Source organism: Oncorhynchus mykiss, chromosome 25 (genome assembly GCF_057628025.1).
Source record: "Oncorhynchus mykiss isolate SJ-2025 chromosome 25, ASM5762802v1, whole genome shotgun sequence".
Lineage (NCBI taxonomy): Eukaryota > Metazoa > Chordata > Actinopteri > Salmoniformes > Salmonidae > Oncorhynchus > Oncorhynchus mykiss.
The window spans coordinates 51,578,025-51,692,575 of record NC_143046.1 but is presented as its reverse complement, the minus strand read 5'-3'; the positions used below and the strand labels follow the sequence as shown (position 1 = coordinate 51,692,575).

General features: G+C 42.8%; 4 protein-coding genes across 9 annotated transcripts; 1 reads left to right on the top strand and 3 right to left on the bottom strand.

The window, feature by feature from the left end:
- Nucleotides 1-13,980: 13,980 nt before the first annotated feature.
- iqcc (IQ motif containing C) lies at nt 13,981-19,290 on the bottom strand. The gene is made up of 5 exons (XM_021584387.3): nt 19,177-19,290; nt 18,280-18,420; nt 14,973-15,294; nt 14,714-14,838; nt 13,981-14,581 (listed from the first exon to the last, which is right to left on the bottom strand). Exons 1-5 carry the CDS (start codon nt 19,210-19,212, stop codon nt 14,546-14,548), a joined length of 660 nt encoding a protein of 219 aa, XP_021440062.3. The 5' UTR covers nt 19,213-19,290; the 3' UTR covers nt 13,981-14,545.
- On the top strand, nt 19,058-93,744 carry fancm (FA complementation group M). 6 transcript variants are annotated; one of them, XM_021584384.3, is made up of 24 exons: nt 19,456-19,793; nt 19,959-20,286; nt 20,384-20,556; nt 21,378-21,455; nt 21,715-21,873; nt 45,372-45,503; nt 45,849-45,981; nt 46,087-46,176; nt 46,585-46,683; nt 47,068-47,246; nt 49,336-49,542; nt 52,775-53,000; nt 54,582-54,733; nt 55,161-55,319; nt 73,157-75,047; nt 75,312-75,400; nt 77,387-77,458; nt 77,682-77,807; nt 77,989-78,154; nt 78,479-78,585; nt 79,763-80,437; nt 80,917-81,274; nt 82,718-83,009; nt 93,078-93,744. In XM_021584384.3, exons 1-24 carry the CDS (start codon nt 19,560-19,562, stop codon nt 93,205-93,207), a joined length of 6,255 nt encoding a protein of 2,084 aa, XP_021440059.3. In that variant the 5' UTR covers nt 19,456-19,559; the 3' UTR covers nt 93,208-93,744. The 6 variants fall into 6 exon arrangements, with proteins under 6 accessions (XP_021440056.3, XP_021440055.3, XP_021440058.3 ...); XM_021584381.3 differs by having other exon boundaries at nt 19,058-20,286; nt 77,992-78,154; XM_021584380.3 differs by having other exon boundaries at nt 19,058-20,286.
- LOC110505260 (heme-binding protein 1) lies at nt 28,701-43,452 on the bottom strand. The gene is made up of 5 exons (XM_021584386.3): nt 40,180-43,452; nt 31,964-32,058; nt 30,350-30,491; nt 30,056-30,239; nt 28,701-29,580 (listed from the first exon to the last, which is right to left on the bottom strand). The coding sequence occupies exons 1-5, from the start codon at nt 40,415-40,417 to the stop codon at nt 29,409-29,411; spliced, it is 831 nt and encodes a 276-aa protein (XP_021440061.2). The 5' UTR covers nt 40,418-43,452; the 3' UTR covers nt 28,701-29,408.
- A 1,339-nt stretch (nt 93,745-95,083) lies between the features above and the next one.
- On the bottom strand, nt 95,084-104,654 carry LOC110505259 (mitochondrial basic amino acids transporter). Its single transcript, XM_021584385.3, has 4 exons — nt 104,107-104,654; nt 102,769-102,812; nt 98,697-98,780; nt 95,084-97,929 (listed from the first exon to the last, which is right to left on the bottom strand). Exons 1-4 carry the CDS (start codon nt 104,144-104,146, stop codon nt 97,156-97,158), a joined length of 942 nt encoding a protein of 313 aa, XP_021440060.1. The 5' UTR covers nt 104,147-104,654; the 3' UTR covers nt 95,084-97,155.
- Nucleotides 104,655-114,551: the final 9,897 nt, after the last annotated feature.

The following is a 114,551-nucleotide window of genomic DNA, read 5'->3' as shown; positions in this document are numbered from 1 at the left end:
TTGGCTGTTCTGTGAAGGGAGTAGTACATAGCGTTGCACGAGATCATCAGTTTCTTGGCAATTTCTCGCATGGAATAGCCTTCATTTCTCAGAACAAGAATAGACTGATGAGTTTCAGAAGAAAATTATTTGTTTCTGGCCATTTTGATCCTGTAAACGAACCCACAAATGCTGATGCTCCAGATACTCAACCAGTCTAAAGGCCAGTTTTCAGCTGTGCTAACATACAGTTGAATTTGGAAGTTTACATACCACTTAGCCAAATACATTTAAACTCAGCTTTTCACAATTCCTGCCATTTAATCCTAGTAAAAAATTCCCTGTCTTAGGTAAATTAGGATCACCACTTTATTTTAAGAATGTGAAATGTCAGAATAATAGTGGAGAGTGATTTATTTGAGATTTTTTTTCTTTCATCACATTCCCAGTGGGTCAAAAGTTTACATACACTCAATTAGTATTTGGTAGCACTGCCTTGAAATTGTTTAACTTGGGTCAAATGTTCCGGGTAGCTTCCACAAGCTCCCTACAGTAAGTTGGGTGAATTTTGGCCCATTCCCCCTGACAGAGCTGGTGTCAGGTTTGTAGGCCTCCTTGCTCGCACACGCTTTTCAGTTCTGCCCACAAATTTTCTGTGGGATTGAGGTCAGGGCTTTGTGATGGCCACTCCAATACCTTGACTTTGTTGTCCTTAAGCCATTTTGCCACAACTTTGGAAGTATGCTTAGGGTCATTGTCCATTTGGAAGACCCATTTGCGACCAAGCTTTAACTTCCTGACTGATGTCTTTAGATGTTGCTTCAATATATACACATCATTTTCCATACTAATGATCCCATCTATTTTGTGAAACGCACCAGTTCCTCCTGCAGCAAAGCAACCCCACAACATGATGCTGCCACCCCGCTTCATGGTTGGGATGGTGTTCTTTGGCTTGCAAGCCTCCCTCCTTTTCCTCCAAACATAATGATGGTCATTATGGCCAAACAGTTCTATTTTTGTTTCATCAGACCAAATAAAATCTTATTTGTCACATACACATGGTTAGCAGATGTTAATGCAAGTGTAGCGAAATGCTTGTGCTTCTAGTTCCGACCATGCAGTAATATCTAAGAAGTAATCTAAGCTAACAATTTCACAACTACCTTATACACACAAGTGTAAAGGAATGAATAAGAATATGTACATAAAATATATGAATGAGCGATGGCCAAACGGCATAGGCAAGATGCAGTAGATGGTATAGAGTACAGTATATACATATGAGATGAGTAATGTAGGGTATGTAAACATTATATAAAGTGGCATTGTTAAAAGTGGCTAGTGATCCATTTATATAAATCTTTCCATTATTAAAGTGGCTAGAGATTTGAGTCAGTATGTTGGCAGCAGCCACTCAATGTTAGTGATGGCTGTTTTAACAGTCTGATGGCCTTGAGATAGAAGCTGTTTTTCAGTCTCTCGGTCCCTGCTTTGATGCACCTGTACTGACCTCGCCTTCTGGATGATAGCAGGGTGAACAGGCAGTGGCTCGGGTGGTTGTTGTCCTTGATGATCTTTTTGGCCTTCCTGTGACATCGGGTGGTGTAGGTGTCCTGGAGGGCAGGTCGTTTGCCCCCGGTGATGCGTTGTGCCGACCTCACTACCCTCTGGAGAGCCTTACGGTTGTGGGCGGAGCAGTTGCCGTACCAGGCGGTGATACAGCCCGACAGGATGCTCTCGATTGTGCATCTGTAAAAGTTTGAGTGTTTTTGGTGACAAGCCAAATTTCTTCAGCCTCCTGAGGTTGAAGAGGCGTTGCTGCGTCTTCACCACGCTGTCTGTGAGGGTGGACCATTTCAGTTTGTCCGTGATGTGTACGTCGAGGAATTTAAAACTTTCCACCTTCTCCACTACTGTCCCGTCAATGTGGATAGGAGGCTGCTCCCTCTGCTGTTTCCTGAAGTCCATGATCATCTCCTTTGTTTTGTTGACATTGAGTGTGAGGTTATTTTCCTGACACCACACTCCGAGGGCCCTCACCTCCTCCCTGTAGGCTGTCTCGTCGTTGTTGGTAATCAAGCCAACCACTGTAGTGTCATCTGCAAACTTGATGATTGAGTTGGAGGCGTGCATGACCACGCAGTCATGGGTGAACAGGGAGTACAGGAGAGGGCTGAGAACGCACCCTTGTGGGGCCCCAGTTTTGAGGATCAGCGGGGTGGAGATGTTGTTTCCTACTCTCACCACCTGGGGGCGGCCCGTCAGGAAGTCCAGGACTCAGTTGCACAGGGCGGGGTCGAGACCCAGGGTCCCAGGGACGAGTTTGGAGGGTACTATGGTGTTAAATGCTGAGCTGTAGTCGATGAACATCATTCTTACATAGGTATTCCTCTTGTCCAGATGGGTTAGGGCAATGTGCAGTGTGATTGCGTCGTCTGTGGACCTATTGGGGCGGTAAGAAAATTGGAGTAGGTCTAGGGTGTCAGGTAGGGTGGAGATGATATGGTCCTTGACTAGTCTCTCAAAGCATGATGACGGAAGTGAGTGCTACGGAGCGATAGTTATTTAGCTCAGTTATCTTAGCTTTCTTGGGAACAGGAACAATGGTAGCCCTCTTGAAGCATGTGGGAACAGCAGACTGGGATAAGGATTGATTGAATATGTCCGTAAACACACCAGCCAGCTGGTCTGCGCATGCTCTGAGGACGCGGCTGGGGATGCTGTCTGGGCCGGCAGCCTTGCGAGGGTTAACACATTTAAATGTTTTACTCACATTAACTCCAGTGAAGGAGACACAACTTGTCTGGGTCTTTTGGGAGGGGAAGAGGATCTTTTTCATAGAACTTCTTATCCACTGTAGCCTTGGTCAAAATCTCGAGGAGAAAAATACAAAGGACCTCTTGTAGGATCAATCCTTTCACACTAACAACCACCAGGCGTGAATAAACATGCATTTAACAAAGACTGTTACTTTTATCCCTACGAGCACAAGATGTTGAAAAAAGATACACTACCGTTCAAAAGTTGGGGGTCACTTAGAAATGTCCTTGTTTTTAAAAGAAAATCACATTTTTTGTTCATTAAAATAAGATCAAATTCATCAAAAATACAGTGTCGACATTGTTAATGTTGTAAATGACTATTGTAGCTGGAAATGGCAGATTTTTGATGGAATATCTACATAGGCGTACAAAGGTCCATTATCAGCAACCATCACTCCTGTGTTTCAATGGCACGTTGTGTTAAATAATCAAAGGTTTATCATTTTAACAGGCTACTGGATCATTGGAAAACCCTTTTGCAATTATGTTAGCACAACTGAAAACTGTAGTGCTGATTAAAGAAGTAATACAACTGGCCTTCTTAACACTAGTTGAGTATCTGGAGCATCAGCATTTGTGGGTTCGTTTACAGGATCAAAATGGCCAGAAACAAATAATTTTCTGCTGAAACTCATCAGTCTATTCTTGTTCTGAGAAATTAAGGCTATTCCATGCGAGAAATTGCCAAGAAACTGATGATCTCGTGCAACGCTATGTACTACTCCCTTCACAGAACAGCCAAACTGGCTCTAACCAGAATAGAAATATGAGTGTGAGGCCCCGATGCACAACTGAGCAAGAGGACAAGTACATTTAGATTGTCTAGTTTGAGAAACAGACACCTTACAAGTCCTCAACTAGCAGCTTCATTAAATAGTACCCGCAAAACACCATTATCAACGTCAACAGCGAAGATGCGACTCTGGGATGCTGACCTTGGCCAATAAAAATAAAAGATTAAGATGTACAAAAGAACACATACTGCCTAGAAGGCCAGCATCCTGGAGTCGCCTCTTCACTGTTGAGACCCTTGTTTTGCGGGTACTATTTAATGAAGCTGCCAATTGAGGACTTGTGAGGCGATTGTTTCTCAAACTAGACACTCTAATGTACTGGTCCTCTTGCTCAGTTGTGCACCGGGGCCTCACACTCAATTCTGGTTAGAGCCAGTTTGCGCTGTTCTGTGAAGGGGGTAGTACACAGCGTTGTATGAGATCTTCAGTTTCTTGGCAAATTATCGCATGGAATAGCCTCCATTTCGCAGAACAAGAATAGACTAACGAGTTTCAGAAGAAAGTTATTTGTTTCTGGCCATTTTGACCTGTAATCCCACAGGCTCAAAATGACTAGAAACAAAGCACTTTCTTCTGAAATTCATCACTCTATTCTTGTTCTGCGAAATGAAGGCTATTCCATGTGATAAATTGCCAAGAAACTGAAGATCTCGTACAACGCTGTGAACTACTCCCTTTACAGAACAGCGCAAACTGGCTCTAACCAGAATAAGAGTGAGAGGCCCCGGTGCACAACTGAGCAAGAGGACAAGTACATTAGAGTGTCTAGTTTGAGAAACAGACACCTCATAAGTCCTCAACTGGCAGCTTCATTAAATAGTACCCGCAAAACACCAGTCTCAACGTCAGCGGAGAAGAGGCAACTCTGGGATGCTGTCCTTCTAGGCAGAGTTGCAAAGAAAAAGCCATATCTCAGACTGGCCAATAAAAATAAAAGATTAAGATGGGCAAAAGAACACAGACACTGGACAGACGAACTCTGCCTAGAAGGCCAGCATCCCGGAGTCGCCACTTCACTGTTGACGTTGAGACTGGTGTTTTGCGGGTACTATTTAATGAAGCTGCCAGTTGAGCACTTGTCCTCTTGCTCAGTTGTGCACCGGGGCCTCCCACTCCTCTTTCTAACCAGAAGGTTAGGGCCAGTTTGCGCTGTTCCGTGTTATACGAGATCTTCAGTTTCTTGGCAATTTCTCGCATGGAATAGCCTTCATTTTGCAGAACAAGGATAGACTGATGAATTTCAGAAGAAAGTTATTTGTTTCTGGCCATTTTGAGCCTGTAATCGAACCCACAAATGCTAATGCATCAGATACTCAACTAGTCTAAAGGTCAGTTTTATTGCTTCTTTAATCAGCACTACAGTTTTCAGTTGTGCTAACATAATTGCAAAAGGGTTTTCTAATGATCAAGTAGCCTTTAAAAATGATCAACTTGGATTAACGAACACAACGTGTCATTGGAACACAGGAGTGATGGTTGCTGATAATGGACCTTTGTACACCTATGTAGATGTTCCATAAAACATCTGCCATCTCCAGCTACAATAGTCATTCACAACCTTAACAATGTCTACACTGTATTTTTGATAATTTTGATGTTATTTTAATGGACAAAAAAGTGTTTTCTTTCAAAAACAAGGACATTTCTAAGTGACCCCCAACTTTTGAACGGTAGTATATGTATGGTTAAACAAATGTTAAAGAGAAGTCTTTCAACATCTTGTGTTCACTGTGATAAAACCTCATGTTACTCAAGGAATAAAACAATCCCAGAAAGAAACACACCTGATCTCTGCTGTTGGAATGAGGAGGATCTCTGCCAATTAGGCCCTCTTCCTCCACTCTCTCTGCCACTCTCTAAAAGATAGACACAACAACACATATTCCAGTTTGCTAAACTATACACCATACCAACAAACCTTACATACAGTTGAAGTTGGAAGTTCACATACACTTAGGTTGGAGTCATTAAAACTCGTTTTTCAACCACTCCACAAATGTCTTGTTAATAAACTATAGTTTTGGCAAGTCGGTTAGGACATCTACCTTGTGCATGACACAAGTCCTTTTCCAACAATTGTTTACAGATAGATTATTTTACTGTATCACAATTCCAGTGGGTCAGAAGTTTACATACACTAAGTTGACTGTGCCTTTAAACAGCTTGGAAAATTCCAGAAAATTATGTCATGGCTTTAGAAGCTTCTGATAGGCTAATTGACATCATTTGAGTCAATCGGAGGTGTACCTGTGGATGTTTTTCAAGGTCTACTTTCAAACTCAGTGCCTCTTTGCTTGACATCATGGGAAAATCAAAAGAAATCAGCCAAGACCTCAGAAAAAAATTGTAGAGCTCTACAAGTCTGGTTCATCCTTGGGAGCAATTTCCAAACGCCTGAAGGTACCACGTTCATCTGTACAAACAATAGTACGCAAGTATAATCACCATGGGACCACACAGCCATCATACCGCTCAGGAAGGAGACGTGTTCTGTCTCCTAGAGATGAACGTACTGTTACGAAAAGTGCAAATCAATCCCAGAACAACAGCAATGGACCTTGTGAAGATGCTGGAAGAAACAGGTACAAAAGTATCTATATCCACAGTAAAACGAGTCCTATATCGACATAACCTGAAAGGCCGCTCAGCAAGGAGGAAGCCACTGCCCCAAAACCACCATAAAAAAGCAAGACTACGGTTTGTAACCGCACATGGGGACAAAGATTGTACTTTTTGGAGAAATGTCCTCTGGTCTGATGACACAAAAATATAACTGTTTGGCCATAATGACCATTGGAGGAAAAAGGGGAAGCTTGTAAGCCGAAGAACACCCTATCCCAACCGTGAAGCACGGGGGTGGCAGCATCATGTTGTGGGGGTGCTTTGCTGCAGGAGGGACTGGTGCACTTCATAAAATAGAGATGGCATCAGAGGATGGAAAATGATGTGGATACATTGAAGCAACATCTCAAGACATCAGTCAGGAAGTTCAGAAAACCAGTCCGTATCTGGTGTGACCACCATTTGCCTTATGCAGCGTGACACATCTCCTTCGCAAAGCTGATAAAGCTGTTGATTGTGGCCTGTGGAATGTTCTCCAACTCCAATTCATTGGTTTTATGAAGTTGCTGGATATTAACAGAAACTGGAGCACGCTGTTGTGCATGTCGATCCATAGCATCCCAAACATGCTCAATGGGTGACACTTCTGGTGAGTATGCAGTTTATGGAAGGACAGACATTTTCAGCTTCCAGGAATTGTGTACAGATCTTTGCGACATGGGACCGTGCATTATCATGCTGAAACACGTGGTGATGGTGACGGATGAGTGACACGACAATGGGTCTCAGGATCTCGTCACAGTATCTCTGTGCATTCAAATTGCCATCGATAAAATGCAATAGTGTTCGTTGTCCATAGCTTATGCCTGCCCATGCTATAACCCCACCGCCACCATGGGGCACTTTGTTCACAACGTTGACATTAGCAAACCGCTCGCCCCAAAATATGCCCTACACGTGTTTTGCGGTTGTGAGGCTGGTAGGACGTACTTCCAAATTCTCTAAAACGATGTTGGAGGCGGCTTATGATAGAGAAACAAACATTCATTTCTTAGGCAACAGTGGACATTCCTGCAGTCAGCATGCCAAGTGCACACTCCCTCAAAACTTGAGACATCTATGGCATTGTGTTGTGTGACAAAACTGGACATTTTAGAGTGGCCTTTTATTGTCCCAAGCACAGTTTAATGAGCTTCTTGATATGCCACACCTGTCAGGTGGATGCATTATCTTGGCAAAGGAAAAATGCTCACTAACAGGGATATGAACAAATTTGTGCACAAAATGTTAGACAAAGAAGCTTACTGTGCATATGGAACATTTCTGGGATCTTTATTTCCGCTCATGAAACATGGGACCAACACTTTACATGTTGCATTTATATTTTTTTTCCCGTATAATAAACCTCATACATAATTTCAAGGAGAAAAGTAAAAGATGGTCCAATTACACTACTTAAGGGAAGAAATAACAGTTCAAACGTCATTGTCCCCAGAGGGAAATTTGGTTGCAGGCAGGGGTAACATTTAAAAAAAACACACACATAGTACATAGATTTTGTTTCTTCTTCTTCGGGCAATAGCATGCGAAAATCAGATACTGCACCATTTAATTCCCTATCCCTACTTGGGCCAAGTGTTTAACATGTTTTAGCCGGTGGGTACAAAGGAGTGCTTGTATCAGTTGCTTTTTAGTCTGGTTTGTATCTGGAACCTGAGGGTAGAAGTTGGAACGCGGAGTGGAGGGGGGTGGTTGCTGTCGGAGGGCTTTGGGTAAGGAGGACAATAAGAGTGGAGGAGAGAAAAGAGTTATACCTGGTCAACAGGGAGATCTACTGCTGTGTTCTCATTCTCCAGCACCTCCTCAGCCCCCTGCACCTCCTCTCTCCTCCTCCGTACACATCCTTTGAACACACTGGCCTGGGCTGCAATGCACACACACACACACACAGAGAGACATGAACCATAAATCATCGTAAGTGTGTACAGACACAATCATGAATACAATACTTTACACTATGCCAGGGGTCTCAAACATGCGGCCCAGGGGCCACATCATGCCCACAAGTTGCTTTCTTGTGGTTCCACCTCTGATATCTAATTCCTATTCAAATCAGGCCCTCCGTGAGAACAGCAAAACTGACACTGGCCCCCAGGTAATTGGAGTTGTGTGTGCTCTTACCTGGTCCACTCCTTGGCAGAGGCCTAGGTTGGGCTCTTGTTCCTCACAGGTCTGGCGTAGAAGATAGCGCTCACCTCCTTCTTTGGTCTCCTTTGAATGTCTGGGAGTGTCGTCTTCCCTACTTCGTCCCCCGTTGACTTCACCCTCTGTCTGTTCGACTGGAACCACAACATCAGAGTCGTGTTCATTGGACACCATATGGAAGAAAACAGACACACAGGGTGGGACTACATGGACTTGTAAGAAAAGCACATTTTTTGCTACAGTGTTTCGACTGTACCTCTGGAGAGTCCAGGAAGAGCAGAGTCACTGTATCTGTCCTCAGGGCCCCCTGGTTGCCTTCCTGCCCTGAGCAAGACAAAGGGAGACAGTGTGTACCTTTATTACCACGCTCAATTGTCCTACAGACAAAATAAATATAAAATATGAATCAGTAGATGATAAGCACAAAGTAGCATACCTCATATCTCCTTAATTCCAGGGTAAATTCTGGAAAATAATGGAAAATTGAAATTCATGTAATATAGAATTCAATATTTGATTTAGAATAAAACACACACACTAGTCTTTAGTCTTGTCTGTCTAAAAGCTGTTCTATTGTCAGATTCTCTAACATTTATGTACGATGATAATTCCATCCATACCTATCAGTGGCTTTAGGAACCAACAGCTCCACGTAGGGCAGCTTCTTGAACCTCCCTGCTCCCACTGCCACATAGTGGGGGGGTCACTAATGGGGTCAGAGAGCCTCTAGCCTTTTGGGGGCCCTAAGTGAGATTTGATTGGCGGCAACAACAAAAAATATACTTTCTCCATTTTGCTGACAATTCGGTCTGTGGAGTAATATTGCCTAGGACAAAAAGATAACAGAATACATCACAAATAAACTACAGCACTGTAGTTCTAGACAGATTTGTGAGTCAGAAAAAAAGACAAGGCAGAAATACAACCTCCTCTGAGCAGTGAATGCCAAATAATACAATTTGATAAACAATCATTAATATAGCAACTATCCCATTTGATATGATTTAACACCAGGTGGTTAGGCCAGTAACTGAAAGGTTGTTGGTTCAAATCTCGAGACGACTAGGTGAAAAATCCGTCTGTGCCTTTGAGCAAGGCACTTGACTCTAAATGCTTGTGTAAGTTGCTCTGGATCAGAGCGTCTGCTAAATGACTCAAATGTAAAAATACCAGTTGTATTAATTACAGAACAGAACATTCACCCACAGACATTTCACAATAAGCAGTTATCACTTAGGGCCACACACCCTTCAGTCAGAGGGCAGTGTCCATGGCAACACACGTCATCATCCTGGCCAATAACACATCTACATAGACAGATTGAGTGCCCCACTTGAATGAATAACTAAACAATATAGCTACTCCGTCCACAAAATTGCCACTGACCTTACTATTAGGCCCTTAAGGCTATTGAGGCAATCCCTGTTAATATCACTTGTTTCTGACCACATAATATAACAACAAAATCAATACTTCAAACTAAACCTAGCCACAGACGGATAATAATGTTTCTACAGTGTTTCCACTTTGATGTGGCACTATGCAACGTTGTTGTATTTAAACCAAGCGGAAGGCATGGGGGCTGTCAGTGAGGGGCTGCGTACAGGTGTAGGATCTTAATTTGATTACTATTTTGTTGCAAGCACAGCAGGAAATGCAAACTTGTTTTAAAAAGGTTGTTGGGTTTTTAAAAAGTTTGTCATTTCCACTTTGAAATTTCAGACTTGATTTGCCCTAATGAGAAATGTATCAACCCCAATAAAAAATGGCCATGAATTGTAATCCACATGCTAATTCACGTTTCCTGTTGCTGCAGGATTATTTACCTGCTGTAGCAAACTGGCTCAAACTAAGATCCTACATCTGTAGGTTGTGTATCAGGCCTGCCCAGGCATGTTCAGAGCCCTGATAACACAGTGGCAAAACAACATCTGTGCCAACCCAATTGTCACACAATCTACTGTTTCATATTAACTCAGTGGTGTAGAGAAAGAATGCTGACGGGCACGTTATGGTGGCCTTTCTGGTCCCAGTCAGATAATGGAGATTTATATTATTTTTAGGAGTACGATATTGCTCCAAAGCAGTACACACACTCCACAGCTGAAAATGAAATACATTCATATCTTGCTATCCAACCAATTGGACTGAATAAAAAGCAAGCCCTTTCCATTGTGCGAATGGCTATTGAGATGCTGCGCTTGAAATGGCCTTGCATGACAAGCATCCGTGACACGTCCGAGAGTCCTTTGCATAATGTTACCTCATCAAGACCTATCCTCCTTTGATATGTGAATGTATCTGATGATAAGAGAGAGCTATTGAAATGGGCCAACAATTACCTAAGACACCGGGTGACAGCTTGAATGCAGCACAGAACATTGACGTTATTATGGTGCTTATTTACATATTTGTCTTGGTACCGGTTCTGATCCACCTGATTGCTTCTACACCTGCATTGCTTGCTGTTTGGGTTTTAGGCTGGGTTTCTGTACAGCACTTTGAGATATCAGCTGATGTACGAAGGGCTATATAAATACATTTGATTTGATTTGTTAGTGTGACCACCCCCCTCGGAGCGTTCCAGTGGCGAGTCCGAGATGGGTTAGGCCTGGATTCATGAGTAATGGACCCGACAGAGAGCCGCCACACACAGAAAAGCATATTGAACCTTACCCTGAGCTCCTTCTCTGGGTACAGGCTGCTTCTTCAGCCCTGTGTTCAAATAACTGTACGGAGAAAGGGTTCACACGTCATCCCCAACGTCAATGAGACATAGAGCGCTTGACCCATATCTGTATAAAATATTTGCATAATAGTTTACGAGCTTCATGTGTATTGGGCACACAATTGCATTACATCTCATAGGAAACGTTAACTTTGACAAAAATAATGTAACCTACTGTATCTAGGCATTTACACAAGTCAAGGTAGACATACATGGTCAACATGAATAAATGGACCATTGAACATACAGGTGTAGAATGAAGACCATTTCCAGAGAATTCATAATTCTGCCTGGTAGACTACTACTCACGCCAGCTTCTTCAACCTCTCAAAGCCTGCAGCTACAGTGCCTTGCGAAAGTATTCGGCCCCCTTGAACTTTCCGACCTTTTGCCACATTTCAGGCTTCAAACATAAAGATATAAAACTGTATTTTTTTGTGAAGAATCAACAACAAGTGGGACACAATCATGAAGTGGAATGACATTTATTGGATATTTCAAACTTTTTTAACAAATCAAAAACTGAAAAATTGGGCGTGCAAAATTATTCAGCCCCCTTAAGTTAATACTTTGTAGCGCCACCTTTTGCTGCAATTACAGCTGTAAGTCGCTTGGGGTATGTCTCTATCAGTTTTGCACATCGAGAGACTGAAATTTTTTCCCATTCCTCCTTGCAAAACAGCTCGAGCTCAGTGAGGTTGGATGGAGAGCATTTGTGAACAGCAGTTTTCAGTTCTTTCCACAGATTCTCGATTGGATTCAGGTCTGGACTTTGATTTGGCCATTCTAACACCTGGATATGTTTATTTTTGAACCATTCCATTGTAGATTTTGCTTTATGTTTTGGATCATTGTCTTGTTGGAAGACAAATCTCCATCCCAGTCTCAGGTCTTTTGCAGACTCCATCAGGTTTTCTTCCAGAATGGTCCTGTATTTGGCTCCATCCATCTTCCCATCAATTTTAACCATCTTCCCTGTCTCTGCTGAAGAAAAGCAGGCCCAAACCATGATGCTGCCACCACCATGTTTGACAGTGGGGATGGTGTGTTCAGCTGTGTTGCTTTTACGCCAAACATAAGGTTTTGCATTGTTGCCAAAAAGTTCAATTTTGGTTTCATCTGACCAGAGCACCTTCTTCCACATGTTTGGTGTGTCTCCCAGGTGGCTTGTGGCAAACTTTAAACAACACTTTTTATGGATATCTTTAAGAAATGGCTTTCTTCTTTCCACTCTTCCATAAAGGCCAGATTTGTGCAATATACGACTAATTGTTGTCCTATGGACAGAGTCTCCCACCTCAGCTGTAGATCTCTGCATTTCATCCAGAGTGATCATGGGCCTCTCGGCTGCATCTCTGATCAGTCTTCTCCTTGTATGAGCTGAAAGTTTAGAGGGACGGCCAGGTCTTGGTAGATTTGCAGTGGTCTGATACTCCTTCCATTTCAATATTATCGCTTGCACAGTGCTCCTTGGGATGTTTAAAGCTTGGGAAATCTTTTTGTATCCAAATTCAGCTTTAAACTTCTTCACAACAGTATCTCGGACCTGCCTGGTGTGTTCCTTGTTCTTCATGATGCTCTCTGCGCTTTTAACGGACCTCTGAGACCATCACAGTGCAGGTGCATTTATACGGAGACTTGATTACACACAGGTGGATTGTATTTATCCTCATTAGTCACTTAGGTCAACATTGGATCATTCAGAGATCCTCACTGAACTTCTGGAGAGAGTTTGCTGCACTGAAAGTAAAGGGGCTGAATAATTTTGCACGCCCAATTTTTCAGTTTTTGATTTGTTAAAAAAGTTTTAAATATCCAATAAATGTTGTTCCACTTCATGATTGTGTCCCACTTGTTGTTGATTCTTCACAAAAAAAACAGTTTTATATCTTTATGTTTGAAGCCTGAAATGTGGCAAAAGGTCGCAAAGTTCAAGGGGGCCGAATACTTTCGCAAGGCACTGTACGTACTTGGCCCCGGTCTGGAGGTCATGCAGCTCCCTGACGGGGGGGGGGGGGGGTGTACAGGGTCCTCACAAGGCTAGTGGAGCCTGGATGCAGTGGGTCACGTCATTGAGGAATGCCTCTATGGTGGCCACCTGTCGATGGTTGACCACGAACCTCCTGCCAGAGGAGAAGGGGTCACCGTTCCTGTAGACCATCACGCTCTTGACCGGAGGCAGGAGGAGAGTTGCTGACCCACTAGAAGCCATTTCACCAGGAGGAGAGTTGCTGACCCACTAGAAGCCATTTCACCAGATGCTGTCTTTGTCCCCGTCTGCTCGGGGTCTAACACACCACCTCTCATACACTCAAACCTTAGAAGGCTAGAAGAGTGTTGAAATGTTTGAATTAGGTGAGACCCCCTTCTGTTGTTGTGTTCTGTGTGGTGGACTCTCCCGCTTTCTCTGCTCTCTCTCACACACACACACATACACATCTCTGGCGGCTGTATTTCCTTGTTGCCATGGCAGCAGGGCCAGCAATGACTGGCTTTGTGGGCAAAACCATCAGCAGCAACAAACTACAAGAAGAGGGAGAGTGCAGGAGCAATAGACAGAGAGAGAGAGCAAGGGGACAGTGTTGTAAGCTGAATAAATAAGAAACCATAAACTTATGCATCATCTTCAAAAAAACATTAAAAAACCCGTTGAATTGACATGGTCAAATTCACAAGTGAAGCCTAATGCTAGTTCTGTAGTATGTACAACGGAAACAGTAGATAAAGCTCAGGGACAACACCTCTACAGTAGGTTTGGCTCTGGGAGTTGACTTGAAGTAGCTTTTCCATTCATCCATTTCAAACATTCTCCCTTGCTTGACCTTTTATGGGCTGTCAAGAAAGCAGCTTTTGTGTTGTCGATATCCACACAAACAAGAACAGTATGTTGAATTGTATAACTGCACTTTAATGATTGTATTGAGTATGTGGTCTCAATGGGAAATACGAGCTTGTGTGGATCATCTGAGATAAACTAAAGGCAGCAGGAATTCCCTTGAATCTCTCCCGTAACTTATTTAAAAATAATGGAGATCACCATAGTTATATGGAACGATGAAGACAATAGCAGTGACGTGAAGCAACATCACATGTAGCACTGACAGCAACAACGCAAGTATTATTATTATGTAAAAAACATAGCTATAATATACTTGACCACGCCATCAATGGATAGTTACAAACATAAACATTATTCATAATATGTTTTCCCCAAACATTCACTCTGTGCCACTCATACACATCTTGAATAAATACCCCCCCCCCCCCCCCAAAAAAAAAAAAATATATACATTTAATTATACCCCTCCCAGTGTGGGATAGCTAGATTAATTTATTTGGTATATGATTATTTATGTATCTTAACATAATTTCATTTATCAACATGAGGAAAGATTCAGTCCTTCAGATCAATGTCCAGTTTAGAGAAACAGCCTCTCCTTGGTCCTCTGCCATTAGGAAATATTCAGACTATCTTTCAGTGACAGGTACTGAGAGAGAGAGAGAGAGAAGAGAAAGATAATGTAATTGTTAAACCTTGCATTGAATATTGGTCTTATTCTTCAACACAATCAATGAAAACAATGCGACAATGACATAAAATTAGAGAAAAGGTCTTTCACTTTTTTACGGCTGGCAATAGCTTGTTGAAGCCATAGCATCTCCATGGCCAGAGTGTTCCTGTGTAGCTGCAAGGCTTCAGGGGTATGGGGCTCGTCCTGGGCCAGACTACGCCACCGCTGGGAACCTGGGAAAAGGCAGACACGTTCAGAGCAAGTCATTAACTTACATGCCCTAAAAACAATGAGTATAAAGTCTCTAAAAACAAGCATATTTGGATTCACACACACTAAACTTTTATTTGACCCACGCACACCTTACCTTTCTGAAAACAACCATCTCGACCCAGACTGCTCCAGACAGTGGTCGTATCCCCTGTGCTCTCCAGCACGCCTCCTCCATCCAGCTGCTCCGCCTGACTGCCCTCAGTCTCCCCCTCACCCCCAGGTGGACAAGAAGAAGGCCTGGAGGAGCCCCTGGAGATGGATGCCCGTCCATGGCTGTAGGGGTCATCTCTCTCTGGTTCTAGCCTATTGGACATAAGCTGTGCCCCTTCTCTCTCCCCTGGCTGCTCCAGAGGATGGCTTCCCCTGTCTGGTGCTTCTTCCGCATGTTTTTTGGTGAAGATACCAGATGGGCCATCCTGTATGGTAGAGTACAATAACATTTGCTAGATACACAAACAGTGCAGAAAATGACAAGCAGAACTTACGGTCTTCGAGAGAATGGCAAACTCATCAAGGACCTCAGCCACCCGAGCCATGGTTTGTTCACCACGCTACCAGACGGTGGAGACAGTACAGGTGCATCAAAGCTGGGGTCAAGAGGTTGAAAAACAGCTTCTATTTCCAGGCCTTCAGACTGTTAAATAGTCACCACTAGCCGGCCTCCACCCAGTCCCCGGCCCTAAACTTTAGTCAGGCTACCATCCGGTACTCAGCCCTGCACCTTAAAGACTGCTGCACGTAGTCATTGAACACTGGTCACTTTAATAATGTTTATATATTGTTTCACCCACTTCACATGTATATACACTGTATTCTAGTGAAGGCTCAACCTATATAACTACTGCTGTACACACCTTTTCTATTCATATACTGTCACTCCATAATGTCCACACACACACACACACACACACACAGGTCAAAAGTTTTAGAACACCTACTCATTCAAGGGTTTTTCTTTAATTTGACTATTTTCTACATTGTAGAATAAAAGTGAAGACATCAAACCTATGAAATAACACATATGGAATAATGTAGTAACCAAAACAGTTTTAGCCACCCTTTGGGTTCTGAGAATAGGATATATACTTAGTCATGTCACTGAGGGAGAGAGGGTAATTTATAATGTTTACATTATATCAGGGATCCTACTGAAATATTGAGTGCTTAGGGCTACACCAGAAATTAATGGTTATCTGCAGGAGGATGGTACAGTTGAAGTCGGAAGTTTACATACACTTAGGTTGGAGTCATTAAAACTCATTTTTCAACCACTCCACAAATTTCTTGTTAACAAACCATAGTTTTGTCAAGTCAGTTAAGACATCTACTTTGTGCATGACAAAAGTCATTTTTTCCAACAATTGTTTACAGACAGATTATTTCACTTATAATTCACTGTATCACAATTCCAGTTGGTCAGAAGTTTACACACACTAAGTTGACTGTGCTTTTAAATAGCTTGGAAAATTCCAGAAAATTATGTCATGGCTTTAGAAGCTTCAGATAGGCTAATTGACACAATTTGAGTCAATTGGAGGTGTACCTGTGGATGTATTTCAAGGCCTACCTTCAAACTCAGTGCCACTTTGCTTGACATCAAGGGGAAATCAAAAGAAATTAGCCAAGACCTCAGAAAAAAATGTGTAGACCTCCACAAGTCTGGTTCATCCTTGGGAGCAATTTCCAAATGCCTGAAGGTACCACGTCCATCTGTACAAACAATAGTACGCAAGTATAAACACCATGGGACCACGCAGCCGTCATACCGCTCAGGAAGGAGACGCGTTCTGTCTCCTAGAGATGAATATTCTTTGATGCGAAAAGTGCAAATCAATCCCAGAACAGCAGCAAAGGACCTTGTGAAGATGCTGGAGGAAACAGGTACAAAAAGTATCTATATCCACAGTAAAAAGGAGTCCTATATCGACGTAACTTGAAAGGCTGCTCAGCAAGGAAGAAGCCACTGCTCCAAAACCGCCATAAATAAGCCAGACTACGGTTTGCAACTAACTACACATGGGGACAAAGATCGTACTTTTTGGAGAAATGTTCTCTGGTCTGATGAAACAAAAATAGAACTGTTTGGCCATAATGACCATCGTTATGTTTGGAGGAAAAAGGGGGATGCTTGCAAGATGAAGAACACCATCATGTTGTGGGGGTGCTTTGCTGTAGGACAGACTGGTGCACTTCACAAAATAGATGGCATCATGAGGTAAGAAAATGATGTGGATATATTGAAGCAACATCTCAAGACATCAGTCAGGAAGTTAAAGCTTGGTGGCAAATGGTTCTTCCAAATGGACAATGACTCAAAGCATACTTCCAAAGTTGTGGCAAAATCGCTTAAGGACAACAAAGTCAAGGTATTGGAGTGGCCATCACAAAGCCCTGACTTCAATCCTATAGAAAATTTGTGGGCAGAACTGAAAAAGCGTGTGTGGACAAGGAGGCCTACAAACCTGACTCAGTTACGACCTCAACCCAATTGAGATGGTTTGGGATGAGTTGGACCGCAGAGTGAAGGAAAAGCAGCCAACAAGTGCTCAGCATATGTGGGAACTCCTTCAAGACTGTTAGAAAAGCATTCCTCATGAAGCTGGTTGAGTTAATTCCAAGAGTGTGCAAAGCTGTCAAAGGCAAAGGGTGGCTACTTTGAAGAATCTCAAATACACTTTGTTTACTACATGATCCATTTGTGTTATGTCAGAGTTTTGATATATTCCCTATTATTCTACAATGCAGAAAATAGTAATAATAAAGAAAAACCCTTGAATGAGTAGGCGTTCTAAAACTTTTGACCGGTAGTGTACATATATTTATATTACACTGACATTGCTCATTCTAATATTTTTACGTTGCTTTTGTTTGTGTATTGTTAGTTATTACTGCACTGTTGAAGATACAGTGCATTCGGAAGGTATTCAGACCCCTAGACTTTTTCCACATTTTGTTACGTTACAGCCTTATTCTAGAATGGATAATATTAAAAGACAAAATCTAATCAATCTACAAACAATAACAAAGCATAATCAGGTTTAGACATTTTTGCAAATATATTACAAATAAAACACTGAAATACCTTATTTACATAAGTATTCTGACCCTTTGCTATGAGACCCAAAAGGTGCATTCCGTTTCCATTGATCATCCTTGAGATGTTTCAACAACTTGACTAAGAACATAGTGGCCTCCATCATTCTTAAATGGAAGAAGTTTGGAACCACCAAGACTCTTCCCAGAGCTGGCCACCTGGCCAAACTGTAACAAAATGTGGAAAAAGTAAAGGGGCCTAAATACTTTCCGAATGCACTGTAAGAGTTTCGCTACACCCACGATAACATCAGCAGAATGTGTGTATGCATCCAATAACATTTTATTTGAAACCTTAAAATGCTTACGTCTTTGAAGTGAGGAATGGCAATAATGTGCCCCTTCCACTCTAAGTGGTTCACTTCTCCATCGATATCTCTCACAATGTCCTCAAACTCTGAACGTGCGCAGTTGATCTCCTTTCTCATCAGATATCCACGAGCGTGTGCCTGTGGGAAAGGGGTGAGGTGACCACTATGTTAGTGTTGGCTACAACACCTGGTGAGGTTAAACTTGTTCGCTAGTAGTAGTGTCGCAATTGACAACTAGAGCTCCGTTTGAACCAACAACCCTTCAGTAACTGGGAGAGCACATTTCCACCTCTGCCATTTAGGTCCCTCCAGAACTATTGGCAGGGTCTGTTGTATACAGAATGGCATTGACCACACTATTCCACCTCTCCGGAGAAGCCTCTATTCCCAAAGCAAATGGAAACACTTCCATCAAATGAAGGAAGCTCCTGGGATAATCTACCCGACTTTAGAGCAAGGGTACAGCTATGGCATGAACAAACAATTGGCTACTGTACTGTATGTTAGAGCATGTTGTAGTACACTTTCCTACTGTGCCATAAAGGTCCAGACCGTTTGGCAGAGTATATTCACATACAGGGTATCTACACTATCATAAAAAGCTAGCTACATACATTTTGTGAATACAACCCTGTTCAACAGAGACTGTAGTTAGCTACAATACTGTATTAAGCTAGCGGCTAGATCGCATCGTGTTACGTTGTTAACGTTAGCTAGTAACTTAAGCCTCCCACCCACAGTCAGTCCCCGCTGCTAGCCAACACTAGCTAAAGTTAGCTTTGAAGCTGCTTTCAAGCAACATGCACGCAGCTATAGTAGCAAGAAAACACGGGTAAGCAAACGATCATTCTTTGTTTGGAGACGCCAGCCAGCTAGTTAGTTAGCTGCTTTTACCTGAAAAAGTATGAAAGTACACTCGCGTCCCTCCATTGCTATGGTAACGAGGAAAAGTTCGCGGGAAATAAACCGAGTTTTGTTTCTTTTCCGGTGTCACAATCACGTCAAGTGAAAATGAAAGTCCCTTCGTGAAATGTGTCATTTAAAATATATATCAACATCTCCTTATAAGTCGGAAACTCGTCTATATTTCTAATATATTCAAAGCAATTATTAGTCATTTCTGCGTTATGTCGCTATTGGTGTTTATTTAGAAAAATATGTGAGCGACCCCGGAAGTACTTATTTTTGCAAACTTCGTAACGCTACTGCTGTCCAAAAATATTTGGCTGTCTGGTCTCCGTATGGCTTCTTGCTAAAAATCAACGCCACACGCGAAAATGAGTGGTCTGAACCAAATGACTTTGTTCCAGACGTGGGGAGCATCTGTTCCACAAAAGGTTAGTCAAACGAATAATGTAAAGAATTCTTCCGGACGACGAAAAACAACGCAAAACAGCAGGGGCAGCACAGCAGCCTCAGTCAAGACTCAGAAAAGGGCGACTGGTATAACTTTGCCGCCCCGTAACACACTATGGGGTGAATTTGATCAGGGGTCCACAGCTGACAGCGAGGTGAGAGATGTCGAGGAGGTTGTTGTTGCTGATGATGATGATGAAGATGATGATGATTTAATGGTAGTTGCTGTTTATGAGGCGGAAAAGTCTTTGCAAATTGATGGAAACCTTGGACAACATAGTGAACACACAACAAATGTTGAGAGCACTTGTCTCACACAGATAAGCTCAAGTGGATCAACATATTACAAAGACTTCCCTGGCCTTGACAGCTCCTCTGCAAAGGTATGGATCTACCCCACCAACTATCCCATAAGGGACTACCAACTAAAGATATCGGAGGCGGCTTTATTTCAGAATACGCTGGTATGCCTCCCCACTGGCCTGGGCAAGACTTTCATTGCTGCTGTGGTAATGTACAACTTTTATCGATGGTATCCATCTGGAAAGATAGTTTTCATGGCACCAACAAAACCCCTGGTGGCACAACAAATAGAAGCGTGCTACAATGTGATGGGTATTCCACAGACACACATGGCAGAGTTGACAGGTAAGTTGCCACACATGTATCTTAAACGTGTTTAAGCAGGGCCATGGCAAGGCCATAAAACATGTCTTGTCTGACATTTCCATTCCTTTTCCACCAGGGAGCACGCAGGCTCAGCATAGGCAGGAACTGTGGAGGTCCAGGCGCATCTTCTTCCTCACTCCCCAGGTGTTGGTGAACGACCTGTCTCGAGCCACCTGCCCCGCGCTGCACGTCAAGTGTGTGGTGATTGACGAGGCTCACAAGGCACTGGGGAATCATGCCTATTGCCAGGTATCTAACACTTAAAACCATACCTGAGAATGTTTCTGCCTTAACTAAGGTAGTTTGTGTTGAGCTTTACATTTATGTCAATGACCATTACAGACCAGAGGTAAGCTATTTCACCACTGTTCTATAACTGATACTGGCTCCAGTTACCACCAGAGGGATTGATTGATTGATATAATTTATTAGATGATTAAAAGTAATAGGCTTGCCCAGCCGGTGACGGAATGACATGCATACAAGAGAACACAATAAAGCCCAGATGCTTATTTTCATTGCTGTCCTCAAAATCAAATCAAATCCTATGTTATTGGTCGCATACACGTGTTTAGCAGATGTTATTGCGGGTGTAGCGAAATGCTTGTGTTTCTAGCTCTGACAGTGCAGTAATAGCTAACAAATAATATCTAACAAGTTCACAACATATACACACAAATCTAAGTAAAGGAATAGAATTAAGAGTATATAAATATTTGGGCGAGCAATATCAGTGGCATAGACTAAGATACAGTAGAATACAGTATATACATATGAGATGAGTAATGCAAAATATGTAAACATTATTAAAGTGACTAGTGTTCCATTTATTAAAGTGGCCAGTGATTTCAATTCTATGTATATGGGGCAGCAGCCTCTAATGTGCTAGTGATGGCAGCAATAATTATCAACAGCAGAGGTGCCTGTTTGAGAGACCTTGTGAGAAAAATACCCCCAATCAAACCGCCATGTTATTTCTCAGATATTGTTTTTGTGACACCTTAAATCTATTCTCTAGTGACTGTTAAATTGCGGGAATAATAGCATGTTGTCACTGCTTCTCTCCTCAGGTGGTGAGACAGTTGGGGAGCCAGACTCAACAGTTTCGCATCCTGGCACTCAGCGCCACGCCAGGTGGAGACACAAATGTGAGCAGCACAGCCTCTTCCACAACACTGAGGATGTTTACAACTATTATTTTGACCTTATGATGCTTTCAAAAGGGTATTAAATGGACTAACATGACATTATGCACTGGCATTCTGTAATGATGTACCACTTCAACCATTTACAAGAGAACAGAAATTATATTCCACCGCAATAGTATTCACATTATGTAGGATTATCACCCAAATGACCTACTTCCTAGAAATCTATCAACTCACTCCTGACTGTCTTCCTCTGCAGTCAGTGCAGCAAGTCATATCCAACCTGCTGATCTCCCACATTGAGCTGCGGTCTGAAGAGAGCCCTGACATCCAGGCCCACTCCCACCAGCGCAGCCTGGAGAAGGTGGTGGTTCCCTTGGGGGAGTCGCTGGCCGGGCACCAGGCCCTCTACCTACAGGTAGGCACCATAGATCCTCTCATATCAGACTTGGTGGCACAGATTGTTTTCCTGGAAATGTGATGTAGCTTATGTCAACTAGAAAGGTAAACAGTGTTCCTATCTGTATGACAGCTGTAGAGCCTTCCAAGACACAATAATAACATCTATGTTTTGTTAGCTTTTTGAACTTTGTGGTGAAGGAGTGGCCTTTTGAGGCTGGTTCCCTTTTGATCCTGGGTTATGTGATATTTGTGTTGGTGCACTGTCACCATCATCTGGCTGAGATTTGTTATTGCAGGATGTTTTTTTTTCAACTGTCCCGTACTTGGGAGTAAACATTCTCTTTTGCCATCTCAGTGTGGTACAACTTAATTCATTATTTCTAACAATATAGTGAGAAGCTGCATACCAGGGTGCACTGTAGTTGTTTGTCAATGTGCCCATTTCAGACTAATTGGTCTCAATTGGCTGGAGTGGTAGAATGTTGTGGCTGTAGAGCAAAGGGCCAATCCACCAGCTACTCATCCAGCACTGTAGCTCCAACCTCAATCAGTGTCACCTGTCAAGCCACTGGAGCTGAAGTGACTGGCTGCTATGCGAATCAGATAAATGAACGCTCCGATAGGTGCTCCCCATGATCCAGCATTCCAGACAGCCTCTGGCGAGGAGGAGACTGGACCCGTGTGGTGCCGCCTGTAGTTGGTACACCTCTTGTCTGATGTGCTGAATTTCCAAAGTTACTCTCATGGTTTATGGTCTAGACAAGATGCCATGGCCTCAACATTGACTCACTCAAAGTAGGTTTGCCTCGGCAAGCATCTCCTCTATGGTCTAGACTAGTTGCCCTCAACATTGACTAACAGTGGTATGTTTGCCTCTCCCTGGGCGCCTCATTACATAGTATCAATGTGACAGCCTGAGCCTACTTGAGGCTCCATGATATATTGTGCATGGGATCCCGCTTGTGAGGGATTGTGTTTCACACAAGTAATTGAGCCCACAATTATTCCCTAGTCATGGGAAAGAATATTTATTTCCGTTCCCTCTTTTGTAGGTTATGTATTTTGAGTGGGAATTAAGTCATTTGGCAGACATGTCAGATGTTCCCTCTGGAGATTTCCTGCTCTCTCAGGCACTGAACTGGGGCTTAGTAACCTCATATGCTCCCATCTCACATTCAGGTTTTTGAATAGCCTTCAGCATGGTGCCATTTCCATGCTCACTGGTGCCAGATAGGTTTGAAACTCAACTTTACAGCTGTGGATCTGCTTTCGTGTGTCTGAACACGACTAATCAAGCTTTTTTGTATACTGGTAGTCTGGGTTATTATTGGGAAATGTCCATCCCCACCATCATGGTTGAAATCACACAATGCAGATTTAACTGGAACAAATTGGTTAAAAGGTGCGTGTTATATCACTATGCTGATCATAAAATGATGGGGACGACAATTTCTCAGAACTACATTTAGACTGGACTTGGCGATTTGAAGTGATTGAGATCCTGTTGGTTTACATGCTGCTGAATGTGGTACAATAAAGGTTATGAGTGGTCATTAACCTACACTGGGCAATGAGAAAGATGATCTCCTGAACAAGTCTTCACACCGTGATGATTTGACGTACAGTACTGTCTGTGACTGACGTCGTCACAGCTACTTTACTGTATAGTCCGGTGTTAATCAGTATAGGCCTAGTTCTCCTCTAAAACAAGAATGATAGATCTATGTATTGTTGAGTCAACAAAATAGATATGATACAAATGATCACTTTGACGTTAAATTAATCCACTTAGTCATTGGTTTTATTACAAAATATTTGTGAAGATAGAAAATACCTCCTAAAATCTTATTTTGAGTTAATGGATTTTTGTTTAAATTGGGTTAATTGTTAAATGCTGTGAACTAAAAAGAACTTAACTTTTCTTACTTAGAATAAAAATACTAAACACAGTGTGTGTATGTATACACGATAGGTGGCTCTATTTAAGTGCTCTATGCTTTTCCTCTCTTTTCAATGTTACTTGTTACCTGGCACTGCTGATGAGAAGCGTGCACAAACATTGACACAAAGCAATGTCTGGATTGGAACCGTATGTAAAGAGATAGAAAGAAGTAATATTGTACTGTAGTTTGAACATCGTCTTTAAGCACGGTTTTTCTGTATCAAAAAGAGGCTTAGTTGGTAGGCATAGCAAGGGAACGGTCAGGCCGTCAGCGTGGCTGAATTCCAGAGAATTTTAGAGCCCCCCCCCCCCCATCTAGCAGATTTTTTTGCATTTAAGCTGATTTCCAGCAATTCTAGACATTTTGCCATGCACCTGAGATATTTTGCAGTTTAAAGCACATTTCCTGCAATTCTACATCCTGCCATGTAGCGGAGAGAATTTTGCAGTTTTAAAGGTAGACTTAGTGTTATGATATAGATGCAGAAAGTTAACAGCATAGTGGGTACATTTCCGCTCTTTTGGTTCCGTGGCGCCCACGCTGTAAGAGTGAAGCGAACCCGTGCACATGTGCAGATAACTGTGTATAACTGAGAGCGAAGTCTTGCATCTTGCTCATCTCAATATTTGCGCTGCTGCTCGTGGCAATGTCATTTAGCTGAGTCTACCTTTTTAAAGCTAATTTCCTACAGTTCTATTGCATTTTGCCATGGCTAATGTGTTACTATGCTTTAAAACAATCTATACTGCTAAATGAATAGTTTAAACATTTTTTTACATTTATTTCCTTTAGGTGATTGTTAGTTCTCAAAAATAAAAATAAAATATAGGTCCATTATCTAGTTTTTTTTAGTAGTTTAAGTTTACACTGAAATAATTTTTCCATCACCCAAAAAGTTATCAGCCCAAATAATATTTTTCACTGTTTGGACTTAGGCAACCTGAAAAAACATTTAGGAAACCCTCCCAAGGATTAATGGCAGAAGGAACCCCGGCTTTAAGAATGAGGAATGCGTTGACGCCGATCATAGAGAAATGTAGTAGGCATCAGATAGCATGCTTGATTGTCATACAGCAAAGGTCAGTGATTTTGGTTTGTAGTAATACTTTTTTTTTTAATGTTTTTTTTTCTCTCTTTCTCACAGTGCTTAGGCGGTATAGCGAGGTATTTGGAAAAAGCCACGATGGTTTTTCAATACTGTCAAAACTATTTATTGAATATTTGTACCTGCAGTCAACTTAGGAGATAAAGCAGGTTATGTTCTTCATTTCACCGGTCACATTATGAAGCTTACCGTAGTTCCCCAGAACAGTTGAGCTAATCATTTTTCGTTTGTAAATAGCACAATGGGAGAAAGCTAGTGCTTGTGAGTCCAGCTGTGTATTTGGTTTATCTTGTTAGTTAGCTAAGTAAGTGAATGGGCAGGGCATCATATAGTGCTAGCTTTCTGCCGTGTTTGAGAAGTCAAAGCGCTTTGGATGGGTATTTTGATTTCCTTGCATTTTTTTTTTTTTACCTTCTCGGTCAGTCTACTCCTGCCCCCTATTTATCCGAGCGAGGCAGGCAGACCCATTGCCCTAGCGACTCCACATAGATACCGCTGTACACATACCACTCCCTTATGACAAGCATGCTTCAAAACTTTGTTCATTTGCACAATGTCACATTTGTTCACATTCACTCGTAAATGTCCAAACTGACAAAAAGACATTCGGTAGCTACTACCTATACTTGTTTAACTTTGAGCTGGATTGCCTGTCTTTGCGCTCGTTAGCATATTTACCTAGTAGCTGCTATTGAAATTCACTATTAGTTTGTGCTAATTTTGTTAGCCTTCTGGTAATAGATGCACAATGGGCATTGTTTTAGTGCCCCCTTGTGTACTGGCGGTAAGACCATAAATCCCGGGATGAGAAAAGGACTGTTTGACGATATGAAAATCTGGATTGACTGTTGGCCGTTTCAATGCATGTTTATACAGTTCTGTGTCTGTCTATATGTCGTTATGTTGGATCTTAAGTGTGTCCTTGACATAAATAAAATGGCCTGCTTTACATACATTTCTTCACTGCTAATAAATCCACCCTCCTATCGCATTAAATTGTCTAAAGTTGGTAGTTATCATGGTGAAGATTGCAATTAGGTACCCCCCACCCACCCACCCACCTAATGCTGACAGGAATAGGTGTCATCGTTCAGGATTGTTAATTGCTTGGTAAAGATTCAAGTTCTTTGAGGTTTACAGTGACTGGTGCAAGAATTACATATCCACCCACTTTTCACAAAATTTCAAGTAAACGTCACTTGTCTCCTCACCTTTCGGAGGAGGTCAAGACTTCTCGCGGTCTAGTGTTTGGCCTACAAACTATGACCCCTCTAAGGTGAGACTCAAAACACGTTGATGGTTTTGCGCTAAAAATGAATGGAGGTTAAATATAGTATACACTGAGTGTACAAAACATTTAAGGACACATGCTCTTTTCATGACAGACTGACCAAGTAAATCGAGGTGAAAGCTATGATCCCTTATTGATGTCACTTGTTAAATCCACTTCAATTAGTGTAGATGAAGGGGAGGAGACATGTTAAAGACGGATTTAAGCTTTGAGACATAGATTGTGCAGTGGTGTGAGGTACTTAAGTATTTTTTTGGCGGTATCTGTACTTTACTATTCATATTTTTGACAACTTTTACTTCACTACATTCCTTAAGAAAATGTACTTTTTACGCCATACATTTTCCCTGGTCTAATTCCCACACTTATCAAGAGAACATCGCTGGTCATCCCTACCGCCTCTGATATTGTGGACTCACTAAATGCATGCTTCATTTATAAATTGTTGGAGCGTGCCCCTGGCTATTCATCAATAAATACAAATGGTGCCATCTGGTTTGCTTAATATAAGGAATTTGAAATTATTTATACTCACTTTTGATACTTCAGCATATTTTAGCAATTACATTCTACTTTTGATATTTAAAATCAAATACTTTTAGACTTAAGTAAGATTTTACTGAGTGACTCACATTTACTCGAGTCCTTTTCTATTAAGGTATCTTTACTTTTACTCATATGACAATTGGGTACTTTTCACCACTGGGATTGTGTATGTGTGCCATTGAGGTTGAATGGGCAAGACAAAAGATTTAAGTGCCTTTGAAAGGGGTATAGTAGTAGGTGCCAGGCACACCGGTTTGTGTCAGGAACTACAACCTGCTGGGTTTTTTCACGCTCAACAGTTTCCTGTGTGTATCAATAATGGTCCACCACCCAAAGGACATCTGCCAACTTCGCACAACTGTGGGAAGCATTGGAGTCAACATGGGCCAGCATCCCTGTGGAACGCTTTCGACTCCTTGTAGAGTCCATGTCCCGACGAATTGAGGCATTTGAGGGCAAAATGCGCGGTGCAACTCAATATTAGGAAGGTGTTCTTAATGTTTTGTACACGTGTGTGTATGGAAGTAGTTTAGTGCCTAAAAAAAGGGGTTAAATGTGTCAAAATATAACCTGTTTCCAGTAGAGGTCGACCGATTAATCGGAATGGCCGATTTCAAGTTTTCATAACAATAAAAAATCTGAAAATTTGGACGCCGATTTTTAATCTTTATTTAACTATGCAAGTCAGTTAACACATTCTTATTTTCAATGACGGCCTAGGAACGGTGGGTTAACTGCCTTGTTCAGGGGCAGAACGACAGATTTTTACCTTGTCAGCTCAGGGATTCAATCTTGCAACCTTATGGTTAACTAGTCCAACGCTCTAACCACCTGCCTCACGAGGAGCCCACCTGTTACGCTATTGCAGTAAGAAGCTACGGTAAGTTGCTAGCTAGCATTAAACTTAATCAATCATAATAACTAGTTATAACTACACATGGTTGATGATATTACTAGTTTATCTAGCGTGTCCTGCGTTGCATATAATCGATGCAGTGCGCATTCGCGAAAAAGGACTGTCGTTGCTCCAATGTGTACCTAACCATAAACATCAATGCCTTTCTTAAAATCAATACACAGAAGTATATATTTTTAAACCTGCATATTTAGCTAAAAGAAATCCAGGTTAAGCAGGCGATATTAACCAGGTGAAATTGTGTCACTTCTCTTGCGTTCATTGCACGCAGAGTCAGGGTATATGCAACAGTTTGGGCCGCCTGGCTCATTGCGAACTAATTTGCCAGAATTGTATGTAATTATGACATAACATTGAAGGTTGTGCAATGTAACAGGAATATTTAGACCGTTAGATAAAATACGGAACTGAAATAATATTTTTTTTGTTTTCGAGATGATTGTTTCCGGATTTGACCATATTAATGAACTAAGGCTTGTATTTCTGTGTGTTGTTATAATTAAGTCTATGATTTGATAGAGCAGTCTGACTGAGCGGTGGTAGGCACCAGCAGGCTCATAAGCGTTCATTCAAACAGCACTTCTGTGCGTTTTGCCAGCAGCTCTGCTGTTTATGAATTCAAGCCTATCAACTCCCAAGATTAGGCTGGTGTAACAATGTGATGTGAAATGGCTAGTAAGTTAGCGGGGTGCGCGCTAATAGCGTTTTGAACGTTACTCGCTCTGAGACTTGGAGTAGTTGTTCCCCTTGCTCTGCATGGGTAACGCTGCTTCGATGGTGGCTGTTGTCGTTGTGTTCCTGGTTCGAGCCCAGGTAGGAGCGATGAGAGGGACAGAAGCTATACTGTTACACTGGCAATACTAAAGTGCCTATAAGAACATCCAATAGTCAAAGGTATATGAAAAACAAATGGTATAGAGAGAAATAGTCCTATAATAACTACAACCTAAAACTTCTTACCTGAGAATATTGAAGTTTCATGTTAAAAGGAACCACCAGCTTTCATATGTTCTCATGTTCTAAGCAAGGAACTCAAACGTTCTTACATGGCACGTATTGCATTTTTACTTCTCCAACACTTTGTTTTTGCATTATTTAAACCAAATTGAACATGTTTCATTATTTATTTGAGGCTAAATTGATTTTATTTATGTATTATATTAAGTTAAAATAAGTGTTCATTCAGTATTGTTGTAATTGTCATTATTACAAATACATTTTAAAAATCGGCCGATTAAATCGTTTTTTTTTTGTCCTCCAAAAATCGGTATCGGCGTTGAAAAATCATAATCGGTTGACCTCTAGTTTCCAGATCTCATCTCTCAGATATAAGACACTTCAAAACAAACTTCCAGTAGATGTTTTTCCCTGTATGAATCTGTAATTCAGTGTGTTTATGGGCTAATAGCAGTAAGGCCAAATTCAATGTTTCATCAAATAATTGTATATTTTTGGGTCCTAAAATCGAATATCTAAGTGATCCTTTGTATGACCATCTTAAAACAATTCCATATGTCAGCTTAGTAGAACCCCACCCCCTTCCAGGTTTAGACTCTAGAGGATTAATGGACCCAAATGATGCAGCCTTGCTCAGAACTGGTAATAAGGACCTTTTTCAGCAAAGTCCCAAAGTCTCTTCTCTTTCTAAAATGGGAAGGGGTTTCCATTAGGGGTGAATCGGTAGTGTCAGATAAGGACGGGGTGTTGGGTGGGTCAAGTTCAGGAGGAGAGGTCAAGGTCAGGCTGGCCCTCAAGGCTGCTCCAGGAACCAAATCTCGTTCTGTCGGTTTACCGCCGCGGGGTTTGTGTAGCCGGCGACAATGAATGAGTCATTCACGCATATGGCGGGGGAGTCGAGCACTTCCGCCATGGTGCGGATCTCGTTGATGATGGTCACCTCGTTCGTAGCACCAGCGAAGGCCCTGGAGCGAGAAAGGGGCACATAGGAATTTAATGAGATTTGATTCAAGTAATGGAGCTGTGCGTTTTAAGGTATTTTAACCTCCCTACCCATTCTGCTGTATAAATTCCAATGAGATTGTCCAGTACAATATGCCATGAAAGTGAATGTCACAATGGGCTAAATGGAAACACGACTGGAGCCACTTTGTCATATTTGGAAGCATTTAAGCTAGTTAGTCTCTCGTGACTGACTTAACAAATGTTTGTGTCCAATAGAGTAGCTAGCTAGTTACGTACATGTGATTTGGTTCCGAGATTCCCAGTAAGCGAACTTCTTGGCTAACTGCAGGCCGAAACAGTTTGCCAGAAACTGAACTTGTTCATGCCTCAAACTGACAAAGTGGCTCCAGTGATGTATACAATTTGATGTTAACGTATCTACTTCCATATTGTATTGCCATAAAATGTATCAGGCAGCACAACATAATCGCCAACCTTGTGTATACAGTAGTGGCAGGCCATTCCTCAATGCTTATTTCAGTGTCAGAAGGCTGGGGTGGCTGGGCTTGGTATTCTGTGGGCAGGTAGTAGGCCACAGTGACGTCACTGGACAAGACCGAGTGGTTCTCGTCCGTGCGGATCACCGTCAGGATAGGGATGGTCATACCCAGATAGGTACCTAAGGACAGGACATGAACAACCAAGAATCTGCAGTAGATTTGGCTAAACAAGGATGACGTTTGAAGAATAAAGACTCGATGACTACTGTAAAGGCTGCTTTGGACTCACCTGAGGAGTTTTGCTGGCAGATGTATCTCATGAGCTTCATGAAACCGTAACAGATGCTCTGCTCGTAGGTGTCCTCGTGAACCGTGATGCACGCCCAGTGGGCCTTCTCATAGTGGCGTTTCTCATAAAGCACGTCCCCACACTGTATAGACAGACAAAGGCTCATGAATTTGGCTGGGTCACTATTAATGATGCGTGGATCAGCGGTTTGTTCACCCGCCCGCAATTGCTAATAACCCATCGAGTGGCCCAGCCAGAGACCGACTTGAACCTGATCGAACATCTGTTGAGACATGAAAATAGTTGTGCAGCGACGCTCCCCATCCAATCTGACAGAGCTTCAGAGGATCTGCAGAGAAGAATGGGAGAAACTCCCCAAATACAGGTGTGCCAAGAAGACTTGAGGCTGTAATCGCTGCCAAAGGTGCTTCAACAAAGTACTGAGTAATGGCAGCGAGCTTTACACCACTCCAGCCGAAACTTGGCATTGCATCTTAGGCTTGTGTGCTCAGCCATGGAGACCCATTTCATGGATTTCCCGACGAACAGTTATTGTGCTGATATTGCTTCCAGAGGCAGATTGGAACTCGGTAGTAAGTGTTGCAACTGAGGACACCGTGAATCTTGGAGGAGGTGGTGTGGGAGTGCTTTGCTGGTGGTACTGTCTGTGATTTATTTAGAGTTCAAGGCACACTTAACCAGCATGGCTACCGCAGCAACCCCATCTGTTTTGGGCTTAGTGGGACAAAAAAAATTTTCAACAGGACAATAACCAAAAACACACCTCAAGGCTGTGTAAGGGATATTTGACCAAGAGGGATCAGATGACCCGGCCTCGACAGATGACCCGGCCTCAACCCAATTTGGATGAGTTGAACCGCAGAGTGAAGGAAAAGCAGCCAACAAGTGCTCAGCATATGTGGGAACTCCTTCAATACTGTTGGAAAAGCATTCCAGGCTAAACTGGTTGAGAGAGTGTGCAAAGCTGTCAATGGCAAAGGATGGCTACTTTGAAGACTATCAAAATATTTTTATTTGTTTAACACTTTGTTACTACATGATTCCATTTGTTATTTCATAGTTTATGTCTTTACTAGTATTCTACAATGTATAAAATAGTAAAACAATGAATCAAAACCCTTAAATAAGTAGGTGACCAAACTTTTGACCGGTATTGTAAATGTACAGTACATAGCTACCTCAATTAGCTTGTATCCCTGCACATCAACTTGGTACTAGTACTGCCTGTATGTAACTTATTTTCTGCTCCTTATCTATAGCCATGTTATTTTTTTACACATTTGCTGTATTCCTCGGTGTCACTATTTTTGGATTTTCTCTTTAACTCTTCATTGTTGGAAATGTACCTGTAAGTAAGCATTTCACTGTTAGTGTACATCTGTTTTCTGCAAAGCGTGTGACAATTGCCTAGAATTTAGTGTGAATTGTCCAATAATAAAAAGTTAATAAAATTAGCAGACTTAGTGTAACATACATTTTTAGTATGTGTGATCCCTGCAGCCAAACAGAACCACACATTTTACAATGAGTCTTATTGCTGGGCTGGCAGAGTAGATATTGTTCGTTGGTGAATATGTCAGATGATAGACTTGCCTTCTCCTTATGAGTGATGAGGGTGAAGGGCACGCGCTCCCGGTCGTGTTGTCCGTTGTTGTTGCTGGTGATCTGCTGGATGGGATCGGCCATGTCTGTTTGAGATAAAAACAGACTTGGTTCATTTTTATCGAGTTGCTTCTAGTAGGGTCGTCATAGTCCAGGACCTTCATGTTTTTGGGTAAGAGTGGGGAATTTTGCAACCCTACCTTCAAGTACAACAAATGTGGAGTTAAGCTGTATGCTTGATGACAATGCTGTAGTGCTACTAACAAAACACCCCATTTTCTTACATTTCCGATCCTGACTTGGGCTCCATAGATTCAGAAAAACGTTGTTGTCTGCCAACCTGCCTAATAGAGGTCAAACTAGTTGAGGCAGAGGCCAAGGTGCTGAAATATAGACCCCTATGGCATGACTGTAGCTAGTAGTAGTACAAGAAGTATTGGTTTCCTATTGCAGTCTATAGACTATAGTCGCCATTCCCAAACTAGGGGTCGTCCGATATAAAAATGGGGTCGCGGGAGAATTTCCAAAATCCTGAAGGGGAAAAAATATACATGATTTTGAGAGACAATCTTGTGTGGTTAACCTTAATCTAATAAATTATTCAAATTTAAAAGATAAAATTAGATCACTTGAATCATTCCCACGGTGAACGGCTAGGCCTGCTATGCTCTGAATCCACACACTAGCGAACAATGCCTCCCTTCCCTCGGCTGTGCATGTTTATTACAGAAAACAGCATCAGTAAGTTTCCCACATGAGTAATGACTGCTCGCCTCCAAAGCTTGAAAGAGCATTTTGGTACCTACTTCCCAATCCGCTTGACTATGATCATGGCTCCGTTGACATGCCGGTAAGTGAAATCGAACTGTCAAGTGGCCGAATGCTGCTGACAACGCATTCACTGGTCACTTAGGAGTTTGTGTTTGATTCAAAGGGAATACCTGCCGCCTCCCTCTGTGCTTTAATGCAGCGGTCAAAACTAATGGGAAACTAATGAGTGTTCAAGACAACTGGGAACTCGGGAGAAAAGAAACTATCTGTGGGAAAAATCTTTTGAACAGTCATCCAACTCTGGCCTCATTTTAGAGCTCCGACTTTCCGACCTGAAGATCAGTGACGTCATGATTTGACCTCGTGTTCCCAGTTGTCTTGAAAGCACCATAAAACTCATGGTACCCTTCGCCAGCTCATATCTGTGTGAAGCTGGATTCAGTGTGCTCGCCTGCATTAAAATCAAATATCGATCCATGTTAGATGTAACGCCAGACTAATTTCCAATTGACTGTCATAGCCCCACATTTAAAAGTATGTGACGGTGAGTTGAGAAGACAATCAGAAATACTGTTAGTTTTTCAATTGATGGCCATTACCCCAAATCAAAAAGTAAACATTGGTTGTTAATTACATTAATTCCATTTCACATGGTTGGGGTCGTGAGAATCTGAGAATTTTCAGTTATCAAATTGGGGTCGTGGTTCAAAATAGTTTGGGAACCGCTGGCCTATAGTGTTCAGTCTACAGTAGGCTTGGGCAGTATCCAGATTGTCATACCTTCATATCGACGTTGTGTCATCCCGGGATGTTTTGCAATACCGGCACTGAACACAAGGAGCACTAATTTCATACCCGACAGCCTCTGGAATCCAAAGGTTAGCGATGCTAACAAGTACATGTAAAATCCAATAGAGAATGCTAACGAGCGCATTGGAAACTTTTTACGGTTCTGACCTAAATTATTTGCAGGACAGACATCCCAGCTCATAAAATATACAAGTAACAACAAAAATGCTACTTAGTTTGCTGCATGCACAAAACAATTAGACATCAAGGCTCTTGATTCAGGAGGGGTTTCTCTACTGTTACCAAACAAAGCTTGATTTGGGAAGAAGCTCACCACTTAGCACGATAGCTAACTAGCTACTAAATTAGCAAACCAAATGCACAACTGCAGGGCATTTAGAACACTTTAGGCAGGTAACTTAGTTTAAGATATCTAGCTGGAAATCATTTCATTCGATATTAACTACGTCACCTGGCGCATGCTGCACAACAGTGAGTGACACGCAAGGCGCCGTTCTCTCGTCGTTGTGTGCTTGAAAACATACCACTGACTGGGAACTACAGGTAAACTTCCTAATGTGACCGGTGAAATGAAGAATGTAGTCTTCTTTTGGCTTATCTAACGTATTGCACAAGTTGACTGCAGGTATTTACTTAAAGCAGCTATAAATAAAATAAAAATAAATTAAGTATATTGTGTGTGTATTATACCACCCAAGCCTATGAATCTGAGTAACTGGGTAAATCAAGATGTATCCTAGGCCTATTCTCAATACAGGTGAATGCATATTCAATAGAAGTGTGCATGCATTGAGTTATTTAGCTTTTTTGGGCTGACGTCATCTGTAAAGCCATGAAAATGTGTTTCCCTTCCGTGTATCACTTTTTATTGTACTGATCAACATTTGCATAAAGTAGATTATTTTATAATTCCCCATGACAGAGGAAGAACCATTTACGCCGGTAATATGGGTCAGATCTTTAGAAACCGGCAGTTTGCTGCATTAATGGTGCAAGCATGGCGCTAATAAGTCTGTGCTCTGGAAATAATGGTACAGCAAAGCCTTACAACAACTAAAAAGTAATTTAATATAGGATTTACTCCTAATATTTTTGATAAGGAGGGTCATTGTTTCTTTAAGTGCCCCTTAGAACCAACTTCTCTGGTTTAAAAACAGCATAAGGGGCATATTTTATTTGTTATTTTGCAGATGCTCTTATCCAGAGTGACTTATTTTATTTAACTAAGCAAGTCAGAACAAATCCTTATTTACAATGACTGCCTAGGAACAGTGGGTTAACGTCCTTGTTCAGGGGCAGAACGACAGATTTTTTTTTTACCTTGTCAGCTCAGGGATTCGATCTAGCAACATTTCGGTTACTGGGCCAACGCTCTAACCACTAGGCAAACTGCCGACATACAGGAGCAATTAGGGTTAAGTGCCTTGCTCAAGGGCACAGACAGAATTTTTGCCTAGTCGGCTCGGGAATTTGAACTGGCCCAACACTCTTAACTGCTTGGCTACCTGCAGACGTGAGTCAGAAACATTCATTCTAGTGTCAAAATTGGCTACAAAGTGTAAATAGGATAATGTTGGTCATAAAGCCAGTCTCATCCAAAACAGAGTTTTGTGAGCTCATCACAATTTACTAGAGGGCTGGATTACAATCATGCCCAGTGCCCAATAACACGAGAGAATAGGGCTGGGCCCTATATACCGTATTTGACTAAATACTGTATGGCTGCACGAGTCGTATCAGATATCTAATTGCTATTGGGGTGGGGGGGGTGGGGGGGGTGGGGGGGGGGGGGCCTTATTGCAATTGCAATTTTTGAAAATTTGGTAATTCCATCATATGGTTTAAACAAGTGTCAGGGTAGAGAACAGTAATTATAAAATGAGATCTGAATGAATACATGGTGTACTAACTGAATACAAAACCAAATGTTCTACTAGACTAGCGTAATAATCCACGAGTGAGCTCTGTTTCAACTTCTCCCTTCATTTATAACCATAATCCTAACTGTCTGCAGCCCAATAGTGTGAAAGATCTCTCAATCACAGATGACCTCTAGTGTATGAAGGGGTATTGTGAGTGAGTGCTAGGCTATAGTACAGTATAGCCTAATCTTTTAGTGGAAATATGTTTATTGACATTTCTATGTACAGTTCAGAAACTCCTTCAATCGAGTGTTGCGCAAACCAAAGTGTAGTCTGTCAGTGTTTTACTATGGTGGTATTACAATGGACACAGACGGGAAGATCTTAATAAATTGACAAACACTTTTTGAGCACCATTCAAATCCCAAGAGCGAGTGGGGGAGTGGGCAGAGGTTTACTGTGCAACATTGTAACCCACAGTATTTCAGGACAGGATTTAATAGCCCAAGCTTTCCCTTAACCAGAGCAGGTTAGGCTATAGCTCATCTGTTAAGCCTTTTAATGCCTCAACGGTGGCTCCATGCTAAGTCTCCAGTTAGTTAGTCAGAGGAGAGAGGGAACAGGCAGGAGTCGCAGCCTAACTGGAACTCCATAAGCAGCATACCATAACTATAGTGTTCAGCAGCCTACACATCCAAACAAAAGGGCATTCATTCCTAACCTGTGGTTTTGACACTAGCCTACTTCAACCTGGGTTGTGTTTAGGGCTGGGCGATATGGCCTAATAATCATATCTTTATTTTTTTTCTAACTGATGGGCGATTTCACGATATATACAAAATGATGTAGACACCCCTTCAAATTACTGGATTTGGCTATTTTAGCCACAGCTGACAGTTGTATAAAATTGAGCACAATGCCATGCAATCTCCATAGACAAACATTGGCAGTAGAATGGCCTTACTGAAGAACAACGTGGCACCGTCATAGGATGCCACCTTTCCATCAAGTCAATTCATCAAATTTCTGCTCTGATAGAGCTGCCCCGGTCAACTCTAAGTGCTGTTATTGTGAAGTGGAAATGTGCAGGAGTAACAATGGCTCAGCTGCGAAGTGGTAGGCCACACAAGCTCACAGAATGAGACCACCGAGTGCTGAAGTGGTGGGTTGCAACACTCACTACCGAGTTCCTAATTGCCTCTGGAAGCAACGTCAGCACAAGAGCTGTTAGTCGGGAGCTTCATAAAATTGGTTCCCATGGCCGAGCAGCCGCACCACAAGCCTAAGATCACCATGCGCAATACGAAGTGTCGGCTGGAGTGGTGTAAAGCTTGCCGCCATTGGACTCTGGAGCAGTGGAAACGCGTTGTATCACGCTTCACCATCTGGCAGTACGACGGACAAATCTGGGTTTGGCGGATGCCAGGAGTACGCTATCTGCCCCAATGCATAGGCCAACTGTAAAGTTTGGTGGCAGAGGATTAATGGTCTGGGGCTGTTTTTCATGGTTCGGGCTAGGCGCGTTAGTTCCAGTGAAGGGAAATCTTAACCCTACAGCATACAATGACATTCTAGATGATTCTGTGCTTCCAACTTTGTGGCAACAGTTTGGGGGAAAGCCCTTTCCTGTTTCATCATAACAATGCCCCCATGCACCAAGCAAGATCCATACAGAAAATGGTTTGTTGAGATTAGTGTGGAAGAACTTGACTGGCCTGCACAGAGCCCTGACCTCAACCCCATCGAACGACTTTGGGATAAATTGGAACGCCGACTGCGAACCAGGCCTAATCGCCCTACATCAGTGCCCGACCTCACTAATGCTCGTGGTTGAATGTAAGCAAGTCCCTGCAGCAATGTTCCAACATCTAGTGGAAATCATTCCCAGAAGAGTGGAGGCTGTTATAGCAGCAAAGGGGGGGACCAACTCCATATTAATGCCCATGATTTTGGAATGAGATCTTCAATACTTTATCATGTAGTGTTTCTCTAAATAAGCTTTCTTGTACAATTTTAAAAAAGGTCAAATACACTGCATTTGACAGTCAGCAATAATCTCTAATGAATTCAGAGCTTGTGAAATTATACATAGAATAATTAAATGAGTGGGTTTTATAGTTGAAGGCTAAATATAAGCCTATGAAAAATGCATTACAAATTTACCCAGAACCATGCACAATGCACATTCAATAATAATGACTAACTTCTTGTAGCAGGCATTAGAAAATAGACACAGGTCTTAAACACACGTGCTAGTGAGTAGCCAGCTAATCGTTTATACTTCAAGTTTAGCCAACTTGGATCTATTTGCTAACAAAGGTAGAACAGTTGCATTGTTATGAACACATCCTTCTGTCTCCAACTGTTTGAAAAGCATGCTTGTCCACTTTCTTCAGATGTGAAATCAAGTGGCCTACCTTTCTCCGAATGAGAGTATCCAATTCCTTTATATAATTGTGTTTTATGCTAATCGATCATCTATAAAACAGACTAGACAGCTAGAATAACAGTCTTCTGCTAAAATGCTGCTAGCGGAACCGCACGAGACAAACCAAGCATATATTTTCCAGAATCTATGTTCATTCATACTAGTTTTTAGTAGTGTCTGTTCTACTCGCAATTTGAGGAGTTGAAACGTAAAAAGGGTGTTAAAAGGTTGAATTCTTTATTACAGTAAAATGTCTCAATGTGTTTGTTTCCATATGACCGCTTTTCTGTTGGACCAAACCTCAAATGCAAATAGCGAGTTCAATCCGCTTGTCAGAGAGGAAAAAGTGATCTCTCATCTGTTTTTCTGTAAGTGGCTTGGTGTGTGTGTGTGTGAGAGAGGGAGAGAATTGGAAGGTACACAGCCTACAAGCTATTGCACAGAAGACGCAAAAAAGATGACCAAAAAAGACAACAAGTGAACATAAACGCTCATAAAATAAACTTTATTCTTACAATATAGGCTTTTGGAATATAGTGCCAAAACATACATTAGAATTAATCTAATTCATTTGATATCGCGCAGCCCTTTTCATTAGGCAATACATTTGAGAAAACCAACTCAAAAACACAGAGGGGCTGTGGATATGTCCAATAATGTTTTAGTAGTGTGCCCTACTGAACACAACCCCAGACTGCAGGATTGAATTGCTAGAATCGAGATAAAACAGTGATACTAGTCATGCTCAGAGGTTTTGGCTCGACTCTGGCGTGTTCCCTACTGAACATACATACTGCCCTACTGGACTGTAGTGGAGGGGATACCTAGAATGTAGACTGAACAGCAGTAGTACTATTTAGGCTCAGAGGTTTTGACTTTGCTCTGGGGACAGCAGCATAGACAGCCCAGTCTGGGTGTACCCTTTCAGCCCTCTGTCATTTTGCTGCTGGCTGCCTGCTGCAAACCCAGTCTGCATTCCAGACGACCTAGTAGGTCAGGCAGAATTTTGCTCCGTTTCCTTTCAGAAATATAAGCAGTTCTGGGTACAAATCGGGGTCGCAGTACAGCCAGCCATCTGGCTTGTGTGTGCAATAGGGGGCCTATCCTTTGTATGTTCAACATTTCAATTGTTAATACTTTCAGTTAGGACTCTAAGTACCACATTCAATTTTTTTACAGCAGGGGTATTCAAACATGAGTCAGCAGGGGTACTGCAGAGGCTCTGTAAATGTTTTAAGTGGAATTTTATTTTATCAAAATTATCCATGCCTGTCATCCCCACGAAAACAAACACTCCTCACTGATAACATTACAACCTAATGGTAAATCTTGAATGGGGGGCAGTTTGACCTGAACATTCACTGACCCCTGATCAGCCCTATTTCCCTCTCCTTGTATGCACAGAAATGATTGTCCCTCAGGGATGAATACAGTTTTATTGAAATGTAACTCTTTTTCCATTTCGTTTTTCCACTGACTTGTCACCGGACCATTTTCCCATCTTCAAGATTTGTTAGGAAAACGATTTCTTAACAGATGCATTTCTTAAAATGTCATTGGCATAATGTGTTGAAGAGATATGAACAGTGACCCCGCATGCGGATGCCTGCCAAAATGGCTTGCAGAGTGGTAATCTGTTGGATCAGGGTTTGTTAAATCATTTTAAAAGTGCCTCTACTGACCATGAGGGGCAAAAGGATCAGGGGCTTTAAGTGAAATCTGTCATGTTGCTGCTACAAGCACTCATTTTACTAGGCTAGCCCCTCATTTTCACACATGACATTAGCATTATTCACAGCCTTGGATTTCATGTAGCTCTAGTACATTATACATGTTTAATACATTTCAGTGTTCCTTAACTAGCCTAGTGACAATAGTACCGTTTTTGTGAATGTATACATTGTCTTGAGCCCTGATACAATGTGTCCCGTTTCTTGGCTGGGACACAGCACATTACCCACAATGCACTGTTTTGACAGCCGTCAACATCGACACTGGTTTAAGAGGTTAATGATGATCACTGTATGTCTATTTGTGGGAAAAAAGTAGCGTTCATTTGTTTTGTGTGTTAATGATGATTTCTGGCACCCTGATGACGTGACTACAGGAATAGTTCGAGTTCGCGGCAGATCTCTCACGCAGAACTAGGTCAATCGATGAAACGGGAATAAAAACAAAAGTAGCCAACTTTGCACAATTGTTGTCACAATAAACGGCGTCAACCGTTTTGTTTATACTGTCCATATAGCATTGCCACAACATAATTGCCCATACAAAATCCACTACTTTCTAAATTCGAACTGCACAGTGTGTGCTCTAAATCCCAAATGCTTTACCTCGAGGCACTTCGACTTGGTGTCCTCGAGCAGCGTCCTGCCAGTAGCGCAGCAATCGGTCTTGCTGCCCTTCGTCCTCCATCGTCTCACTCTCCTCTTCCAGACTTCCATTGCCCGAATCTGACAGCTGGTCTTCCGAAAAAGATTCCAGATCCTCTAGCGTGATCGTCCCAAATACGGATTCGTCTCTACCATCGAGTCCACCACCTCCATTCATTCGACAATTGCCAGGATGCATTCTCCACTCTTGGAAAAAAAAAACGTAAACGTATTTCAAAGCAAATGTGTACTGTTGGGTCTAAAGAAAGACAGCTTTTGGTGGTAAATCCGAGCTCGTTCCAGTCACAATCCGAATTTACACAGCTGTGCAACCTATATTATATTTACAGAAACCATTTCAAACTTATTCTACTGAAGTTATTAATCGTCGAAGACTGCAAGACAAATACCTTGCCTGTCATAATGCGCTGCTTTCCATAGGCTGGTGAACCTATCTTGACGTTTATAGATAGTGGAACAAACACCACATGACACCTGGCCACTCCTACTGCAAGACTTGATAAATGCTGAAGTTCATTCACCTGAACATCTTTTCCTGAATTCAGATGTTCTGCGTTCCCTTTGTCATAAACAATTGCTATTTTTTTTTTTACATCGGGTAGACAGTAAATTAGGTACAAATCATGTTTTGCACATAAATCAGAGTGGGATGGTGTTTGATTTCAGTAACTGGGAGAATTGTTTCTCTCGCACATCTTTGGACAGAAATGCATATCATGAATTAATTATCTTGAGTCCATTGAGTGTGGGAGATGGGAAGGGACATGGTTATTAAAGAGTGATGAGGACATTTTATATAATCTTCTGCTCTGTAAATGTGATACATGGGGCACACTCAAAACCAGCTGGTCAGTTAGTGGTCATCTGGGGTAACTTGGCCCTAAAGTAGGACTGCAATCCCAAAAAACACGTTTGTTTATTTATTTAAGTTAAGCCTGTTGACCTCTTGACCACTTTCACTTGCGGTGATAATTATCTCATCTAACTTGGGCCATGACACAGATCCTGTGCATCGGCATCCATTGTAGACACGCAGCAGTGTATTGGCCTGTAAATTAATAGCTACAAAGAAGAAAGGCCACTCGATTGTCTCCCACCTCACCTAACTCCACACTCGCTCAGCCAATGAGGAGAGAGAGCTCCTTCACCGAGTTTGCTCTGTAAGCCTCACGGCCAAGATAGACCGAGTGGCACTCGGCTAGCCATGCTAGCTTCGCCTTCATGGGGGTGCTAGCAAGCAACCTAGGTAGAGCTTGGTATCAACAGCCATTGTCAGCAAATCCAGTAGGGGCTGAAAGTTATGGCGAGCTTTGTTTGGTCACTCACACCGCGATATCGCGGAAGATTTGCATAAAATTCCGCTTTCCCCAACTTTAGTCCCTGTTCAGCTCCCAGGCCCATGCTCGCTTCGCTCAACGGTTCCCTGCCCACTCCGCTTATCTTCTCTTTCCTTCCACTAAATTTGAATGGCTTCATAATGCCACTGTATATGAACACGAGCTGTCAGTGTTGTGGGTTGCAGTACTCACCATCCTCCCGTTCCTGCAGCTCATGAGTTCTGTCTGCCAACTGGTGGGTGTCTGAAATGGAGCTCATGGGAAAGCTGGTCTTTAGACTATAATGATAATATATGGGTTATAATGAGAATAAATAAAAAATTATCCACGTTTTGGTTGAAGCACTACACAGCTGATTCAAATAATCAAAGCTTGAGGATGAGTTGGTTATTTGAATCAGCTGTGTAGTGCTAGGGCAAAACCAAAATGTGCACCCAGGGCCCCCACCCCCTGTGCACCTTGCCCTGTTGCTTCACCTTTAATTCACTTGCTTTACCTATGACCTTTCTTCAGGTCAACGGACGGTCACTAGCATACTACACTGAACAAAAATATAAACGCAACATGCAACCATTTCAGAGATTTTACTGAGTTACAGTTCCATATAAGGAAGTCAGTCAATTTTAAATAAATTCATTAGGCCCTAATCTATGGATTTTGCATGACTGGGAATACAGATATGCATCTGTTGATCACAGATACCTTAAAAAAAAGGTGGCATGGATCAGATACCCAATCAGTATCTGGTGTGACCACCATTTGCCTCATGCAGCGTGACACATCTCCTTCGCATAGAGTTGATCACGCTGTTGATTGTGACCTGTGGAATGTTGTCCTACTCTTCAATGGCTGTGCGAAGTTGCTGGATATTGGCGGGAACTGGAACATGCTGTCGTGCACGTCGATCCAGAGCATCCCAAACGTGCTCAATGGGTGACGTGTCTGGGGAGAATGCAGGCCATGGAAGAACTGGGATATTTTCAGCTTCCAGGAATTGTGTACAGATCCTTGCGATGTGGGGCTGTGCATTATATGCTGAAACGTGGTGATGGCTGAAGATGAATGGCATGACAATGGGCCTCAGGATCTTGTCACGATATCTCTGTGCATTCAAATTGCCATCGATAAAATGCAATTGTGTTTGTTGTCCGTAGGTTATGCCTGCCCATACCATTACCCCAACACTACCATGGGTTACTCTGTTCACAACGTTGACATCAGCTAGCGACGCTACAGGTCAAGACCCTGGTGAGGACAACGAGCATGCAAATGAGCTTCCCTGAGACAGTTTCTGACAGTTTGAAGAAATTCTTCAGTTGTGTAAACCCAGTTTCATCAGCTGCCAATTGCACGCTCCCTCAACTTGAGACATCTGTGGCATTGTTTTGTGAGACAAAGCTGCACATTTTTAAAGTGGCCTTTTATTGTCCCCAGCACAAGGTGCACCTGTATAATTATCATTCTGTTTAATCAGATTCTTGATATGCAACACCTGGATGGATGGATTATCTTGGCACGGGAGAAATGCTCAATAACAGGGATGTAAATAAATTTGCGCCCAAAATTTGAGAGAAGTACGCTTTTTATGCGTATGGAAATTTCTGGGATCTTTTATTTCAGCTCATGAAACATGATACCAACACTTTACATGTTGCGTTTATTTTTGTTCAGTATACTTAGAAATAAGTAATGTATTGGGCATGCATTAGTATGAGCATGGAAACATGCACAGTCTGTCTGCTGTGTTTGTTACTCTGCTCCAACCATGAGTCCTGACATCTGCTGTGTGAAGTTTTGGCAGAAGCGCAGATGAGATGATTCTGGCGGCAAATTAACACAGAATGTTTGGGAGAAAACCCAGAAGAGAAGAAAAAAAAAAAAACCTGAATGTTTGGTCTGTCATCGCGCACTAAACATAAACATACACTCTGGTTAAGTACACACAAGTGACAGACACAACTGCTCAAAGCAGGTTTTGATTCAGGGGATCTTTAATTGTTCAAATAATTTAAAATGTATTGATCACATACACATATTTAGCAGATGTTGTTGCGGGTGTAGCGAAATGCTTGTAACAAAGTTGCTTAGGAGCCATGAACAGGGCGACCATGTCTATTGGCACCATCTTGTACCTTAATTGCTGGGCGACGTGGATGCAGCCATAGAAATAGAATCTGTAGAAGGGGCTTAAAGGGCCTCTAACCCTGGCAATTAAACTCATGATGGATTTCAATAGCTGCACACTATAAAACACCTTTGCCAGAGTCAAATAAAGAGATGTGGCTCTGACCTTCACCCACTGTGGATCATTATGCCATTATATTGTCAACAGACATCAAATTTTATTGATCACATACACATGGTTAGCAGATGTTAATGTGAGTGTAGCAAAAATGCTTGTGCTTCTAGTTCTGACCATGCAGTAATATCTAACAAGTACCTTTTGCACACGAGTGTAAAGGAATTAATAAGAATATGTACATATAAATATGGATTAGCAATGGCCGAACGTCAGTAGATGGTATAGAGTACAGTATATGCATATGAGATGAGTAATGTAGGGTATGTAAACATTATATAACGTAGCATTGGTTAAAGTGACTAGTGATACATTTATTACATCCAATTTTTTATTATTAAAGTGACTAGAGATTTGAGTCAGTATGTTGGCAGCAGCCACTCAATGTTAGTCATGGCTGTTTAACAGTCTGATGGCCTTGAGATAGAAGCTGTTTTTGAGTCTCTCGGTCCCAGCTTTGATGCATCTGTACTGGCCTCGCTTTCTGGATGATAGTGGGTGAAGAGGCAGTGGCTCAGGTTGTCCTTGATCTTTTTGGGCTTCTTGTGACATCGGGTGGTGTAGGTGTCCTGGAGGGCAGGTAGTTTGCCCCCGGTGATGCTACCCTCTGGAAAGCCTTATGGTTGTGGGCGGAGCAGTTGCCGAACCAGATGGTGATACAGCCTGACAGGATGCTCTCGATTGTGCAACTGTAAAAGTTTGAGTGTTTTTGGTGACAAGACCAATTTCTTCAGCCTCCTGAGGTTGAAGAGGCGCCGTTACGCCTTCTTCACCACGCTGTCTGTGTGGGTGGACCATTTCAGTTTTTCCGTGATGTGTACGCCGAGGAACTTAACTTTCCACCTTCTCCACTACTGTCCCATTGATTTGGATAGGGGGGTTCTCTCTCTGCTGTTTCCTGAAGTCCACGATCATCTCCTTTGTTTTGTTGACGTTGAGTGTGAGGTCATTTTCCTGACACCACACTCCGAAGGCCCTCACCTCCTCCCTGTAGGCCGTCTCGTCGTTGGTAATCAAGCCTACCACTGTAGTGTCGTCTGCAAACTTGATGATTGGGTTGGAGGCGTGCATGGCCACGCAGTCATGGGTGAACGGGGAGTACAGGAGAGGGCTGAGAACGCACCCAATCTTCGATTGGTATCTATCTAATATGCTTTTGCGATGTAAAAGGTCACTGGAATTATCGGTTCTGTAAATAATGTGAGTAGCGACTTATGTGAATCGAGGACTCCATACAAAGCATTATTTTCTTATTTTTCTTCTATACCAGCCTATAATTGACTTATCTTATTCTGAATAATTGCAGTCACACTGGTTCCAGGGCTTCCTGTTGGATACTTCAATCTCCTGCTGGGAAGATTAAAGGATATGATTATTGTGGCCACAAACAGAAAAAATAGGGAACAGATAATTGCAGAGCCTTCTTCGGTTTTGTATTGCGTCTGTTGAAGTAGGCGCTCAACTTATCCTGTCTGTGTTGCCCATTGTTGTTCCAGGTACTGGAACGGTTCACGGGCCGTCTGATCCAGAACAGGGCGATGTCTCACCATGACTTGCGCTCCCTCACCAAGTACCAGCTCATCCTGGCCCGGGAACAGTTCCGCAAGAACCCTCCGCCCCACGTCACGGTGCGGTATACACACGGATGCATGCAGGCACACAGTGCCACCACACACCACCACCACACGACACACACACAGTGAGAAAGGCAATCCTTGACTTGCACTATACTTTTAATAACTTTATGAACATTTTGTAACACATAGCCAACCAATGCTCATCTTTTTTTGAGCAGGAATGTCCTCAGAGTAACCCCTATTCATTTTCTTCTATGATCAAGCTGTTTTGCGATGGAAATCCAATGTCAAATTGACTTGCAAATCGATGTCAAGTTACATCATGTTATGTCTTGCTGTCAAATTAAGTCAAGCTACACACATTAAGCCTCTCTTTGTGGTCCTGGCTGTTAACAGGGGGCTCAGCAAGGGGTTCTGGAGGGGGACTTTGCCCTGTGTATCAGCCTGTACCATGGCTACGAGCTGCTGCTCCAAATGGGCCTGCGCTCCCTCTTCCTCTATGTCCAGGGCATCATGGATGGCACCAAAGGTAGGTAGGAGGCACCTCCCTACTCACTCACTCACTCACTCACTCACTCACTCAAGTGATAGCTAGCATTCTGCTCAGGTGATTTCTCTATTTATGCCAACTCAGAGAAGTCTCGAGCCAGGAACGAGCTACAGCGCAACGCCACCTTCATGGACCTGTACCAGGAGATGGCGGCCATGTTTGTAAAGCCCACCGGTAGGATACCGTTCCTACAGCCCTGTTCCTACAGTTTTTGAAGCCACATGATAACACTTTATTTTACAGCCAGGCTGGTACTTTCCTGGTATTTACATGGTGAATACTAAGAAACTGTGGTAACAATAAGTATTTTTTTGGTACTTACCTCAAAGAACTACCTGGTACCAAATGGTGCATAGTGATGCTTGTGTCGATGAATCTCAAAGAAACCAGAGTGTAATTATTACGCAATTATTAGTCAAGTACCATTGTAACAAGTCATTTCTAAATAACTACCTGTTCAACAGCTGGCTGTAAAAAAAAAAACAAGCGTTACCAATGCTTCTCCTAATTGTGAATGTTTATTATGAAGGGTGTCGTGGGCCCTGACGGACCTGATTGTCGTGTATTGCGCTTTGCTTCCAGGCCCCGAGGAGCCCTTCATCTACAGCCACCCCAAACTGCAGAAGCTTGAGGAGGTAGTGCTAGGGCACTTTAAAACATGGGCTGAGAGCTCCAGCACTGGTAATTTACTGTCTTGTTAGTAGCGACTAACTGCACCCGACTCTTAGCGATGACTCATCCTTTTAAGATATTTAACTAGAGCCGAGGTAAACCGCAGGCTTGAATGGCATGGTTAAAGTCAGTGTGCTCCAGGTGTTGTTAGTCCGTATTTGCTTTGAGTAGTATCAGATGCACTTAATAAGCAGTTCATCGGTTGTAAGAGCACACACACGCACTGAGGATGGCACTAACCAAATGTATGCAGTGTGTATTTCAGTAGGAAATGTTGCCTAAAAGGAAATTAAGACGTATACTGAATTTCCAACTACATGAAGTGAGCGCTGGTTGCCCCCTTTCCATTGCTTGTAAGTAACCTCTTTTCCCTCTCCTCTTTGATTGGTCCAGGCTCTGGGCCCCAGGAAGTGAGCACACGTGTGATGATCTTTTCGTCGTTCCGGGAGAGTGTGCAGGAGATTGCCGCCATGTTAAATCGCCACCTGCCCCTGGTCAAAGTCATGACGTTTATGGGCCAGGCCTCGGCAGGGAAGGGGGTCAAAGGGTTCACCCAGAAGGAGCAGCTGGAGGTAAAAACACTCTATGTTCTATCCAGAACCTAACGGGGTTATTCGATTGTCTACATGGAAGAACCCTTTGAAGAACTTTTTCACAGAGCGTCCTACCTGTAACCCAAAAGGGTTCTTCAAAGGGTTTTCCCATGTGTACAGTCGAAGAACTCTTTTGGACCACCACCTTCAGTGCATAGGCCTGCGCGAGTATGTTGCCGTGTTGCTTTGAATCCCAGACCCACGGCTGCTTTGTTACAACCCCTCTCTTCACTTACCTCCTTCTATGCGTCCTATCTCCTCAAGAAGAGGTCTGATATTACCTCGACTAACCCGCGCCGCCACACATTGACTCTGTACCCGTAACCTCTGTATATAGCCTCGTTACTGTTATTGTATTGTTGCTCTTTAATATTTTTTTTTAGCATTTTTTTACATTTTAGTAAATACTTTCTTTAACATTTATTTTTCATAAAACTGCATTGTTGGTTAAAGGCTTGTGAGTAAGCATTTCACTGTAAGGTCTACACCTGTTGTGTTCGGCGCATGTGGCAAATAAAATGCGATTTGATTTTGATAAATACTAAAAAACAGAATGCATGTGCCACTGTCACACCAGGTGACAAGACTGATGACACAAGCTCAAGGTAACGCCAGGATAATGTCATTAAAAAGGGTAGTATTTGATTAACATGGCTTGGTTTACATTGTACTTGTACTGGGATTTGGGCCAAATGAACCAACAAAGGACACACTGGAAAGTGCCTCCCAAATACCTGTATTGAGCAAAGCTAAACGGCACAAACATTCAATGTTATCCAAAAATGTGGTTGCTTAGCAGCTCTGACTGAAGCTAAGGTGTTTTTTTTTGTTGTCCTGGAGACGGCTACAACATTGACCATATTAGGCTTTGTCTTCTCAGGCCCTCAGCCTTCTCTATTCCTGACTGGCAGACAGGGTGTATGCTTAGCTTAGATAGTTAACACATCCTGCTCTGTCTTGTCACTGTGTGTTGGCGAGCTGCCAATATTTTGTTTAATTTATTTATTTAAATGTACTGATATTCACATTGGCAGTCAAATATACTGAAATACATGGATATTACAATACATACACAATAACACATTCAAGTTGAAATCACAAGTAAAATTCATGACAATATGTACGTTAAGGAGACCCAAAGAGTTTTGTTGATTAATTTGCATAGTTAGGGTATGGGAGACTGGTGTGCTGGTAGAAATATATTTTCACACCTGTACCATAGGTATAACATAACGTAGGTAGGCCTGTATACAATGGAGAAGGTAAGGCGATTTACGATAAAGAAAGAAAACAGCCAGTTCAGGTAAAGATTATATATAAATGATATGTTTTATGTTCTTCAAAAACCACCAGCAAATCAATTGAATTGCTAAACTGTTAGCCTCTAGGCTAAATGTAGCACCCACCATTAACTTACAGGAACATAGCCGACAGTAGCGTTTGAAGAACTAGCTGGTCCCCCCCCCCCCCCCCCCCTTTGTACTTTAGCACAAAATGTTATGCCGCTCATAAGTATCATGCCTCTGCAGGTCGTCGATAAATTGCATTGGTCCCGACTCCTGAATATTTTAAGGCTTCTGTTTTGTACAGAGACACGCAGTTAATGCATAGGCCTGCTCAGCTCCTCTTCAACTCCCTGAGGCACCGAGGACATGATGTCACAGAGTACAGTAGCACTGTGCCTTCAGCTCTGTGCCTTCATGAGAGCTGCTGTACAAGGAAACATTTACCTTAATCCTAAACTGTGCTGGATTCAATTACCAGTATAATGGTTCAGTCATTTATTGATGCAAACAAAGTACAGTATATATTCACAGGTGTGTGTGTGTGCACGCAAATATGGTAATTCCGCACCATTCAGTGACTCATATTCAGTATTTGTGGCCCTGACCCCATGCTGGAATCGATTCCACAACCCTCGTGTTGCCATCACCATGCTCTTACCCACTAAATCATTAGAACCACATGACTTGACAGAACAGACATACATGTTTAAGATTGACTTCACATACAGGCACAGTGAACATTTCTGTAATCCTGATAAAATGTATCGATTTCTGTACCGAAGGTGATGCGGATGTTTCGGGAGGGGGGCTTCAACACCCTGGTGTCCACCTGCGTGGGTGAGGAGGGGCTGGACATCGGCGAGGTGGACCTCATCGTGTGCTTCGACGCCCAGAAGAGTCCCATCCGCCTGGTTCAGCGCATGGGCCGCACCGGACGCAAACGCCAGGGTCGCATAGTGGTCATCTTGGCCGAGGGACGAGAGGAGAGAGTGAGAGACAACTCCTGCCTTTGGAATCTTAGGAATGGTCCCACATCTGTTTGCGCTGTACCTCTACGGTCATTCCTATGATTGTTGTCATGCCAAACGTGTTTATGTTTGGCATGGCAATTAACATAAGGGTTAGCAAGACGGCACTAGGACCAGGTCAATGGAATGTCCTTATTTTTTTCCATCGTATTAATTTATTTAGACAGTTGAATAGAGCGGGCGAGACTGAGGTACAAAGTGTGCTCTAGACCTAGCTGTGTTTCCACTCTTTCAAAATACCAAATTCCACAACCCCCAACCGGGTCCAGTCTTTTGTGTCTGACGGCTTTTGGCTCTGGAGTCTCTGTCTAGTGTTTACAAGTGTCTGGCTCCTTCCCAGGCATCTCACCGTTTTATATTGGTTTCCTTTTGTTGTGCGAAGATAGACCAAACATCCTCAAGTGCACTTTGTGTTACCTGGCACTGCTTTAAGAATCCATGCTTATCCTGTTTCGTCACACATTGATCAACCGCCAAAAACATTTTGCTCTAGAGTTGCGTCTAGAATTAACAGATACAGTGCTATCAGAAAGTATTCATACTCGTTGACTTATTCCCCATTTTGTTGTGTTACAGCCTAAATTCAATATGGATTAAAAATATATATATATATATATATATATATATATATATATATATATATACAGTGCCTTGCGAAAGTATTCGGCCCCCTTGAACTTTGCGACCTTTTGCCACATTTCAGGCTTCAAACATAAAGATATAAAACTGTATTTTTTTGTGAAGAATCAACAACAAGTGGGACACAATCATGAAGTGGAACGACATTTATTGGATATTTCAAACTTTTTTAACAAATCAAAAACTGAAAAATTGGGCGTGCAAAATTATTCAGCCCCTTTACTTTCAGTGCAGCAAACTCTCTCCAGAAGTTCAGTGAGGATCTCTGAATGATCCAATGTTGACCTAAATGACTAATGATGATAAATACAATCCACCTGTGTGTAATTAAGTCTCCGTATAAATGCACCTGCACTGTGATAGTCTCAGAGGTCCGTTAAAAGCGCAGAGAGCATCATGAAGAACAAGGAACACACCAGGCAGGTCCGAGATACTGTTGTGAAGAAGTTTAAAGCCGGATTTGGATACAAAAAGATTTCCCAAGCTTTAAAAATCCCAAGGAGCACTGTGCATGCGATAATATTGAAATGGAAGGAGTATCAGACCACTGCAAATCTACCAAGACCTGGCCGTTCCTCTAAACTTTCAGCTCATACAAGGAGAAGACTGATCAGAGATGCAGCCAAGAGGCCCATGATCACTCTGGATGAACTGCAGAGATCTACAGCTGAGGTGGGAGACTCTGTCCATAGGACAACAATCAGTCGTATATTGCACAAATCTGGCCTTTATGGAAGAGTGGCAAGAAGAAAGCCATTTCTTAAAGATATCCATAAAAAGTGTCGTTTAAAGTTTGCCACAAGCCACCTGGGAGACACACCAAACATGTGGAAGAAGGTGCTCTGGTCAGATGAAACCAAAATTGAACTTTTTGGCAACAATGCAAAACGTTATGTTTGGCGTAAAAGCAACACAGCTGAACACACCATCCCCACTGTCAAACATGGTGGTGGCAGCATCATGGTTTGGGCCTGCTTTTCTTCAGCAGGGACAGGGAAGATGGTTAAAATTGATGGGAAGATGGATGGAGCCAAATACAGGACCATTCTGGAAGAAAACCTGATGGAGTCTGCAAAAGACCTGAGACTGGGACGGAGATTTGTCTTCCAACAAGACAATGATCCAAAACATAAAGCAAAATCTACAATGGAATGGTTCAAAAATAAACATATCCAGGTGTTAGAATGGTCAAAGTCCAGACCTGAATCCAATCGAGAATCTGTGGAAAGAACTGAAAACTGCTGTTCACAAATGCTCTCCATCCAACCTCACTGAGCTCGAGCTGTTTTGCAAGGAGGAATGGGAAAAAATGTCAGTCTCTCGATGTGCAAAACTGATAGAGACATACCCCAAGCGACTTACAACTGTAATCGCAGCAAAAGGTGGCGCTACAAAGTATTAACTTAAGGGGGCTGAATATTTTTGCACGCCCAATTTTTCAGTTTTTGATTTGTTAAAAAAGTTTGAAATATCCAATAAATGTTGTTCCACTTCATGATTGTGTCCCACTTGTTGTTGATTCTTCACAAAAAAATACAGTTTTATATCTTTATGTTTGAAGCCTGAAATGTGGCAAAAGGTCGCAAAGTTCAAGGGGGCCGAATACTTTCGCAAGGCACTGTATATATATATATCCTCTCGCCCATCTACACACAATACCTCATAATTGTGAAAACAAGTTTTTTAGAAGTTTGTGTTGTATCGGATTTGCCCCAAACATAACAGTTTGTATTTAGGACTAAAAGTTAATTGCTTTGCCACATTTATTGCAGTACTAATTCAGTGCCTTGTTGCAAACAGGATGCATGTTTTGGAATATTTGTTATTCTGTGCAGGCTTCCTCCTTTTCACTCTGTCAATTAGGTTAGTATTGTGGAGTAACTACAATGTTGTTGATCCATCCTTAGTTTTCTCCTTTCACAGCCATGAAACTCTGTTTTAAAGTCACCATTGGCCGTATGGTGAAATCCTTTAGTTATGAAGGACACCTGTATCCTTGTAGTGACAGGGTGTACAGGGTCTTACAAAGTGTAATTAACAGCAAACATTCTCAAAGGGATATTCAATGTCTTTTTTTTAAATTTTTACCCATCGATCAATAGATGCCCGTCTTTGTGAGGCATTGGAAAACCTCCTGGTCTTTGTGGTTGAATCCGTGTTAGAAATTCACCGCTTGACTGAGGGATCTTCTAGATAATTGCATGTGTGAGGTACAGAGATGTGAGGTAGTCAATTAAAAAGTTCATGTTAGACACTTATTACACACAGAGTGAGTCCATGCAACTTATTATGTGACTTGTTAAGCAAATCACTTTGACACCATCGGGTATTGTGTGTAGGCCAGTGACGACACATTAAAAATTCATACTTTTTGAAATTCAGGCTGTAACACGACAAAATGTGGGAAAAGTGGGAAAACGTTCTGAACGCATTGTAAGCATGAAATAGCTTTAAATCATCTTGACTACGTTTTGAAACACTCTTTGTTTGAGCGCCGACCCCCTAATCTGCAACCACCCGACTCTTTGTCGGACATCTTTTGTTTCCCCCTCAGACCTATAACCAGAGCCAGAGCAACAAGCGCAAGGTGTACAAGTCTATCGTGGGGAACAGCCACAGTTTCCACATGTTTCCCCACAACCCCCGCATGCTGCCCGACGGGGTGCATCCCGCCCTGCACAAGATGCACATCACCTGTGGCCAATTTGACCACCGGGAGAGCAGCGGGCGGCTCGCCGGGGGTTGGAGGGGGCGCAGGTCCCACTCCTTGGAGGGCCAACGTGAGTCCTTTATTCTTCCGCATCATGGTATGTCTGTGATTGAATCGAACCGACAGCAAAGACTCTCATAGATAATAGTCTTGGTGTTGTTATCACTGTGCTCCAAATATTTGGGCATCTTGTCCAGAGCAGAGCAGTGTTTGCATTTAACTAAATATTTTTCATTTGACATACACTACTGTTCAAAAGTTTGGGGTCACTTAGAAATGTCCTTGCTTTTGAAAGAACATTTTTTAAAAATTGGTCTATTAAAATAACATAAAAGTGATCAGAAATACAGTGTAGACATTGTTAATGTTGTAAATGACTATTTTAGCTGGAAACGGCTGATTTTAAATGAAAAATGGAAAGGCGTACAGAGGTCCATTATCTGCAACCATCACTCCTGTGTTCCAATGGCACATTGTGTTAGCTAATCCAAGTTTATCATTTTAAAAGGCTAATTGATCATTAGAAAACGCTTTTGCAATTATGTTAGCACAGCTGAAAACGGTTGTGGTGATTTAAAGAAGCCATAAATCTGACCTTCTTTAGACTAGTTGAGTATCTGGAGCATCGGCATTTGTGGGTTTGATTACAGGCTCAAAATGGCCAGAAAGAACTTTCTTCTGAAACTTGTCAGAAACCAGTCTCAATGTCAACAGTGAAAAGGCGACTCCAGAATGCTGGCCGAGTTCCTCTGTCCAGTGTCTGTGTTCTTTTGCCCATCTTAATCTTTTCTTTTTATTGGCCAGTCTGAGATATGGCTTTTTCTTTGCAACTCTGCCTAGAAGGCCAGCATCTCGGGGGTTGCCTCTTCACTGTTGACGTTGAGACTAGTGTTTTGCGGGTACTACTTAATGAAGATGCCAGTTGAGCATTTGTGAGGCGTCTGTTTCTCAAACTAGACACTTTAATGTACTTGTCCTCTTGCTAAGTTGTGCACCAGGGCCTCTCACTCCTCTTTCTATTCTGGTTGGAGCCCATTTGCGCTGTTCTGTGAATGGAGTAGTACACAGCGTTCTCACATGGAATAGCCTTCATGTCTCAGAACAAGAATAGACTGACGAGTTTCAGAAGAAAGTGCTTTGTTTCTGGCCATTTTGAGCCTGTAATCAAGCCCACAAGTGCTGATGCTCCAGATACTCAACTAGTCTAAAGAAGGCCAGATTTATTGCTTCTTTAAATCAGCACAACTGTTTTCAGCTGTGCTAAGATAATTGCAAAAGGGTTTTCTAATGATCAATTAGCCTTTTAAAATGACAAACTTGGATTAGCTAACACAACGTGCCATTGGAACACAGGAGTGATGGTTGCTGATAATGGGCTGCTGTTTCCAGCTGCAATAGTCATTTACAACATAAACAAAATCTACACTGTATTTCTGATTAATTTGATGTTATTTTAATGGACAAAAAATGTTGCTTTTCTTTCAAAAGCAAGGACATTTCTACGTGACCCCAAACTTTTGAACGGTAGTGTATGTATTGGCTCTCCGTGTACCTGTATTGTAAGCTTTTGTAACAGTTGAAAGACAGACAACGGGCCTCTCTCAGCTTTGGAGTATAAAGACGGCTTCCCCCTTGTGTTTTAATGATCCAGTCGGGCACCAGGAGAGTGTGAAGAAGGATGGCTTCCTTAGCCCCTCTGAGCTCACTCACTGGGAGTCTACGATGAAACTGGGGGAGGGGGAGGCTCCACCCATTCTAAGACGGTCCCGCTTCCTCTCAAAACAGGAAGGCTCGCCACCTCGGGTGAGTCATGGGTTAAATTCTTGCACGGATCAAACACATTGGTCAGTCACACACGCACAAACACACACACACACACACACACACACACACACACACACACACACACACACACACACACACACACACACACACACTACAAATGTATGCACTCACGTATCTTAGATTAAAAAATATATATTTAACCTTTATGTAAGTAGCCAGGTCAGTTAAGAACAAATTCTTATTTACAATGACGGCCTAGGAACAGTGGCCCTGCCTTGTTCAGGGGCAGAACGACAGATTTTTACCTTGTCAGCTCAGGGATTCGATCCACCAACCTTTCGGTTACTGGCCCAACGAGCTAACCACTACCTGCCGCCCCATTATCTCTTTGGATAATATCTGCTAAGTGGTATATTTTATGATTATGTTGTGTATGTGGCTGTAGGTGGAGCTGCTCTCCAGCGGGCCAACCAGGGAGCTGTCTCTGTGGGAATGGAGACACTGGCAGAACCAGCCCTTCCCCACTCACATTGTGGACCACTCCAACCGCTGCCACCACTTCACCAAGGTCATGGAGCTCATTGACGGCCTGCGCCAGGAAGAGGTGAGAGGGAGGGCAACCTCAGAGGGGGTCATCCATCTACCCATCCATATACAGTTGAAGTCGGAAGTTTACATACACCTTAGCCAAATCCATTTAATCTCAGTTTTTCACAATTCCTGACAGTTAAAATTCCCTGTTTTAGGTCAGTTTGGATCACCACTTTATTTTAAGAATGTGAAATGTCAGAATTATAGTAGAGAGAGATTTATTTCAGCTTTTATTTATTTCATCACATTACCAATGGGTCAGAAGTTTACATACGCTCAATTAGTATTTGGTAGCATTGCCTTTAAATTATTTAACTTGGGTCAAACGTTTCAGGTAGCCTTCCACAAGCTTCCCACAATAAGTTGGGTTTATTTTGGCCCATTCCTCCTGACAGAGCTGTTGTAACTGAGTCAGGTTTGTAGGCCTCCTTGCTCGCACATGCTTTTTCAGTTCTGCCTACAAATTTTCTATAGGATTGAGGTCAGGGCTTTGTGATGGCCACTCCAATACCTTGACTTTGTTGTCCTTAAGCCAATTTGCCACAACTTTGGAAGTATGCTTGGGGTCATTGTCCATTTGGAAGACCGATTTGCGACCATGCTTTAACTCCCTGACTGATGTCTTGAGATGTTGCTTCAATATATCCACATAAACATCCGGCGCCGACAGAGATGTCCGCCTCGCTTCGCGTTCTTAGGAAACTATGCAGTATTTTTTTATTTTATTATTTCTTACACTGTTACCCCAGTAAATCTTAAGTCTTATTACATACAGCCGGGAGTAACTATTGGATATAAGAGCAACGTCAACTTACCAACATTACGACCAGGAATACTACTTTCCCGAAGCGGATCCTCTGTTTGGTCCACCACCCAGGACAATGGATCGGATCCCAGCAGGCGACCCAAAACAGCGGCACCGCAGAAGGGGCAGACGGAGCGGTCTTCTGGTCAGGCTCCGTAGACGGGCACATCGCCCACCGCTCCCGAATATACTACTCGCCAATGTCCAGTCTCTTGACAACAAGGTAGACGAAATCCGAGCAAGGGTTGCCTTCCAGAGAGACATCAGAGATTGCATCATTCTCTGCTTCACAGAAACATTGCTCACTTGGGATTTGTTATCAGAGTCGGTACAGTCTCCTTCGTTCTTCGCGCAGACAGAAACAAACGTTATGATTAACGAGTCGTGGTGTTATCATAACAACGTACTGGAACTGAAGTCCTTTTGTTCACCTGACCTAGAATTCTTTAGAATCAAATGCCGACCGCATTATCTACCAAGATAATTCTCTTCGCTTATAATCACAGTCGTGTATACCCTCCCCAAGCAGATTCCTCGACAGCCCTGAAAGAACTTCATTGGATTCTATGTAAACTGGAAACCACATATCCCGAGGCTGCATTTATTGTAGCTGGGGATTTTAACAAGGCTAATCTGAAAACAAGCCTCCCTAAAGTTTATCAGCATATCAAATACGCGACCCGGGCTGGCAAAATCCTGGATCATTGTTACTCTAACTTCTGCGACACATACAAAGCCCTCCCTTGCCCTCCTTTCGGGCAAATCTGACCATGACTCCATTTTGTTGCTCCCATCCTATTGACAAACTAGAACAGGAAACGGCCATGCTCAGGTCTGTTCAACGCTGGTCCGACCAATCTGATTCCACGCTTCAAGATTGCTTCGATCACGAGGACTGGGATATGTTCCGAATAGCGTCGAAGAACAACATTGATCCGGTGAGCGAGTTTATTAGCAAGTGGATCGTTGATGTTGTACCCACGGCGAGTATTAAAACCTTCCCCAACCAGAAACCGTGGATTGATGGCAGCAATTGCGCAAAACTGAAAGCGCGAACCACCGCTTTTAATCAGTGGTCAGTGGCTACACTCATTACATTTTAGCTTCATGACTTAAGCAGAGTTGCTAAAAGCATGTCTTCGTCCAGTAACGTTAGCCGATCAAAAATGTACGATTTAACCCTCTCATACAAACTTTAAACTGCAGTCAGGGGTGGGAAAAGTACCCAATTGTCATACTTGAGTAAAAGTAAAGATACCTTAATAGAAAAAGACTCAAGTGAATGTCACTCAGTAAAATAGTGCTTAAGTATATTTAAACCAATTACTTTTACTCAAGTATCAAAAGTCATTGTCACTGCTAAAATATGCTTTTGTTTAAAAAGTATAAGTATGTATAAATTATTTCACATTCCGTATATTAAGCAAACCAGACGGCACAATTTGTATTTATTTATTTATTTACTGATAGCCAGGGGCACACTCCAACACAACCTAATTTACAAATGAAGCATGTGTGTTTAGTGAGTCTGCCAGATCAGAGGCAGTAGGGATGACCAGGGATGTTCTCTTGATAGGTGCGCGAATTGGACCATTTTCCTGTCCTGCTAAGCATTCTAAATTTAACGAGTACTTTGCTGTGTCAGAGGAAATGTATGGAGTAAAAAGTACCTTATTGTCTTTAGGAAAGTAGTGGAGTACAAGTAAAAGTTGTCAAAAATATAAAATAGTAAATTAAAGTACAGAGACCCCCGAAAAATTACTTGAGTAGTACTTTAAGGGATTTTTTTGGTGCCACCTCTGAAATCACCACACAATGTTACAAATGAAAAAACATATCCTATTTGTATGATCTACATTTTACATGCTTTGGTGGGGAGGATAGGTTTCCGCCATTGCGACAATTTCAGAATGTTACAATTTCAGGTAAAAACTCAATAACAAGTCTCAAATATTAGGGAAATGTCTGTCAGCTGTTTCAAAAACATTGGATCGTTCGTATAGCTTTAAAAGACAATCGGCGAGCTCCATTGTACTGGCATTTGCCTTTCATTCAAAGACAGCTGATATTCAGTCCTTTAGAGCCCTAGGTTTGTTTCGGGTGGATCTAGTTTTCACCTTATCCTAATAAGCTATTTTGGAACGTTTCCTTCGCCACAGGTGAACGAGACGTCGTGCCAGTTGGTTCCTCTCGTTTGTTCACCGTGGAGATATTTGGGCCAACAAATAGGCCCCTATGTGTTGTAGGCTTGTTGTAGGCATCACAATCTCAACATCACAAACGGATCAATCTCGACGAGGACATTTTCAGTGCATGTAGAAGCTCTATTTGTGGTCATCCATCTCACCAGAGTGTTATTCGCAAACAACCACAAAATAGGCCTTGCGTATATAGGCCACAGTTAACTGACGTTTCAACAGTTTGAAATGGAAATTATCTGAAAGTAGTGTAGCTTGATTTTTCACCACTGTTTATATTTCCCCCATTAGACCAATCCACGATCATCAAATCACATTTTATTGGTCACATACACATGGTTAGCAGATGTTAATGCGAGTGTAGCGAAATGCTTGTGCTTCTAGTTCCGGCAGTGCAGCAATATCCAACATGTAATCTAACAATTCTACAGCAACTACCTAATACACACATCTAAGTGAAGGAATGGAATAAGAATATATACATATAAATAAATGGATGAGCAATGACAGAGCATCATAGGCAAGATCCAATAGATGGTATAAAATATTGTTTGTTTGTGCAGCCTCTTTGTGTTTAGTGATGGCTGTTTAACAGTCTGATGGCCTTGAGATAGAAGCTGTTTTTCAGTCTCTCGGTCCCAGCTTTGATGCACCTGTACTGACCTCGCCTTCCGGATGGTAGCAGGATGAACAGGCAGTGGCTCGGGTAGCTGTTGTCCTTGGTGATCTTTTTGGCTTTCCTGTTACATCGGGTGGTGTAGGTGTCCTGGAGGGCAGGTAGTTTTCCCACAGTGATGCGTTGTGCAGACCGCACCACCCTCTGGAGAGCCTTGCGGTTGTGGGCGGTGCAGTTGCTGTACCAGGCGGTGATTACAGCCCGACAGGATGCTCTCAATTGTGCATCTGTAAAAGTTTGAGAGTTTTAGGCAACAAGCCAAATTTCTTCAGCCTCCTGAGGTTGAAGAGGCGCCGTTACGCCTTTTTCACCACGCTATCTGTGTGGGTGGAACATTTCAGTTTGTCCGTGATGTGTACGCCGAGGAACTTAAAACTTTCTACCTTCTCCACTGCTGTCCCGTCGATGTGGATAGGGGGGGTTCTCCCTCTGCTGTTTCCTTTATTCCAAACAACTTTCATAGTTTTTCCAACGGGGGCTTCATAGGATGAGCTCGACTTCCCTATTTATTGGTATTCGGTTTAGCTTATTCCAGTCCCGGCTCCCCCTGGCTCTATTCTTTAAGGCTTATTCAGAGGGCCGATGACATTAGCCAAGGCTTAGTTACATGGCCTAAATCGTAAAGGCCTTTGCATTTGTTCTTTCGCCTGCGCTGCTTTCCTCTCCCCTCCTGCCCTCACCTTTTAAAACCAATGACCGTGGCAACGCAACAAAAACAACCCAATTTCAAAGGGAAAGGTGTTTTGTTTATAAAAAAAGCGATCCCTTTTCATTTGAAGACCTCTCTCTGTGCGAGTCCGTGCACACACGCAGCCATGCTGTGTTTTTCATTTTCCTGTCTCCTCCCTTTTTTTCATTTGCCTTTTATGATAGGGAGAGAGGGAGACACAGAGCAGGCAGACAGGCTGTCTCTCCCTCGCTTTTCTCAGAATTATTACGTTTCTCAGAATTTGTAAGCCCAGGAAGCACTAAGTAGGCCAGCCCTGGGTGACCTAGATATGCACGAACACGGGCTGAGCTAGGAAGAGCAGAGATTAGAGTGAAAGAGATGGGGAGCCTGACACCCTGTTGCCTCTGTGATGAACATAAGAGGGGCCTGTCCACTCCAAACCAGCAGTGTTTTGTTTGGTGTTCATTGGTAAGGGAAAACAGAGGGGTTTGGCTGTCACTATGGAACGGGATGAACTCGGGATTGGATTTCATTTCAATTTACTAGACTGGGCGGGCGGGCGCCTGGAACTCGCAGCTCAGCAGCACTCATGTAAATTGTGAACTCAAACAATGTGAACCCAATGATCAAATGTTGGCCCAATGTTTTATATTGATGTTCCAGTTTACACTGGCTTGTGGCTAATTTAATAATGACATTCACTCGAGCAAACTGGTCAATTGATTGAGCGACAGACCAAGGACATTGTCTGGTCCATCGAAAAGGGAATTCAGTCCAATGACCCAATTGCTCTCTCACCAGTGTTGAAATGATAATTGCGTTTCAGACGTTTGCAATGTGTTTTATCACGTCATCTGCTTCTGTCTGTCATTTTACATTGGCATTTATATTTGAACAGGTGAGTCATATCTAATCAAGGACTTTGAATTTCAAAGGAAATTAAGGATCAGATTGACTACACGTTTGCACCAGTGCAAAATCTGATGTAACAAGGCAGTACTAACAAGTAAAATAGGAATAAACGTTAAAGTGACATTCAATTCCAAAGTCACATCTTGTGAGATGTTTTCAGACCTCAAAAGTAGTTTGATGTCAAGATGAATCCACGTGTCATGTACTGTCATGTTGTGTCTTGTCTCTGTCCTTTCCTTTCACCCTGTCTCCCTCTGCTGGTCGTCTTAGGTTACCTTTTCTCCCCCGCTTCCCCCCAGCTGTTCCTTGTCTCCTCCTAACTACCCATTCACCCCGTTTCCCACCTGTTCCCTTTTTCCCTCTGATTAGGTCCCTATATCTCTCTCTGTTTTTGTTCCTGTCCTTGTCGGATTCTTGTTTGTTGTGTTTCATGCCTGAGCCAGACTATCGTCATGTTTGCTGTAACCTTGTCCTGTCCTGTTGGAATCTGCCGGTCTATCTGAGCCTACCTATGTTTAGTTATTAAAGAAGCTCTGTTTAAGTTAGTTCGCTTTTGGGTCCTCATTCACTCACCGTAACAGAAGAATCCGACCAAGAATGGACCCAGCGACTTCGGATCCTCTCCACTCAGCCGTCGAGATCCAGGGAGCGATGCTAGGCAGACACGAGCAGGAATTGTCTGCTGCTCGACATGCCGTTGAGACCCTGGCCACCCAAGTCTCCAACCTCACAGAACAGGTTCACCATCTCCGCCTCGATCCACCGGCCACTTCCAGGGCTTTCGAATCTCCGGAGCCCAGAATCAATAACCCGCCGTGTTACTCTGGGGAGCCCACTGAATGCCGCTCGTTCCTCACCCAGTGTGATATTGTGTTTTCTCTCCAGCCCAACACTTACTCCAGGAGCACTGCTCGTGTCGCCTACGTCATATCTCTCCTTATTGGACGGGCTCGTGAGTGGGGCACGGCAATCTGGGAGGCAAGGGCTGAGTGTACTAACCAGTATCAAGACTTTAAGGAGGAGATGATACGGGTTTTTGATCGATCTGTTTTTGGGGAGGAGGCTTCCAGGGCCCTGTCTTCCCTATGTCAAGGCAATCGATCCATAACAGACTACTCTATTGAGTTTCGCACTCTTGCTGTCTCCAGTGGCTGGAACGAGCCGGCCTTGCTCGCTCGTCTTCTGGAGGGTTTCCGCGCAGAGGTAAAGGATGAGATTCTCTCCCGGGAGGTTCCTTCCAGCGTGGATTCCTTGATTGAACTCGCTATTCGCATTGAGCGACGGGTTGATCTTCGTCACCGAGCTCGTGGAAAGGAGCTCGCGCTCTCCGTCGCCTCCCTCTCCGCATCACTACCATCTTCCTCTGCCGGCTCGGGTGCTGAGCCCATGCAGCTGGGAGGTATCCGCATCTCGACTAAGGAGAGGGAACGGAGAATCACCAACCGCCTCTGTCTCTATTGCGGTTCCGCTGGTCATTTTGTCACTTCATGTCCAGTAAAAGGCCAGAGCTCGTCAGTAAGCAGAGGGCTACTGGTGAGCGCTACTACTCCTGTCTCTCCTTCAAGATCCTGCACTACCTTGTCGGTCCATCTACGCTGGACCGGTTCGTCAGCTTCCTGCAGTGCCTTAATAGACTCTGGGGCGGAGGGCTGTTTTATGGACGAGACCTGGGCTCGGGAACATGACATTCCTCTCAGACAGTTAAGGGAGCCCACGGCCTTGTTCGCCCTGGATGGTAGTCCTCTCCCCAGGATTCAGCGTGAGACGCTACCTTTAACCCTCACTGTTTCTGGTAATCATAGCGAAACCATTTCTTTTTTGATTTTTCGTTCACCTTTTACACCTGTTGTTTTGGGCCATCCCTGGCTAGTTTGTCATAATCCTTCCATTAATTGGTCTAGTAATTCTATCCTCTCCTGGAACGTCTCTTGTCATGTGAAATGTTTAATGTCTGCTATCCCTCCTGTTTCCTCTGTCTCTTCTTCACAGGAGGAGCCTGGTGATTTGACAGGGGTGCCGGAGGAATATCACGATCTGCGCACGGTGTTCAGTCGGTCCAGGGCCACCTCTCTTCCTCCACACCGGTCGTATGATTGTAGTATTGATCTCCTTCCGGGAACCACTCCCCCCCGGGGTAGACTATACTCTCTGTCGGCTCCCGAACGTAAGGCTCTCGAGGATTATTTGTCTGTAGCTCTTGACGCCGGTACCATAGTCCCCTCCTCCTCTCCCGCCGGAGCGGGGTTTTTTTTTGTCAAGAAGAAGGACGGGTCTCTGCGCCCCTGCATAGATTATCGAGGGCTGAATGACATAACAGTTAAGAATCGTTATCCGCTTCCTCTTATGTCCTCAGCCTTCGAGATCCTGCAGGGAGCCAGGTTTTTCACTAAGTTGGACCTTCGTAACGCTTACCATCTCGTGCGCATCAGGGAGGGGGACGAGTGGAAGACGGCGTTTAACACTCCGTTAGGGCACTTTGAATACCGGGTTCTTCCTTTCGGCCTCGCTAACGCTCCAGCTGTCTTTCAGGCATTAGTCAATGATGTCCTGAGAGACATGCTGAACATCTTTGTTTTCGTTTACCTTGACGATATCCTGATTTTTTCACCGTCACTCCAGATTCATCTTCAGCACGTTCGACGTGTCCTCCAGCGCCTTTTAGAGAATTGTCTTTTTGTGAAGGCTGAGAAGTGCACTTTTCATGCCTCCTCCGTCACATTTCTCGGTTCTGTTATTTCCGCTGAAGGCATTAAGATGGATCCCGCTAAGGTCCAAGCTGTCATTGATTGGCCCGCCCCTAAGTCACGCGTCGAGCTGCAGCGCTTTCTCGGCTTCGCGAACTTCTATCGTCGTTTCATCCGTAATTTCGGTCAGGTGGCAGCTCCTCTCACAGCCCTTACTTCTGTCAAGACGTGCTTTAAGTGGTCCGTTTCCGCCCAGGGAGCTTTTGATCTCCTCAAGAATCGTTTTACATCCGCTCCTATCCTTGTTACACCTGACGTCTCTAGACAGTTCGTTGTCGAGGTTGACGCGTCAGAGGTGGGCGTGGGAGCCATTCTTTCTCAGCGCTCCCTCTCTGACGACAAGGTCCACCCATGCGCGTATTTTTCTCATCGCCTGTCCCCGTCGGAACGTAACTATGATGTGGGAAACCGCGAACTGCTCGCCATCCGGTTAGCCCTAGGCGAATGGCGACAGTGGTTGGAGGGGGCGACCGTTCCTTTTGTCGTTTGGACTGACCATAGGAACCTTGAGTACATCCGTTCTGCCAAACGACTTAATGCGCGTCAGGCGCGTTGGGCGCTGTTTTTCGCTCGTTTCGAGTTCGTGATTTCTTATCGTCCGGGCTCTAAGAACACCAAGCCTGATGCTTTGTCTCGTCTCTTCAGTTCTTCAGTAGCCTCCACTGACCCCGAGGGGATTCTCCCTGAGGGGCGTGTTGTCGGGTTGACTGTCTGGGGAATTGAGAGGCAGGTAAAACAAGCGCTCACTCACACTCCGTCGCCGCGCGCTTGTCCTAGGAACCTTCTTTTCGTTCCCGTTCCTACTCGTCTGGCCGTTCTTCAGTGGGCTCACTCTGCCAAGTTAGCCGGCCACCCTGGCGTTCGGGGTACGCTTGCTTCCATTCGCCAGCGTTTTTGTTGGCCCACCCGGGAGCATGACACGCGTCGTTTCGTGGCTGCTTGTTCGGTCTGCGCGCAGACTAAGTCCGGTAACTCTCCTCCTGCCGGCCGTCTCAGGCCGCTTCCTATTCCCTCTCGACCGTGGTCTCACATCGCCTTAGATTTTGTCACCGGACTGCCTTCGTCAGCGGGGAAGACTGTTATTCTTACGGTTGTCGATAGGTTCTCTAAGGCGGCTCATTTCATTCCCCTTGCTAAGCTTCCTTCTGCTAAAGAGACGGCACAAATCATCATCGAGAATGTTTTCAGAATTCATGGCCTTCCGTCAGACGTCGTTTCGGACAGAGGTCCGCAATTCACGTCTCAATTTTGGAGGGAGTTTTGCCGTTTGATTGGGGCTTCCGTCAGTCTCTCTTCCGGCTTTCACCCCCAGTCTAACGGTCAAGCAGAACGGGCCAATCAGACTATTGGTCGCATCTTACGCAGTCTTTCTTTTCGTAACCCTGCGTCTTGGTCAGAACAGCTCCCCTGGGCAGAATACGCCCACAACTCGCTTCCTTCGTCTGCGACCGGGCTATCTCCTTTTCAGAGTAGCCTCGGGTACCAGCCTCCGCTGTTCTCATCTCAGTTCGCCGAGTCCAGCGTCCCCTCCGCTCAGGCTTTTGTCCAACGTTGCGAGCGCACCTGGAAGAGGGTCAGGTCTGCACTTTGCCGTTATAGGACGCAGACTGTGAGGGCTGCTAATAAGCGTAGAACTAAGAGTCCTAGATATTGTCGCGGTCAGAGAGTTTGGCTCTCCACTCAGAACCTTCCCCTTAAGACGGCTTCTCGCAAGTTGACCCCGCGGTTCATTGGTCCGTTCCGTATTTCTCGGGTCATTAATCCTGTCGCAGTTCGACTTCTTCTTCCGCGATACCTTCGTCGCGTCCACCCGGTCTTCCATGTCTCCTGCATCAAGCCCGTCCTTCGCGCCCCCGCTCGTCTTCCCCCCCCCCCCCCCCATCCTTGTCGAGGGCGCACCCATCTACAGGGTCCGTAGAATTTTGGACATGCGTCCTCGGGGCCGTGGTCACCAGTACCTCGTAGATTGGGAGGGGTACGGTCCTGAGGAGAGGAGTTGGGTTCCCTCTGCGCTGATCGAGGATTTCCTCCGTTGCCGCCAGGTTTCCTCCTCGAGTGCGCCAGGAGGCGCTCGGTGAGTGGGGGGGTACTGTCATGTACTGTCATGTTGTGTCTTGTCTCTGTCCTTTCCTTTCACCCTGTCTCCCTCTGCTGGTCGTCTTAGGTTACCTTTTCTCCCCCGCTTCCCCCCAGCTGTTCCTTGTCTCCTCCTAACTACCCATTCACCCCGTTTCCCACCTGTTCCCTTTTTCCCTCTGATTAGGTCCCTATATCTCTCTCTGTTTTTGTTCCTGTCCTTGTCGGATTCTTGTTTGTTGTGTTTCATGCCTGAGCCAGACTATCGTCATGTTTGCTGTAACCTTGTCCTGTCCTGTTGGAATCTGCCGGTCTATCTGAGCCTACCTATGTTTAGTTATTAAAGAAGCTCTGTTTAAGTTAGTTCGCTTTTGGGTCCTCATTCACTCACCGTAACACCACGTCTCAGACCATCTGTTTTGTAGATCCAGCAAAACTCCACAAGCTCTAAAATGAATGGAAAAGATAGGCACCATGCAATTTCCGGATTTGCGGGGCTCATCTAATCCATGCATTTGGGGTGAAGGCATGTAAGCTGGATCCACACAACCAATGGTGTGCGATGTGGACTCATATTTACATTGGACTACTTTGGAGGTCTGACCAATTTAGATTCTGGTATATAATTACCCTTTAAAGCAATTGTAAACAAACAGTTCAATGGTTTAGCTTAGTTTCTTTCCTGTTTTATCCCCTTCTGTAAATATGCAGTACAATAAGCTTAGGGTGTTATTAAATCAGTCAAATACAATGCCTGATTGTGCTGCATGAACGTTTTGAAGTGTGAAACAAACATTTGAGGGTGGGTAAATTTCTCCAGCCCCATCACTCAGTTGTTTACCAAAACAATGGTGGAACTGGTAGGGTTTCTGCTTTGTTTGAACTTCAGATTGCCCGTTTATCTATAGCTGCGTACTTCAATTGAAACAGACGTGAGCAAAGTGATCAGGCTGGTTTACAAGGCTAATGTATCACGGCCTCAATCTAACAAACACTAAAATGTCTCGTACGTTGTGTTCTCTAACCCCAGCCGCGTTCTGCCTCCCTTAGCGTAGTTCACAACTGTCAACATAATTAAATGTGTTTGCCAAGAGGCGTGATCTACGTATAACTCATAACTAGGCCACTTCCCCTTTTGAGCTATATCTATACCCTCAGTGTTTAACTCCCTGAGTGGATGTGCTGGAGAGGTACACTATATATACCAAAGTATGTGGACACCCCTTCAAATTAGTGGATTCAGCTATTTTAGCCACACCTGTTGCTGACAGGTGTATAAAATTGAGCAAACAGCAATGCAATCTCCATAGACAAGCATTGGAAGTAGAATGGCCTTACTGAAGCTCTGTGACTTTCAACATGGCACCGTCATCTGTAAGTGCTGTTATTGTGAAGTGGAAATGTCTAGGAGCAACAACGGCTCAGCCGTGAAGTCTGTCCAAATTGTCTCTGGATGCACCGTCAGCACAAGAACTGTTAGTCGGGAGCTTCATAAAATGGGTTTCCATGGCCTTGCAGCTACACACAAGCCTAAGATCACCATGCGCAATGTCAAGCTTTGGCTACAGTGGTGTGAAGCTTGCCATCATTGGACTCTGGAGCAGTGGAAACACGTTCTCTGGAGTGATATATCACGCTTCACCATCTGGCAGTCCGTCGGACGAATCTGGGTTTGGCGGATGCCAGGAGAACGCTACCTGCCCAAATGCATAGTGCCAACTGTAAAGTTTTGTAGAGGAAGAATAATGGTCTGGGGCTGTTTTTCATGATCCGGCTAGGCCCCTTAGTTCCAGTGAAGGGAAATCTTAACGCTACAGTGCTTCCAGTTTTGTGGCAACAGTTTGGGGAAGGCCCTTTCCAGTTTCAGAATGACAATGCCCCCATGCACAAAGCGAGGTCCATACAGAAATGGTTTGTCTAGATTGGTGTGAAAGAACTTGACTGTCCTTCGGGATTAATGGGAACGTCGACTCCGAGCCAGGCCTAATCGCCCAACATCAGTGCCCGACATCACTAGTGCTCTTGTGGCTAAATGGAAGTCCCCGCAGCAATGTTCCAACATCTAGTGGAAAGCCTTCCCAGAAAAGTGGAGGCTGTTATCGCAGCAAGGGGGGGGGGACCAACTCCATATTAATTCCCATGATTTTGGAATGAGATGTTCGACGAGCAGGTGTCCACATACTTTTGGTCATGTGGTGTAAGTCAACAGCAGTGCTGTACTAGTGTGGCATGTTTTAGCTGTAGTGGAAGGGGGCAACACCCCGACTACAGCTGTGTTCAAATCAAATCTAATTTATTTATATAGCCCTTCGTACATCAGCTGATATCTCAAAGTGCTGTACAGAAACCCAGCCTAAAACCCCAAACAGCAAGCAATGCAGGTGTAGAAGCACGGTGGCTAGGAAAAACTCCCTAGAAAGGCCGGGGGGGCAACCCAGACAGGATGACCACATCAGTGAATCAACCCACTCAGGGACGGCATGAGAGAGCCCCAGTAAGCCAGTGACTCAGCCCCTGTAATAGGGTTAGAGGCAGAGAATCCCAGTGGAAAGAGGGGAACCGGCCTGGCAGAGACAGCACGGGCGGTTTGTTGCTCCAGAGCCTTTCCGTTCACCTTCCCACTCCTGGGCCAGACTACACTCAATCATATGACCCACTGAAGAGATGAGTCTTCAGTAAAGACTTAAAGGTTGAGACCGAGTTTGCGTCTCTGACATGGGTAGGCAGACCGTTCCATAAAAATGGAGCTCTATAGGAGAAAGCCCTTCCTCCAGCTGTTTGCTTAGAAATTCTAGGGACAATTAGGAGGCCTGCGTCTTGTGACCGTACCGTACGTGTAGGTATGTACGGCAGGACCAAATCAGAGAGATAGGTAGGAGCAAGCCCATGTAATGCTTTGTAGGTTAGCAGGAAAACCTTGAAATCAGCCCTTGCTTTGACAGGAAGCCAGTGTAGAGAGGCTAGCACTGGAGTAATATGATTTTAAAAAATGGTTCTAGTCAGGATTCTAGCAGCCGTATTTAGCAATAACTGAAGTTTATTTAGTGCTTTATCCGGGTAGCCGGAAAGTAGAGCATTGCAGTAGTTAACCTAGAAGTGACAAAAGCATGGATTAATTTTTCTGCATCATTTTTGGACAGAAAGTTTCTGATTTTTGCAGTGTTACGTAGATGGAAAAAAGCTGTCCTTGAAATGGTCTTGATATGTTCTTCAAAAGAGAGATCAGGGTCCAGAGTAACGCAGAGGTCCTTCACAGTTTTATTTGAGACGACTGTACAACCATTAAGATTAATTGTCAGATTCAACAGAAGATCTCTTTGTTTCTTGGGACCTAGAACAAGCATCTCTGTTTTGTCGAGTTTAAAAGTAGAAAGTTTGCAGCCATCCACTTCCTTATGTCTGAAACACATGCTTCTAGCAAGGGCAATTTTGGGGCTTCACCATGTTTCATTGAAATGTACAGCTGTGTGTCATCCGCATAGCAGTGAAAGTTAACATTATGTTATCGAATAACATCCCCAAGAGGTAAAATATATAGTGAAAACAATAGTGGTCCTAAAACGGAACCTTGAGGAACACCGAAATGTACAGTTGATTTGTCAGAGGACAAACCATTCACAGAGACAAACTGATATCTTTCCGACAGATAAGATCTAAACCAGGCCAGAACTTGTCCGTGTAGACCAATTTGGCTTTCCAATCTCTCCAAAAGAATGTGGTGATCGATGGTATCAAAAGCATCACTAAGGTCTAGGAGCACGAGGACAGATGCAGAGCCTCGGTCCGATGCCATTAAAATGTCATTTACCACCTTCACAAGTGCTGTCTCAGTGCTATGATGGGGTCTAAAACCAGACTGAAGCATTTCGTATACATTGTTTGTCTTCAGGAAGGCAGTGAGTTGCTGCGCAACAGCCTTTTCAAAACAAATTGAGAGGAATGGAAGATTCGATATAGGCCGATAGTTTTAAAAATTTTCTGGGTCAAGCTTTGGCTTTTTCAAGAGAGGTTTTATTACTGCCACTTTTAGTGAGTTTGGTACACATCCGGTGGATAGAGAGCCGTTTATTATGTTCAACATAGGAGGGCCAAGCACAGGAAGCAGCTCTTTCAGTAGTTTAGTTGGAATAGGGTCCAGTATGCAGCTTGAGGCCATTATTATTTTCATCATTGTGTCAAGAGATATAGTACTAAAACACTTGAGCGTCTCTCTTGATCCTAGGTCCTGGCAGAGTTGTGCAGACTCAGGACAACTGAGCTTTGAAGGAATACGCAGATTTAAAGAGGAGTCCGTAATTTGCTTTCTAATGATCATAATCTTTTCCTCAAAGAAGTTCATGAATTTATCACTGCTAAAGTGAAAGTCATCCTCTCTTGGGGAATGCTGCTTTTTAGTTAACTTTGCGACAGTATCAAAAAGGAATTTTCGGATTGTTCTTATTTTCCTCAATTAAGTTAGAAAAATAGGATGATCGAGCAGCAGTAAGGGCTCTTCGGTACTGCACAGTACTGTCTTTCCAAGCTAGTCGGAAGACTTCCAGTTTGGTGTGGCGCCATTTCCATTCCAATTTTCTGGAAGCTTGCTTCAGAGCTCGGGTATTTTCTGTGTACCAGGGAGCTAGTTTCTTATGAGAAATGTTTTTAGTTTTTAGGGGAGCAACTGCATCTAGGGTATTGCGCAAGGTTAAATTGAGTTCCTCAGTTAAGTGGTTAACTGATTTTTGTCCTCTGGCGTCCTTGGGTAGACAGAGGGAATCTGGAAGGACATCAAGGAATCTTTGTGTTGTCTGTGAATTTATAGCACGACTTTTGATGTTCCTTGGTTGGGGTCTGAGCAGATTATTTGTTGCAATTGCAAACGTAATAAAATGGTGGTCCGATAGTCCAGGATTATGAGGAAAAACATTAAGATCCACAACATTTATTCCCTGGGACAAAACTAGGTCCAGCGTATGACTGTGACAGTGAGTGGGTCCAGAGACATGTTGGACAAAACCCACTGAGTGTTCTGCTGTTCTCTACCAGTCATCAGGTAGAATGCTCTGGAATGCTCAGTGATCCATTTGTAAGGCACCACAGTTGGATACTGTCCTAGCTGTTGTATTCATCCTTCATCACCTGGATGTTGATAGGTTGATAATATGACCAATGTTAACTGGCTACCCATTTATTCTCCATCATCATAGAATAGAATAAACATTTCTTGTCCATCCAAGGATGGTCATGTTTCCTTTGCCATCATACAAGAGTCACAAATGTATCATACAAATTAAAACCAGTTGACCTGACACACCTTACTATACATGTAGAGGGATATACACTCACGTTCTTGGGCTTAAGTCCTTTCATAAGACCACTGAGGACCCTGACCTATCCTCCTCCCGCTCCTAATGTCGCTGGAGGGAATAGCAGCACTTTTACTGTCTCCTGACCAATTGTGCTATTTTGCTAATTGTGCTGATTGTAACTTTTTTTGTACATAATGTTTCCTTCCATCGTTTTCTATGACCAAAAAGAGCTTCTGAACACCAGAACAGCGATCACTAACCTCGATTTGGATGAGGATTTCTACTTCAAAGAGTCTGCGGCGAATGACATACTGCTCATCCCGGACCAGGCCTAAATCCCAGAGTCTCTGAAAAAGAAGAGGCAGGGTTATAGAGGATGGCGTGCTGGATACCTGACGAGATTTTGCCCCCGGTGATGCTACCCTCTGGAGAGCCTTACGGTTGTGGGCGGAGCAGTTGCCGAACCAGGCGGTGATACAGTCCGACAGGATGCTCTCGATTTGTGCATCTGTAAAAGTTTGAGTGTTGTTGGTTATTGCCCTGGCCATATCTGCAGTCCTCATGCCTCCTTGCAGCATGCCTAAGGCATGTTCACACAGATGAGCAAGGACCCTGGGCATCTTTCTTTTGGTGTTTTTCAGAGTCAGAAGAAAGGCCTCTTTAGTGTCCTAAGTTTTAACTGTGACCTTAATTGCCTACCGTCTGTAAGCTGTTAGTGTCTTAACGACCGTTCCACAGGTGCATGTTCATAATTTTTTTAAAGAGTTTAGATATTTTTGGTCACTGGCCTACACACAATATCCCTTAATGTCCAAGTGGAATTATGTTATTTGTCACATTTACAAATGGATTGAAATTGAAAAGCTGAAATGTCTTCAGTCAATAAGTATTCAACCCCTTTTATTATGCCAAGCCAAAATACATTCAAGAGTAAAAATGTGGTTAACAAGTCACATAATAAGTTGCATGGACTGTAATAGTGTTTAACATGATTTTTTAATGACTACCTCATCTCTATACCCCACACATACAATTATCAGTAAGGGCCCTCAGTCGAGCAGTGAATTTCAAACACTAAGACAAGGGAGGTTTTCCAATGTCTCGCAAAGAACAGCATCTAGATGGGTAAAAATAACCATTTGAGCATGGTGGTTACAAATTACACTTTGGATGGTGTATCAATACATCCAGTCACTGTAAAGATACAGGCGTCCTTCCTAACTCAGTTGCCGGAGAGGAAGGAAACCGCTCAGGGATTTCACCATGAGGCCAATGGTGACTTAAAAAACTGTTAGTGTAATTGCTGTGATGGGAGAAAACTGAGGATGGATCAACAACATTTCAGTTAATTCCACCATACTAACCTAATTGATAGAGTGAAAAAAAACATGTATCCTGTTTGCAACAAGGCACTAAAGCAATACTGCAAAAGATCCTGAATACAAAGTGTATTGGATTTGCATTAAACATAACACATTACAGCTTAGTGCTGGCTACATCATGTTAGGGGTATGCTTGTGATTGTTAAGAGTTGTTATTTGTTAAGAATTGTTGAGTTTTTCATGATAATAAAATTAATGGAATGGAGCTAAACAAAGGCAAAATCCTAGAGGAAAACCTGGTTCAGTCTACTTTCCACCAGACACTGGGAGATCAATTGACCTTTGAGTATGACAATAACCTTAAATACAAGGCCAAATATACACTGGAGTTGCTTACCAAGAACATAGTGAATTTTCCGGAGTGGCCGAGTTACAGTTTTGACATACACTTTCAGATTTATGGCAAGACCTGAAAATGGTTGTCAACCAATTTGACAGAGCTTGAAGAATTCTGAAAATAATGGGACATTCTGCACAATCCAGGTGTGCAAAGCTCTTAGACTTAACCAGAAACACTCACAGCTGTAACCGCTGCCAAAGGTGCTTTTACATAGTATTGAATCAGGGGTGTGAATACTATTTCTGTGTTTTTTAATTTTCAATACATTTGCTAAACCTTGTGAGTAGATGAGTGATTTAATCAATTTTGAATTCAGGCTGCCACAACAATGTGGAATAAGTCCAGGGGTATTAATGCTTTCGGAAGGCACTGTACACAACATAAAACATCAGGGCTTGTTTAAGCATTAAACCTAATGCTACTTCTCATATCCGCTGAATGAAGACGTAGCCTACGGAATACTGATAACATGTTTTCACTTTGATTTGAATTCCGGCTGTAACACAACATGTGGAATAAGTCTAGGGGTATGATTACTTTCTAAAGGCACTGTGTCAAATGTCTTGTTGTTTATATAACCAGTCAACTCTGTGTGTCGTACCAGGGAAGTATTAAATCTGTAACTTGCGTTATGAAACAATAGCTTGTGCAACATCTGAAGAAATTTGCCAGACTTCAACCAAACTTTTTGTTGTTTTTTTTTAAATAAGAAAAAAGTTTTGTAGTTAAATTCATTGTCTTGTTTGTTTTATCTGACAGGGTGAAAGCAGATATGAGTTGGAGCTGCTGCCCCACCTCCACAAAGCAGATGTCATAGGCCTCACGGAGGAAGCACAGCAGGAAAAGTCCACCAAAGGAAAGAAGCAGAAAGAGGGAGAAATGACTAAATCCAGAACCAAAATGGCCAACCTGAGCCACAAGCAGAAGACTTCCTGCCTTTCCTCAGCTGACCTAGACCGTGTAGAACTCAAAAAGGAAGTGCAGAGGGAAAGCATTTCTAAAGCAGAGACAACCTTAGTCTCTCCATGGACCCTGATAAAGAACCGAGTCCCTTCAGAATGTCACAAGGAGGTGACTCATGACCTCCGAGATCACCCAGGCCTCTGGCCACTCTCCTCCACGGGTGACCAGCGTATCATGGACATGGATTTTGACTGTATCATACTCGACAACGAGAGTGAAAATTCAGAGGTCAATTCTCCAAGGGATTTGGAGAGCGAATCAGTGAACTGCATTGCTGCTGTAGAACAGATTGACCTCAATCAGTTGACCTCAATTGCAGACCGTGAACCCAAGTCAGATGAAGATTCTGAACTGGAGGCTTTGTTTTACTTGCCCAAATGGGATGCTGCTGTCCCCAAGTTGCAGCCCCTGAGACAGAAGTTAGAGAGCTTGAGGGTCATTCTAGTCAACGTGACAGAGCTTCTGTCTAGGTCTCCTCCAGCTTTGCACTTTGACCTGGACAGCCCTCAGTTTGACCCTGGGCCCACCCCTTTCACCACCAAGGACTGTTCACATACACTTCCGGTTGAACCTCTGGATGAACTCCTGGATGTGGGTCAGACATTCCACGTGAATTTCTCCCTGGAAGTGGATGAGGACTTTGATGATCCTGCTTCTCAATCTCCCAATGTTGATTTAGACGTTGGTTCTCTAGACTGTGAAAGCCATTGCGAACCACCTCATCAGCAGCACTCCCCTTCATCACCCATTACTGTGCCAGCAGAAAGCATGGGTAGGGAAAGTGCCCTTGGCAGCCCTAGCTGGGATGAGGTCTTTGAGGATGACAGCAATGACATAAAGGAAGATGATATGGATGATAAAGCGGACTTCAAGCCACCATGTCATCCCACCCAGCTTAAAGCCAGGCACTCTAAAACCAACCTGGACGAGAGCATGGACCTGTTTGGAGATGACGGCACCTTCCTCCAGATGACCATTCCGGACATCCCTACGCCAGAGAACGTCAGTATCCGAATACCTAGCCCCCTGAAGGCTCCGGAGAGGGAATGGTTAATAGGGTCAAGTAAAAGTGTGACAGAAACAAAGATGGTGTATCAGGTCAAACCTAGTCGTAGCCATGCTTCTCCTGTAGCGCAGCAGGAACCTGCTCAGGACTTTGAGAACTTTGTCTGCTCTCAGGATTTGTTCTCTGTCAACTTTGACTTGGGCTGGGAGGAGGATGAAGGGGACACAGAGGCTGCTCCTAGTCAGTTCCCCTCAAAAACTTCACCCCATGGGTCCAAAAAACAGGAAGCACCCCTTTCCTCCACAGTGAATGAGCCAAAAATCTCTGGCTCATCCACTCCCCCCTTTAGTTTCCACAGGAAGAGCGTGTCCACACCCCTGACAGCCTGTCTGGGAAGGAAGAGGGCAGACACCTCTGCTCTGGCTTCGCCTCAGACCTCTCCTCTGACCTTTAAGAGCGGAGCTCTGTTCTCACCAATCCCCACATTAGGACCGAGGCGAGTTCTCCTGCCTGGTCCTTCCACCACCCCATCCACTTCGTTCTCATTCTTAAAGAGGAAATACCAGGGGACCTTACAGAATGCCCAGACTCCCAAAGTTCAGGCGGGGGACCCAGGAAATGGTTCAATAGAGATGGGACACAGTTTGTCTCACAAATCCATCTTGGACCCCCCTCATCCAGGTTAGTTCACTCCCAACTATTACAGGTGCTTGATTTCATTGTGTCCCCTAGTTTCCCATTCACAAACAACTAAGCCACCTTGTTAATATGTATACCTGGTTGAGAAATTAGCAGGTGTTCTGACAATCTGACCAACACATCTCATCAAGGTAGTGCATCATGAGCGATAGGTCAGATTGGTACTCCTTTGCATTGACCGTTTGTGCTTGTGAGTGGGTAAGCTCTTCGGGCATGTGCATTATGATTTGTTGTCCCCCGCCGCAGGCCTGTGCACCAGTGACAGTGAGGAGGAGGTTATCACCCGTAAGCGGGTTCATCATCATGTCAAGGCGAACCCCTTGTCTTCTCCCGTGGTAAGTCCCAATTAGCTACTTTCCCCCTTGTGTATCAAGGACTATATAGTAAGCCTTCAGTAATGCATCTTCATTCTGTCAAACACAACCACCAAATGTAGGTATGGTGAACACTTGCACTAGGTCTCTAATTCTAGTCATGTCGTGGTGTTAATGTTTCTTTTTATAACTTACGTATACTGAACAACAATATAAACGTAACATGTAAAGTGTTGGTCTCAGAAGTTTCCTATATGCACAAAGAGCTTATTTATCTCAAATGTGAGCATTTCTCCTGTGCCAAGATAATTAATACACCTGACAGGTGTGGCACATTAAGAAGCGGGTTAAACAGCATGACCAGTACACAGGTGCACCTTGTGCTGGGGACAATAAAAGGCCACTCTAAAATTTGCAGTTTTGTCACATAACACAATGCCACAGATGTCTCAAGTTTTGAGGGAGCGTGCAATTGGCATGCTTACTGTTTTAGAGAATTTGGCAGAACGTTCAACCAGCATCACCAAACGTAGACCACGTGTAACCACACCAGCCCAGGACCCCCTCATCCGGCTTCTTCACATGCGGGATTGCCTGAGACCAGCCACCCGGACAGCTCCCAGGGAAGCTCATCTGCGCGCTCGTCATCCTCACCAAGGTCTTGACCTGATTGCAGTTCAGCGTCGTAACCGACTTCAGTGGGCTGTAGTCAATGTTGTGAATAGAGTTCCCCATGGTGGTGGTGGGGTTATGGTATGGGCAGGCATAAGTAACTGACAACGAACAGTGATACTGTGAGGAGATCCTTAGGCCCATTGTTGTGCCAGTCATCCACTGCCATCACCACGTTTCAGCATGATATTGCACGGCCCCATATCACAAGGATCTGTACACAATTCCTGGAAGCTGAAAATATCCCAGTTCTTCCATGGCCTGCATACTCACCAGACACGTCACCCATTGAGCACGTTTGAGATGCTCTGGATCGACATGTACAACGGTGTGTTCCAGTTCCCGCCAATATCCAGCAACTTCGCACAGCCATTGAAGAGTGGGACAACATTCCACAGGCCACAATCAACAGCCTGATCAACTCTATGCAAAGGAAATGTGTCACGCTGCATGAGGCAAATGGTCACACCAGATACTGACTGGTTTTCTGATTCACACCCCTACCTTTTTTACCTATGGTATCTGACCAACAGATGCATATCTATATTTCCATTCATGTGAAATTCATAGATTAGGGCCTAATGAATTCATTTCTATTGACTGATTTCCTTATATGGAACTGTAACTCAGTAAAAATTATTGAAATGGTTGCATGTTGCGTTGATATTTTTGTTCAGTAGTAGTGCATTGAGTTGCACTACCATCAAAACTGTACAATCATCCATTTCTATTATGTAACCTACCATGTCAAATTTCCGTCCTCTTATCTTTTCCACACTTTGTTTGCCATGGCTGTAGAGCATATGTGCCCAATTTTAAGAAGTGCTCAATATAATAGTAATGATACCATACTTCGTCGGAATATTGCGAGGTCTGATGTATCTCACTTCTCTATATAAGCCTTTAAGCATAGTCTGTGTTGTCGGCATGGCAACAGACTCGCAGACTGCTTTTGCGAAGATCTATTTTGTTTCAATTTCTCTATTCAGACTGGCCTCTTTTTGGAAAGCATCTGTTTTCTCTGAGACAACTCCGGTTTTGACAATACCAGACTATTCACCACAGAGTTGCATACATGGCCTTGCCAGAGATAAAGAAAGCCTGCAGAAAGCATGAGTGGGTCAGAATAGTCACGTGGGCTTCTAAACTAAAGATTTACACTTTGCGCCTTATGTAGAATATCAATGATACAAATGCAGAAGTGTCTGGGGAAAGGAAGTTATTTGTTTGAGAGAGAATTCTTTGTGGGACCCAAGTTTAAAAAAATATATATTCAAATGATTCTGATGATTGATGATTCTGTTCATCCATTGTTTGTTATATTTCCTCTCCCAGTCAATGCTTCTCAGTGATGTGGATTCTCCTTTACAAGTGACCAGGAAGTCAAAGCATGCGGTGGCACGCATTGTAAGATAATTACTATAACCACTATCACTAAAGTATCGTTATCAAACTCGTCGCTTCTAGCCGCTTGTGTGTCTGGTTCTCTTTCTCTCAATTATATTTTACTTAATTCAGTACAAGCTAGCATCAAGTAAATACTTGTGGATTACAATGAAACACTTTTTTTCTGACCGTCATAATGAAGTTAATATGGCTTTGACCATGTCCTTTAAAACCTATTTTCCAGTCAGATGAGAGCGAGGGGGAGGGGGAGGCGATGTCTGACGATGACTTCCAGAATACCTCTGTTCGACAGCCAAGAGCGCCCCCCCGTGTGGCTGTGAAACCATCCGCGTCGCATGGGAAAGCTAAGGTCAGTCAGGTGTCAAATACATCTCACGTGAGACGTGCTGGTCAGTAGCCCAGGGTCATTTTAAGTGTGTTGTTGTTCAGCTACCTTCTCTGTTTGTTGACGAATTGCTCCAACCTCTGTGTCTTTTGGAGGGTACAGTAATACAGTAATCTACTTCTTTGAATCAACATTTCCTTCCCAGCAGGCCGTGCAGCACCACCACCGAGGAGCCCGTCACTTTCTGGACGAGGAGGCGGCGCTGTCCGAGGGGGGGGAGGTGTCATCTGACGAAGAGGACGGTGAAGAGCAGAACCGCTCACTGGAGGGCTTCGTTGTGAGCAACACCCAGTGCTCCCAGGGAATCAACGGTGAGGGGTCAAATATAATAACAATAATAACAACAACAACATGGGTTTTATACAGCGCTTTAGTCACCTATTATACAGTTCACTCACTGGGCATGAAATAGAATAAAGCGTTTCTAAAATGGGGAGATACCTAAGAATTGCTCACTTTCATTTTCTGTTGCACTATGTATTGTTTTGTTTCGGTGTTCCCTAACATGAACATTCTCACTCACTCACTCACTCACTCACTCACTCACTCACTCACTCACTCACTCACTCACTCACTCACTCACTCACTCACTCACTCACTCACTCACTCTCTCACTCTCTCACTCTCACTCACAGATTCTGAGATGCAGGGGGTTTACCTAAAGTCAGTGAGAAGCCCTGCTGTGGCTGGCAAGTTCAAAATGATCTACAAGCTACACCCCAACATGGACATCTTCTCTCAGGTAGGATTATCAGGATTTCTTTGGTGTCTATTAATCTTAGGGCTGGTTTCCCAGACAGAGGTTAGTCCATTGAACATGATTTTTAGTGTAGGAATTGGCTGTGTTTGGGAAACTGTCCCTTAGAGTTTTATTCTATGATTTTTAATCAACTGTACCCTTTTCACTCACTAAACAAAACAGTAACTAGACCCTAAACCTCAACTAAACCTTGTAATAAATGATGTGGAAATTGAGCAAGTTGAGATGACTAAACTGCTTGGAGTAAAAAAAAAAATGCAATTGGCTCAGAACAGGGCAGGACAGCTGGCCCTTGGATGTACACAGAGAGCTAATATTAATAATATGCATGTAAATCTCTCCTGGCTGAAAGTGGAGGAGAGATTGACTTCATCACTACTTTTATTTATGAGAGGTATTGTGAGAGGACATGTTGAATGCACCGAGCTGTCGGTCTAAACTACTGGCACACAGCTCAGACACCCATGCATACCCCACAAGACATGCCACAAGAGGTCTCTTCACAGTCCCCAAGTCCTGAACAGACTATGGGGAGGCACACAGTACTACATAGAGCCATGACTACATGGAAGTCTTTTCCACAGCAAGCAGTAGAATTTGATTTAAAAAACAGATTAAAAAAACACCTTATGGAACAGCGTGAAGCAACACAAACATTGGCACAGACACACACACACACACATGGATGGATTTTGTACATGGATTTTGTACTGTAGATATGTGGAAATGGTGGAGTAGGGGTCCCTGAGGGCACACAGTGTGTTGTGAAATTTGTGAATGTATTGTAATGTTTTAAAATTGTATAAAGTGCCTTAATTTTGCTGGACCCCAGGAAATGTAGCTGCTGCCAATGGGGATCCATAATAAATACAAATGCACTCAAGTTGACTTTTTTTTCTGATGAATGCTTTATGCTGAAATCTATAGGTGTTTATGAAGGATAAATAAAGTCTTTTTTACTTTAAACCCCACTGGACCTCGGATTTTTCAAGCCACTTAACCCTTTTTTGTTGGATTAGAGAATTTATTAATTTTTTTATCTATGACTTAATTACTTCAAGTTTTTAAAGAAACAATGAATAGAAGTAAAGAAACAAAGTTAGCCGATTCAATCACCTTTATAATGTTTTGCTTAAGCTTCTCTCCAAACTGTCCATAGGTGCCTGAGCTGGACGAGACATACGCGGAGGACAGCTTTGTGGTGAGGGCCAGTGATGAGGAAGAGCTCGGCGAGGAGGATGAGGAGGTCCCATTGGAGCTTATCTACGAGGACTCGTTCGTGGAGGGGAGGAGGCAGTACCCCACCAGACGCAAGGCGCTGATCCGAAACATCAGGGCTCAGGCTGGGAGCGGGCCTGCCACTCTGGACAAGAGGGCTGCTGACCCTCAACCTAATCCTGCTGGGAAAAACAAGCGCTCCCGCATAGTGCATTTGGAGGACTCCAGCTCAGAAGAAGAAGTGGAGAAAAGTAGACATGGTGTGAAAGCTGAAGGTGTTGCTGCCATCTGCAGGCTATCTGAGTTACAGCAACAGAATGACGGGGTGTTTAAAGCTCCACGGCAGCAGGTGCCCCCTGGTGGATCCACCAGAGCCTCCACAGCAAGCTGTGTGGTGGGGCCTAGAGTCCTCAGTGGAGCCTCTATGAACTCTGTGATGGAGCCTAGCGCCCCAAGTGGAACCAGCAGGACCTCCTCAGTGAGCTCCGTGAGGGGACCTAGAGAGGAGCAGCAAGAAGAGAGGTGTCGCCAGAGGCTCCATCAGCAGGCCCTCCTGTCTGAGGAGCTGGACTTTGAGCAGTCGGAGTCTCTGTTGCTCTCAAGTAAACAGCCACAGGTAATGTAGTAATGTACTGATATGGTCCACATGATATAGGCCAAATAGGTTGTGTTTACACAGGCAGCTCAATTCTGCTATTTTTTTTCCCACTAATTGGTCTTTTGACCAATCACATCCACTCTTTTACAGAGCTGTCCTGATTGGTTGAAAGACCAATTAGTGAGATAAAATCTGATTGGGCTGCCCGTGTATACACAGCCATATAGGTCACACAGATATGTTAGATGCTAATCTATGTACTATGATGTTAGTAAACTGTAATAGCGTCACATACCAAGGGATATTTAGTTACTGTAAATAACAGATGTTTGAATCCGTACAGAGTACAAACAACAACTGTTCTACCTATTTTCATCCTTTTAGGCCAAACTTTTCCTACAATAGAAGAATGGAATAGAATCTTCCGGGAATCTGGATTTCAGAAGTAGTAATTCATTAGATTTCTCCCTAAATGTCTATGTTGTGTCTTTCCCCAGGCTACCTCCTCAGCACCCCACGCCCAGAGCTCCTTCGGTCAGGCTGCCACTCTAAGCAAGCCCCCTGCCTCGTCATCGAACCCATCGGGCCTTGTCGCTGTACTGGTGGACAGCCGCTGTATCACAGCCTGCGTGGATGTGGTCTCCAGCCTGCGCCAGCGTTGCGCTGTCGCGGCCCACGTCTGCTCGCTGGACGGCTGCGACTTCGTGGTCAGTAACCGCATGGCAGTCGAGAGGCAGTGCCAGTCGGAGTTGGCCGGGATGCCGAACCGCAAACGGCTTGTGGAGAGGGTGACCAGTTTGCAGAGCCTATTTGAGCGGGTCTGTCTCATCGTAGAGAAGGACCGCACCAAACCAAGTGAGGGAGGGCACGCACTCACTTTTTGACAGACCTGTTGACTGGGATACTTCCTGTGGGGTCACTTCCTGATTTTCTACATTATGCTTGTCACGTCACTTTTGTTTGATTGTGACAGAAGCCACTTGATTTGGCTTGCCCAGCTTACTGTGTTTTCATTTGGATCCATTCCACAAGCAAATGTCACATTCGAATGATGCACCAGCACCAAAAAGCTCTTGAAGTGGGATAGCTAACGCTAAAGTCGGGACCTTGACAAACTTAAAGGGCAACTGCACTTCCTTATTTGGCCTCGTTTTCGATTTGGTTCATTAAGAAATGTTAGCGGACTAATTCAAAAGTGAGTTGGTTTGATGTGGGTGTCTCTTGTGTGTGTTCGCAGGTAGGAAGAGTTAGACTAATTATTTCGCCAATTAGCTTCAGCCGGCTGGTGTGCGACCATCGCAAAGCTGGTTTGACTTTGGATAGCCCATCTCTCGGAATATTTGGGGACTGTCAATAAATTACACAATGTAAATGGGACAATATTTCCATCTTGCACATATTTTAGTTGTCTCATTAAATGCTTTCAATATTTGTGTATGAATTTCTACAATTTATAGTTGGTTTGAGGTTTGGAGCAATTGACCATTTAAAATATTGTTTAATTTACTGATGGTCCCTAACTAGCCCCATTGGGATATCGAATGTCAAAGCTAATTGACCATGGGCGTTAATGATTGGGTCGCGTGCAGCTGCACTTATGATTACGTGGGTACTGCCAACCCATGGAAGACTGTTACGGTATCCATAAAGACAGACTTTATGACCAAAATTAACCTATTTACACTTTGTAGTACATTTTGACACTAGAATAAATGTTTCTAAGTCTTATCAATGCCACATAGGCCATTTTCAAAACAAGAAGATGTTTTTTAAGGGCAGTCACTCTTTAACAGTGAGTGATGACCATGAAAACATGCAGGACTGATGGCAATAGCTACAGTATGTTCAACAAGTATATTATTCTTCTGGCTTGATCTAGCTCTATTTGTGATATTTTACCTTGCCTCGTTGGCTTGCTAGCTTGCTAGGTAATCAAGCCTCTGATGACATCTGCAATGTTTGTTAACTTGCATGAGCTGCGTTTGAAGTTACAGTAAACATATCCACTCACTGCTAGGTAAACAAAGAGCTTTCTGATTCCGAACTGCATGCCCAACTTTTAATGACGCGGACAGGAGGGCAAGCTATATCAAGTGTGTCTAGCGATGACCGATGACAGAATGTATATGGGAGTTTGATAAAATATTGATTGTAACACAATAACCAGAAAGATCCCACATGACAGTATTTAAAGGGTTCAGCATTGCCTTTCTATCATCAGACAAACATTTTTGGGAAGTTGATCTACCGTTCGTTATTCTTCATATTTTGTACATTTTCCTTGCCTTCTTCCCATAGGTGAAGCTTCCCGTCCTTTCCAACCTACACGCTACTACGACAGCACACTGGCCAGTTTGGTGAGGGCAGGCGTCCGACTCCTGGTGAGTAGGGGGCCTGAGGAGAGCGCCACCCTACTGGCTGAACTGGCCCGAATGGAGCAGAGGAAGGGCCAGGCTATTAGCGTGCCATTAGAGGTCAAAGGTCACCGGCAGCAGGCGCTACTCTTCTACCGAACGCTGCCCTGTGTCAGCTATGTCAATGCCCTCAACATGAGCCACAGCTTCAGATCGGTGGGCCACCTGGTCAACAGGTAGGGGAAATAAACTGCCATTGTTAGCATCACTGTTAGCATTATTAGCTCTGTTAGCATCTCTGTTAGCGTGTCAGTTAGCATTACCTCTGTTATCAAATCAAACTTTATTTGTCATGTGCCGAATACAACAAGTGTAGACCGGTGAAATGCTTACTTACAAGCCCTTAACCAACAGTGCAGTTCAAGAAGAGTTAAGAAAATATTTAACCAATTAAACTAAAGTAAAAAAGTAGCATAACAATAACAAGGCTATATACAGGGGGTACCGGTACAGAGTCAGTGCAAGTTAGTTGAGGTAATTTGTACATGTATGTAGGGGTGGTGTGACTATGCATAGATAATAAACAGCGAGTAGCAGCAGTGTACAAAACAAATGGAGGGGGGTGTCAATGTAAATAGTCTGGTGGCCATTTGATTAATTGTTCAGCAGTCTTATGGCTTGGGGGTAGAAGCTGTTAAGGAGCCTTTTGGGCCTAAACTTGGCTTGTCGTGTGGTAGCAGAGAAAACAGCCTATGACTTGGGTGAATTGAGTCTCTGACAATTTGATGGGCTTTCCTCTGACACCGCCTAGTATATAGGTCCTGGATGGCAGGACGAACTTCTTGAGGATCTGGGGACCCATGCCAAGTCTTTTCAGTCTCCTGAAGGGGAAAAGGTTTTGTCATGCCCTCCTCATGACTGTCTTGGTGTGTTTGGACCATGATAGTTAGTTGGTGATGTGGACACCAAGGAACTTGAAACTCTCGACCCGCTCCACTTCAGCCCTGTCGATGTTAATGGGGGCCTGTTCGGCTCGCCTTTTCCTGTAGTCCACGATCAGCTCCTTTATCTTGCTCACGTTGAGGGAGAGGTTGTGGTGCCAGGACAACACTGCCAGTTCTCTGACCACCTCCCTATAGGCTGTCTCATCGTTGTCGGGATTGGGCCTACCACTGTTGTGTCGTCAGCAAACTTAATGATGGTGTTGGAATCATGTTTGGCCACGCAGTCGTGGGTGAACAGGGAGTACAGGAGGGGATTGAGTACACACCCCTGAGGGGCCCCAGTGTTGAGAATCAGCGTGGCAGATGTGTTGTTGCCTACCCTTACCACCTGGGAGTGGCCTGTCAGGAAGTCCAGGATCCAGTTGCAGAGGGAGGTGTTTAGTCCCAGGGTCCTTAGCTTAGTCATCTCTCTAAGCATTGTTACCTCGGTTTTCTGTTGTAAGTATGAGGACACCTGCTCGTCGAACATTTAATTCCAAAATCATCGGCATTAATATGGAGTTGGTCCCCCCTTTGCTGCTACTACTCTTCTGGGAAGGCTTTCCTCTAGATTATGGAACATTGCTGCGGGGACTTGCCTCCATTCAGACACAAGAGTGTTAGTGAGGTTGGCCATTGATGTTGGGCAATTAGGCCTAGCTCGCAGTCGGTGTTCCAATTCATCCCAAAGGTGTTCAGTGGGGTTGAAGTCAGGGGTCTGCGCAGGCCAGTCAAGTTCTTCCACACCAATCTTGACAAACCATTTCTGTATGCCTCCCTGTGCATGGGGGCATTGTCATGCTGAAACAGGAAAGGACCATTATTCCTCCTCCACCAAAGTTTACAGTGGGCACTATGCATTCGGGCTGGTAGCGTTCTCCTGGCATCCGCCAAACCCAGATTCGTCCGTCAGTCTGTCAGATAGTGAAGCGTGAGTCATCACTCCAGAGAACACGTTTCCACTGCTCCAGAGTCCAATGCCAGCGGGCTTTAAACCACTCTAGCCAACGTTTGAAATTGCTCATGGTGATCTTAGAAAACCATTTCATGAAGCTCCCGACAAACAGTTTTTGTGCTGACATTGCTTCCAGAGGCAGTTTGGGGTAGGGGTAGGCAGTCATTGTAAATAATAATTTGTTCTTAACTGACTTGCCTAGTTAAATAAAACTTGAATCCTGGCTCTAGCTGTCAGACAGCTTTTTGTAAAGAGATCTCGGAAATGCAGTGTAACTACGTAACATTTTGTGTCTCCTTATGTTACGGGATGAAAACAGTTTTTATGCATGCCATTGCAAAATCGAATGCTTCTAACCGAAAGAGTCACCTTACTGTGATACTTAAAACCTAAATTGATACTGTCAATAACGGGACTCTTGAATAATTATGCATAATACTCGTTGGATGCGCATTTGGCGTGGAGCTGTTAAATTATGTTGTGATATTATTACACATCATCTGATCCATGAAGGAATTTTCTGAATGACAGTCAAGTGAGGAACAGCTGTTTTGATGGCACATGCGATGCAACAACAGCGCAAGTGCTGGAAAATACAGTTGAAGTCGGAAGTTTACATACACCTTAGCCAAATACATTTAAACTCCAGATTTGCACAATTCCTGACATTTAATCCTAGTAAAAATGATCTTTCTTAGGTCAGTTAGGATCACCACTTTATTTTAAGAATGTGAAATGTCAGAATAATAGTAGAGTGATTTATTTCTGTGGGTCAGAAGTTTACATACACTCAATTAGTATTTGGTAGCATTGCCTTTAAATTGTTTAACTTAGGTCATAGTTTCGGGTAGCCTTCCACAAGCTTCCCACAATAAGTTGGGTGAATATGGTCCCATTCCTCCTGACAGAGCTTGTGTAACTGAGTCAGGTTTGTAGGCCTCCTTGCTCGCACACGCCTTTTCAGTTCTGCCCACAAATTTTCTATAGGATTGAGGTCTGAGGATTGAGGACAGGGCTTTGTGATGGCCCCTCCAATATCTTGACGTTGTTGTCCTTTGGCCATTTTGCCATAACTTTGGAAGTTTTCTTGGTGTCATTGTCCATTTGGCAGACCCATTTGTGAACAAGCTTTAACTTCCTGACTGATGTCTTGAGATTGCTTCAATATATCCTCATATACAGTGCCTTGCGAAAGTATTCGGCCCCCTTGAACTTTGCGACCTTTTGCCACATTTCAGGCTTCAAACATAAAGATATAAAACTGTATTTTTTTGTGAAGAATCAACAACAAGTGGGACACAGTCATGAAGTGGAACGTCATTTATTGGATATTTCAAACTTTTTAAACAAATCAAAAACTGAAAAATTGGGCATGCAAAATTATTCAGCCCCTTTACTTTCAGTGCAGCAAACTCTCTCCAGAAGTTCAGTGAGGATCTCTGAATGATCCAATGTTGACCTAAATGACTAATGATGATAAATACAATCCACCTGTGTGTAATCAAGTCTCCGTATAAATGCACCTGCACTGTGATAGTCTCAGAGGTCCGTTAAAAGCGCAGAGAGCATCATGAAGAACAAGGAACACACCAGGCAGGTCCGAGATACTGTTGTGAAGAAGTTTAAAGCCGGATTTGGATACGAAAAGATTTCCGAAGCTTTAAACATCCCAAGGAGCACTGTGCAAGCAATAATATTGAAATGGAAGGAGTATCAGACCACTGCAAATCTACCAAGACCTGGCCGTCCCTCTAAACTTTCAGCTCATACAAGGAGAAGACTGATCAGAGATGCAGCCAAGAGGCCCATGATCACTCTGGATGAACTGCAGAGATCTACAGCTGAGGTGGGAGACTCTGTCCATAGGACAACAATCAGTCGTATATTGCACAAATCTGGCCTTTATGGAAGAGTGGCAAGAAGAAAGCCATTTCTTAAAGATATCCATAAAAAGTGTTGTTTAAAGTTTGCCACAAGCCACCTGGGAGACACACCAAACATGTGGAAGAAGGTGCTCTGGTCAGATGAAACCAAAATTGAACTTTTTGGCAACAATGCAAAACGTTATGTTTGGCGTAAAAGCAACACAGCTGAACACACCATCCCCACTGTCAAACATGGTGGTGGCAGCATCATGGTTTGGGCCTGCTTTTCTTCAGCAGGGACAGGGAAGATGGTTAAAATTGATGGGAAGATGGATGGAGCCAAATACAGGACCATTCTGGAAGAAAACCTGATGGAGTCTGCAAAAGACCTGAGACTGGGACGGAGATTTGTCTTCCAACAAGACAATGATCCAAAACATAAAGCAAAATCTACAATGGAATGGTTCAAAAATAAACATATCCAGGTGTTAGAATGGCCAAGTCAAAGTCCAGACCTGAATCCAATCGAGAATCTGTGGAAAGAACTGAAAACTGCTGTTCACAAATGCTCTCCATCCAACCTCACTGAGCTCGAGCTGTTTTGCAAGGAGGAATGGGAAAACATTTCAATCTCTCAATGTGCAAAACTGATAGAGACATGCCCCAAGCGACTTACAGCTGTAATCGCAGCAAAAGGTGGCGCTACAAAGTATTAACTTAAGGGGGCTGAATAATTTTGCACGCCCAATTTTTCAGTTTTTGATTTGTTAAAAAAGTTTGAAATATCCAATAAATGTCGTTCCACTTCATGATTGTGTCCCACTTGTTGTTGATTCTTCACAAAAAAATACAGTTTTATATCTTTATGTTTGAAGCCTGAAATGTGGCAAAAGGTCGCAAAGTTCAAGGGGGCCGAATACTTTCGCAAGGCACTGTATTTCCTTCCTCATGAGGCAATCTATTTTGTGAAGTGCAGCAAAGCACCCCCACAACAGGATGCTGCCACCCCCGTGCTTCACGGTTGGGATGGTGTTCTTCGGCTTGCAAGCCTCCCCCTTTTTCCTCCAACATAACGATGGTAATTATGGCCAGCAGCAACAGCTCTATTTGTGTTTCATCAGACCAAAGGACATTTCTCCAAAAAAGCATGATCTTTGTCCCCATGTGCAGTTGCAAACCATAGTCTCTCTTTTTTATGGGGATTTTGGAGCAGTGGCTTCTTCCTTACTGAGAAGCCTTTCAAGTTGTGTCGATATCGGACTCGTTTTACTGTGGATATAGATACTTTTGTACCTGTTTCCTCCAGCATCTTCACAAGGTCCTTTGCTGTCTGATTGATTTGCACTTTTCGCACCGAAGTACGTTCATCTCTAGGAGACAGACCGCGTCTCCTTCCTTAGCGGTATGACGGTTACGTGGTCCCATTGTGTTTATACTTGCGTACTATTGTTTGTACAGCTGAACTTGGTACCTTCAGGCGTTTGGAAATTGCTCCCAAGGGTGAACCAGACTTGTGGAGGTCTACAATTTTTTTGTCTGAGGTTTTGTCTGATTTCTTTTGATTTTCCCATGATGTCAAGCAAGCGGCACTGAGTTTGAAGGTAGGCCTTGACATACATCCACACCTCCAATTGACTCAAATTATGTCAATTAGCCTATCAGCAGCTTCTAAAGCCGTGACATCATTTTCGGGAATTTTCCAAGCTGTTTAAAGGCACAGTCAATTTAGTGTATGTAAACTTCTGACTGACTGGAATTGAGATTAAGTGAAATAATATGCCTCTAAACAGTTGTTGGAAAAATTACTTGTCATGCACAAAGTAGAGGTATATTTCATTGGTCATCCCCAAAGCCAACACTCCCTTTGTCCGCCTTTCCTTCCAGTTCTCTGCTGCCAATGACTGGAACAAATTGCAAAAAATCACTGAAGCTGGAGTCTTTTATCTCCCTCTCTAACTTTAAGCATCAGTTGTCAGAGCAGCTTACCGATTGCTGTACCTGTACACAGCCAATCTGTAAATAGCACACCCAACTACCTCATCCCCATATTATTACTTACCCTCTTGCTCTTTTGCACCCCAGGATCTCTACTTCATCATCTGCACATCATCATCTGCACATCTATCACTCCAGTGTTAATGCTAAATTGTAATTATTTCGCCTCTATGTCCTATTTATTGCCTACCTCGCTGCTCTTATACATTTGAACACACTGTACATAGATTTTTCTATTGTGTTATTGACTGTACGTTTGTTTATTCCGTGTGTAACTCGGTTGTTTTTGTCGCACTGCTTTGCTTTATCTTGGCCAGGTCGCAGTTGTAAATGAGAACTTGTTCTTAACTTGCCTATCTGGTTAAGTGAAGGTGAAATAAATATATATATATATATATATATATAAAAAATAAAAAGTTGCCTTTTGGCAAACTCCAAGCGGGCTGTCATGTGCCTTTTACTGAGGAGTGGCTTCCGTCTGGCCACTCTACCATAAAGGCCTGATTAGTGGAGTGCTGCAGAGATGGTTGTCCTTCTGGAAGGTTCTCTCATCTCCACAGAGGAACTCTAGAGCTCTGTCAGTGACCATTGGGTTCTAGGTCACCTACCTGACCAAGGCCCTTCTCCCCCTATTGCTCAGTTTGGCTGGGCGGCCAGCTCTAGGAAGAGTCTTGGTGGTTCCTAACTTCTTCCATTTAAGAATTATGGAGGCCATTGTGTTCTTGGAGACCTTCAATGCTGCATACATTTTTTGGTACCCTTCCCCAGATCTGTGCCACGACACAATCCTGTCTCGGAGCTCTACGGACAATTCCTTCGACCTCATGGCTTGGTTTTTGCTCTGACATGCATTGTCAACTGTTGGACCTTTTATATAGGCAGGTGTGCACCTTTCCAAATCATGTCCAATCAATTCAATATACCACAGGTGGACTCCAATCAAATTGTAGAAACATCTCAAGGATGACAATGGAAACAGGATGCACCTGAGCTCAATTTCTAGTCTCCTAGCAAAGGGTCTGAATACTTATGTAAATACGTTTTTATTTAAAAAACATTTTTCACTTTGTCATTATGGGGTGTGTAGATTGATGAGGAAAATACTTAATTTAATCAATTTAAGAATGAGGCTGTAATGTAACAAAATGTGGAAAAGGGGAATGCACTGTATATTTGCCATATATGCCAAACCCCTCGGGCGTTATTGCTTAATTATACAACGAGTGGGTCTAATCCTGAATGCTGATTGGTTAAAACCGCATTGCAGCCGGTGTCTATTCCACAGGTTTCCACCGCTAATTCTCTGATATTAAAATGCCTATTTACTCTTCCATCTGACTGCGCAAACCACTCCAGGCAATTTCTAAACTTGATCTCCAGTATAAAAATCATCTAGACATTGTCACATTTCTTTTAGACTAACATTTAGTTTTCAAAAGCTGAGATTTGTATAAACCTTGCTGTCTGTCTGTTTCTCTGACATTTGCAACATAGTTTCAATATTCAAATTCGATAATGAACGTGTCAGAAAGGCAGGGAGATTTTCTCAGCCAGTCGAAGTCATGAATCAGCTGGCATCATTTTTATGGATATACTGTGTATACACAAAGAAATATCAAACAAAACAAAATGCAGCTAGTTTGCATTCTTTCTAGCTCCGGTTTGAAGTGATTGTGTTAGCTGTGTTGTTGGCTAGCTCCTCTGAACGACAGTGTCCTGACGAGTGAGCACATTTTCTATGACGGGCGAAATTGCGCCTTATTAGCTCATTGTTATGGATGTATCCAAATAAATGTCACTTGAAAAAAGCTTAAACATATGCAGCTACTTTGCTGTTATTCTGGTTGTAAGTTAGCCGTAGTTGAGTAGCTAACAAGCAAGGGATAACGTTGCCAGTCAGTATGACAATGGAACATAGATACAGAACAAAAAAACTGAACAACTGGGTCGCGTCATTGTCAACCGAACTGAAACGAATGACCAGCCGGCTTGGGTTGCAACTTTAGATTTGTGTCGGGACTATATGAAATAATATGAATAAATTCATCAGAATAATGTTTTTAATTCAAATATGTCAATCATTGTTTGAATATGTTGGTAACCCATTGTTTAAAAGTGATAATGCCCTCGAAGCCTCGACTTCGTCTCGGGCCTAACGACATCGGTGCCAATATATCCTCCAAACACCGGCTTCTCGGGCATTGTCACTTAATGCGGGCACTAACATCTAATGATGGCTTCAACTTGGCTTTACATACAAATCCTTCCATTACAAAAGGAACCTGTTTTTTGGGGGCTTTCTCATTTATAAAAACTGGGATGGTGAAATTCTAATGGTGAGATTGTTACCACTATTAATGTCTTTATAATGTGTGCCTGCGTTGGTCACAAAGGCTACAGAAAAATCACCATGCATGCATCCAGGCAAGTCCTCATTATTCTCACATATTTTAGAATGTACTAATAATTGGAATGTCAATGCATTGACAAGGCCCCAAAAAATGCATTATTATTAGTGGTCATTTCCAACTTTTTTTGGTTCTATTTTTTTTTTGAGGGGTGGTTCTACATTGGGGGTGTTCTATAATTTTCTAACATTGAGGTCCTTGAAAATTACAATTATGTGCTTGAAAAGTCCCTGAAAGTCCTTGAATTTGACTTGTCAATGTATGCATGAAACCTACTTAAAGGAAGTATAGTCCTAGGCCAATGTTGTATAGGTGTAGTTATGGGCAATTTGCAAATATTCCTCTAAGTACACATGTGGAACTGCATAAAAATCATTTTTGTTTTAAACAATTTTTTGGTTTATCCCAATGTCACACATTGGCCCCATGTATTTATAGAAATACCCCCAGTTGCATATGTGGATATGGAAATGTCTTCTTCAGTCTGGTGTAGAAAAACCCCTACAGCATGCTAAACATTCAGACGTCAAAGGGAAACTTCATATTCATCATCTCCAGCACCACCCCAACATCAACTTATGTGAAAATGGTGCGTTTCTATGTTTTGTCGTGTGCATCGTGTGATTTTGACCAATTGTAAGTGGGCATTGCCTACTAATTGGTCGATGTCATTGGAAACAATTATCTTTCTCAATCTTTTTATCCCCACAAAACATAGAAATGTGCCATTTTCACATACAGTATGTTGGGGTGGTGCTGGAGATGAAGTTAAACAATTGTGAAATTTCTCTTTAATGTGCTGCAGAATCTTTAATAACAATATATGAGCAATATTTGATACCATCAGATACACTACATGGCCAAAGGTATGTGGACACCCCTTCAAATTAGTGGATTCAGCTATTTCAGCCACACCTGTTGCTGACAGGTGTATAAAATTGAGCACACAGCCAAGCAATCTCAATAGAAAAACATTGGCAGTAGAATGGCCCATACTGAAGAGCTCAGTGACTTTCAACGTAGCACCGTCATAAGATGCCCCCTTTCCAACAAGTCAGTTCGTCAAATTTCTGCCCTGCTAGAGATTCCCCGGTCAACTGAAAGTTCTGTCATTGTGAAGTGGAAACATCTAAGAGCAGCAACAACTCAGCCGCGAAATGATAGGCCACACAAGCTCACAGAACGGGACCACCGAGTGCTGAAGCACGTAGTGCGTAAAATTTGTCTGTCACTATGGTTTAAACTGCCTCTGGAATCAACGTCCACACAATAACTGTTTGTCGGGAGCTTCATGAAGTGGGTTTCCATGGCCGAGCTGCCGCACACAAGCCTAAGATCACCATGTGCAATGCCAGGCATCGGCTGAAGTGGTGTAAAGCTCTCCGCCAATAGACTCTGGAGCAGTGGAAACGCGTTCTCTGGAGTGATTCATCACGCTTCACTAACTGGCCGTCCGACGGACGAATCTGGGTTTGGCGGATGCCAGGAGAACACTACTTGCCGAATGCATCGTGAGAATTGTAAAGTTTAGTGGATAAATAATGGTCTGAGGCTGTTTTTCATGGTTCGGACTAGACCCTTTAGTTCCAGTGCTAGAGCATGCAATGACATTCTACACAATTCTGTGCTTCCCACCATGTGGCAACAGTTTGGGGAGGGGACTTTTCTGTTTCAGCATGAAAATGCACAAAGCGAGGGCCGTACAGAAATGGTTTGTTGAGATCGGTGTGGAAGAACTTGACTGGCCTGCACTGAGCTCTTACCTTAACCCCATCAATTGTCTTTTGGATGAATTGGAACATCAACTGCGAGCCAGGCCAAATCACCCAACATCAGTGCCCGACTTTACTAAGGCTTTTGTGGCTGAATGGAAGCAGGTCCCTGCAGCAATGTTCAAACATCTAGTGGAAAGCCTTCCCAGGAGAGTGGAGGCTGTTATAGCAGCAAAGGGCTGACCAACTCCATATTAATGCCCATTTTGGAATGAGATTTTCAACGAGCAGGTTTCCACCATACTCATGGCCATGTAGTGTATATAGTATTGAATACAATAATTAGCTACAGTAGCATTAACACTCTCTCTCTCCTCTACTTGTAGCTCTATCGAGGCTCTACAGAAGGGGGCGTGTGTGAGCCGCCCCAGAGCCGAGGAGATCTACCGCTGCCTACGCTACTCCTGTGACACCACCCGGATGACTAAAAACACACCCGGGAAGAACAACCTTTAGCCAGCCATCACTGCTTAAATCTCCATTGACACTGATCTAAGGTCAGGGTGGCCCTTTTCCCTCCTAATGGTTACTGGTTAGGATTTTGGGAGAGTATACCGATCCTAGATCTGTGCCTCAATGACAATTTACAATCTTGCTCTTAAACAGGACCTCTAATGACATCATGGCCTTGAATTGTGTTCATTAGTCACCAAATGGAATAAAGAATACTGAATAAGGGATGGTCTACCTGGACTTCACCTTCGTTCCCCATTACAAAATGAGTATTTCTTGCACATTTGAAATAAGACTTGACTTGATAACGGACACTAAGGTGAATGTACGGTATGATGAATGCAAGTTGTAAGTACTCGCTCCCTCCTATGTAAAATGTATAAGTGCATTTCTGTTTTGTTGAAAAAATATTTTCAGTTATTACAATTTCTGTTCAAATAATGGGAGTAATATCTTTGTGTTCATATTTTGTAAAGAGATCAAATATAAGGTTTGGATTGCAGGAATAAAAATTCACAATTTTTCTGTAACAAAATCAAATTCACAATGAAATCAGAGGTATTTGTTTATTATTCGTTTAAGGTCATTTGATTCAGTCAAAACACATTGACAGATATTATCGCCCAAGAATACAAAATGTCTGTCTAGTCTCTTCGCATTGCTGAGTCTCTTAAGACTGGTCTGTCTGAACCACAAGGGTTCACCCTTTCATTACATAAAGAAGACATAACGACAGAGTAGGACACATCATTGGTCTTTCCCACATAAAAACATTTGACACTCTGGGGCGAACATGCACTATGGAGTCATATACAGTACCTTCTGAAAGTATTCACACCCCTGGACTTTTTCCACATTTTGTGGGGTTACAGCCTGCAATTTAAATGGATTACATTTAGATGTGTCACTGATCTACAGACAATACCCCATAATGTCAGAGGGATTATATTTTTTGAGATGTCTACAAATTAATAAAACATTTAAGCTGAAATGTCTTGTCAATAAGTATTCAACCATTTTGCTATGGCAAGCCTCAAATTCAGGATTAAAAATGTGCTAAACAAGTTGCATGGACTCACTCTGTGTGCAATAAGTGTTTAACTTGATTTTTAAATGAGTAAAAAAATTGTTAATGTATTATTGCACACAGCGATTCCATCCAATTTGTGACTTGCTAAGCACATTTTTACTACTTATTTAGGCTTGCGAATAATTGACTCAATACATTTGTTTTTCATTCATTAGAATTTTTTTTTTTTTAAACAATTCCGCTTTCGTTATGGGGTATTGTGTGTGTGTAGGCCAGTGACAAATCAAAATTGTCAATTTCTTAGGGCTGCAGGTAGCCTAGCGGTTGAGTCAGTAACCAAAAGGTCGCTGGTTCGACCTAGAATAAAAAAATAGCACAGTTAAATAGAACTGGATGGACATCAGAAAGAGGAAAAACTAAAAACGTGTATAAGATGTATAAACTGAAGGTTTATTAGTTTACTCCAATTGGGGGATTGATGGTGCTGTTTGCAGGGGGAAATAAAGTATATTCTTAAAAATGTATATATATTTACCAAAAATATGGGGGATTGGAAATGCAGACAATTACATTGATGGAAGCAACAATCTCTCTGCAATAGTAAGCTGATCCACCCCTTAAAAAAGATACTGAATGCTAAGGTTTAGGCCAGGATTTAATCAGATCTGGCGCCGTTGGCAATGCACCTTTTTAAAAGGCAAATGTAAACGCGTTGCTGCACAGCGCGGCTTAGTCGGAAATTAAATTGAAATGGTGCATAGCCGACAAAGCACAATCGTATTGCATCCTGACCTTTGGCAGACATACTTTGTTACATTCTTGTCTTGAAAAGACATGACAAAAGAAGACTCCTATTAGATAGGTTTTTATTCAGCCATTTCTTTTTCCACATATTGCTTTGGTTGCAAGACATTAAGACCTGAAAAAGAACAAACATTACACGTACAAAAGAAAAGTGACTTGCCCTTTTCAAGCACTTGAGCCCTTCTGGACTCTGGCTCTGATTGGACATATTGCCATCCAACCTGTACAGTACAACAAAAATGCTGATGGTTTTCTGTAACAGTAAAACATAGGAAGCAGCATTCCATATAGTTGAGTTGCCCTTGTGTCTACGATCACTTAAATTGTGCCATAAAAGAAATAAGATGAGTAAGCACTGACCCCAATTCACAGTATAAATACATCATACAGTACGTTACTCTGTACAAGCAGTGTCATCCAGCATATAGAAACGAGTCATTAGTTATTGGGAAACGCATGCACGTGCAATTCCATTTGATATCCAGTGTAGGTAGTTTAACCTCTCCAGTGAAAGGATGCAATGTCCTTAATATGTGTTTACATACATATCATACTTGTAGGATCATTTCTCAAATCATGACATGTACATCATTCAATATTAAGTTGGTGTGTAACAATCAGGCTGTTGATTTAATTCGCTACATTTTCTAGGGACTGTGCTGCCTCAAATACAATATAATGCTACTGTAAAAAAAAAAAAACTTTTGTCCTGAATCAAAACAATTAACTTATTTCGCTGTGCCATTTCATACTTAACACTGCAATAATTTCAGCATATTTGTTAATGCCAAGTGTTTCAGTAAAATAAAACAATAAGGTGCCACCTTTACAAGGTCTGGGACATGATTGACTTGATGCCCCTGAGTGTTTAAATTAGGATTATCAAAAATAACCAAGAGTTGTGTAAATCAGGAACCAGTTTGTGCAGACGTCACACCCAACTCTAATGTCCAATGGCTTTCCAAAATGGTTACTCAAGATAATCTTCACCCGTGGGCCTAAGGCTCCGTTCACACTGCTCACCATAAAAATCTATGCAAGGAAGTCATTTCATTGGTCCTAGCCAGCAGAATCATTGATTAGAACGAATGAAATGGCTTCCTTTCTGGCATAGTTTTTTCCCTGCAAGCAATGTGAACGGACCCCAAACTATGTACTCGAAAATAGGACTCCAGAGTTAGTCTTTTCATCGGAAAGCTTCACTTGGTGTATACAGTACAGCATATGTACATATAAGCAGGGTTGGGTAGGTTAATCCGCTAATTACTAGTTTTCATGTGAAATTCTAAATCAGTCACGTAACTTTTGGATTCCTCAAACTTTACTTTGTTACTTTTCCCCTTAAGATGATTAGAAGACAAATTAATATTACCAATTGAATGACATCTATTGCAGGATAAATCAATGTTAAGGGCTGGCCATAATGGATGTTGCATTTTAATGACAAAGCCTATAGGCATCTGCTAGCAGATACCCATAGACTTCCAGTCACTGGCTAGCGAAACTACCTCCCAACTTCCTTCATACTGGACACGGAAATAAGAATGGTATCCATGAGTTCTGGGGAAGTAGATCAAATCTTTAAGTATCCCTTTAAACTTGCTGATTTGAATGTCAGGAGAAAATGGAAAGGAGTCCGATTTCCCCGGCCCTAAACATCCTTTCTGAATTCAAAAGTATCAAATCTGATTACAATAATTTTGCTGGTAACAGATTAGTTTGTTTTGTTACATGTAATCCGTTACTCCAACCCTGCAATATAAATATACTAAGCTGTGCATAAACACATGTATACGGCTGTTTTGTTTGTAACCAGGATGACCAGTTCAGTAATGAGTACTTTTTCAGTGGGATTGCTTTCTTCCACCAGTGATGAATTAATTCACCCCAAAAAAAAAAACAATGAGAAAAAAAGGGCTGCTCTGTAGAAAACCAAGGGTCAAAAAGGGACACGTAAATATTTACAACCGAAGTTTTCCAATCTTAAAATACATTGTATAAAAATATCCTTTGTTGAGTGGTCAAGTCACTCAGGTCTCAGCAGCTTAACTGGTGCACTGTGGGACCACCTCCACTCCAGTCAGGGTCACCAGAGCAGAAGCACCATCTTCCCCAGGTCACAGGCTTGAAGGCTGGGCCTGTTGTGGGCTCGCAGTGAGTGAGGAGTGGGCGGGTAGGGGCTCGCAGTCTGTGATGCCGCCCTCGTCGTTCCGCATGTACATGAGGAACAGAGTCACGGTGGCAAAGGTTGTGGCATTGACTGGGAATGCCCGAAGCAGTGTGGAGGTGAGGCCACGCGTGAACACCCGCCAGCCCTCCCGCTTCATGCTCTGACGCATGCAGTCTGCAATGCCGTTGTACTTGTTGTGGCCACCCACGCCGTCCGCCTGGAGCCGGGATTTTATGACGTCCACGGGGTAGGTGGAGATCCACGAGGCGATGCCCGACATGCCGCCGGCAAACAGCAACTTGAGGATCATGTAGGGGTCGTCGGGCTCGCAGCCCAAGTGGCGTGTCAGGACATCGTAGGTCAAGAAGTAGATCCCAAAGCCCGGCGTCTCACGGACCAGCGTGGTCACCATTCCCCGGTTGATTCCGTAGAAGCCCTCCTTCCGGTAGATGCGCACCAGGCAGTCCAGTGAGTTCTTGTACAACTTCTGCTTGGACTTCCTCTCGCCCAAGCCCTGCAGCTGCATCCGTGTCTTGGCCAGCTCCATAGGGCAGCAAATGATGCTCTGCAATGCCCCCGCCGATGCCCCAGCCAGGAACTGGTTGAGCGGTGTGTCATGGCCCAGCCTGCGCATGGCGTTGCCCTGGACACCGAACACGATGGCGTTGATGAAGGTCAGGCCCATCATGGGGGAGCCGATGCCTTTGTAGAGCCCTGTCATCTGTGGACACACAGCAGAAAGAGGGACCAAAGTAATAAGGTAATGAAGCTGAATAACTGGGGATAAACAGTAGTTTTGGATAAAGGTATCTGCTATATGGCATATTGATTATTATTTAACCAAATCACACTTTCACTACAATAAATGCTGTTCTCAAGGCCAGACTTTATAAAGCAATGGTATAATGCTAATGTGCTGTATATGCCGCTATTCTACTCCTTTAATGATGATATAGCTTAACACTAGTACTCCACCATTGGGGGAATTCCTAATCACGAGGAAAAACAGGTTGAGGCAGCCCAGCAGAATCTACCCCATTAAAACCTGGCGCAACTCCCAACCTGCGCGAGTGATAAGGCGGTTCTCTTAATTTAGCCGCGCAGCAGGCACAACGCTCTGATTAACCCTGGCTACTGATATCTCTCCCAACCTCCTCCCTCCAGACTGGCTGATAGGCTCTCTGCTAGGCTGACGCACAAGACTGTAACGAGAGACACTTGAGTAGAGCCCTGTTCTAACCAATGGTACAACTGTAGTTGGCACTGCGCAGAGCACATGGCAATGCAGAGCCAGCCAAGTTGAAACGGATTCATTTGAATATGAAAAGATTTCACCACTGGTGACTACCCACACACACACACAAAAAAAAAGGGTTTTCCCCCACTATAGCAGTCTCAAACGTCCAGCCCGTAGGCCACATCAGGTGAGTTCTACAGACTTGGTACTGTGAGAAACTTGAGTCGGTCATGGTGGTGATCGATACTCACCGACTCTTGTCGTACGATAGACTGGAAGCAGTGATACGTGCCGCGGTACAGAGGTCTGTCCACACTCTGAACTTGGAGTCGTACCTAAAAAAAATGGACACCTCAATGTTTGTAAAAAATTTTTTAAAAGCACAAAGACAATACTGCCACATTTAATAATACAAAACACAAAGGAAAAGGCACAATACATGAAAAAGTTACTATTGGCAAATGTAGTGTCCTAAGGTATGGGATTTGGGGTGGTGGTGGTGAAATGATATATATAAAAACAAATAAGTATTCTGTGCTTGTACATCTGGAGAATATTTTTTACAAAACACGGGGGAGAAACAGAAGACCTTGACCGTACTTACTAGCTAGGTCACACATCCGTGCAGAGGTAGATTATCCCTCATCTACAACAAAGTGACACTTATGCTGTTAAAGACAGCCTTTCCCATTCAGGGATAAAAATCAACATGGTGTCCCTCCCTCGGCGCCTTCGTATTCCAAATAGTAAAAAGTGTAGTACACATTCGAAGATTCAGTGTCAGCAAATTACAGCTCTTAGACTAATTACATGTATGCAAATACGATGAGGCTTGTACTGACATTTTTATAATAAAACAATTAAGCCTACTGATTCTTAGGTTTCCACAGCTATATAATATACATTTTCATGAGGCTATTTTGAGCCCAAATAACTTAATTGCTATGACTGGTATAACTTTACTAGAAATGACCTTAAGGAACAAAGTCCATGTTTACAAAATACTTTGCCCTCTGTCTTGACATGTCCCTCAGTCAACCAACCCCGTGTCAATTCTAGGAGGATTTCAACCCACTTATCCCAAAAAAATTATCTGTCTCACCATAATCGTAAAGCCCTAGTTACTTCAACAAATGTATATCTGAAGATTATTCTGTTCATGTGATTTATTTACATCTGCCCCTCATTTTAAGGTCAACCCTGTTATGTGAACTGTCATTTTAATATGGTAAAACTAATCCTTTTTAAAATGTGTTTCTCAAAAGAAACATTGAACATCAATGTATATTCATCGTGTAAAAGCAGGTGAGCTGGTTCTATGCCTTATGGGCATTTTCTAGTGTTCTGTGAGGGAACACTGAGCAGGTCAACGCATAACGTTAACCCTGTTACCCATAGACAGAAGTGTTTTAGCAATCACATTTTTTTGTGAAGCTTGCATTCAATTTCCACTCCCTGTTGCACACAAGCTTCCGGTACCCGTCCCGAGGGGATTTATGGCTGATTTAAGATAATCGTCAACCCGGTTACTTTATTTGGCACATAATAGGCACTTACTATAGTAATTTTCATTTAACATCTTGAGATGGGGGGGAAAGGTGTTTAGAATGTGCTTTTTATGACCAAGTAAACAAAATAAAAATTGAATAGTCGTGCAGAACACCTTTTAAAAGCACAATCTACGATTCAAACAACAACTAAGCATTTTCCCCACCACTTTATTTAGTAAATAACTGAGGAATGGGGCAGGAGAACAATTTTACCACTCAAAAACATAGGCACAGGGAATCTCACACATGAATGCAAAGACTGAACAGCAATGACATAAGAATAATAGTTTTAACCATGTTTTGAAACGATACAGTGATTGCTTACAAATAATAAACCAAGGTTATATTTGGGGATCTGATAGGGTAAGACCAATGCTCATGAGGAATTTCTAAGTTACATTAAAGAATCAATGGCTACAGTTGAAGTCGGAATTTTACATACACTTAGGTTGGAGTCATTAAAACTTGTTTTTCAACAACTCCACAAATTCCTTGTTAACAAACTATCGTTTTTGCAAGTCGGTTAGGACACCTACTTTGTGCATGACACAAGTCATTTTTCCAACGATTGTTTACAGACAGATTATTTAACTTATCATTCACTGGATCACAATTCCAGTGGGTCAGAAGTTTACATACACTAAGTTGACTGTGCCTTTAAACAGCTTGGAAAATTCCAGAAAATGTCATTGCTTTAGAAGATTCTGATAGGCTAATTGACATCATTTGAGTCAATTGGAGGTGTACCTATGGATGTTTTTCAAGGTCTACTTTCAAACTCAGTGCGTCTTTGCTTGACATCATGGGAAAATCAAAAAGAAATCAGCCAAGACCTCAGAAAAAAATTGTAGCGCTCCACACGTCTGGTTCATCCTTGGGAGCAATTTCCAAACACCTGAAGGTACCACATTAATCTGTACAAACAATAGTACGCAAGTATAAACACCATGGGACCACGCAGCCGTCATACCACTCAGGAAGGAGATGCGTTCTGTCTCCTAGAGATGAACGTACTTTGGTGTGAAAAGTGCAAATCAATCACAGAACAACAGCAAAGGACCTTGTGAAGATGCTGGAGGAAACAGGTACAAATCTATATCCACAGTAAAACGAGTCCTATATCGACATAACCTGAAAGGCCGCTCAGCAAGGAAGAAGCCACTGCTCCAAAACCACCATAAAAAAGCCAGACTTCGGTTTGCAACTGCACATGGGGAGAAAGGTCGTACTTTTTGGAGAAATGTCCTCTGGTCTGATGAAACAAAAATAGAACTGTTTGGTCATAATGGCCATCATTATGTTTGGAGGAAAAAGGGAGAGACTTGCAAGCCAAAGAACACCATCCCAACCGTGAAGCACGGGGGTGGCAGCATCATGTTGTGGGGGTGCTTTGCTGCAGGAGGGACTGGTGCATTTCACATAATAGATGGCAGCATGAGGGGGGAAAATTATGTGGATATATTGATGCAACATCTCAAGACATCAGTCAGGAAGTTCAAGTTTGATCGCAAATGGGTCTTCCAAATGGACAATGACACCAAGCATACTTCCAAAGTTGTGGCAAAATGGCTTAAGGACAACAAAGTCAAGGTATTGTGGCCATCACAAAGCCCTGACCTCAATCCTATAGAAAATTTGTGGGCAAAACTGAAAAAGCGTGTGTGAGCAAGGAGGCCTGTAAACCTGACTCAGTTACACCAGCTCTGTCAGGAGGAATGGGACAAAAATTCACCCAACTTATTGTGGGAAGCTTGTGGAAGGCTACCTGAAACATTTGACCCAAGTTAAACAATTAAAGGCAATGCTACCAAATACTAATTAAGGGTTGTTAACTTCTGACCCTCTGGGAATGTGATGAAAGAAATAAAAGCTGAAATAATTCATTCTCTCTACTATTATTCTGACATTTCACATTCTTAAAATAAAGTAGTGATAACTGACCTAAGACCGGGACTTTTTACTAGGATTAAATGTATTTGCCGAAGGTATGGCAACTTCCGACTTCAACTGTATATATTAACTTAAGTCCAAAAATGCATGGACCAATCCCAGATTGACCCTTTTAATAAGACTGCATTTAATTAAATCAATATCAAACAGGCACCAACTCACATCAACAACTCTCCAATCCATTAATATAGAACAACATCACCAACTCTCCCACACACACACACGTATCATTGACAATGGGATATACATAAGGTTATTCTTGAAAGTTGAGGAGGGCGTGATGCAAAGTAGCCTAGTGGTTAGAGCTTTGGAATAGTAACCGAAAGGTTGCAAGTTCGAATCCCCGAGCTGACAAGTTACAAATCTGTCGTTCTGCCGCTGAACCCACTGTTCCTAAGCTGTCATTGAAAATAAGAATTTGTTCTTATCCGACTTGCCTAGTTAAATAAATGTAAAATAAAAACATTGGATTCATGTGATACAGACCCCTAAATGTATCTCATAATAATGATTAGTAAGATTTTTTGGGGTAGCGGGAACAGTATTTCCATTGATGTCACTAGGTCAGAAAACAGCCAAAATACCCACGTTTGTGTGGTCTGGGAAAGAAATAGCTGTTTATTATTTGTAAGTAGTAGCCGAGAAAATGTGGTTCTTAAAAAGTTTTGATTGGAAAAGAGCATGCATATTTAATTCTCTATCAAAACGCTGTTGGTCATTTGTCATTCAAACTCGCCCTTTTGACGAGGCTTAATAAACCCCACAGTAGCTAAGAAAAATAAACACGAGCCAGGCATTTGCCAGCGAGAAAACATAAACCCACCTTTACAGTATCAAAAGGATGGCCAACCAAAACACCTGCAGCACCTGAAAATGACAAAGATCTGTTAGTAAGCACTTGCTTGTTGGAAGCAGTTGATTTCTGCTAAGTAATGTAGGCTATACTAAGTTAAAGCCATGTGAAACTGATAGGAAAAACAAACCCTTAATTGCAAAAACAAGATAGCATAGAGAGTGGTGAATAACACTACAGTAGAGAGCATGGAGATGCATTCCACTGCTTATCAGTCTGTGATTGAAGTTGCAACCACTGTGAGGTATTGTTGCAGTGGCGGATGCATGTTTGAATATCAAGTGCATCACACACAAGAACAAACAGCCTTATCTGGACTGCCATCAACAGTTGTTCACTGTACCCTTGTCCTTGACATTATTGCTAGAGAGAGGAAAACGCAATACTGTCTGACACCACCTGTGTGTGTCACAGGACTAAACCTGCCTAGAGCAGTTTCAGATTAGAGTACATTAGTCTGACCCTCACTTGCAAGACATTATCTGTAGCTGAGACAGTATCACAATAATGCTCAATGCTCAATATAGTTTATTAATCAATAACTTTGTCTGTCTGGCTAACCGAACAACATTCATATAATTTGAGATGGAGGTAGGGTTAAAGGCAATTATACATCTTTGTAGGAAGTCAAGAAAATAACTTCCCGTGGAGAATAATTTTAACAATGCAATTTAGCTAGACAGGTCCTATTTCACAACGCCTCTAAGGTCTAGAAATACACCTAGTTTAATTTTGTGTTGGGGGGGGGGGGGGGGGGTACTCTTAAAAAATTAGTACCCCCGTCTGAAAAATCTGAAGATTGTACGTTACGTTAGTTCACTTCACATTCACCAGTTTTCACCATGTGAAGTTGGTGCTTGAGGGACTGCCCATTGTACCACTCCCAACTATGAGCACATAGTTTGGATTTAAATGAATGTAACGTTAATTGTTTGGTTGTGAGAGAATTAAAAGGTTATCAACCAGATATATTATATAGCTAAGAAACCAACAGGTTTAGCCAGCTAAGTACATGTAATATGGCGAGTTAAACAACAATGGGGGCAAGAAAGTGCTAGACTAGTGGACAAGACGCTCACAGTACTCAGTATTTTTCCATTCTTTGTTGGTAAACTTGCGCCATCACTAGGCACATTTCTGCATTAGCAAACTAACATAGCTAGCCACGAATCATTAAGTAAATTCAAAACGATTCCAACGCGACGCATTTGGCAAACCCTTTCCACGACTCGGTGCTGCTGCCACGTAGCAATCATTGAAGCAATATATCCAAGGGTGTGCTAGCTAGCTGGCTATAGTTTAACTTACCTCCTATGCATCCTGCCGCAAAGTCCAATGTAAAGTCCATTCCCTCAGTCTTTGAATTAATCAAAAGATTGCTAGCGGTCAGTGAGCCTGTATTTCTTCTTCGTAGCACAAGGGGCTAGCCAATTCAAAGGTCTGGCTTGGTGCAATCTTGCAATGCTTCAAGCTAGCCGAATAATTTAGCTAGCTATCAGTTTCCACCTGTAGTTTGATGGCTGCATCTGTAACGTTAGCTATCTGCTAGTTGAATTGCTAGCCTGATCTAGCCTCCTCTTGATATAGAACAGTTAGCGAAGTGCTGTTGGTGATATCACTGGCTACCCAAGCGAGCTCGTGAATAAGCTAGATAAGTAGCTTAGTGTGCATGCTTTAATTTAATAATTGAATTGAGGCTCTCCCAGTTAGCATACTTCCACCGGCTGTGTCTTCTATTTCTGTATATCGTGTGAAGTTCAAAGCCCATTTTGAGGAAGCATTTAGCCCAATCGGATTACTGTGACGAAGACAACACCCCTACCGCCCCCACACTCAGTGACTCGAAGTGATTTTGCATGGGGTTCTGTTCAAAAACTGTGATTACAGTACTTTCGAGTCGAAACAACTGATTTATGATCAGCTCTCCTCAACCTAGTCTAACTAACCGTTTACCTTTTTTTTATTTGTATTTATTTATTTCACCTTTATTTAACCAGGTAGGCAAGTTGAGAACAAGTTCTCATTTACAATTGCGACCTGGCCAAGATAAAGCAAAGCAGTTCGACACATACAACGACACAGAGTTACACGTGGAGTAAAACAAACATACAGTCAATAATACAGTATAAACAAGTCTATATACGATGTGAGCAAATGAGGTGAGATAAGGGAGGTAAAGGCAAAAAGGCCATGGTGGCAAAGTAAATACAATATAGCAAGTAAAACACTGGAATGGTAGATTTGCAATGGGAGAATGTGCAAAGTAGAAATAAAAATAATGGGGGTGCAAAGGAGCAAAATAAATTAATTAATTAAATACAGTAGGGAAAGAGGTAGTTGTTTGGGCTAAATTATAGGTGGGCTATGTACAGGTGCAGTAATCTGTGAGCTGCTCTGACAGTTGGTGCTTAAAGCTAGTGAGGGAGATAAGTGTTTCCAGTTTCAGAGATTTTTGTAGTTCGTTCCAGTCATTGGCAGCAGAGAACTGGAAGGAGAGGCGGCCAAAGAAAGAATTGGTTTTGGGGGTGACTAGAGAGATATACCTGCTGGAGCGAGTGCTACAGGTGGGAGATGCAATGGTGACCAGCGAGCTGAGATAAGGGGGGACTTTACCTAGCAGGGTCTTGTAGATGACATGGAGCCAGTGGGTTTGGCGACGAGTATGAAGCGAGGGCCAGCCAACGAGAGCGTACAGGTCGCAATGGTGGGTAGTATATGGGGCTTTGGTGACAAAACGGATTGCACTGTGATAGACTGCATCCAATTTGTTGAGTAGGGTATTGGAGGCTATTTTGTAAATGACATCGCCAAAGTCGAGGATTGGTAGGATGGTCAGTTTTACAAGGGTATGTTTGGCAGCATGAGTGAAGGATGCTTTGTTGTGAAATAGGAAGCCAATTCTAGATTTAACTTTGGATTGGAGATGTTTGATATGGGTCTGGAAGGAGAGTTTACAGTCTAACCAGACACCTAAGTATTTGTAGTTGTCCACGTATTCTAAGTCAGAGCCGTCCAGAGTAGTAATGTTGGACAGGCGGGTAGGTACAGGTAGCGATCGGTTGAAGAGCATGCATTTAGTTTTACTTGTATTTAAGAGCAATTGGAGGTCACGGAAGGAGAGTTGTATGGCATTGAAGCTTGCCTGGAGGGTTGTTAACACAGTGTCCAAAGAAGGGCCAGAAGTATACAGAATGGTGTCGTCTGCGTAGAGGTGGATCAGAGACTCACCAGCAGCAAGAGCGACCTCATTGATGTATACAGAGAAGAGAGTCGGTCCAAGAATTGAACCCTGTGGCACCCCCATAGAGACTGCCAGAGGTCCGGACAGCAGACCCTCCGATTTGACACACTGAACTCTATCAGAGAAGTAGTTGGTGAACCAGGCGAGGCAATCATTTGAGAAACCAAGGCTGTCGAGTCTGCCGATGAGGATGTGGTGATTGACAGAGTCGAAAGCCTTGGCCAGATCAATGAATACGGCTGCACAGTAATGTTTCTTATCGATGGCGGTTAAGATATAATTTAGGACCTTGAGCGTGGCTGAGGTGCACCCATGACCAGCTCTGAAACCAGATTGCATAGCAGAGAAGGTATGGTGAGATTCGAAATGGTCGGTAATCTGTTTAGTATAGGTTAAGGGTCAAATATGGTACATTGTTGACCAAGACACATTCAAGATTGCAACGTTTATAGCATATTAGACATAATGAAAAACACTCACTGTATGGTCAAACCAAACATTGTATAATCAAATTTATTTATAAAACCCTTCTTACATCAGCTGATATATCAAAGTGCTGTACAGAAACCCAGCCTAAAACCCCAAACAGTAAGCAATGCAGGTGAAGAAGCATTTAATTTTAAGTGGCAAATTACCAACAATGACGAGGCAGCCTACAGGGAGGAGGTAAGGGCCCTTTCGGAGTGGTGCTAGGAAAATAACATCTCCCTCAACAAAACAAATCGTGGACTTCATGAGACAGCAGATGGAGCACGCCCCTATACACATCTACGAGACCGCAGTGGAGAAGGTGAAAAATGTCAAGTCCCTCTGCGAACACATCACTGACTATTTGAAACGGTCAACCCACACAGACAGTGTGGTGAACAGTGCCTCTTCAACCTCAGGAGGCTGAAGAAATGTGTCTTTGCCCAACCGAGCCACGGCCTGTTCACACTGCTACCATCCAGAAGGCGAGGTCAGTACAGGTCCACCAAAGACGGGACCGAGAGACTGAAAAACAGCTTCTATCTCGAGGCCATCAGATTATTAAATAGCCATCACTAGTCGGCTACCACTCGGTTACTCAACCCTGCACCTTAGAGGCTGCTGCCCTATATAGACATGTAATCACTGGTCACTTTAATAGTGGAACACTAGTGACTTAGATAATGTTTACATACTGTACTGCTTTACTCATTTCATATGTATATACTGTATTCTATTCTACTGTTTTTTAGTCAATGCCGACATTGCTCGTCCTAATATTTATATATTTCTCAAATGTTATATACCTCACCTCCACTTTAGAAAGTGATAATATATCATATTATGTGTTTATTGTACTGGGAACACTGATGCGCTATATCCTTGCCCGTTGAGTAACAATTGTACTGTATTATTATCATGGCATCTTTGGCATGAGTCCTGCTTTTTGATCCCTCTTTTTTGATACTGTAGTGATTTGGTCAGTGACTCCATGTCATCCACAAACAATCTCTGATTAGTCTTAATTCAGACACAATTAAAACATTATTTATATAATTATTACTATTACGATGTTTGTTGCTGTATGGTTACATTCACACAACAATGTGATTGATCAGATGAATATAATAGTTCGATTAAAACGTTTACATGCTTTGCAAGAAGAACCATGTTCAAGAAGAACGATTTGTCCCGTCGTAGCTCATCCTAAACTAGCCTACTCCATTCATATAGCCTATCTCTTTCAGACATATGGAATGTGGCGCCTTGAAAGCGCCTCCGCTACCGCATGTTCGTGGCGGCTTTTTAAATGCCGCCACGAAACCTTCTTTGGAGATACTGTAGTTTCGAAGAGCCAGTGAACGGGCATTTAACTTGTCTGCAAAGGAATGCCGCTTCTGAATAGTGGTGGGAAGCCGACTCTAAAATAATCGATTCCTCGACTCCTTGCCCGGTGTCAACTCCCATTTGTGGGTGTCAAGCTTCAATTCCTCTAGGAATCGACTCCTAAGATTCAGTATTTTTTGCAACGGAGGAAACAATTTCCCGTAGTCTATTTCGAGAGCACAAACTCTCGCATCTTTCACAGCAAAGAAAGAGGAGATTGGAGGGGCATAGGTAGGCATGTCGGCCACCAGGCAGACAGTCAGAACTGTGCACCGGAAATCAAAATATGTAGGCTACGGGTAATGGGGTCAATTTCACGCCATATGTATTAAATTCAAAATAAAATAAATCGTGAACATGAAAAATAAAGTTGAGAATGTAAACATTATATTTTCGAGGACGGGTGAAATAATGGATGTTGTGATCAAAAACCAAACAATTGAAAGCAAAATGTATAGAATTGTAAACAAAAATAAGACCTCAAAACCCCCAAACTTGTAAACAAATAATTTTAAAGCGAGAGCAAAACTATGACAAATGATTTAAATAAATATTTGAAAACGAATGCAAATCCTATTGAATACATGTTTCCTACACGCTTGCCTGCATGTACTACCTTTTGTTTTTATTTTATTTATTTTATTTAACTTTTATTTAACTAGGCAAGTCAGTTAAGAACAAATTCTTATTTACAATGATGGCCTACCAAAAGGCAAAAGGCCTCCTGCGGGGACGGAGGCTGGGATTAAAAATAAATAAAATATAAATATAGGACAAACAACATGGTAGCAACACAACATGATAGCAGCACAAAACATGGTACAAACATTATTGGGTACAGACAACAGCACAAAGGGCAAGAAGGTAGAGACAACAATAGATCTTGCAAAGCGGCTACAACTGTCAGTAAGAGTGTCCATGATTGAGTCTATGAATGAAGAGATTGAGATGAAACTGTCCAGTTTGAGTGTTTGTTGCAGCTCGTTCCAGTCGCTAGCTGCAGCGAACTGAAAAGACGAGCGATCAAGGGATGTGTGTGCTTTGGGGACCTTTTAACAGACTGTGACTGGCAGAACGGGTGTTGTATGTGGAGGATGAGGGCTGCAGTAGATATCTCAGAGTGGGGGGGAGTGAGGCCTAAAATGGTTTTATAAATAAGCATCAACCAGTGGGTCTTGCGACAGGTATACAGAGATTACCAGTTTACAGAGGAGTATAGAGTGTAGTGTACTACACTCATGTGTCCTATAAAGAGCATTGGTGGCAAATCTGATGGCCGAATGGTAAAGAACATCCAGCCGTTCGAGAGCACCCTTACCTGTCGATCTATAAATGATGTCTCCGTAATCTAGCATGGGTAGGGTGGTTAGTTTGGCTAGGATTAGTTTGGCAGCTGGGGTGAAAGAGGAGAGATTACAATAGAGGAAGTCTAGATTTAACTTTAGCCTGCAGCTTTGATATGTGCTGAGAAAAGGACAGTGTACCGTCTAGCCATACTCCCAAGTATTTGTATGAGGTGACTACCTCAAGCTCTAAACCCTCAGAGGTAGTAATCACACCTGTGGGGAGAGGGGCATTCTTCTTACCAAACCACACAACCTTTGTTTTGGAGGTGTTCAGAACAAGGTTAAGGGTAGAGCAAGCTTGTTTTGCACTAAGAAAGCTTTGTTGTAGAGCATTTTACACAACATCCGGGGAGGGGACAACTAAGTATAAGACTGTATCTTCTGCATTTAAATGGATGAGAGTGCTTCCTACTGCCTGAGCTATGTTGTTGATGTAAATTGGGGAGAGCGTGGGGCCTAGGATTGAGCCTTGGGGTACTCCCTTGGCAGTGGCTATCAGGCAGTGGCGGAGACAGCAGATTTTCTGTTTATACTTTATACACTGCATTCTTTGAGAGAGGGAGTTAGCAAACCAGGCCAAAGACCCCCTCAAAGACACCAATACTCCCACAAGAATGGAATGGTCTACCGTATCAAAAGCGTTGGCCAAGTCACTAAAAATAGCAGCACGACATTGCTTAGAATCAAGGGCAATGGTGACATCATTGAGGATCTTTAAGGTTGCAGTGACACATCCATAACCTGAGTGGAAACCTGATTGCATACCAGAGAGAATACTATAGACATCAAGAAAGCCAGTCAGTTGATTATTGATGCGTTTTTCCAACACTTTTGATAAACAGGGCAGAATAGGCCTATGACAGGGAGAAGCATCGGGAATAGTTTCATTAGATCGGGTGGGAGATGAGGAAGTGTTGGATGGGCAAGGAGGCATGGCTGAGTCAAATAGGAATCCTGACTTAATGAAGTGTGTCTTCCAAATGGACAATGACCCCAAGCTTACTTCCAAAGTTGTGGCAAAGTGGCTTAAGGACCATAAAGTCAAGGTATTGGAGTGGCCATCACAAAGCCTGACCTCAATCCTCTAGAAAATGTGTAGGCAGAACTGAAAAAGCATGTGTGAGCAAGGAGGCCTACAAACCTGACTCAGTTACAACAGCTCTGTCAGGAGAATGGGCCGAAATTCACTCAACTTATTGTGGCAAGATAGTGGAAGGCTACCCGAAACATTTGACCCAAGTTAAACAATTTCAAGGCAATGCTACCAAATACTAATTGAGTGTATGTAAACTTCTGACCCACTGGGAAGGTGATGAAAGAAATAAAAGCTGAAATAATTCATTCTCTCTACTATTATTCTTACATTTCACATTCTTAAAATAAAGTGGTGATCCTAACTGACCTAAGACAGGGAATTTTTACTCGGATTAAATGTCATGAATTGTGAAAAACTGAGTTTAAATGTATTTGGCTAAGGTGTATGTAAACTTCCGACATCACCTCATTTTAGGGTTTTAGCTAATGTACTTCAAAATTGTCAGTCACAGGTCAATAATGTACGGTTATTAGAAGCATGTCTATCTGATACATTTAATGACAAACCATCTAACTACTTAGGTAAACATGAATGACCTGTTTCACAATGTTTGGCGCAGGTGTTGGTAACTGGTTCACCATATCCAGAACATGCGGGCACATGTGCCGAACACCTGCTCCGAACATTGTGCTAAAATAATGATTAAGATCACACTTCATCATTTTAAATATTATGGGGAGAACTATACGTTTGACAATCAAGAACGAGTTATCGGGGTAGCCTATTATTGTCCAGACATAACTTTTAAATATCTTCGTAAGAGTCGATGCAATTTGAAAATAATTAAGAATTACAGGGAGAAGTTTGGAAAAACTAATCCTGTGTGAATCATCATCTCCTCTGGAAGAATGCACAAGCTCGGATAATAATTACAAAACCAGCATCTCTAGTTACACCTGTCCGAATAGGGCTATAACATGGCAAAGGATAGGCTTATCAGCGTAGAGTGTACCGCGTCATCCCATGGGATCTGTCAAGGCTGTACACAGCAGAAATATCACCGAGATATAGTTCCTTCATATTATGACAAGGATTTAAAAGGATATGCCAGTAGATTGTCGACTTGATTCATGATGATGACTGCTAGCTAAGATTGTGAAAGTATGATGTCGACATGATCAGTCCAATCAAAGCTACTGTACATATAACGTGATTTGACGTAATTTTATCTGTGGCCAATGACCTTGAGCCTTCTTGGATGGGCACTTCTATGGCAGCAACCGAAGGGCTAAAATTTTCAAGGTCTCCTCTTATACTAGGCAGTGATGTAAAGTCCCCATGAGTGACAGAACACTGAGCCAATCACGGCGCAACACTCCGTATTTTCTGCTGGCTTGCCCCACCACCACAGAAAGCGCTGAACTAGGCTGAAACACCTGCATATTGGAGCTGCCTTACTCAAGAAAACAAAAAAATGCCATGTTTGTATATGGCTTTATTAACTCAATTATATATATTATTTTTTTTACATTTGTTTGCAAACTGACATGTGACATGTATTAATGCCAAAATAACATGCAAAACAGGTAAGCCCCCAAAAATATATTTTATAGTTCCTGTGGCTCAAAACAGGTGGGGCTCTTCCCCACCTGCCCTGAATGACGGGTCGCCACTGCACAGGACAAACATAGTTAGAAGGTATGCATGAAAGAATGGACATTTTTACCGACTCGATGATACCGACTCGATGTAGTCAGAGGTAGACGACACTTTGCCAAAACCCATCTCCTCGCTTCTCAACTGCACCAGGTATCATGGAGTTGAGAATTCTTGGCTAGAGACATCCATGACTTCATCGCTGAAAAAGATAAACAGTTGAGTTAGATGTCATTTGAAAGCTTACAAACAGGGTTGTCAAACTATTCTGTGATCTCTTGAAAAATAGTTCAATTGAGGTCCAATTGAGTCGTTTTTTATCTCAACATTAAATAATTTCTGTGTAACAATTAAGAACCCTACTGTGATTGTTTTCAATTAAAATGGTCAAAGAGAAACAAAAATGAATCCCACCAGAATAGGCTGAAATTTCAGGCAGTCTTTTCAAACAGTTCTTAGCCTAAAAGGGAGTTATCATAATTTTCGCATTTTCGCATTATTATCCCAACCTCAGTGTGGAAATATATAAAACACAAGAAAATCACATTTTTGACTACACTGGGCCAATATTAATAATAATAATCAAAAAATATATAATTTCATGTAGCCCTTTACACTCCTACCCATATATGGAGATTTATAAATGGGCTGTTTTTGTATTGCGTAAACAACAACAGTAATTGTGTGATGGCAGGGATGCAGGGTTGTGGTTGTAATTCCAAATGAAACAACTACAAGTGTGCTTGCTCTAGTTCCTCAACAGCACAGCTAGGAGAGCTAAAAAATGAAACTTATAGTTGCCTCTTTGAGTCATAAAGGTGCATTGACATTAGTTAGCATTGACATTAGTTAGGATATGTGTTTACATACTGTTTTACCCACTTGTATATGTAGTTACATACTGTATGGTTACCAATGTAATTAGAGCAGTAAAAATACATATTTTGTCATACCCGTGGTATACAGCATGATTTACCATGCTCGAACCACCCAGTTTATAAATATATAAAAGTTTGGACACACCTACTCTTTCAAGGGTTTTTCTTTATTTTTACTATTTTCTACATTGTAGAATAATAGTGAAGACATCAAAGTTATGAAATACCACATATAGAATCATGTAATAACCAAAAAAGTGTTAAACAAATCTAAATATATTTTAGATTCTTCAAAGTAGCCACCTGTCACGCCCTGACCTGAGATATCTCTGTTTTCTTAATATTTTGGTTAGGACAGGGTGTGACTAGGGTGGGTACGCTAGTTTTTGTAATGTCTATGGTTTTTGTATGTCTAGGGTTTTTGTATGTCTAGGGTTTTTGTATGTCTAGGGTTTTCTAGGTCTAGGTGATTTGTATGTTTATGGTGGCCTGATATGGTTCCCAATCAGAGGCAGCTGTTTATCGTTGTCTCTGATTGGGGATCATATTTAGGTACCCATTTCCCTTTGGTGTTAGTGGGATCTTGTTCTATGTTTAGTTGCCTGTCTGCGCTATTCATATTAGCTTCACGGTTCGTTTTGTTATTTCGTTAGTTTGTTCAGTGTTCATTATTTTAATAAAGAAGAATGTACGCATACCACACTGCACCTTGGTCCGATTCATAGGACGAACGTGACACCACCCTTTGCCTTGATGACAGCTTTGCACACGCTTTGCATTCTCTCAACCAGCTTCACCTGGAATGTTTTTCCAACAGTCTTGAAGGAGTTCCCACATATGCTGAGCACTTGTTGGCTGCACTGTAAAACATTTACTGTAGAAATTACAGTAAATTAACAGCAAAAAAGTTGCCAGTAAAGTACTGTAAAACAGTTTCTGTAAATTAGAATTACAACATGTTGCTGTAGATGTACTACAATAACTTATTGTTTATAAATAACAGCAATTGTCTGTATTTTTACAGTACCTATACGCCTTTCTAATTAGAATATATGATTGTGCTTTTATTTTACAGTAATTACTTGTATCTACAAAATGTACAGGATTTACTTGAATTGCATTAAATTACTGTAATTTATTATTCTATTTTTGCTGTAAAACCACAGTTATCTGTTGTATGTGCTTTTACAGTAACATGCCAATAGTACTGTAAACATTTGCATTACCAGAACAAGTGAACACAAAACAAATCATAGGTTCTTAAGCATGGTTTAATGTAAACAAACCAAAAAAGGGACCATCACATTCAATAAGCTTCCATCGTACAACTGAAATGCCAATAAACTCGAGCTAAATGGGCTGCATCACAAACGCCTCAATTACAAACCTACTCTACACCTTTTGTCACGTGTGCTCCCTCTCCGGCCTCTAGGTCACCAGGCTGCTCGTTGTGATGCACACCTGTCACCAGCATTACACGCATAATGACATTCACCTGGACTCCCATCACCTACTTGATTACCTGCCCTATACATGTCACTCCCTTTGGTTTCTTCCCCAGTCGTCATTGTTTCCTGTATCTGTTTCATGTCGGTGCACTGTTCGTGTTTCTTGGTTTGTTCATTTATTTATTAAATGTATTCACTCCCTGAACTTGCTTCCTGACTCTCAGTGTACATCATTACAGAATGACGACTCAACAAAGGGAAGCATCGGGGAGTGTTGTTTTGTTTGATTTGCTG

Excerpts from the sequence above, each read along its gene's own strand:
- fancm (XM_021584380.3), top strand. The coding sequence starts at position 19,560 with ATGAGTGGTCTGAACCAAATGACTTTGTTCCAGACGTGGGGAGCATCT. Across the intron at positions 53,001-54,581 it reads CCACTCCTTGGAGGGCCAAC|TCGGGCACCAGGAGAGTGTG; the intron begins GTGAGTCCTTTA and ends TTAATGATCCAG. Across the intron at positions 54,734-55,160 it reads AGGAAGGCTCGCCACCTCGG|GTGGAGCTGCTCTCCAGCGG; the intron begins GTGAGTCATGGG and ends ATGTGGCTGTAG.
- LOC110505260 (XM_021584386.3), bottom strand. The coding sequence starts at position 40,417 with ATGCATCCTGGCAATTGTCGAATGAATGGAGGTGGTGGACTCGATGGT. Across the intron at positions 32,059-40,179 it reads CCAAGTCGAAGTGCCTCGAG|ACATGGCCGATCCCATCCAG; the intron begins GTAAAGCATTTG and ends TATCTCAAACAG. Across the intron at positions 30,240-30,349 it reads CTGCCAGCAAAACTCCTCAG|GTACCTATCTGGGTATGACC; the intron begins GTGAGTCCAAAG and ends TCCTGTCCTTAG.
- LOC110505259 (XM_021584385.3), bottom strand. The coding sequence starts at position 104,146 with ATGGACTTTACATTGGACTTTGCGGCAGGATGCATAGGAG. Across the intron at positions 102,813-104,106 it reads TGCGGCAGGATGCATAGGAG|GTGCTGCAGGTGTTTTGGTT; the intron begins GTAAGTTAAACT and ends TGTCATTTTCAG. Across the intron at positions 97,930-98,696 it reads CTATCGTACGACAAGAGTCG|ATGACAGGGCTCTACAAAGG; the intron begins GTGAGTATCGAT and ends GTGTGTCCACAG.
- iqcc (XM_021584387.3), bottom strand. The coding sequence starts at position 19,212 with ATGGAGGGACGCGAGTGTACTTTCATACTTTTTCAG. Across the intron at positions 18,421-19,176 it reads GTACTTTCATACTTTTTCAG|GCACACGCTCGTGGATATCT; the intron begins GTAAAAGCAGCT and ends CCTTTCCCACAG. Across the intron at positions 14,839-14,972 it reads AGATGGTTGTTTTCAGAAAG|GTTCCCAGCGGTGGCGTAGT; the intron begins GTAAGGTGTGCG and ends GCCTTTTCCCAG.